At 44.2% G+C, this 118,044-nt stretch overlaps 6 protein-coding genes and 1 pseudogene across 10 annotated transcripts; 3 read left to right on the top strand and 4 right to left on the bottom strand.

Moving 5' to 3' along the window:
- Window positions 1-3,643: 3,643 nt before the first annotated feature.
- Window positions 3,644-8,893, top strand: LOC117861793 (uncharacterized). Its single transcript, XM_034745328.2, has 4 exons — window positions 3,644-4,488; window positions 7,005-7,288; window positions 7,771-7,998; window positions 8,320-8,893. The coding sequence occupies exons 1-4, from the start codon at window positions 3,996-3,998 to the stop codon at window positions 8,803-8,805; spliced, it is 1,491 nt and encodes a 496-aa protein (XP_034601219.1). The 5' UTR covers window positions 3,644-3,995; the 3' UTR covers window positions 8,806-8,893.
- Window positions 8,894-9,021: 128 nt separating this feature from the next.
- On the bottom strand, window positions 9,022-24,321 carry LOC117861285 (mediator of RNA polymerase II transcription subunit 14). Of its 3 annotated transcripts, none has more exons than XM_034744813.2 (8): window positions 23,656-24,321; window positions 19,309-20,376; window positions 19,040-19,137; window positions 16,730-16,913; window positions 15,128-15,872; window positions 14,044-15,002; window positions 11,402-12,498; window positions 9,022-10,546 (listed from the first exon to the last, which is right to left on the bottom strand). In XM_034744813.2, the coding sequence occupies exons 1-8, from the start codon at window positions 23,902-23,904 to the stop codon at window positions 9,757-9,759; spliced, it is 5,190 nt and encodes a 1,729-aa protein (XP_034600704.1). In that variant the 5' UTR covers window positions 23,905-24,321; the 3' UTR covers window positions 9,022-9,756. The 3 variants fall into 3 exon arrangements, with proteins under 3 accessions (XP_034600704.1, XP_034600705.1, XP_034600706.1); XM_034744814.2 differs by having other exon boundaries at window positions 16,739-16,913; XM_034744815.2 differs by lacking the exon at window positions 23,656-24,321 and adding an exon at window positions 20,748-23,594.
- Window positions 24,322-30,114: 5,793 nt separating this feature from the next.
- Window positions 30,115-36,283, top strand: LOC117861249 (uncharacterized). 3 transcript variants are annotated; one of them, XM_034744773.2, is made up of 12 exons: window positions 30,118-30,644; window positions 30,762-30,901; window positions 31,638-31,715; window positions 32,230-32,309; window positions 33,118-33,202; window positions 34,189-34,608; window positions 35,035-35,142; window positions 35,233-35,300; window positions 35,445-35,532; window positions 35,619-35,690; window positions 35,795-35,848; window positions 35,933-36,283. In XM_034744773.2, exons 1-12 carry the CDS (start codon window positions 30,221-30,223, stop codon window positions 36,020-36,022), a joined length of 1,707 nt encoding a protein of 568 aa, XP_034600664.1. In that variant the 5' UTR covers window positions 30,118-30,220; the 3' UTR covers window positions 36,023-36,283. The 3 variants fall into 3 exon arrangements, 1 of the variants encoding a protein (XP_034600664.1); XR_004641727.2 differs by lacking the exon at window positions 35,445-35,532 and having other exon boundaries at window positions 30,115-30,644; window positions 35,933-36,098; XR_004641728.2 differs by lacking the exons at window positions 35,795-35,848; window positions 35,933-36,283 and having other exon boundaries at window positions 30,115-30,644; window positions 35,233-35,305; window positions 35,619-35,656.
- A 3,655-nt stretch (window positions 36,284-39,938) lies between these two features.
- LOC117860216 (cytochrome b561 and DOMON domain-containing protein At5g47530) lies at window positions 39,939-40,824 on the top strand. The gene has a single exon (XM_034743470.2). It carries the CDS (start codon window positions 40,032-40,034, stop codon window positions 40,677-40,679), a length of 648 nt encoding a protein of 215 aa, XP_034599361.1. The 5' UTR covers window positions 39,939-40,031; the 3' UTR covers window positions 40,680-40,824.
- A 1,156-nt stretch (window positions 40,825-41,980) lies between these two features.
- Window positions 41,981-43,662, bottom strand: LOC117861792 (protein trichome birefringence-like 8). Its single transcript, XM_072294539.1, has 4 exons — window positions 43,328-43,662; window positions 42,831-43,232; window positions 42,575-42,733; window positions 41,981-42,471 (listed from the first exon to the last, which is right to left on the bottom strand). Exons 1-4 carry the CDS (start codon window positions 43,660-43,662, stop codon window positions 42,126-42,128), a joined length of 1,242 nt encoding a protein of 413 aa, XP_072150640.1. The 3' UTR covers window positions 41,981-42,125.
- A 17,395-nt stretch (window positions 43,663-61,057) lies between these two features.
- On the bottom strand, window positions 61,058-62,730 carry LOC117861790 (equilibrative nucleotide transporter 3-like; annotated as a pseudogene).
- A 50,712-nt stretch (window positions 62,731-113,442) lies between these two features.
- On the bottom strand, window positions 113,443-114,132 carry LOC117861789 (uncharacterized). Its single transcript, XM_034745326.1, has one exon. It carries the CDS (start codon window positions 114,130-114,132, stop codon window positions 113,443-113,445), a length of 690 nt encoding a protein of 229 aa, XP_034601217.1.
- Window positions 114,133-118,044: the final 3,912 nt, after the last annotated feature.

Here is a 118,044-nt window from a genome sequence, read left to right as displayed (position 1 = left end):
TCAATTTTGTGAGCTTTTCATAGCCTTTTTTATTCAAAAAGTTAAACACATCTTCTAAAAGCTAGTGTTGGCTTTTCAAAAAAAAAGCCAGCAGCAACTTCCTAGATAAGCTCAGAAGCTGCAGCTTAAATAAACATGCCTTAACAATTGTTACAAAATTATGACAATATTGTTTGTCATAAATTTTTCTTAGAATTTTTTAAATGGTAAAATCCCTCCTGGAAGGTGGACCCACTTCTCGTCAAGTGGGTCCCACACGTCATATCTTTCCTCTCGTTTTGTCTTTCCTGTTTTCAGCTCGGTCTCTTGCGTGCAGCCCGCTTCGAAATTGATGGTGGCCCATTGGCCGATCTTTGGACCAGCTGCTGCTGGTGGCCGAGCTTGGGCCTGGCGCTTGCCTGGCTGGCCCATTGGCTGCGACAGATTCGTGGGCCAAAAACTGGACCGCTCTGAATCATCCGCTGACAAAAATTAGAACAAAAAATAAAGGGAAGCTTCAATTGACAGGCACAAGATTCGAACTGTGACCACACGATTTCTAGTGGAGAAAGCGAACGACTAAGCTACAAGATGAATTTGCGATTTGTGTTGTGTCTAAGATTATTTAAATGCTTGAAAAGAGATTAACTCACAATCCCTTCTCAGATGAAATTTCCGAAATTGCCTTGGGCCGTTCGTCAGGGGAGCCTCTCGGTATTCCTATATGACTTTCGGAAACTAGGAAGTTACTTGACTTCCCCTACTTTAAGATTCGTGCGGGCATCAGAGATTGTCGATCCTTCTTCATCTCTCCCAATGCCGCCCCTGCCTTCTGACCACATCGCTGCCTCCCGCACCGTCAAGTAGTCGAATTCGGAGGAGCGGGTGGGAAGGGGAGGGAGCGTCCGGCGGCAAGGTCGCCACTGGCTGGGGTGGTGGACGAGGCTGGCAGTAGTTTGGCAGTAGTTAGGGTTAGTGATTCAGGTTTCGAGGTTCGGGGTTTGGGGGCTCCAATGGCCATCGACCTTAGAGAAGGAGGAGGGCGGCGGTGGAAACCCGGTGGAGGTGGTGGGTTGGCTAGTGGCGGAGGCAAGGCGACGCGGGAACGCCGCCAGCCGGGCAGGGTCGGACATTCGGTGGACAGTGGTTGGGGGGGGGCGAGAAAGAGCCATGCTGGATTAGGAAAGGCGGGACAGAGGGGGCAGCGGCGGTTTGTGGGTGGGCGGCATGCTCGCCGCTGGCCGGGGCAGCAAAGGTGGTGGCGGGGAGAGGACGGATCAGGACAAAGAAGAAGAGAGACGGTGCATAGGTCTTGACGGGCCACAAAGTCATGGCTCCTATCTAAGCCAGATAGGAGCCCCCGGAGCCTCCTGCAGCAGCTCCATATAATTTTAAAGTGGGCTTTGACCAGTTAATAGACCAAATTGAAATTGCACCAAACCAGTCCGGTTGCAAAAATATGAAATAGAAAAAGGTAACAAAGTGCATCGACCGATGACCTGCTGATACGCTGGACCGACCCAGAGCACTACGCTATCACCATGTTTCTGTGACAAACAAATTTTCATCACGCCGAGCGTCACAAATTGGAAAATGCCACATGTGTATACGGAGATATAAGAATTATAAGTGAAGAATATCTTGTGAGTTTTGGTGAATTAATAATATAAGTTTAAGTGTCTAATGAACTTCGTGAGCAGGTTTAAAGTGATTGGTGGTCTGTAGCATTTGTGGATGATCGTCAAAAAAGAAATGAATGAATATGAGGCATATCTTGGAGGCTAAATTTATTTTTGTTTGAATTTGAGTATAGGAATGCCACACTATTAAGAGGAATGCGTAATCTTTGGTCTTTACGTTCAAAAAGGTGCTCAAGATGACCTAACCAACCTATGAGAAACTCCTTTGCACCTGCACATCACATGGGGATACTTAGAATGGTGCTAACTTGAGAGCTCCAGAGTATTCCGGAGATAGTTCCGGAATATTCCAGAAGTTCCGGAGAAAGTTCCGGAAGATACCAGAGGTTTCGGGGTTTCCGGAGAAACTTTCGGAAAACTCCAGAACTTAACCCCCTATGGCTAGTTTCGGGGTGAAGGGTAAATACTCCCTCAGCTCCTCCCTCAGACTCTCTTTGGACCTAACTTCGTGCTAAGCGGCAGAAAAGCATTCAAGTCTCCTTCTTCACCCCCCTTGGCATTCTTGGTGAGATTTGGTGGGGATTTAAGGAGGGATCAAGGGAAGAGCAAGAGAGAGTGCTAGTGGGCTGATTTCCCATCTCTTGAGCACCTTGTTCTTCATCAAGCCGGTGATTTTGTGTCTGTTACTCTTGGAGCTTCAAGCTCCTAGCTGGCTAGACGTTGCCCGTGGAGCATCCAAGGTTGTGGCTGCCTACGGGAAGTTTGTATTACCCCGACGATTGAGTAAGTAACTCTAACTTAATTTTCATGGTCGCTAGAGTGAGGAAAGTGGTCGGGTGTGAAAGGTCTACCCTTTGTGGGTTCCTTACTGGAAACGTAGGCTTCAAGTGTGGAGCTGAACTCTGGTAAACAAATCCTTGTGCCTCTTGTGCTTAATATTCTTCATTTCATTCATATTCTAACATAGAGTTTATACCTAGGGTTTGTGATCGATCTACCTTTTGAGAAGGTTGCTAGTGTTTCTACCTTATGATTCAGGCTCAGTATACCTTGTTACATAATCTATTTTCATCAATTTACTTTTGGACAAGCTCTGCATAAGGCGTAGTTGATTTCTTCTAAAATCTCCGGAGAATCCGTAGATTTCTTCGAAAATTCCGGAAAAAAGGGAATTTCCGAAAAAATTTCCGGAAACTCCGAAACTAGCTGACAAAGTTGTTTTAAGTTGTGGAGAATTTCAAGTTCGACTATTCACCCCCTCTAGTTGACATTCTAGATTCTTTCAATAAGCTGCCCTCACCCTCTTCCAAAGTGGTACTAAACTCACCAACTACAACCACAAGTCGACCACGTGGGCCAACAACTTCAACTACTATGGTATATTAGGCTGGGGTATTACATTCATATCCCAGGTCAAAGGATGATGCCCTCAACAGCTCACCACATACGCAGTAGACTCACAGAACCACACTGCCACAGGTCTAGCCACACGCACATGTGCGCATGTAGCGAGGGTTCATGCTTTGATATCATTTGTAGCACCCCGCTCCAAATTCTAGTCGTTCTCACCAAAGCTTGGACAGACAAGCCCGCATACGCATAGCATATCTCTTCCGCTTACACTTTCCACGTACGCGAGCCCATTCCACGTACGAATTGGCCGCCTGCAAAATATTTTTTTTAAATAGTAGGAGCTCCGCCTTTCACTTAAGAGGAAATAGAGTTTATGTATAAAGAGCAGTGGCACATGCGCCGCAGCAGCCACACGAGAGCGTCAGGTGCGCTCACAAACGAGGAACACTCCCCTCAACTAAAGGACCTGTGTCCTGAACGCCCTTTTGAATTGCTCTAAACATTCCTTGGTACTCTCCGCCACTTGCTGTGCAGTTTGATGTTTATTCTCGAAAATTCTTCAATTGCGTTTTTTTCTAATCCAAGTAAACAACTTGCACTTGTTTTCTGTACGCTCACGCCATAGAGATCCGTCTTGTATACACTTGGGAGAAAAAATGGCCGCCAGCAAATTGCCAAATGTTCTCTGCTCACTTACACTGGGGCGCGTTGGGGAGAAAAATATAATCAGCCTTCGCGGTCAAACTGTACGATGGACTAGGAGCATTTTATTTCCTTAGCGGACGAATCACAGTGCTACGCGGGCGCCGACGCAATACAGTTTTATTCCTCTGAGGGAGAGGTCCCGTTGGATCCTGCAATGGTGCCCGACTCCTCGCGCCGCGCGCGCGTTGCATGCGGTCCCCGTCCCCTGCGCGAGCTCGTCGCCACGCGCGCACGTACACGGCCGGCGCCCGCCGCCATAAATAGAGCACGCGCGACGGCCTGAACGCACGCTACCCACCTTCTCCCTCCTCGATCGCCATGCATTCCCTAACGCCGGTGGCCAAGAGCAAGACAAGCCCGCGCCGCGGCCGCCCGAAGCCATCGCCACCTCCGCCGGCACAACGCCATGGGCAGCCGGCGCGGCGCCCGCATGCCGTTGCTGCTTCCCCGCCGCAGCATCCGCCGCCCGCGCTGCCACCAAGCGCGCCGCCGGCTGCTGCCACATGCGCCGCGGACGCGGGCAACAACGGCAAGGCTGCGGCGGCCAAGAACCGCGGCGTGCAGAAGCTCCTCAAGTCGGCGTTCAAGCGCGGCGAGCACGCGCCGGGCGCGTCGTCGTCCGGCTCCGCCGCCGCGTCGGGAGGCCACGCGGGCGAGGAGGCCTGCTTAGCGGCGGCGCAGGACCTCAGCCGGTCCTCGTCGTCGTCTGCCGGCGCGAGCAGCGCGAGGAAGGGCCGCAGGGGCGGAGGCGGCGGAGACAACGGCTCCGCAAACGGCGAACGCTCCAGCCATGATAGCCTCGACCTCGAAGGTGCATTTGCTTATCTCCGTCTCATACACGCATGCACGTTACTACATTATATGCAGGACACAGAAGAATTGGTGCAAACAGAAATGCATGGTCGGCCGGGGAATATAAAGTATAAATTGAGCTCGTCAAATGCTTCCACGCCCTGCATTTTCTTTTTCTACAAATGAAACATTTTGATAGTTTCCGTGAAAATTATTAGTAATAACTGGATTGTGAATTTTTGGAGCAGCATTGACCGTAGATGGGACTGTCGGTTACAACTTGGAGCTGTTCAAAAAATATGAAATAGTGCTTTTCATCACTGAAACTTAACTTCAGAGTGAGCTCCCTACATTAAAAAAATATGCATGATGACTGGTATTAGTATACTTGTCGAGGTAATACCGTAAGGCACCGCTTGGAACGACAATTTTTTTTTTGGTGATCCATATTATATAAAGTTCTATGTTTGGCCTCTAATTTAGTTTGTCCAAAGATTATTGGTATTATAATTCCCTACATATACAGAAGTAGAATTACAGTTTTGAATCTGTCAAGCTCAGTAACGCTATCGAAATACAAAACTCATTACAATATGAGGTGACCAACTTGGAATATATTGGGCTAATATTCTTTTTTTATTTTTTATTTTCTAGATTGGAAATCGTGCTACCGTACTATGCATGCGTATTGCCATCATCCATGTATAATTATGTAGTTGTAACCTTGTAATGTTTAATTTCTGCTGTCCCCGCTCGCATATACACGTAGGGATGGGCACATGAAGAACAGTAGGCTGGAACACCAACACAATTCTTTTTCTCCAAGTAGGGATGTTCTTCAATCGATCTCAGCATCATGTGAATGTTTATTCCTTTCGCAGATCCATTTGAATTTACTTGATTATATAATCCTTAATTTTAATGTAAGTATGAGGACTTAGCATTGACAATGCCTTTTGAGCAAATAGAACAGAAATAAAATATTAAGAACCCACAATTCCTCTTCTCTTCTGCCTTTAATTAACTATACCATGGAACATGCACAAAGACCAGCTTTGCAAGTGTAAACAACTGCTTTGCATGTTAGTCTGAAAATAATATAAGTAATTATTAGTTTCAAGGGTTGTGCCATGTGGTTTCCGAAATAAAATTGTAGGGAAAGAATATCATGCAAGCTTAATTAGGTTCTCTACTCCTCTGTGCATCACTAAATATGGTGCAACGGCTACATGTAGAGATGTGGTCAAACTAACAAAAGTTTGACAATCTATTCGAAAATATAGTGGATTGGTATTGGTAATATTTTTATAGTACAATTTAATTATTTGTTAATCCTATTTAGTAACTATCTCAAGCAATAGAATCATGCTATTTTGGATATAAAAAGTACCAGCTTATTTTTGATAAATAGTGCTATGTATTTATAAACCTAACAAAATTATTACTACACCATGACATTCTTTTAGGAATATAGAACATCATTTCAAGTACATAATCTAAAAATAGAAAGATAATCCATCAATTGAAATTAATTCTACGGGTGCAAATGTTATGACAAAATTCTGGGATATGTACATAATCTAAAAAATAGAAAGACCTTTTCCTGCACATATCCCAAAATTCTACGGGTGCAAAATGTTATGACAATCATGGCCATGTAAAAAAGACCACATACTTAGTGATGAAGGTATTTACTTCTTCAATTAATTGGAAGGGAATTTCTAGATGCAGTCTGAATTTTATTTAAAACTAGCGCAAATAGATCTGAATTTCCAACATATACAAGAGGAAAAGGCAAAGGTTTTAGAATTGGCATTATTTTCTTCCTGAAGACTTGTAGTTGACACTGTAGTGACAATTCCATCGTGCATTGTGGTCTAGCCCCTCGACTTTGACTAGACTGCATGATGCATGGGATGGTTGGTCCCCAACTCCTTTGGCACCACCTTTTATTTGATGATCTTCAATGAACAGAAAACGAACAATCACCTAATAGGCGCAAGATCTTCTGTTGGATCCCAACAGGTTCATTGGGCGGATAGCGAGCTGTCATGACTTCACATTTCCATGTATAAATATGAAACAGAAGAGGTCAAGAGGACCACCTGGAAATGCATGCCTTGGGTTTTGTGATCTTGAGAAGGTCAAAGAAACAGAGTTCAAGGCTGCATCATTCTAACTCAGCCAATGATTCTACTACTTTTACTGATTTGATGCATTTTATTCCTGGATCCAAAGGTTACATTACACCCCATTCTTTTTCTCCAAATGGCCTTTGTTTACATGATGTAACACATTTCCCATGTCGCAACTTGCAACCGCCTTCTCACTTATAAAGATTGCCCAGCATACGGATCAAGGAGCCAATTAGCAGTATCATAAGCTGCATAAGTTCTTCAACTCTCCAGAGTTGCAATATATTACTACCACTAGAATTCCAGAAACCCATCACACATCTGCATCTTCGCACGTACTTTCACCGTATAATTTCGCTTGGTCCCCTGACATCTATGCAATTCAACAATACTCCCAAAGGATCCAAGAACACCAAGGCGGCGGCGGCGCTGCGCAATGCCAAGATCGGCTCCTCCTACGAGGCGTTCCCGTGGGAGAGGAAGATGACAGACCTGCTGCCGGTGCCCAACTCGAGCCGCTTCCTCTCCCTGCTGATGCTGCCGCAGGCGGCCGATGAGTCGCAGACCAGGTACCTCTGCCTGGAGGACACGCTGGCTCGGGCAGACGCCTGGCTCATGTCCTCCCAGAGCTCTGGTGTCCCCATTGTGCAGAAGAACGTGCAGATTGAGCCACTACTTACAAAGGTACGTCAGATAAACAAAATTTTGCCAGAAACTCTGCCAATTATTTATTTATTTTTATATATTTACCGGCAAAAAAATGCATACTGATCGTAAGATTTTGTTTGATCAAATTTTTAACCCGCTAGCTAAAGGTGGATGAGGGCCGGTTGCTGTTTTCAACTGATATAAAAATTGATTTTAAAGGGAAATAACGCGAAATTCATACCCCCATGACATTGTACTAACCCTTATCTAAACAATGAGCTAAATATGACATGATGATTTGCTTTTATAATAAAAATAAAAAACAGCAACCGGGGTAATAACCCGTATACTATCATGGTGCATCTTGTCTTCTCCAACGATTCTAGTCTCCTACGAGTGAATTATGATGGTTTCAGCAACATAAACGTTTTTAACATGATACTCCATTAAGCTTTATTCTAATAGTGATGGTAGTTGAGACAAATTGAAAATGCTTTATTCCCCTTGATCTGCTCCAGATATCTGGAGACACTGCATTGTCATCGGTAAACATGGGATCCCTAGGCGACCTTGCAAACGTGGCCACCATGAGCCTATATGGATTTGAGGACTACCATGGCGTGGACATAGGCATCGTCAGGGCGGTTCGCCTGTGGTATGCTCCGGTGGCAGGGGAGCTGGCGCTAGAGATCAAACTGCAACCAGGTGACACCAGGCTAGGCTTCGCCATAAGTCGGACTGAAGAGGTGAGCACTCAGCCACTCACAATTACACAGTTTTCAGATATCCCAGTGTCGCATACACTCTAAACTGTCCATGTTTTACTCATTTGTTATAGTTTGGACCATTAGTCCATACATCCATTTCTCAGGCATTACTATTAAGATCAATTTAAATTCCTGGTGTAATTAGTGTCTTAAAATTGGGTTGATCAACAAAATAATTCAGCTAAAAAAAGTCAACATCAGTTCTTTAATTTGTTTTAAGGTTCTAAACCTTTGTACAAGAGGTAATAAACTGTTGCTGCTATGTGTAGTCACGGAATGATTGCTTTGCCGTGCAAGCAGGGCTTCATCTACGTCTCCTCTGTGGCTGACGAGAGCACGCCGGGTGTGGCATCGACGCGCTCCGGCCTGCTGGAGCTCTACCGCCGCGCACGGCGGGCCTCCAGGCTCCTCGTCGTCTCGCGGGTGGGGCGCGACAAGGTGCTCCCCTGGGCCGTCTCAGCCGCTGGTGACGTCCGGTGCGCCGACACCGTGTCGCTCAGCCAGCTGCTGTCGCTGCACCGCCACGCGCTGCGCCCTGTCACGCTCGGCTTCCTCATGTGGGAGGACCTCAGCGCCGCCGCACTCCTCAGGAGCGCGGGCGCCAGCAGGCCGTCAGCGGCGGCGGCGGTCATGCTGCCGGCTCAGGCTGCGGCCGGCGATGACGGCGAGGCATCCTCCGACGAGATCGCGTTCGACGGCGACGGGCCGGAGATCGTGCTCAGCAAGGACTCGGATGACTGCTCCTTCAGGTTCCAGCACATCGGCCTCCCGGACAGCTGGCTGTGAGCCTGTGCAGGACTTGTTTGGATAGCAATGAATTGAAGTGAAATGAAAAGGATTGGAAGAAAAATTAGTTCATTTTATACTCATATCCTTCGTTCCACTCCAATACTTTCTATCCAAAAGCCCGTAGTGAAGCGCGTGATCCCCTTTCGGAAGTGCAACGGCAACTCGCCCCGTGCTGTCTCGACGCTATTTTTAACTCTTCGAACAATCATGGAATAATATTGATTATCGAAATGGGATTACTATTCATCAGCCGGATGATTTTGTATCTTTTTGAAATCAGTCTGACCTTACGTTTTGATTAGACAAACTGACACATTGTCAAGACAATAGTGCTACATCTGGTGTACACTTCCCCCGCATATCACACCATTATATATCCTGCCTAAACATGTATAAAATGTATGTACCAGGAACACCACCAGCAATCTTCTGAAGTACATACATTCTGGTTCATGATCTGAACCCCACAATACTACATACCAAGAGCCACATCTGCTTGAGTTTCCTTAAAATCACTTTCAAATAAAGCTAGTTCATTATCCTCCTGCAAATACCTCAAGAAACGCTCAAAATTTCAACTGCCTCAACACTTGGTGCATCCCCATCCTGAACTGCGTCCTTTCGAAAAGCAAATGATCAAATTATTGATAGGTTAGATGCCTATCATGGTGGCATGTTGTCCGACACTACGACCACCCTCCACAAGCTTTTGGGGGTTGAATAGTTGTGATCATCATATTACTATTAAGTTAACAATCTTTATGTACAAAATTGTGACGTGCCTAGAGTGCAAGAGGCGGGCATCATAATAGCCTTTGGCAGAAAACTCCTATTGTTACCCCCACTCTGGCACTCTGTTGAGCACCTTTGCATCTTTTCATCATAGTTCCACCAAACATATTCCCTCATCTGACAGCAGTCATCCATGTACTACTGTGAAGGTATATTTCAACTGGCAGAAAGTTGGCCATTTCTTAGCTGCTGCAGGGAAAGTTGTAGTTGCTTATGGATCATCTCAGCCACCAGTCGCAATCTCCCCTGGCCTATCTCTCCAGTGGCGGGGGACCCATTTGCAGACTCCACTGCCAGGTCAACAGCTTGCTTGCATCTTTCCCAGTCTTCATATTGCAACCAGCAAGCTCTGCCACCGTGGCTCCCCTCCATTGCAAGGAATGTGACATGTCCATTGTCCCCAAAGTTGTACCTCAGTCTCACAGACACACAATACGGCAACCAAGCAGCTCCACCAATGTTCGTATGATGTTTAAGAGCCTGGTCGAGTACAAAAGTTAGGCCAAAATCCACTGAACGGTTGGCTCTGTCATGCTTAATGTTGCTCTTTGATGAAGATGAACTCTCAGTGTGGTCATTTGACTCTGATCCATGGTGCTTCTCCAAACAGAGTTCAACCCGAACCCTCTGTGCGCTGGCAATTTCCCCATGAGCCTGAGACTGAATTTTCTTCCATGCAATTAGACTTATGAATTCTCGCAGAACTGAAATGGGTAATGTAAGCAAAGTGATAAAAGAAGCAACCCTAGAAGCATCATATGGTTCACAGGCGACACGCCTGCTGAAATAGTCACATATTTCATTTATCTCAGATGTTGCTAGCTCTTCCTGAGCTGGGCTCTGAGCTTGCTGCTGCTGTTTCTGTTGCTGGTGGTGAAATCGTTTTACATTAAGAACTTGAAGAAGCAGTTGAGCTCGTTGAACACTAACTGCAAAGACATAACCACTGCAAAACACAAACAGGAAAAAAGGATGATCAGGTGCAATCAATGTTCGCTTAGAAATATACAGTTTTTTAAAAAAGAAGGAATCTATGCCAAATCTTCAGCTGTGAGTACACAAATGCATATTTCAATACCAGGATCTAGCTGGAAGTTCAATCAGGAAGCTGGAACTGCTTTCAGATTTGTGAGAATTAAATTTAGTTCAATCTAAAATGGTCACGGGAAACAAGAAAAATAATGATACAAAGCACATATATTCAGTAAATACTCATAGATGTGGTTTCAGAATCTGTAGTCAAACCTCAAAAACTTTGACCGCTAACAAACACAAAACAGCTTGGACATGACAAATAAAAATGATATCAGTGGATTAGTCATGAAAAGATATTTCAAATTATTATGCTTTTAACAATTTTTACTAAGAAATAATTATATAAAATGATGTCCCAAAATAAACCGATGCCGTAAACAAGTAGAAAAGAATGGAGGTGGTGCTGGAGATTGGAGAACACGAACAAAATTAAATGTTTGGCATGCATTAAAAATAAGTACCACCTGCATGCTTAAAACAAAAGAAAAGTGCCATCAAACATGTTCATCCAAGATATGACAATATCACACAAAACCAAAGAAAACAATACCAAAAGCTAACTGTATAAAACAATTACTTTAAAACATGCTCAGCCCATGGGAGTTCAAACATGCTGTGTTGTTCATTATTAGGTGCACGTCTAAACATGTGTAAACCCCCATCGCATTTATATTAGCATATTCAAAAGGATGGGTATTTTTGCTTTCTGTAGTACGATTCTTCTTAAGGTAAAACCACCAAATGTTATAAATAAATGGCTTCTTACCCCACAAAAAAACGCAGTGCTGGCTGCTCCTGATCCAAATTTAAAAGTGCTCCTTCATTCTCATTCAAAACTGACCCTAGTATCTCTTTCAGAAGTTCAGGAAACTGAGAGAACAACCATAGAACTCCAAGGTATTTAAGGATGACTCGCAACACCTTCTTAAGAGCAGCAAGAGGAACCCATGCACCACCATAGCCACCATCGTCCCCAAGACCAGTAAAAGCTGAGCTCAACTCACCCTTCATATGAACAGGAAGGTTTGATCCAGGAGAAAGATGTGGGGCTCCAGCAATTCCTGAAGCAAACTTTGAAGAAGCCACCATGGCACTGCCTGTCCGAGTGAAAGTAGGTGCCACCTGGTTCCCAACATTTGCAGTTGGCCTAGAAATAGCTACACCGTGAGCACCATGAAAGCGGTTCAGAGCAGGAGCTGATTGCTGACTTCCAGAAGCTGTATTGACATTGGCTTTCAATTGTGCACCACTATGCCTAGCACTCATATAATTGGATTCAAAAGCATTTAGACCCTGAGCAACATGCTCCATTATGAAAGGTCGAAATTGTGGGCAAGGTAAGGATCCACCAACTGAAGGTCCACCCTTTGGAGGGGTTGCTGGCTGCAGCCACACCTGATCCCCACTAAAGCAGCGTATGTCAACAGAGAAAATCTTGCGATATATAATGCGTATCCAATATGGACCACGTAGCACAACAGTAACATCAAAAGGTAATGATGGACTAGGAACTAATCCAGGCCCACCCCGCCCTGTAGCCGAAAGCACGGAACTCTGAAGATTATGATTGTTAGAATGGGCTGCTGAAGGGCTCAGTGGGGCAGACACATTTTGAGTAATATGGGCTGCTGAAGGGCCCAGTGAGGCAGACACATTTTGCATAGTAGTTGATGATGAGTCATTAGCCGGTGCCCCCTGTGCCCGGAAGATGTTTTGCTTTGGTACAGAACTGTAACTTGTAGTTGTCACAGGCATTTTTGCAGGGCGAATCGCAATACTAAGGGCAAGCAAAGGTCCAGCTGTAAGCCTGATGCTGTCCAAGAATGATGCTACCTCACCCACATTCACGAAATCCTCCAAAAACTGCATCATGTAAACTCAGTTATAGAAACAAAAATATCTCATGGAAGATTAATTCCTAGGCAGTAGCATAAGAAGTTGTGGTATGTTGATAAACTTGAAATGCCCAAATAGAATCTCAATTTGTAATATAGAATGCTAACTGGCAACCAATTTTGCCCTTTCACTAGCCAACTTTTGCTTGTGAAACCAGATTTTCTGCAGCCAACAGATAAACTGAGTATGGTTTGTGAGCAGTAAACTGATGCTCACAATCCAGCTTGTCTACCAAATGCTAGCCAAATACAAGACAATCAGATGTTGACCAACACCACACAGCCCTTAAACACAGAAAATATGAAATCTAACATAATTTACATGTCAATGAAACATCAGTTAACCTAAAAATGATTCAGTTAGGAATTCAATCAAACATTAATTTACCACGATTGGATGAAAAAAGCTGTTGTACAGTAAGAGCCTATAAAAAGCTGTACATTTGCCAAATGCTCGCCAAACACTAGGCAATTAAATGTTGAACAACGCCATACAGCACTAAACATAGAAGAAATGAAATGTTGCATAATTCCCATGTCAGACTAACATCAGTTGGTCCAAACTTAATTCAATTTGAATTCAATTAAATCATTAATTTACCATGAATTTGATTTCAAGAAAATAAGCTGTGGTTCAGTAAAATGCTATAAGATGCATCAGGGAAGTAACAGAATAAATAGCAACTATTAGCACGGCATTACTACCTGTGAAAAAGCCTCATAAAAGTTGTTTATCGCTATCTAATTTACTAAATGACGGTCATCTTCACATACCAGTAATAAGTGAAAGTCTGCATTGTTTACTCATACTTGAATGAATAAGTAAGTGGAGCAGTTTACAACAGGTTGACTACCAAACAGATAAAGGCCAGACAGCAAGCATGGCTTGAAAGAGACTTGGGTTTTAAAGCAGGAAAAGGCATATACTGGGATGAGAAATCTTGGAGATACTTTACTGTTTCTCACTTAATGGATACTCCCTTTGATCCCTAACATAAGTCCATTTGGAATTGGCACAATAATTAAGGTTAGGGATGCAATGATCCTATTGCCTATAAATCATTGCTAAAGCTAACAGAGGTGGCAAGTTTACTGCAATAATTAGTGCACATTTAACTAGGGGCAAACATGGAGTCATGGACATGTGCAAAAGTTGCATTGGAGTTACAGAAGACTTAAAGTTAGAGAACTGGGAGAAGGCTATATGGACTAATATTTGAGATCGAAGGGAGTACAAGGTCATTCCTTCTATAGGGAGAACTTGACCTTTAAAACGCAGTATTTCAACTTAGGAAACTTATATCTATACATAGAATACATATATATCAATGAACTGCACAGTACTGCTGGTCTGCTGCACTACCTAGCAGTGCCGCTATGTAAAGAAGCATACTAAATAACTATACTAAAATATCAAGCAACGCATAACTACATACGAATATCCTGTAGCATTAAAAGCATATAAAAAATCAGAAATGAGATCATAATATTAAGCATAGAGCCATAGACAAACCTTTGTGTGCGGCCAAAGTTGATCTGGAGAAACATGAATTGTGCAACCATCATTACCAGACTCCCATTCAACAACAAAGTGAACCATAGGCGCAGCAACATAACTGAACCACAAGCTCATCAAACCAACAGCTTCAATCCTGAAAATTTTCCTAATCTGATCAGATAGCCTGTGTTTGCTACCCTTTCTTGCGGGGAGTAGGTTCGTGCCTGCAGATGTCACTTTTTCATCTCGTTTGTCATCAACTTTTACACCAATCAATCTTCGCATTCTACAAGAAAATGCACGGGCATTTGAAAGCCGTTGTAAATCTGAGACAAGCCTGTGTACACTAGTAGCCTCAACAGTGTGATAAGTCAAAACGACCCCATCATCATCAAAAGTGATATGTGAATCTATTTCAGAAGTGTTCGCTATACGAACACCAATACCCCATTCAGTAGCAGTGCTGCCTCCATGGACTTTCCAGAGTGAACCATAATATGGATCGTTGATCCTAACATCCCAAGACATACGTCCAGTTTTACCTAGGCGCAAGCATACATGTTTCCATGAATCCTCTTTAAGAAACGGTAACCGCAACCAAAGATTAGAGGATGGTGTCCCCAGCTCTGCTTCTTCTGCATATGGGATGCCAAGAGAATCCATCTGGGTAGTTAGTTGAGCATACTTGATACAAACTGAACAGTGCTTTATGACATGACGAAGTACGGAAGCATAAATAGCTGATGTAACACAATGATTTTCTTCTGTAAATATATTTCCATATGTTAGGGGTTTTCCAGATGAATATTCCTTATAAAGAACACCATCCTTCATAAGCTCTGATGCTTTTCTTCGTTTTCTTGGTCCATTGCTAATTCTAGATTGTTGTAATGATGGGGTATTCAATAAAATCTCCGAAAGAGATCGTTTTCTAGAAGGTCCTCCAAGTTTTGTAGTGGAGATATTTCCCAAAACTGCAAAGTGTCAAAGAGTGTCACAAAAAAGGTGATAGCTGTTAAAAATCAGCATAGACAGACAGCTAGTTGGATATCAAAGCATAAAAATCTCAAGTTACTTCAGAAGAAAATGGTAAAAGTACCTTCTTGGCCATCTGAATAAAAAAGTTGAAGAGATTTACTTCCATGCACAATATTATGGCCTCCTAAAGATCTCAAGGAGCTGAGGCCATGACCAGACTTACAGTCTGATGACATGGATGAAATTCTGGCAGGGCCTGAACTGTTACTCAGCGGATCACTGTTCAAGCTTACATCAGGTGTAACTTCAGAATTATTAATGTCAGAATGCATTAAGTTTCCATCCAGCTCAGGTAGGCAAGCTGTGCCACTGAGTCCCTCAGGACCAACTTGAAAAGAACTTAAGTGAGTAGAGGGCAAACTAGAAGGTGGCAAAAGTTGATTTTCTATAGTTGAAGAACTTGTATTATGCTCAAATACTTCATCAACAAGAGAAGAAAAAGAAGGCGAAAATGACGGTGTCAAGGGCAGAAGCTTTCCATTTCCGCTTGGTCTGAATGATCTACCTTCAATGTCTTGTAGCACCTTCCCAGTATCAAATAAGTTCACACTATATTCATCTTCGCCTATTTGCATATGACTAATATCAATCCTATTAAACCTTATAACCTGGTTAGCATCAGCATTAGAGTTGTTACTTTCATCAGTCTGTGTCTCAAGCAAATGAAAAACAGGCTTGAGGTAATTATCAAGCTGTATCAAGAGATAATAGGCATTTGCGGACTGAGGAAACCCCATGACCACAAAATCTGAACCATGTAACACTGACTTTGGAATCTTTAGAGTAACCTGGGACTGAGAGAAAACCTGAAATAGCAGGGAAATGAAGAATTTAGCATGTAGATGTAGATTAAGATATAAAAAAACTGAAATGTTCTAACAAGGTGGTGAATTGTTCATCAAAGAAACAATTGAATGGTATCATAAAGCACATAAAAGTTTGCAAGGTTCTAATAATGGCGTCTACCTGATAAATATAGTGCTGAGGACATTAACTATTTTCAAGCAGGTAAGATAAGAAAAATGGTGGTACCGAAATTACTCTGTATGTGCATAAGATATTCACCAGTAAAGCATCGAAGTTTTACACAGAATGTTTGAGACAGGATAATTCTTTCCTTAATTAATGCTTAAGGTAGTTTATCATTTGAGTGTGCCCATCTACAAACATGCCCAACAAGGACCACTGCTATTTAGGAATGAAACTGATCAGATTGGTTCACAATAGGTTCATGTATGATGATTACCTGTCAATGTAATAGGACATATCAATGCTACATACTGTTATGAAATACTACTTTACTTTCATCACGTACATGCTATTGAATCAATATACCATAAGAAACTTTAAAGTTTTCCATGCCAAAGATTATAGGCTACAAAGTTCCGAAAGAATCATATAATTAGCCAGGCATGGGATTCCAAAAGAAGTACTTGGGATTCCAAAACAAGTATGGCTTAGCTTTAGCAGGGAGTTTACTAGAAAAGATAAAATTTCCATTTCAGTCTCAAGATGATTCAGATGAGGATTACAAAAACCATGATTCATCACATGATTCGCTACAAGAAAATCATTGCAAAATAAAGCTGAGAGCTAACAACTAAACACAAGAAAACATGTTTAAATACATATAGGGAAAGAAAAAATACAGGCAGTATATTACAATGACAACCTTAAGACCCAGAAACCTTCCAGTTGCAGCAAATAAGTGGAGGATGCTCTTGGTCCTTAAACTCACAAAAACCTCAATTGCTGTTGAACTCCCTTTGTTTAGGGCTTCTTCAGATTCTAACAGTGCAGAAGGTAGCAATATATTTTTCGATGATTGAAGGAGGAGGCGACCACTCCTATGGTGAAGAGAAAAAAGAAAAAAAATAGTAAGTAAAGGGATTGACTTGGAAAGAATACAGAAATAGGTGGCGATTTTGTCTTTACTATTTAGTGTGTTCCAAACTAGATTCTTATGCACACATACACACCAACACACCAACATAGCCTTTCAGTCCCAAGCAAGTTGGGGTAGGCTAGAGTTGAAACCCAACAAGAGCCACTAATTAGGGTTCGGGCACATGAATTCTTATGCACACATATACAGAAGTTATTAAAAGGAGATGGAGAATAATTTATAATTTTCAGGCTTTCCCAAGATTCCAGGTAGTGCCTGGGATGCCAACCTGATATGTTAATAACCATCATTACAGCAGTATAGCACAAATCTTTATGATATAGGTACTTTTGGCCAATTCTCTTGTGTTTTAGGGGAACTGCCAGATGGTAACATGCTAAAAGCTTAGAATATGTAGTGCTCTATCCAGTTGGACATAGAAACTAAATCATAACACTAAGAAGTATAGCAACAATTGGACATGAGGTGAATCCTACACTAGTGGAGTGTTTGGTTTGAGTGTTACGGTGATGGATCATCTCAGTCCTAATCTTAATGTCTGGTTTGAGGAATGGGATGAGTTGATCCAACACATCCTCATTCCTCGCAAGCACATGCATAGTGTAAACATGAGGAACAGGGTCATGCAACAAAAATCCATGGGAGGGTCTCATGATGGACAACTCCATCAAGAATCAAGGATGGATTCACTCCTACAACCAAGCGCCCCAAAATGTTCTTCTAGATACATCATTTAACCATTGACCTCCGATTTTGGAAAATAGTTATATATACAAAGTTGTGGACCCATCTGCTTTGGTGAACAGGATCTCTTCAGAACTACTCATTTTGGGCATATTTGGTCTCATGGCTAGCTCAAGCAAGCTTAGTAACTATCAAACTTTTCCCTACAGAACATACAGCCATTCGTCACTTAAAGCAAAAAGACTAGCAACTAGCCTTGTTGTCATTTTCTAGAGCTGTTGCAAATGTGGAGTAGTTTGTGCTTATCCTTGCCTAAAAAAGCAAAGTGAATAAGGAATCCAAGCATGCCTGTAGTGTCTACATGTAGGCAGCCATCATTGTCCCTAGTCAAACAAGTTGAATCTGACAACTACCATACAGCAAAGTTACAGATTGATCATATGGAAATGTTATCGTTAGACTTTTCAGTGAAAAAGATGCTTGCACAATATTTTAAGGGTTTGCCATACCATACCGAGGCATTTTTTCCCTTCCCCACATCCAAATTTTTTCTAGGCCTCAGATCAAGATCCAAGGGTCACAAGATTGTCTTCTTCCTTCAGCTACTCCTCCTGAGCTGCTCACCGACAAGCATGTTCTCCACACCACACCCTCCTGCTCCTGTCTCTGGCAGGTTCCCGTCACCAGATCCACGGACGCGTTCCACCACTACACTAACCGAGCTTCGCTAGGATGTCACCTCGATACCCCCCCCCCCTCCCCACCGGCCATCCTCCACCAACCCAGCTGGCAGCCCCCTCGCCGCCTTGTCAACCCACCCACAATCCACGCGAACCACGCCCCCCCCCCCCCCCCCCCCCCCCAACCTGCCGGGCTGGCCTTCTTCCCCGTACTTCCTTGTAAGCCGAGGGATGGAATCAAGCTTCGTCAGAGCCTCGAACCCACCCACCCCCCCCCCCCCAAAAAAAAAATACCAAACCCTAACCCTAGCAACCCGAAGGAGAGGCTTCCTCTCACCGGAGGCAGAAGATACAGGGTCAAGGTTCTTGGAGATGGGAAAAGAGATAGGGGAGAGGATGAATAGAAAAAACAAGTGTGGGGAGAGGATAGAATACCCAATTGACATATAGCAAACCCATATTTTAATTCCTTGTAAGAAACTAATTTATCTGAAAGCAAGAATATGGCTTGGGAAAATGTAGATTGATTATGGGAGTGCAAAGCACATTCTGCCTTAAAAACGATGGTCAAAATCTTGAACTATTACATATTGAGAACTACAGCTGTGAGCTGTGGAATTATTTTTTATTATACAAAATCACCGCATGTATCATGTGGAATGTAAAATAAGTAAACTAACAATGTAGCAAATAAATAACAGACCTGATATTCATCCCAAGGTGAATATACGATTGCCCATATGCCCTAATCTGAAGAACTTCATCTGTACAAGAATTTTCAAAGTTCTTTCCATCCACTTTCTGCATGATTTATGGACATCGTTAAGGCAACAAAAATTACAGTGTAATCAAGCATTACCCAAAAGCAAAATGTACCAACCAACAAATCTAGAAGTCCAGCTAAAAAATGCAAGATAAAGACTAATGATTTCCTCTTATAAACGGAAGGTACTTGCACTAAAATACCCATACCTTCCCTAAGCCCTCTACATGAACCCCTCTTTTCAGGACAACATCGGTAGGTGATTGCGAAATTTGAATATTTTTGCTCAATTCCCTTTGAATGTCTAGAAGACGAGTGTGTCTATTGCAAGCAATTGCTTTCAAAATAAGTGCTTCAACATCAATGCATCTTAGATCAATAGAAAGATTGGCCTCTTTGTCAGTAAGCGGATCCAGTATAAATGTGCTGTGCAGACAACTTATCAGCATATCCTTCCCTGCCTCAATACTGATAAATGGGGATAAATCAGGTTCTGCTGAGCCACTACTGTTTTCATCTAGCCAGTAATGCACCTTCAAACCAGGAATCCTGAAACCACTAAGGTCAAGTTCCCCATCTTGCCCAAGCTGCACTGGAGCATTCCCACCTTGTGCTGCACTACTATCTGAGATAAGTTCAGATTTTATTGCATCTTTCCATCTACACTGTCGTAGAACATTAGCCTGTCTAATTACAGTATCCATAACAAGAGAGATGCATAATTCATGCAGTACAGTATACAAAATCATGAAGGGATTGTCAGTATTAGCCATTCTCCGTTCAATATCATCGCCCAAAGCATATCTTCTTGTCTCTTCAAGTTTAATAGGTCCAGTCTTCTCACCAACAAGTAACTCCATGTGCAATACCCTCCAAAGCGAGAAATGTCCGTGGTAACCCAATGTAAGAAGAACTTTAAACTCTCCATCTACACGAAGATTGGCTATCCCATCAGTCACTGAAACCTCAGATATTTCTTTAGGAAGTGGCATTTCGAGTAATTTTGCCCGTACAAGGGTGTTTAATTTCTTCAAAGTAGGCCTTCGTTCATCTTGCAAAAGCATATTCTGGGTACCTATTTCCTCTATGCATTTTGGTAACTTCCTGTAACTCCCTGTACGTAGGACTTCTGTAGCAAATGGAACATCATAAATGGGAGCACGGGCCTGCTGCAGTCCATCATGCATAAAGAACAGTGAGTCTGCTGTTTGGGTGAAGCACGTCTCATGGACAGAGAGTGTTGACGCCAGTTGCCGGCAGTAATTAACCAGAGGAACCTGAAAAGATCAAAATCAAATACCTCAATCACAGGAAGAAAGCGCAGTATCCTCTCTGGCAAAAGAACAAAGGAGAAAAGTCTAACTAAACAGAGTTCTTAGTAGTCCCTCTGTTTTCTCTAATCATGCAAGGAAAAAAGAAACATGACCAAACTAATGCAGAAAACAAGTTCTCTCAAAAAATAGGTTGTAGTAGTTTTAATAAAACTGAATATTTGACTTTCAGCGAAAACCAGTTTAAGTAATTCGGCTTCTGTCTCATCTAGCTATTAGCTAGCCCGTAATCTTGTTTAACTAAATTTGATTTTAATGAAAACATGAGAACCAAAGAACCCCTTAGGGCTTTTAAGGCTGCAAGACATATACTGCACCTTGCTACTCTGATTGCATCGTGCACATCCAACAATCAACTGGAACCTTTTAGGCAACCAAGGGTAACACCCTGTTCATCTCAGGCTTGGGATCATGGATTTTAGCTTTTACAATCACAAGCTGAAACAAACATGCAGCTTCTTACATTGGATTGTAACAATCCGGCATGTGGATTGTAACAATCCGGCATGTGGATTGTTACAATCCAAGAATCTGCTCCCCACCAGCTTGCGGATTGTTATTATCTGCAAGTTGCTTTTCACAATCTACAAGCTGAAATAAGCAGGGCCAAAGCCAGCTTTTCAATATGAAATGGAAACATTTAATATGCAAGTTCAAATATTTGCCATCAAAGTGCTGTTACATTAAAAAAACCTACAGAAAAGATCAATCAACTAGAAAATGAGTCATGAAAAGCTACATGATATGGCAGCATGCAGTATTAAATGTGAACAAAAATCATGCATGACCCAGAAAGTCTGATTCTAAAAGGATCTTGGTAAAATTGCACACTATCCGCAGCCTAAACAAAACAGGGTTACACTGTTTCAGCAATAGGTAAATCATTTGCAACAAAAGATTCCACGACTATCAATTATTTGTCCATAAAAAGTTATGATGACAGCAATTTTAATATATTCCAGAAACAAGTTATATGTGGTCTTTAATTGGTAGAAATTAATTGAATAGACACTACGTTTCATAAAATCGTCATCTTGTAATGTTAAACATGTTAAACCACAGACATGTAACATCAAATTCATTGTTGTGATAGGAATTAAGACAACATTTATTGATACAAACTTAAACTGTAATTACTAAAATAGAAGTTTGTTAGGTTTGTGATACACTGGTACCCATTTCAGATAGGTGAAATTGGTCTGGTACATCAATGAGGTCTGTAAACATGATAATTTTGGTAAACTTGCCATTGCAAAAGGCTGAATCCAAAATACGACATCCATGTTGCAAACCTTACTCTTATTTGTCATTGACCAGTCAAGCCGTAACAGAGGCACAAAACCCTGCCTTCTTCTCCCTCATTCCCCTGGCTTTCTTTTTCCCATGCATGAAATGGAAGGAACCTTGGCTGCTTCCAATGCGTGCATGATATCTATCTCATGTGCCCTTGACTAAGCAAGAGCATGTCCTTATTTGCCATTGGAAGGATTAAACAAGGCAGTCTGGCAGCAGGTGGGCTGGGAGGCTTAGCATCGCAGAGGAAGAGGGTGGATTATGCAGCTGCCAGGCAGTGTGGTGACAGGTGGCGAGAACACCAAGCAGAAGACGTGTCCCATTATGTTGCATCCACTGCTTCTGGCAGCACATTGGAGAGATGATGCCGTGCAATCATGAAGCTCCCGTGGAAGCAAGGCTAAATCCTGTGGAGGCTCCAATGGATTGAATAAAGACTTGAAGACAAAGGTTGAAGACAGGGCCAACGTGAGCTTTTTTTTTGAAGAAATTAACGGCCCAATGGCACTGGCTGCAATGGCCAATAAGGGCAAGTTTTGTAAACTGCATGGCATATTTCAGATTAGGCCTTTTGCGATGGCATTTCCTGGATGGGAAACATTTGCAATGGCAAAATCATTCCAAATGAAAAAGGGAAGAAAAAAATGAAAGGAAAGAAGAACAGATAGCCCCACACAGTCATCTGACCCTTGTACCACTGGGAATACGAGAGGATCCCTAAGGCTACTTTGTTCACCTCCCACCCTCAGAATCCACCCCTCTACATCTCAATCCTATCCCTGCTGACCTGTCCCTCTCACTCTCTGTTTACTCTGACCTTTCTCCCTGGCTTCCCGTTACTTCCTCTCCCTTAGCTCATCTAGGTCAAGGCCAACATGGTAGAGACAGTACCAATATTGAGCATGCGCAACAAAGCCCATGCAAGCGCAGCAGCAAGTAGAGTCACTCTACGTAGGTTTCTCAGAGGAAGGTTTATAAGCAAATGGTGTAATTCTGCAGCAAGACGACAAACAAAAAAAAAAAAACTCTTCTTCTGCAAATAACAGCAAAAGCAGCACCAAAGTGAGCAACGGAAGCTAAAAACTGAACACAGCAACCACTTGAAAATAATGCTTCATGTAAGATGCAAACGAAATCTACAACCGCCATATTATAATCTTTCCATGAAACATGCCAGATGAATGAATAGACCTACAAAATGAGAAGAGTATGCACAGTTACACAAGGGGAGGAACCAGCAATCGAATATAGCTCAAGCTGGGAAAACACATCAATGTGTTTCTCTTTTTTTATTTTTCAAAGAGCTTCCATGACCTTTTTGTTCTTGGCACACCCTGCATATATGATATATCAGATAGCAACCACCAAGCTATCTACCACATCCAGTAAACAGGATAATGCTAGATATAGCCCTTGTGGCTATATCCACCACCACCCACCCCTGGTTTCAAAATGAGACATGGGTATTTACAGGGAACCTTCAGGATCTGAAATTGAGCATTGGCTAATTTTACATATTCATGTTCACAACTAGCAATGAAGTAATGATATTGTAGTCCAACATGAATCCAATTGTGACACTTTTGCATGCTCATGGGATATATTATTGAAGGGGTTGCTGTTAAAAAGTTTGACAAAAGAAACGTGTTCGGAGTCTCAAATCTGATGGGAGGGGGTAGTTTAAGGAAGATGTGGTTCAGTATGTTGCTTGACTCCTGATGTTGCAAACACTTCTTTGTTGATCCAACTACATCCTAGAGCCATGTTGCCTTCACTCTACTAATGCATACAACAGACTGGAAGGCATAGTTATTGACCTAATGAACAAGAAGATTCCCATGGTTCACTTCAGTCGGCAAAACTGCACCTCTGATTGAACAGTAAAGCTTGCAATTAACTTGCAGGGAGATGAGATAATCGACTGGGACTGACCTGCTGACACCACTTGGCAAGGACATGGAGCCGGAGCATGCGCTGCCGCGTGCGGTCGACGAACTTGAGCAGGTCGATCTTCTTCTCGGTGTCCGACCTCAGCCGCACGCCCTCCTTCCCCTGGGCCTCCGCCTCCGCCTCGGCCCGCGACCTCTCTACGAGCTCCCGCAGCGCCAGGTATGACTCCTCCGCCGCGACCCGCACCATCAAGCCCAGCTCCACCGTCTGCTGCCCCAGCTCCCCTGCCATCGGTGGCCCCTCTCAGCTGAAGCTCCCTGCCGCTATCAGCACGCCAGCACTTGGCCAGCTAGACGGATTGGCGCGTCTCCGGAGTTGAAGATTCGAGTTCTGCGAGCCGAAGGGAGCGGCCCATCCAAGCAAGCTAGGGCTACCTCACCGACGAGGAGAGGGATGAATCAGTCAAAGTTCGGATGGATCTCCGCTCCACGGCGGTGAAGGATTAAGCCGAGGACGACGGGTACGGAGAGACGACGATGGGAGGTGGAACGGCGGCTGAAGGATTGGTGCCCGATCTGGAGGCGGCGTCCGGCGAGGGCGGTGGAGAGCTTCGCGGTCGCAGGGAGAGTTTGGGGAGGAGTAAGGCAGCGTGTTTCGGCAGTGCGGCGCGAAGCACGAGTGCACCGAGCAATCGAGCATCGTATATTCCCGTCGAAGGCCAAAGTTTTATTTGTCTCGCTATATTCGCCTTTGCAAGAAAGGAGTAATTTTCGCTAACAAAAAGTTATTTCCTTTCACAATATACTGGATTTGCTATATGCCACCGGATGTGGTCTAAACCCACGTGCCGAATCTTCTTCACTCAAATCTGCACACTCTCTCCAACGACAAAATCAGCCTCCTCCTCCATCTTCAACAACATCAAACCTCTCTCGTGGTTAGAGATACGGGCAAGGGTTAGACTAAGGAGCTAAGGATCGACGAATTTGGAGTTTTAGTAGAAACGCTAGGGGGAGCTTGGTGGTTGGAGCAACGAGGTGATAATGGCATGGCGGGCAGTAGAGGATGATCATAGAAGGGTTGAGGTGAAGCGAGAAAACAAGAGCCTAACTCTCTCTAAAGCTGGAGGGAGAAGAAATCGAAGATAGAAGAAACAAGAAGAATCATAAGATGAAAATGTTAGTGAAGATCCAACAATTCAAAATTGAGTGTAGGTATTAAAGCCAAGCATATAGGTATGCTATAGACTATCCATTGTTGAAACAGTTTATATAACTTGCTGTTAATAATACTCAAAATAGCATGTAACTTAATATAGTAATAAATTATTATTTTTATACAAAGGTGACACTAAAAATTTCTATAAATTAGATTTATGCGGTTGATATAACTCCTACCTCAAACACTACATCTATCCACTACTCATATCCAATGTTACAACCTTTTCATTTACATTGCACTGCTCCAAATTTGTTACTTATCCAAATCCCTTGTATAGAGCATTTTTTATCATTTTTTGATTTTTGGATTACACGTACTTGAAGCCACCAACTAATTAACTATTTTTAATCACTTTTTCCTAGGCCTCGAGTGGCCTAGCCCTCCACACCTAGTTGTTGAGTATTTTAACGATGCGAATAAATTCCCAAGCGCACGGATACCATTGTAACTTTCACCTTAAAGTATTATAAGGGTAGAACACTAACTTCTATTCTAGTCAATCAAGGACACAGGATAGAGAGAATTCCTAAAAATGCACTTGAGGTAAGTTAAAGGTCGATCTCTTATAATTGTTACTTGTTTTGGGCACCGGCTTACTCATGATTTACTAGGTGACTCCGATCTGCAGCTCTACGCTATATCCGAACGTGGAGGATTATAAAGGACCAATAGGGTTGTCATCACGTACGGCCTACCTGTAGCAACCCGTGGGATATAAGCAAACAAAGGATAAACCCTAGCCTAGACACCGCGTCTACGTTATTGATTACTACCATAATCTAACTACGTATGTCGACCCGTAGCAAACTAAGATACTCTATATAAATATAAAGTGATAAACCCGCAAGCAAAGAGAACTGGTCTCACTTAGATACAAGTACCCTAGTGTATATTGTAGCAGGGTCTAAAGGCATACATGAGAGCATATAAGCCTATACTACGATAGTATATGACTAGTATACAAGCATATAAGCCAAGCATATCAACATAACTAGGGTATAAGACTAACTCCTACATATAAGAACCAAGTATAACACTATATGAAGAAATCACAAATACGTACTTACTCAGAAGGAAGCTAGCATCCGTAGAGATACAAGCTGGGAAGAGAGTGCCGACACCTTGGCACTCCTCCCAAACACCTGTCATTCTCTCCCTGTTCTAAGCACTAGCTAGGTAGTGCTTCACCTTTGGAATGGAGCTATACTTCTTCTCTTGTGTGGTGTGTTGCGAGAGCGAGAGGGGTCCTCTATTTATAGTGGGGAGGTGCCTTGGGAGAGTGGAAATGCTCCTAGCATCCAAAGGGAATATTCCCCTCCAACTCCTCTCCTTGTGCCACCTAGCAGGATCTGAGGTTTCGAGGCGGTAACTCTCGGTGAAACAGTCACAACCACCATAAGGAAGCCACCAGAAGCCGTCATGTGCAAGCTGGGCACGAGAGGGCCCACTAGGGGTTCGAGCGATCCCTGGTAACCGCCTCTCGCATTGCCTTTCACCTGGGACACTGCCTGGTGGGCCCTCAAGTCAGTTCAGGGTGTCCCGCACCAAATTAAGGTGGTTTACCCCTGATGTGGGGTCCTTGGATCAGCGTGCTCTTTCTTGATTGGTTGGAATTGTGTTTCTTTACCTTTTGGGTGTGTTTTCTCCTCCTTGCTAAGGATAAGTCACCTACATGCAAATATTCACCAACACTTGTGGAAACGATTAGTAATAAATCCCTACCGCTAGGTTTGGTTATAGATCTTGATAGCTTTTATGCAGGACTATAAATACCCTAAAAAACCACCAAGCCCCATATCCAAGATGACGTACTCAACGTGAAGCAGCAGAAAAGTAGAAGGAGCTTGAGGGACACCACTTCGGAGAGCCAAGGGTCGTGCAGTTGTCAGGGGTTAGCATAGATGAGCCTCTACCAGCGTGATCACCCTGCGAGAAAGATCACGCTGGAGTTCTGAAGCTAGAAGTCATCAAGATCAAGGTAGGATCCCGGTGGTGAACTTGTAATGTACAATCATTCATGGTGAAGTAATAGATATGTTTATGTTCTTAAGTATCTCCTTCTATGGTTTTATGCTCTTTTGGGTTTGCTTGGTTTTCAATTTATGATCGATGATAGATTGCTTAGGATGTTTTTGTGGTCGTGATGACCGGATTTGCATACCTGATATATTGATGAGTACAACATGTTCTTTTGATCGTACCCTTAGTCTACCTATACTGATAGAGGGGATCGTGACGGGATCTTTCTTATGTAAGATAGGGGGTTTCTGGAGGCGGACCGGAGGTCTAGATTTAAAGATACTGTTTACTAAGATCATATTTATGTTTCTTTGCTATTCATGCTCAGAATTACAATATATGCATAGTCTAGGTTGTTTTAGATTGGTTACCTCTCCCCTATTTGTTATCTGCCTGTACATGCTTAGTAGATTGGATCTGAATCACTCATCAACACCAAATCATACTAACAATGCTAGTTGAAATAGATCTTGTGCTATAAGTTTCACGAATTGATAAAACCTTGGGGGAGTACTCTGAGGGAAGAGCTACAACTGATCCGTGAGCTTGTGGTTCATAATTTAGCGTGCTAACAGCCGTCAATAAGCTTTTCTGACGCTGTTGCCGGGGACTAATAGTCAAGTTCTAAGTTTAACTATGCTTATGTAATTATGAATTTTGTTCATGATTTTTCAGTCTTTTCTTTTTAATCCTTTTCTTTTGTTCAATATCGATCAAAAGTTCAATTTAGTTTTTGTATATACGTATTTTGCTTTCACTAACGCTAACAGGAGATGGACGTCTACCTCTCCAACAAATTGAAAAATTTTGTGGATGATTCAGAAAAACTTTATAGGCAACGAATAGACTAGCAAAAGTAAGGAAATTGGAGATCAAAGTTTCAACTGTCAAGGAAGAATTGGAAGTGTCGAAAACATCATCATCTACTCCAAAGTCAACACCACCAGCAAGTCAAGGAAGGATGCCAGTTGCGCCAGCTGTACCGGAAGCACCTGCAATGGGAGATCAACCTGAGCCAGAGCATATTATCGGGGGAGCTGTGCGCCCCAAACACCACTGATTTACTTATCCATGAGTTGGGTGGCATTGGGCAACCATTCGCGATCCAAACTTCAACATTGAGGATGGTGTAGAGGTCACCTTTCACTAGCAAGAATGATGCTAATCTTCATCTAAAAGGATTTACGCAGCTATGCAACACCTTTAATGTGGATAGAGTTAACAAGAATCAGGTTGTTTCATAGAGTTAACAAGAATCAGGTTGTTTCCCTACTCTCTACTTGGAAGAGCGCTTTAGTGGTTTTATGATCTACCTAGAGTAACAATTCAGAATTGGAATGAGTTGATGAAAGGTTCAATGATTTTATGATTTACACAGGATAGCTACTTTTGCTTGATATTGTAACACACCAGGACATCATCAACATTTCGGAGCGTTACCACACTACACTACAGCTATGGCAGATACACACATAAAAAAACAACAACAAAGATAAAGAACATAGGACACAGAAGCAACTTAAATATTCTTGATAAACATCTTACAAACGGGATCCAAAGAGATTATAAGTTAAATAAAGACTTCACAACCAAACATTTTTATCACAACACATGTATCCAAAATATATATATGAAGAGGTGTGGGCACATGTGCTGCTACTCCCATCCAACCAAGCACCCTCCAAACTCAATAACCTGCGGAGAGGGAAAAAGCGTATTGGGTTTATGGAAAATCTCAGCAAGCAAACTGCTTCAACCAAATCACGGAAAGGAAAAAAGCGTATGAGGTTTATAGAAAATCTCCGCAAGCAAACTGCTTCAACCAAATCATTTAAAGCACAATATATTAAGCAACAATTTAAGAGTCAATATTGTAAAAGAAGCACATATCTTCAAGTAGTAAGTTAATAAATACTTCACAACAATACTTCGTAATGATATGTGAATGGTGCAGTGCATGACTTCACTTCTACCCACACATCCCCAAGGAAGGAGGTGAGAGCTGCAACCACATTGCTATATCTCAACGTGCATTGCTGTACCGGTACTTACCGCACCAATTCGGCTACGGTTTTCTTCATATATATAAAAACATGAGGATGCAAATGCAAAATTGCAATGCATGAACTTCAATTCATAACTTCAAAAGTAAAGCCTCAAGTGGAACAAGATACTTTAATGGAAAGACAAATTTTGCTAGCGTGAGGTACTAAAATTAAATGTAGTAATTCAAATAACAAAGTTAAAACATTTAGACCACACTGCTACATTTACTTGCCGTCACTGAAGACCGTACGTGAGCTAAGCACGATCCGAAGGGACACCATCTGTTCACAAACATAACTCAGCACCAACACAAATACACAAGTATAAACAAACATAATTCAAAGGGTTCCTACACGCGAACCCAACATTCTCACAAAACCACATGCAAACTTAGACATGACACCAGCGTTGTTGCTTCTCTGTTTTTTATCTTTTAATTTTGATGGCTAAAAATTCCCATCTTGTGCCATACGAAAGATAACTCAGAACTTAGAATTTTCTAATGATCCATAAATAAAGGAAAAATTATCAATATAGGCTAATCTTGAGATGAACCTCGTACTGAAAATCTAACAACAACTGCAGAATAGTCCTAGTAAAACAGGTATATCTGGAGCTCCAAAATTCATACGAAGATGCGCTTAACTAATTTGGAAACCTTACGAAATTGTTTAAAATTCTCCAACTACCAAAAAGTCCAATTCAATCATTAGGTTTTTCTAACCTTTAAGAGAATAGATTCTGCGTATAGTTAAGAGTCTGAAAAACAGTCAGAATCAAACTTTAATATTTCCCTGACCTTAACTCCGATTGCAGTGTTCTTTGTGTTCTTTGCAGAGTTCTTTTAGTTGATGACAAGGAATCATTATGAACCGTGAAGTTAAAATTTTCGATTTTAGTCTAATTAGTACTTTTGATAAATAAAATATCTCATACGAAGGTTCGTGTAGTTCTATGGACTCGATTTTTTTAAATTCTCCGCAAACCCTTTTTTTCACAAATAATAATTGTAAAGATATCATAACTTGAATAAGACTTTTCTGTAAGTGTGGAAATTTCGTAATATGATGTTTCTCGTCAATTTCATTAGTTAGCTAGCTCTTGGCATCGGATTCCTTTGGTTCCTCCCGTTCGATTTTCTTTGTAAATAAATACTTAAAATTTTGCTGTTCACAAGCTGTTCCTTATAATCTTGTAGTATTTTCTTGGCCAACGCCGTTAGAATTTCAGCCTCCTCTCATGCCTAAGCCACCCGCGCCTAATCCAGAGCTCACGCACGCCATGTGCTCGACGATCTGTCGCTGAGACGACGCACGCGGCCATGGCCCTTGCTCTCCTCCCGCCCTCCCCCGCATCTCACCGCCGCTCGCTTCGTCCCGTCTCCTCTCCGCCGCTCGCGCGTGTCACCCCTGCCGCCAGATTCTGCCCCGCGTTTTTCTCCAGTCTTTCCCCCGGCTCCTGCTCCCTGCAGAGGACTGGCGCCGCGGGCGGCGACGGTGATGGCGCCGGTGAGGGCTCATCGGAAGCGCCGGTGGCCGGATGGCTCGACGCGGACCTGCTCAGGCGGGTCTCAGGTGCGGCGGACGCGGACCAGGCGCTGGACATTGTCGCGGAGTCGTCGGGCGGCGCGGGCGCCGCTCTGGAAGCGCCCGAGTGCAACGCGATCGTAGCCGCGGCACTTGACCGAGGCAACGTCGAGCTCGCGCTCTCAGTGTTCGAAGCCATGCGGTCCGGCTTCGCGGGAGGTACGGGGGCCTTGTGGCCTTGGTTCTTTGTTTGATGTTTCAGACCTTTTTGTCATGAAATTAGAATGCAAAATCTTCAATCTCGAGTGCTGTGCGTTGCTGAATGTTGATGTGCAGTTGGAGGCTGGAGGTGGGCAAGACCGGACGTCCGGACATATGCCTTGCTTGTACAGCGTTTGGCAGCCGCCCTCCGTGTTTCAGATGCAATCAGGATAATCGATTGTGTATCTCGCGCTGGTGTTTCTTCTACAGAGGAGGTGAATTTTTTTTATTGTGCATGGCTATTAAGTAATATTATCATGCTTACATGGTCTTTTAGGATGCTTCATTGTTTCATCTGCAGACTGCAGTGTTATCATATTGACAGTGGAGGATGTAGTTTCAGCAATTCTGTACAGCTGGTTTAATGAATGTGTTATTGGGCTACTTGATATATATAGATTGGCAGCTATCAATCTGCATAATGTGCAATTGACATATTATTCATATTATTTCTACTAAGAAGTAAATTTGTAGTGAAAAGAGAATACTATAAATATTAAATCATATTTAGATTATTTTTGTGAATTTAAGTCCCAGTTCAAACACAAAAAAATGGTCAAAGGACTTCCCATAATGGTCTTGCTATACCAATGTCAGAAAGCACTTCCTCTTGAGTTTACGTCTGATTTATCATGGAATATAAGTCCATTTTTGGCCCAACTCTTTTGTTTGTCTAATTTTGACCCCCCAACTCCAATACCGTATAAACCAGTCATATCAACGGTCAATTCCATTATATTTTGACCTTCAGGACCCTTGTCCGTGGTATTGGTGCGATGGGCACCACCCACTAAGCACCAGATACATTGGTGATTCATACAGGCTAATCACTACCCCTCCACCTGCCTTGCACCTAGTACCTTGATAGAACGCTGCTTCATGGACTTAGCGAGAAGGTTTGGTAGATAAGTAGCATCACAATGTGATGATAACAAATTTTGCTTAATGCAGGTTCCTTTCGGGATTATTGTTCGCTGTCCAACCTGCATGGTAGCAGTTGCTGTTGCTCAACCTCAGGATGGAACTCAGGTTTGATGCAGCAGAAGTATCTTGTAGTACCTCTCCTTAAATTTTTTAATACTAGTCATTAGCTTAGATGACGTGAGCTTTTGAAACAAGTGGCCACAGTTGGGACTCACGAGATGGAAGAGGGAGGGAGGGTAAGTTGCATTAAATTGTCAGAGGACACACAATGGAGAATATGGTACTGTAAATGTCTATAGGCTCGCACTCAGATCATAACATTTTTAAGGAGGAAGGTCTTGTGTTGTCAGTCTCTACCTAACTTTATTTTTTTCCTAAGATGCCGTTTTGTGGAGAGTTTTATTCTTTAGATGAATATACTTAATTATGAGCATGAAAATTTTGTTCATTTTGTTTACTGAATTGCATATAGCTCATAGTTTGGTGCCTATATTTTATTCTTAATGCAAAAATTAAAATAATTTAGTCCTTGTGCTTTCCATTATGAACTAATATCCTAGATTATTTATAGTGTGGGTGTTGAAATGCAATTTCCAATATGTTTTTGTTATCGTTTCAGGTTGTTTCCTGTTCAAAGTGTCGATATCAATATGAATTATTTTCCGGAGAAATTACAAGCATTGAATCTGAAGAAGTTAGGTTAGTGAGCTGTTCCTTAGATTTCACACCAGTGCAAAGAAATCTAAGGAAAATATGAATATATTGTCCTTAGATTTCTTTATATGTATAGTGTTGGCTGTAATGGTACATGGATAGTGAATGCAACTGTTCAGGGGTGAAGCTAGAAATTTGTAGGGAATCATTGGGGTCTCTCTTCTGAATATGTTGCAATCTTAAATGTTTTAAAAAAGAGGTTTAACTTTTTCACAGTGGAACTATAGTAGAATTAGCAAAATTCATTGGGGTCAGCTGACCACGGCACCTACATGTAGCTTCACCCCTGCAACTGTTAGTTGTAAGTAGTCATTATGTCAGCAGCAACATTCTTGCAAGACATATATCCTTACCATTAGCTGTGGAAGACTAGGTTAAGAAAACACTTAATATCACAGTAAGGCGCCCTTTACTCGACCTGCGTGGGGTAAGACAGCCCCCGGGCATTTTGCTAAGAAGACCTTCTCACGCAGGACGAGAAAACCCCCGAACCCCTACCCCACCCTTACACAGCAGCACCGTAGCCCATGTGAGACGACCAACGACCTGAGGAGTGCTACTAGAGCCACCTAACCAACTCAGCTAGAGGCCCATTCGCAGGCACCCTTTACTCGATCTCATAGTAGCAATAGTTTATAATACTTCCAGTTATTATGCAGCCTTTATCAATTTTGTCACTCTATTTTATCTCAGATAAGAACTTATATGAAATTTTTACCACTTTCTTAATGGTATTGTATATGACGTTGCTTCTAATATTACTTCTCTAAGGATCTCCTCCTGCCGAACGCAGCATGGATATTTCAGCTCTGGAGAAGGCATTGAGATTTATTAATATAAGAAAAGATGGTCTTCCAGCTGCTGTCCACTCTATTGTGGTAGATTTCTCTTTCAGAATGTACAGAATAGATGTTAATTTTGTCTATATTTTGAAGATGTACTTTGATGAAGTTGCACTTTTATGTCCACAAGTGAACTGAAAGTTCTGTTTAAAACTGATGGAGGAATGCTCTAGATTTTATACTCCCTCTATCTAAGAATGTGAGGCATATTTGTTTTGTTAGGACATGCCCTTGACCATTAATTACTCTATTATATATATATAAAGAAATGACATATTAATAGGGTAACTGCTTTGTGATGACATATATAAAGAAATGACATAGTATATATATTAAGTACTTTGTGATGCAAAATTGGTATTATTAGATTCATATTCAAAAGTACTTATGATTAAAAGTTTGTATAAAGAAATGACATATTAATAGGGTAACTGCTAGTCAAAGGATTTGTCCTAACAAAACAAAACATGTCTTGTATTCTGGGATAGAGGGAGTATCATAGAAATTTGAAAATATAAATTGAAATTATTGTGCTAGAAACAGTATGGGGAGTGATGCTGCCAGAATTGACCAATTAGTATCAGAGTATATGCATTTGAACCCCACATTGGCCACATCAACACTATCCTTCCAAAGCCAACTGATAAACTTCCTGTCGAGGTTAAGATTTTTTTTTGCTTCATCTCTTTAACCATCGGGTAGAGTCCAAACATGACCTCGAACATGGCCTATACAGTGATTGGCAGATATATTCTTGAGGCACCAACTTTTTTGACCACCTTGTTCGATACCAATCCACTCCTTGGACTACTGCATCACTAAGCAAATTTTTTGGTGATGTGCTTGGGCTACAGCCAAACTTCTTCCCACCAAATTCAGTACGAGCTGTTGCTGATGATGTCATGGAGTTCTATAATCCATGTATGCTGCTTTTAAGTATTTTACCGTGTTCATGTATACGTATGGGATTGTTAATTTCAATATGTGATTACCCATATGTTTCTCACTTGTTTCTGTTGCAGATCAGCGCACCTTCAGGAACAGCACGTACTCATAGATTTGCTACCCAGACCGTAGAGCTTCCTGCTCAAGAAGGAGAAAGAGTGACCATTTCCTTGGCAGCCCCATCCAATGTTTATCGTGAAATGGGTCCCCTCAAGATTTCTGCACGCTCACAAGGATTTAAACCAGGAGAACCTATGTGTCTCACTAATCACATCAATGGGCAAGTCTCAAAGTTGCTAAGAGCTCCATCAAAGAATGAAGGATCGTTTTTCGTTAGCCCATATTTATTGGTTGGTGCTCTTGCTTTGCTGGCTTCTGGAGATGCTGCTTCCGCATTCATTGACCCAAGTCTTCCTAGACTTATTGCAGCAACTGCTGTTGCATCAGCTGCCGTAGGAACAACTCTAAATCAAGTGGTCCTACCAGAAATTCAAAAGGCAAGTCCAATTTTGACATAGGCAAAACTTCAAGAGGATGTTTCTCCATCATGTAAATAAATTCCTAATATTTTTACTAGGTGGTTGTAATTACAGTCGTCTATCATCAATAAATTATGGTACAAAATGATTCTTAGCATTAGCTTGTCCTATCATGCTTTGCTGGTTTCAGTCCACCTCATTGTGACATTACTGCTTAGGTCAGCATATATAACCATTCGGTCTGCAGTGGACTACTATAATTTGGTCTTTTCTCACTCATATATTAATGCTAGGATTTTATTGCTTTTTTGGATTAATATTTCGTGGAGGCAGCCTAGTTTCCATGTATGACCTGTTAAAAAAGAGTTTGTTTCGGGCAAGAGATTATGTAGTCCATTATACATTCTCCTTGAGGCATTGACCTAAATCTCTTGTTTTCTTCAGCTTCCACAAAAGGCGGTGGATATAGTTGCTGTGCGGCAGCAGCTTTTGTCTCAGTATGACATTCTTCAGAGCCGTCTTAAGGAACTGAAACAGTTTGCTCAAAAAGAGGTTTATCTTTTCAAGCCATGTGGCAATTAAATTTTGTGCAAGAAGGGTTCTGGAAATCTAATTGTAAACATGGAAACTCTTTCTTTCAAGGTGTGGATGCTCGCACGGATGTGTCAGTTGGATAACAAGATACTAGCAGTGGGTGAACCATCTTATCGGTAATGTACAGGAAGTTCCAGTAAATCCTTTATCATACTATATTAGTTATAATAATTCACAAACATCACACTTTTATTTATTAGAAGGCATACTGCTTTTTACCACTGCTAAATTTATTTTCTGGTGCACAAACTACTTTCTAGTGCTAGACGAGGTAGAGTAAAGAGGGTACGGGAAAGCTTGGAAAGCACACTCTTGGCAAGGATTGAGCTAATGGAAAGTTATGCAAAAGTAATCGAGAAAACAGTACATTAATATGCCATCTGTATAATTTTTCACCTTTAAACTGTGCTGATATATCAAATATGCTATCACAGTTGTGTTCAATGATCGAAATTGAAGTTGAGATGGACTCTGATGTTATTGCTGCTGAAGCGGCAAGCAGTGCAGTAAGTAGTTTTTATCGTGTTGATCCATACATAGTAGGTAAAATATGATCGGTTTCTTTTTATTTAATCCTGATCGATGCTAATAGGCAGTTTTGTGGTTTCAGGAGAGAATATCAGAGCAGATACAACAATTAATGGAGATCGACAGTCTTGAAGAGGCAAGTATTTCCTCAGTTTATATTCAGCAAGAAGAATATTATATTAGAAAGATCTAATGTTTACTTCTGAAACTTCTTATGCAGCAATGGCGTATACAAGCTGAAGCTAATGATGAAGCCGAAAGGCTTCTTAGTTCTGATTCTTCAGAAACATTGCCTGCTGGACGTGTGTAATGTAATTTTGGTAACACGCAGGCACTATTCTTTAATTTCCTATTTAGCTATTTATCTATCTGCAATTTTAATGTTCTCTACCAAATTACAAACAAAACTCTAGTTTAGAATTTTGAAGGAAAAATACTGCTACAGAGCATTAGAAAAAATGAACCGTATGATAGCAGTGAGATCATAGCATCAATCCTGCAACAAAATAGAACATGATATTGGTTGGAGCCATCAGCCATGTAGCAAAAGTAAGGATTTTTTTCCTTGTTACATTCTTTCCGCACATGCTCACCCATCAAATGACACCGCACAGATTAGGACAAGCTTCTAGGTGAACATAAATAAAAGCATGTATGATGTTTACATCACAAAGATTGATGTGCTGTTGCTATTGTGCCTGGATGGTTATGTTGATGCCAATACTGCGATTGCATAGATGTGTCTTTGAGCTGAAAGAAAACATTAACAAATGTACAAAATAAGGGAATTCAAATTGATTAGATAATTAACCAGTGACAAAATAATTATTTGGGGGGGGGTGTTTAGATACCAACTAGGGCTCTTCAGATCTACTGTAGGGTCTATTTAGATCGTAATCTTGTTGCATTATTCAGCACGAGTTTATCACTAGCTTGCAGAACTGCAGACATGCTGGCGTCATCTATCGGTGCACCTCTGTCTTTGTTTTTCCTGTACCTGAGATGGATAATTATCACTTCATCTATACCAAATTATAGGTTGTTTTGACTTTTCTAAATTCGTAGCTTTTACTATGGACTTAGATATGATCTATGTCTAGATACATAGCAAAAACTATGAACCTATAAAAGTCAAAACGAAGGGACGGAGGGAGTATTTTGATGGATGTTCTATGCACTTTGCCCTTGATCAATAATTCATAGCTCAGATTTTGATGTTGTTTGCTGTGTTGGACAATTTTGAAACCTTTGCTATTTGTGTTCAGTTCCAGCTATTCCCAGGGCTGATGATGTCAGTATTGTTTTTACGCTCATATTTACAGGACTGTTTTTTTTCCTTACCGAAACAGCATGGTACATTCCAGAGGTATTCCTGTGCACATGAAATTACAAACGGAATGCAATTACATTTAGGCCCCGTTTGGATCATTGGAATTGAATTCCATCCTAATAATCATAATTTAGACACAAATTAATTAAGCTAATATAATTGTATGTGGAATATAGTTGTATATTATAGTTGGTGATATGGGAGAGATACTTATATGCTGCACTTCTACTATAGAGAAGCGAGTCTAAGAGCGTGCTATAAGAATTGAATTCCATTCTAATAACCATAATCTATAGAATCAATTTCCATCTCCCACCCCATGAATTTAAGATAGGCTTATATCTAAACTTTGGAAAGTTGTGGAATGCCACATTCCAACATAAATTAGCCTACTCCATTAAATAGATTCCAATTCCTTCAAAATGAAGGGACCCAAACGGGGCCTTACAAAATTTTGCAATGCTCCAAAAAGGGCCTCACTCCTTTTTTTTAAAAGTGTTTTAGGATTTTTAAAACTGAGTAATAATAATCGAATTATGAGTAGGGGTAAACCCGCTCCTGCTTCTTAAAAAGAAGGAAAAAAATCCATTTTACTGCTATCATCTATTTACTTTGTCCGCTTAACCTCCTAAGTAACATTAAGCTCACTTTACTCTCTCGAACTATTTCATTTGGTCCAATCTACCCTAATTAGATTTCTATTTTTTATCTTCATGTACAAGTTGAGTTTTAATTTCAGATTTTGTCACTTGACTTATAATTTGATGTTCTAGTTAGAAAAACACTTTAGAAATTTTTCATGATTACTTTTTGTACAGTTTAGTATATCTAAGATCAATTTCGTATTAAATATTCCTAACCTATGAAAATAATCATGAAAATAATATATTTTTTTTACATAAATCATCATGTTTTATATACCTGCTTACAAAATTTGAACTCAAAATTCAACTCATACATGGAGAAAAAAATCTAATTAGGGAGTAGATTGGACCAAACGAAATAGTTTAGGGGAGTAAAGTAACCCTAAATTTTGTTTGGGAGACTAAGCGGACAAAGTGGATAGACGAGGGAATAAAATGGACTCTTTCTTAAGAAGAAACCTACCCGCATAAAAGTTATATCTACATATTTATATTTCACAAATACTTTTTATTAAGGCATTGGCTTCGTTACAATTGATGGGTATATCGTAAGAGAAACTAATGGTTAAAGTACATTTCAAAAGGCTTTTCTTATTTAGTATAGGTGCTCTCATTTATGGATATTATTTTGCCAGTGCTAAGAGAGATTCCAATAGATGCTGAGGTGCTCGGGTGACTTATGAGATCAACATCCTACTTCAGTACTAATAAAATATTGTGTGAGAAAACCCCAAATTGACTGAGCCTACGCCTATGTGCTGTGCATTAAATTGAAAGTTTTTTTTTTGTTTAGAAGTGATGGGGATGGGGAATGTGTTTCCCGATCTTCCCTCAGGTGATGATAACTTTCAATTTGGTGGAGGAATAGCACTCACAATCCAGCCTCCAATCAATAAGATTCAAACCTCACAATTGCAGCACCACTTCTCTTCTATTTATCAACCGTGCATTGCCTAGTTGATCATGCTACGAAGGCTAATAAAAAAATACAAGCAAGAAAAATTAAGAACGCAACTCAATTTACTGAAAAGAAGTACATATATGTTTCACTTCAGTTTGTGCATACCTCGTTTATTTGGTCAGATTCAAATATACAAAAACTAGGCAGTGTTCTTCTTTTTTTATGTAAAGCTTAGGTTGTAGTGGGTTGCGACCTGAAAGCTGTATGTAAAGCAGTAATTCATACATTACGTATTCGGTAACTTGATACATGTAGAAATAAATGGTAAGGATGAGAGGGTTAAAAAATGGATGGATCCATTTTCTATATTTGTCACGTATTTTCAATAAAACAGAAACTAGATGAAAAGTCATGGAAAAAGGATGGAAAATGAGATGGAGGCGACTGAGAGCGGGATATAATTGGGAGATGGCGTATCCATTTTTAATGGTGATGGACCCATGCTCATCACATTTTCAATTTAAATGAGACGGGCCTAATATCCTAATTCCCTAACCCTCCTCACTCCTCTCAGTCCCTTAGGCCCAACATACCTTGCATCCATCTTTATTGCTGCAGTGCAACTGGACACCTTAAGTTATGTTGTGCATGGAAAATACAAGTCTCTCTATATTACTACAGAGAAGACTCAATCATGAGCATGTTCTGTCGCTGTTGTGGGCTACTGCTTGCTGCTATGCTATAACCCTGCTTCACGCTTTTTTGCTACTGTTGTGACTCGTATTGTGGTAATGGGTGCTTGTGTCGGTGTGTTAATAGAGATAAGTGCGTATGTGTGCAAGTGTTTGTGTTGTTTTGAAGAGAGAACCTTTCGATCTATTTCCTCCGTCTCAAATTACTATTTATTTGATTTTTTCTAACACACCTAAATATTTATGTTTAGATACATAGTGAAATTTTGAAATTTTATATTTAGAAAAGTTAAAACGAATAGTAATTTAAGATGGAGGAAGTATCTGACGTCATGCGACAATTCGAATGGAAAACTTATGTACATATATATAGGCCACCTATAAGGATCGCGAAATCTTGAGCCAATGCACGGTACACATATCATACTCAGGCCTGGCAGATGATGGGTGATCTAACTTTGTCAGTTCTGAGACCGACCGATGCTTGTGTAATTAAATTCCGCCATGTGCCCGCGAATCAAGCACAGAGTTCACAACCGTCGTAACCGCATCGCAGGCGACCATACGCAAATCACAGCAAACCCAGATCGATTTCTTTGCGACTCTCAACCTCCCCACCAACCCCCTCGCTCCTGGCTTTCCTATATATTCACGCAGCTCACACTCTCACCATCACATCGACACCATTGACGACACGTTCGAATCCGACCAACCATCCTAGGAGAAGTTGGCTGCAGTGTCCTGAGATCGAGATGGCGGTATCTGGCAACGCTCACCGTCGCTCCGCTAGCAGCGCCTTCGTCTCCCTCGCCGTCGTTGTCCTGGCCTGCTCGTCGTTCCTTACCAGCAGCGTCGCCGAGGCGGCGTCGCCGTGCTCGAGCCACACCTTCACGGGCAACGGCGGCGGCCGCCTCTACGCGTCGTGCGCGGACCTGCCGCGCCTCGGCGCCACGCTGCACTACAACTACACGGCGGCCACCAACACCGTCGCCATCGCGTTCCGGGCTCCGACGCAGGGCGAGGACGAGGGCGGGTGGGTGGCGTGGGGGATCAACCCCAGCGGCCGCGCCGGCATGGTCGGCACCAACGCCGTGGTGGCGTTCCGCCGCGCCAACGGCACCCTCGCCGCGTACCCGACGGTGCTCGACAGCTACGCGCCGTCCATGGCGCCCGCCGCGCCCGGGGACCTGGCGTTCCCGGTGTCGGGCGTGGCGGCGGAGCACGACGCGGAGGGGAAGGAGATGGTGGTGTACGCCACGGTGGTGCTGTCGGGAGGGAAGGGGAGCAAGTTCACCCAGGTTTGGCAGCGGGGAAACGCGGTGGTGAACGACGTGCCGGCGGCGCACCCCACCACCGGGGACAACGTGCTCTCCACCGCCACCATCGATTTCAGCGACTGATGTTAAGACACACGCACACACACACTCTCTCTCTCTCTGGCGTGTATACGTATAGGCCTGGCTGTATGTCTGTGCATGTACACTCACTTTTTATCGCGGTTGTCACTTTCACCTATATAAGTATCCCAGTAAATAATTGTTCCCATGTGTCGATCCCAGTATATATATGTATCCCAGCAAATATACCGAGTACATGTGCCAAACTGAGCGTTGGTTAGGTTCTTTAATTTGTGCCATAGACAAACCTCGTTAATCTCAGTCTACCAGCCCAGTTTCTTAAAGTGCTTATAGGGTAGGGAGTTTCGACGTTTGTACTATGTTTAAAAAAAAACACATGAACATACCAATGTACTCCGTTTGTTTTTAGTAGACACATTTTGATTTTAAAAGGACTTTAGAGGGATACTCTGATCACCAAATATTTTTAAAATGTATCATCAAGTTCTACAAATCCTTCCCCCAATAATTCTACAAATTCAATATCATATTAAAAGATATTTGAAATACCAATCTATTCATTCACGCATAGCATTCATATATACAATGAGCATGCATACCTTTGGAGTTTATTCTCTTAAGATCTGAACTAAAACTCCCTGATAAGCCAAATCGGTTGCACCGTGCATCTGTCCATTTCATAATTGGTTGCAGTGACGTCGCTATGACGAGAATCGATCCTAAGCCTTCGACTGAAATCTGATGCACATTTTCTATTCCAAGGGATCTACTCCCTCCGGGGTCGTTTTGGCGTTTTGACATTTCTATATACATATACAGTAAAAATTACGAATCTAGAAATGTGAAAACAATCTACAATTTGGAATCTAAAAATGTGAAAATAATCTATAATTTGAAACGGAGGGAGTAACTCACATATATACTCAGTTAACTTCATCTTATCTTAACCATCCACGTAGTGTAGTATATAACTATATATGTATTTTAACCAGCCAGCACATTCGTAGCCAACAAATTGTAGTTTTTCTATTAATATACACCATATTTTGTAGATATATGAGGACGATTTGTGAAGGAAGCTAAACAAGCGTAAGGTTCCTTGTGGTGGAACCTGCCCACCAGTGTACGAGTCCTCAACTCGACACTAGTACTCGTATTTTTCTTGATTTATTCCAAGATTTAACCGGTGCTTCCACTTTTAGCTGTGCCCGACGTCAATCTCAAGGATCTGCGGACGCAGTCTCTCGAAGCATAGGGTAGGATTATGTGCGTGCATTTATAGGGCTAAGTGTGCGTGCGTATATATGAGCGTCTGCTTGTGAACTGTGTTTAAAAAAATGCATAAATAAGAACTACTGGTGCAAGGTGCTATCTTGAAACCCATATTTAACCAAATAATTGTGGAAGGACCCTATTTTAGTGTTAGCTTTATACACCAAAAAAATACTAGCTCTAGCTTGTACCTATGCACCGAAAACCAAAAACTGATCATCTATGTTTCCTTCTTGTGTCGTACCCCATGGACAAGAGATGTGCGTAGAGGACCTCATTCCAAGTGTCCGGCACGCCCGGCAGGCACCAGTGGCTGCAATCCTCGGGTGCGTCCGGCGGCGTTCCCGGCTCCCGGTACCGAGAGGGGTGGCCGTCCAGTCTGAGCTCTGTCATGTGAGTGATGTTCAAGAACTGTGCCTTCCTTCCGTGGCTCCTGATACCTTCCATCGTCTTCGCGATCATCGCGTTCATCCATGAGTACTCTTCACCGAAGTGGTCCGTAGTGGTCATCAGTGGATCAAGCCGGCCGGCGCACGAGCCACCTGTGTTCCAGGTGCCATTGCTGCCATTTCCATTCCAGGTTAGAAAACCTCGGTATTGCATAGTGAATTGATTTTCATATTTTGATTTTTTGATGAAGAATTTGAACTTGATCGGTTACTTGCCTATAATGCGAAGGAGAATAACTCCTGAAGAAGAAATAGCTCTGGGAAAACTGTGCACTGCTCAACTCCCAATCCTTCACAGTTTGCAGGGACAACCAAAATGCTTCCCTGATGTCCATGGTCATGTTCAAGCGGTCGCCAACCATGAAATAGTTCCCTCTGCTCATTCGTCATTGCAACATTCAACTAACCGTGTTCATAAATCTTAACAATATATGTAAACTTGAGCACCCAAATCGTAATAGCCATGGCTTACGCTTTGACAGTCTTGTGCACGTTCCACCAGTGCCCCGTGTTAAGCACGAGCACGTCGGCGCCTGCCCACCGGTCGGCGTGCCGGGGCAGCACGTCGAGCCGAACAGCTCCCCTCACGCCGCCGCCGCCTCTCGTCGCGTTCGCCGGGAAGCGGTCGACCATCACGACCATCGGCGCGCGGTAGTACTCGACGGAGAGGTTGTAGTCGGCGAAGACCATGGAGAGGTAGCCCTTGTGCCGGCTGATCGGCTTCCCGGACTGCTCGTACACCCTGGACGCGCCGGCCGGCGAGGCGCCGGCGAGCATGCACACCATGGACTCCCACTGGTTCCGGCCGATCGAGTCCCCGGCGAACACGATCCGGCCATTCCGGCTCCTCTCCAGCATATCCGTTGCGTTGAACCTGATGAACGAACTCCAAACCATTCCGATCAAGTAACTGCAAGACGCAAGCATGCCACGGGGACAAGGAAAAACGTCATGGCGGTGGCTACCTACTTAGGGAGGTGGCAGCGGTGAGGCCGCCAGCGCCAGTACCGGAAGGAGTCGTCCCTGCGGCCGTTCCGCAGGCACCGGAAGCCGGGGTCGAGGAACGGGCAGCCCTCCGTGTACGCCGTCACGCCGGCGTCGTCCCTCACCCATCGCCCGTCGGAGTAGTCGCATTCGGTGCCGGCGCTGCCGTGCTCCGTGCCGCTCCTGCTGCTGACCGGCGGCAGCCAAGGCTGGAAGAACGACCGCGGCGACGGCGGCAACCCGGTCGGTGGCAGGAGCGCGACGAGGCAGAGCGCGAGGAGGAAGAGGAAAACGGAGACGAATACGTGTCTTGCGTGCATGGGTCGGTCGATCCAGAGGTGAACGGGCGCGGTGGGTGATGACAAGAGCGCGAGGGATGGGAGCGATTTGTGGGTCGTGTTGGACCGTATCGAAAGCGGAACCATGTAAATAAAGTTTCTATAAAAAACATTCATGGCGTATATATCCGGTGTGGCCGTTGGCAAGAAAAGAAAATATATGGAAATGGATTGTATACCGATCGCGATCAAGTGCGGATGTTAATATGGAAAGAGATTGACACGCATATATTCACAATATTCAATTTTGAACACCATTCTGTAATGGATCTGGATCCGTAACCTTACCTTTAAAAGCGTTAGTATCCGAATCCATAATCGCTAAAATTAGAACATGGATATGCAAATGGTAACTAAAGTGGTTATATATGAATTGTTTTTTTAGGTAAGTTATATATGAATTGTTTTCATCATTTTCATTTATATTGTCGGTATCCAAAATAAATATAGAGTTGGATGGGTATCCAATATTATTCATATCAGTATATAATAAAGCATCGCTCTAAACCATGTTACGAATATATAATTTTGATTGAGGTTGAAGCTGATATTTTTATTGAACTACTTTTTATAAATAAATTATTTCAAAGAGCAATTTTTGTCTACATATATCATATTTGATCCCTATTTATATGTTTTATTTATGATAACTGCATTCTTCCAAACCATGAATAAATCGAAAAGATACTTGGTAATTGTTTTTACTCAAATCGATTAGATGTCTGAATGTAGATTTGAAAGAACTATCCATTTTGTAATTTGAGGTCATTCAAATCTATATTCGAGTTAAAATATGAAAAGTTCGTTCTATCGGAATCCACGCCAACCATACACTACTGCAGAGATGATGCGTAGTAACTGTCGAAATCTTGTTTGTACCAAAGGTGCCGCGAACCATCACTCCCATTTGCTGCTACGTGCTTTGCACCGCCTCTGTGGAATTTTAGCTTGTGTCAGAGATGATGGATTGACTCCATTAACGAAGCACCAAAGCGGTAGTGCGTAATTTGTGGCTATGCCTGTGGAATGGTTCCGTATGAAGTGATGGTTGTTGCCAGGCATGGTTGACTACATCTTGGACCCAGGTAGGCTTGACCAGACATTCTTGAATTTAAATGGTGTAGATCGACGCGGTCCGGACTGTTGAGCTAGAAGTAGAGGGCAGTGGTCGGAGTGCGCAGAGGAGAGAGCACGGAGCACGTGGTCATCAAAAGCCAAGTCCCAGCTTTCCGCCTGTCCAAATGACTAAGGCCCTGTTTGTTCTAGCTTTTGCTTTCCGAAAGCTAGCTTCTGGCTTTCCATCCTGGAATGCTGGTTTTCCGAAAGCTGGCTTTCCGAAAGCTGAGGTTTGTTTGGCAACCCAGCTTCTCCGAGGATAAGAGTGGCTGGAAGAGATGTACAATGTCTCTATTACCCCTATGTGTCCGTACTGATTGTATTTGTTTAATGCACAATTATTCATAGACTTTGTTGACAACATAATTATAATAAAATTAATGGGTCATTATCCATGCATTTATAAGTCACAAACATGTTCAAACGACATTACACTACTCTCTCATGGCCATCAAAGCATCAGCAATACTATCACGGAAAGCATTCATGTCGCTCTCTTCATGTCCATGTGCTTGTGGCTGAGATGATGTTGCTTGAGCAACACTTGGAACAAAGTCTTCATTTTGATCGCACAAGTCAAAAAGTTCATCAGTCAAAGCACTTTCTCTAATAAAGTTGTGTAGGGCATACATGCAATTATAATCCTTGCTTGCTTTTCCATTGGATAACTCGATATTTTTTGTAATATGCTCCACTTCATTTTGAGAACACCAAATGACCTTTCAATCACATTCCGTAGTGATGAATGTAAGTGATTGAACACTTCTTTTTTACCTCTTGGCTCTGGACCTTGTCGAAACTCTGGTAAATGATACTTCTCTCCTTTGTATGGTGAAAGAAAACCCTTCCGATTAGGATAACCCGAGTCAACAAGGTAGTATTTTCCTACACATATTTCTAAGATGTTAGTAATAATATATGGTTCATTTAATAAAACAATTGTAGGTGCCATATTGTTGTACCTTCTGGCGGAAAAGGAAATTTGTCAGCATATTTCTGCAATGCTTCATTAAAAACCCTTGTGTCATGCACTGAACCAGGCCATCCAGCAACAACAAAAGTGAATCTCATATCGAAGTCACATACAGCCAATACATTCTGAGTGGTACATCGGTACCGACCAAAATGTGTAATCTGTTCAGTAGAAGGAACAACTACAGGTATATGAGTTCCATCAATTGCTCCAATAGCACCATGAAAATGAGGTGAAAACCGATGTTCTTGTAGTTTAGGATGAACAATAGAAAACTCTGGATCTTTTGGTTTAATAATGTCTGCAGCCATTTTGTTCAAGCAATTCAACACGTGAGTGAACTTTCTATTAATGGTCTCTGTAGATCTCTGAAATCTATCCTCAACTTGACTAAAAGCTTGAGAACCACCTACTATCCATAAAAACATGGCCAAAGTTTCAATGGAATGCATACCCGTAGTTGATTTCAACCCATAGTTGGTAACTAAGGTTTCGTGCAAACTATCAAAAACTGCCCTTGTCATCCTGAACATTCTATAACATGATCTATGTCCGTTCAAAGTTGTAGTAACCCATTGATAACCAGTCACCTCAGGTTGTCTCCTTCCTGACTTGTTTAGATAAGTTTGATCATAATACATACCAAACATGTTTGCAGCATTGATCAACCGAGTCATCTTTTTCTGCTGACCAACTGCAATTTCCAACAACTTCGAATATTCATCATCACTTGATTCATCACTTGCAGAACTCATCTACATAAAGACACATGGACAATAACATCACAAGTTTGGTACGAATAACAGTAACTAGGTATCACAAGTTTGGTACAACTAACAGTAGGTCACAAATACATCACAAGGCATAAATATAGAGTTTTACAAAAATAACAGTAACTAGATAGATAGGATACAGAAATAATTCTTGCATGGCCGACTACTTCTTTCTTTCTTCATAGCATCTCTTCAGCCAATTGAACCTTCCTTCATTGGTATCAAAGCTAGACAAAAAAATTTCACGATTTGCAGAATGCTTGAACAACTGTGTTGCAATGTAGTGCTCATCACTTCCTTCTACAGCTCCACATTCTTTAACCAATGCCATAACCTCTCTAACCGACTCACGAGTGAAATCACCGGTCAATGCTTTGGAGGTCACAGAGTTGGAACTAATCACATCATCCACCATGCGTGACATCACCCTCACCATAGGATTCTTCCCTTTCTTCCTTGGACTAATTTTCCTAGGGCTATCACATGTCACCTTCCTCTTCAGTACAGTGCGTGTAGATGATGTGGGTGTAAATTGCTCACTCCCTATTTCTTGAATTGGATCATCATCCCTCTCTTCTTCATTGGGAACGCTATCACCACCACCTTCTTCACCAGGAATGCATGCAGATTGGCCTGAGACATGACTCTTCTCAAACATAATTTCCCATTGTTTCAAACATGGTGGAGGAGCATAACGGAATGCCTTTTTCTCCCTCCTGAGGTGTCCCTGTAAAAAAATAGAGAATACATTAGTCACTTGCATATAGTACAAAGAATTCCAATGAACATACACACGACATATTGCTAACCTTTGTATTTGTCTCCCACCATGTATCACTTGCTGTAGGTATCCCCAAAACAGGATGCCTTCCAAGGCCAGAATCGCTCCAAAGCGATTTCCAAAAACCATACAAGGTTTTCAAGTTATCCCAACGGTTTTTCAGTTGTTTCTGGGTATAATTTTTTCCTGTTTGAGTGAAAAACTTTTCCCGCAAGTTCTTATAGCCTCTTGCATTCAGTGTACCTAGAGGCCTATTTCCAGCTGCAATCTCCTCAACAACAATGTTACAAAAAATTGTAGTCATTTGAGGATTTTCCCAATCTGCTTGGCATACAACCTTCTCGGGTTCGTTGCTCTTTCCCTTGCCCTTTCCTTTGTTATCCATCTAGACAGAGAGTTTTTGTTCATGATTGCATACAAAGATATCATTTAACAGATTGCTGATTCCAAATCCTAATCCATGATTCAAAGCTCCTAGACCGTGATTCTAGGCTACCATAATTCTAGGGGTTGTAGTGCTCACCTTGCTGCAGATGTGGCGACGTCCACGAGCAGGGACTGTGTTGCAGATCGGGCCGCTGGAGATCGTCCACGAGCACGGTCGCTGCAGATCGGGCACGAGCAGGGACCGCTGCAGATCGGGCCGCTGGAGATCGTCCACGAGTAGTGCTGCTGCAGATCGGGCACGAGCAGGGAGGGGCGACGGGCGGCTGCTGCAGGGGCGACGGGCGGCGGCTGCAGCTGCAGGGGCCACGGGCGGCTGCTGCAGGGGCGACGGGCGGCGGCTGCAGGGGCGGGCGGCGGGCGGCGGCCGCAGGGGCGGGCGGCGGCCGGCAACCGCAGGGATGGGCAACCAAAATTACTGTAGCGCAACTATAGCATTTCGTTTGTATTTGTGAATTATTGTCCAAATATTGACTAATTAGGCTCAAAAGATTCATCTCGCAAAGTACAACAAAACTGTGTAATTAGTTTTTAATTTTATCTACATTCAATACTCCATACATGTATCGCAAGTTTGATGTGATGGGAAATTTTCTTTTTGCATAGTGCCAAAGTTGGGATTTTAGCATTGGTCTCCGGTTGCTCCATGTGAACTTCCTGTCCTGTTGATGGATTTCTTTAAGACCGCAGAAGTTGAGTGCTGTCCTGAAGCGTCTCATGAGATCTAGGTTCAGATTGTAGTTGTTTTTATCCCTAGCTTGGTAGATGAGGTTGAAATCCTCCCCTGTTAGCCAGTTTTCGTCGTGAGCGGGCTTGAGGTTGAGCATATGTTGTACGAAGGTTGTCTTCTCGTTGTGTCTTGAAGGCCCATAAACTGTGGTGAGGAGAAAGGAGGACCTGCATTGCTTCACCGTCACCGTCGACGTAATAGAGTATCTGCCAATCTGTATATCTTGTAGATCGACAAAGTCTTCGTTCCACAGAATCATGATTCCTCCTTTGATACCTTGTGCATGTTTGAATGAGAATCGGTTGAGACGGAAGCCCCCCAGGAAGCAACCCAGCACATTCAATTTCTATGATTTTGGATACCTAACCTTTATTTTTTTCGAGCAAAATACCTAAAATTTACAGAAAAGGACTTGGATAGCAATAATCAACGTATTATGTTAAGCAGATTCGTTATCTCAGTACCTTGTCTGCATATTCCTAGATCCATTAAACCATATCTCTATCTATGACTAATGATGCTGACCTACAAACAAATGGTCTTTCCTTTTTAATTTCATATGTGCACCAATTATTGCCACCTTTTTATTGATTTACATAGCACATCATTGATGCGAACAGTCATACAAAGACAAGAGAGAAACAAAAACACATTAAAGGGCGCTCTTGTTGTTCTCTGCCTTATTATATGTTGCACAATAGAAGTTGTTTGTTGAGTTAAATGCGTCATTAGTATGTAAACTGGGTGAGTGGATGCATTTAGATACATCATCTCTCAAATTATTTATTTGGAAACAACAACTTGACAGGTGGGTGTGGATGGGACACCGGGACGACACTTGAGCTAAAAAAAATGCCACATAGACAGTACGGGGTAGCCAATGTTTTTTTTAAAAAACTCCTTGCTAATCCTATCATTTATTTGAGTTACGTACCTTTCCAGCTTTTGTCCCATGCTCGGAATGTTGTAAAATATTTAAAAAATCATATATTTCATGAAACATAGTCAATTTTTGCAAGGTGAAATAAGATATTGTAAAGAATAAGAAATATGTTTCTTGTTGACCACCGGCATTGTATAAGCCCAAAATATTGATCTTTTGATTCGTTGCTCAAATGGACGGTCGGAAACCATGGCTGCGTGGAGCTCCTTGAATCCATTCCATTTGATTTCTTACTCGTAGTTTTGGACCTCTAATCATGAAGTTACACGTATGTAAAGTTTTTCGGCAATATAAGCTACCTATGTGGGACCTACACACAATTCCAATTACAAAAGGAGTATAAATAAAGGGCTAATTTGCAATAGTGCTGCCCATGTTTTATTTGTATGTATAAGCTGTTTATGTGTCATTTTTTATTCATGTGTCCTCCTGGTGACCTATCCGCACCCACCTATCGAGTTATTGTTCCCAAATGAATAATTTGAGAGATAATGTACCTAAGCGTACCCACTCGTCAAATTTATGTACTGATGATGTATTTAACTCTTGTTTTTTACTAGCACATTTGAGGTAAGCCATATTGTCAAACTGTAATCCTTTGGTTACTATATATTAGAATGATACGCCAATGTGCCTGCAAGGTTCTTAAATTAATTTGAGTAAATTGCACCCATCATACAATAATTTGTCATATGGGTACAAATTAGTCCAACAACTTGTGAAATTCTAAATTTGGTACAATAACTTAATTGGCAGTAAAATGCTCAATTTAGTAAATAACTTGGCAAGTTGGTACACCTATAGTCCACTTGTGGTAACAACAACATATTAATTAATTAAGCAAAGTTGATGGACATGTGAATTTTCTTCCTGCTAATAATTCTTAATTTTTGTCAATAAAAATTGTCGATCATGACCAGCCCGTTGCTTCTCAACTGTGTACATAACTTATTTACTCATTAGTTAAAATTAAATAATATTTTAGAATTACGCCATTGGCATTACTGAAAGATTAAAGTCCATAAGAGATACCTTTGGACCTTAGGATTTTCTGCGCTTCTGTTCATGTACTCAACAAGTGTACGGAAGCATATTTGTCTATGTTCTTTTAGATCCCTTTCTAAATAAGTACATGAGGCTTTAAAAAATATTTATGCTAAACTCCTAAAAGATATATTGATAGTATGTATTAACATATTGGTTTTTTTAAGCCGAATAATGCATATATTCAAATATGTAAAAAACAGAGAGAATGAATTTGTCAATATTGAATATAAAATTAAATATTCCTAATCAAAATTAAATTAATATATAAAAATAATTAATATGAATACATAACATTAATTTGAAGGATCTAGTCTTGGCTAAATACATTGCCATTGCGACGCGAATATCAATGGTCAAAATAATGCTCAATAATTTGTTCAAACGCGAATATACCTTAACCTAGCATTAGCAAATATGTTGCTTGTTATATTATTTGGACTGCAAATGCACCAATTTGCCAAGTTATTGTACTAAATTGAGTGTTACAAGTTGTTTTACCAATCTACACCCACATGTCAAATTGTTATACTAGATTGAGTATTTATAAGTTGTTAGACCAATTTTCACCCACCTGACAAGTTGTTGTATGGTGAATGCAATTTACTCATTTAATTATGTATTTGAGGCTATCCAATTAGCGGCCCATTGAGATAAGTTGGTTATTGTAAATTCAATATTACATAGCAGAAGATATACTTCAAAATGTACCGTAGTTGACTTCGGTCAAAAAAAATACCGTAGTTCAAATCAAATCTCTTTAAAGAAGATATTCATCCGAATGGCAAGAATAATGCTGTGCATATTTTCTAGTTTACCTATAGTCTGTTACCGGCCAGTTCCCAGAACTGATGCACGCTTTTTATAAGAGCTTGGCCGGTCATGTCTTGTTATAAAAATGAGGATACTAAGTAAACCAGGAAACGTGGCAGGTCAATATTTTTTTTTACTTTTCTGGGAAAAACTTTGGTGGAAGCTAGTACCCCTATTGTTCTGATGTGATAATATTTCATAGTTTCAATATTATGAATGAATGAAGCTAAGTGCAACGTGGTACTTTCATTGCTCAATAATTTATCTCGAACATCCTAGCTGGTAGACAGAATGCAAGAAAGACGTTGTTAATTAGCATGACATAAGGATACTGACACTAACACTTTCTGATTTTCATTCTTTTTAATAATTTCTAGGTTATAACGATTGACCATGACTAGGTGAAATGCAGGACCAGTGGGATTGGGACTTTTATTTTAGGATGTTTGGAGTTGCACCAATTTTCTTACACAATAATCACTAGTGGAGACAGAAGATTTGCCGAGTGCCCTCGGCAACATTTGTCTCTTTGCCGAGTGTCATCGGCAGACAACACTCGGCAAAGATGAAAGTTTTGCCGAGTGCCATACGCTGACACCCGGCAAAGCCTCACCTCCTGGGCCCAGATCTTGGCCTCTTTGCTGAGTGTCACTGTGGCACTCAGCAAAGAGGCTAAAAATTTGCCCAGAATGAACAGATTTTTGCCACGTATCTTCTTTGCCTAGTGTATTATGTCTGGCACTCGGCAAAAAGGTCTTTGCCGAGTGTAACACTCGGTAAAGTGACCATTTATTTCCTGCTTTTATGGTTCAGTCACGTATAACGTACCCCACTCAAGCAAACATTACAAGTATCACATATAGTTCACAATAAGCATCACAGGCAGTTCATATAGATATATATCAAAAGCATCACACATAGTTCACAATAAGCATCACATGCAGTTCATATAGATATATATCAACAGCACATTGCAAATAAACTTCAGAATCACAAGTAGGTTCATTCACAACCACAAATGCAAATAAAATTCACTGAGTGCAAGGGTGTCCACTGAAAAGTCACAAGTAGTCAGTGAGTAGTCACAAGTAATCCACAAATGCAAATGCAAATAAAATCACAAGTAGTAACTGAGGAGGCTAGGGTGTCCACTGTGACCATGCTGGGTCATGAGGCTCGTTTGATGCCGCTGATTGATTCTGGACAATCATTTTCTAGTTTCTAGAATCTGGTTTCTTTCTAGTTTGTAAACTATAAATCATTCTGGTTTCTAGTTTCTAGTTTATTTCTAGTTTCTAGTTTATTTCTAGTTTCTGGGCATCTTAGCATCTTTGTAAGTTGATTCTGCATAAACTAGAAACGGTGATTATAAGGTTGTGAAGTGACTCATAGGAGTAGTTGTAGGAGGTTGAGGAGGAGGGAATGGGATCGGTGGCGGAGGTTGACCCATCCTCGCACAAACACCCTACATATACTCAAACATCTGCTCCATCCTCTGCCGATCTGCCTCCATCCTTGCCTCTAGCGACTCCCGTAGCCTCCTTTCTTCTTCCACCTAGGCCTACAATATTTCATCCCAATGTTACAATACAATGCAAAAGTATGTAAAAATCAATGAACAAATGCTTAAAATAGAAATAACCTGGAGTGCCTCCATCTGGAACCGTGTAGTGTTCGGCCGTGGGCGTATCACCGGGTTGGAACTCGTGCTGCTTGCTCGAATCTGGGAGAGAGTGGGAGTACTGGCCGTGTCGATTGTGCTATCACCAATCCAGTACCGGCCATGCTTTTTACCTCCTCCCGCCCTCATGATGACTTCTCCATCAAGGTCATGGGTGCTCGGATCGTACTCTGAGCCATGGACCTCCCTTGCCATCGATGTGTATCCATCGAGGCGGCTATGGACGGTCGCATTGCTATACGCCGAGGGCGGGTCCTCTAGGGTGTAGTCGATGTTGGATGTCGCCTTGCCCTTGTGGGCCAAAGCCCATGCCTTGAACTGGGAGCAAGGCTGGCCACCATGTGCCGACGACTGCGGAAAAAAAGTAATATGATTAGAAATTATGCAGAATTGAGCGTTAGAATAAAGAAATGAATTCGCGTAACCATGTAGCCGCGTATTCTTCGAGGCTGAGGTTGCCTTGATGGTGTGGTGCACCTAGCATCAACAAACGCCGCTCCCGGAAAGCGTTATGAGTCTCCTCCCACTCGGGATCGCACCACTTGTCCACCATCCGTTCCCAGCACTGGAGATGCTAGGTACACCACCACAGAGGCACCTACGTCATCAAGTATATGACATAAGAAGATGAAATTAAGCGTAATTAATCTTAGAAAAAATAAATCCGAGTGTTCTATATTTACCTGCAAGTATTGTTCTCGGGTCAGCTTCATGGTTCTTGCCTCAGTTTTAGAGACCTTCACTCGAAGGATGTCCCCGTGGTATGTGACGATGGCCTGGACGCGCGCCTCGTAGTGCATGTCCTTCACTAGTTTCTTGGCGGCTTTGTCAGCCACACGATCTGCCTTGGCCTCGTATCCCTCCTGGCATCTAAAGAAGTCCTGCATATAGACGCAATGTATCCAGTCATTATTTCTAGAATGTCCAATGAATGCAATGTATTGAGCAATGTAGTGCGAGGAAGACTTACCCACAGCTCGACCTTGACCTGCTCCGCCTTGTTGGCGAATACCCTGCTATCCCAATCAGGGGCGTCACGAACATCGACGTAGCCACCAGGCCAGGCTAGGGAAGTGTAGCCTGAGCAGAAGACCAAGGATGCCGTTGACATAGCGTCCGTGATCACCCCCACCGACCTTCGTCCAAGTCCTGCCCAAGTGATTAAGATAAATTATTAGTTTATATTGTAATTTTGAACATATCAAACGAAAATTAGTCATAACATCTAAAGTTACTTACTTGGACCCAGAGGGTTGAATCACCGGGCGTCTCTCAAGAGGTATCGGTCGCCTCGGGAGGGTCAAGGGACCTCGCAACCAGACACGAGACGAACTAGAGGAAGCGGAACCCCTTGCCGCCTCCTCCACCTGTACCTGCTCCTCATCAGAGGGTGCGTGCATGGAAGGTACCTCCTTAGACTTAGACGACGACGATGAAGGTACAATAGGCGACGGTGGTCTCGTCCTGCCTCCACCCTTCCCTCGACCCCTCCCGGACTCCTCAGCTGCATCAGACCCTTCAGCTGCATTGGACCCTCTACCGGTCGCTCTTGCGTAAAGCAACGCTATCTTCCTCAAACTGCCCACCATTGTTCAATGACCTGCAATTAAAAAGAGTAAACCAATTAGCACAAATAATACATTGAAAGAGATGCAAAATAAACAAAACATACTTAGAAAATAACATGGTATGACAAATAATTAATTAATTAGTATGGATCATACATGTATTAGAAATAATCATCATGATTGGGATTAGCTGGATCATAAATCTCATCATCACTATCACGCGTGTCGATATAATCATGTCCGTGCTCCAAAGGAGGAATGCCGTCATCACCGTCATTGCCTAAATGTAATCGCTGAAGTAATTCTAAGTCCTTCACATTCTGAACCTTGTCTCTAGCGTCCTCGTCAACACCCCGTTCATTGTCTACTTCCATACCCAATGCTTCGGTTAAGTCTATCTCAAAACTCCCTTCGAGCCCATCTTCTTGAAAGAACTCTCCGTCATATGTGTTGGGGCTATGTTGTAATCTTCATTGTTTGGGACAGGTAGTTTACCGTGTGGCGATACCTTGTACACAACGTCCCAATCCTTAAGACGGTCGTCGGTTTGGCACGGGTATGAGAGATAATAAACTTGCGTGGCCTGTTGAGCCACAATATAGACATCCTCTCCTGGTAAGATGGATGATTGTCAAATTTCGACTAGTCCAAGATTAGGGGTCCATCTCACTACTTCAGGATCAAATCAATGGCATTTGAATATGATAGGATTAAGAGGTTTGCAACCATGAAACATGAGTTCGTATATTTCTTCAATTCTTCCGTAATACTCGACCCCATCAAGGCCTGACGTAAAAACTCCGGTATTTGTGGTTCTTCGATTGGGTCGACTCTGCTCGTGGCTTGTTGTGTGAAAGCGATATCCATTCACGTCATAACCAGTAAATGACCTGAGCCTATAGGCACAACCATCGGCAACCTGTCTCAACTCGGCACTCATAGACGCATCGGTTTGTCCCTAAAAGTTCACGCAAGGTAGTTCGTTATATTATTCGCACGTACGAGCAACTTGTAATATCAAACTAAGTACGAGCCAAATTGGATAATACCTTCTATTTGAACCAAGAAATGAAATCAGGCATTCCATTTCCCCCACCCTCTCTAAGAAGGGTTGAAGCTTCTTGTAGGGTAGGTTCCCTTGATTCACGCCAGAATTGACGATGAAATTCCCTACACCAACAAGAAACAAGGGAGTTGGACACAGAATAGTGACTACTTGAGAACAAGTTTCTTGAGAACTTACAGCATGTACGTCTCCACTTCGAATAGGTTGGTCAACACATATAGCATGATAGTGTGCCACTCTTCATGTTTCAAGGTCTTGCTGGTTGCACCACTTGCACTTCTGAGTTGCCCTCAAAAAATGCTAAGGTTCAATTCATCTTTGCTAGCATTGTAACGAGGGGGTGGATGATGCATGCTAGGAAGGTTGTTAGCATAGTATTTTGTTGTGAAGTTTGACACCTCCTGCAGAATGTATGCCTCTACTATGGATGCTTCAATTTTGCATTTATTTTTACATGTAGTTCGAAGAACCTTTTGACATCTCTCAATTGAATAGCACCAACGGCCCTGCATAGGCCCCCCCATTCATGCCTCATACGGGAGGTGCAAAATCAAATGCTGCATCGGATTGAAGAAGCCGGGTGGAAAGATCTTCTCCAACTTATAGAGCAACACATGCACCATTCTTTCCATGTCTGCAACCACGGTACGAGATAACTCCTTAGCACAAAGCTGGCGGAAGAAATTGCTCAACTCCGTGAGCACTATCCAGACATGCTTTCCAATCATCATCTGGGGTGCAGGGTCTTAAACTACGTCATCTTTCATAAAGTTCTTGATGTCTCATCTGAATGGATGGTCAAGAGAGAGGAATTGTCGATGTTTGTCGAACAAAGAAAACTTTCCACCCTTCATCAACCAAATGAACATCAGAGATGCCTTGCATACTAGGCATGGGAACTTCCCGTGAACACACCAACCGCAGAATATCCCATACACTGGCAAGTCATGCAGGGAGTACTGGTACCAAACATGCATTTTGAAGTTTATCTTTGTAGCTCGGTCGTATGTCCATACCCCTTCCTCCTAAGCACGAACCAAATCATCAATCAGAGGCTGCATGTACACACTCATATTATTCCTCGGGTGTTCAGGAATTATCAACGACAAGAATATGTTCTATCGTTGAAAGAGGACGCTAGGGGGGAGATTGAGGGGGATAACGAACATGGGCCAACAAGTGTATGGGGAAACCGCCATTCCATAAGGATTGAACTCATCTGTTGCCAACGCAACACGTACATTACGAACCTCTAGAGCTTTCTCACGATGAATCATATCAAACTTTGTCCATGCTTCACCATCGCATGGATGTACCAGCTTCTCAGGATTGTATCGACGTCCGTATTTGTGCCATGTCATCTGTTTTGCGGATTCCTTAGTCATATAAAGCCATTGGATCCTCGGTATGAATGGAAGGTACCGTAGGATCTTCACGGGGATTGCGAGCTACCTCTTTTGACCATCACCAGAGTTTACCTCCAGGAACCTAGAGGATTTACACTTCACACAATACTTTGACTCCGCATGTTCTTTCCTAAATAAGACGCATCCCTTCGGACAAGCATGTATTCGCTCATATGGCATCTTAAGTGCACGAAGGAGTTTACGTGCCTCATACATGCTCTTTGGTAGAATGTGACCATCTGGGAGCAGGCTACCAAAAACTGTTAGCATAACATCAAAGACTTCCCGACTCCAGCTAAATTGGGACTTTACGACCATTAGGCGTGCAATGGCATCCAGTTGAGAAACCTTGGTATGCCCGTGAAGGGGTTGCTATGCCGCAAACAACATATTGTAATACGCCTTTGCGGTTGCCTCTGGCTCGTCCTCCCTACATCCTTCATCGAAGTATGCTTCATGATAGCCATTTAACATGTATCCCACCCTAGCATCAGCATCATAATCCTCGATGTGTTATCTCATGACCTCATCTCTCACACGAGCGGATTCACTATGGTAGATCCACTGGGTATAGTCTGCCGTAAATCCATTCTTGCAAAAATGTTTACCCATGACCACCTTTGTTTGTCGACGTGAGTTTGCACAAATGCTGCAGGGACACCAAGTGGCACACGCTTCTTTAACCCTTGCAAATGCTAGTTCCAAGAAAGCATCGGTCTTCTCAATCCATTCATCGGTCAACGAACTCTGACTAGAGTGGCCCATGTACATCCACTCAGAGTCATCCATCCTCTAACATATCAACAAGTAATATAAAAATCAATTGCATCTACAGGTTCCTATACTGTCTAATAGGTAAAGATAGGTCCTAATCCCACCCGAGGATGTGTAGATGGGGTTAGTTTCCATGCTCTACTCCTATTCGAGATAGAATTTCGGCAGCACCTCCCCGCTGTTCTCGAAATACTTGTCCTGGTAGGGAGATTGTGTATTCGGAGAACAACAGGGAGATGCTGCCGAAACTCTATCTCGGATCAGAGAAAAGCATGGAAACTAACCCCATCTACACATCCTCGGGCTGTCCAAAAAACGTGGACAATTCAAAACAGATACAGTTATAGATATGCAAAGATCTGCATATTTCCAACCGTATCTCTTTCTAACGGGAGACGCCTAGCTATGGTTACGTGATATACAAACATCCTATGTTTCACATCATATAGAAAGAGGGGTGTAGGATGCCTCACCTTGCTGTCCTACAAAGTGACGAGTCAAGGATAGTGGGGAATGATCTTTGCAATAGCCTCTCCTGCAACAAATGAACATAATAGTGTCAATTCAATTGTGAGAACATAGTAGTGCGACAATTCACACTTCACACAGTACCCTCTGTTCAATTCAAGGAATTGGTAATTCTTCCTTACAAATTATCTCACTGCTATTTCACAGGTGGATGAAGTACTCAAGGTGCATTTACTATCTATTGCTTCTTAACTGGTAGCATAAGTTCATGTGCATTTTGTGTACAAGTGATTGCCTCTACTATTAATTTGTTATTGACTACTACTCTCATAGGTGGATGAAGTACTCAAGGTAATTAGCAAAGCAGAAGCACCAGGTAATTAACCTGTCACGCAGGGGGCAGGGGGTGGCGCCGGCTGTAGGAGGCCGGCGGCCGCGGGGCGGCGGCGGCGGCGGGGGCCGGGAGGCCGGCCGCTGGGGGCGGGGCGCCAGGCACCGGGGGCCGGGAGGCCAGCTGCCGGGGACGGGGCGCCGGGGGCTGGGAGGCCAGCCACCGGGGGCCACGCGCTGGGGGTGGGAGGGCGGGCGCCGAGGGTCGGGCGCCAGAGGCAGGGGCCGGCGGTTGTGCGGGAGGCTAGAGGCTCGCGCCGCGGGCGCAGGGCCGGCGGCGGGAGGCCGGCGCCGGGGGCTGGGAGGCCAGCCGCCGGGGGCCGCGTGCTAGGGGCGGGAGGCTGGCGACTCGGGCGCGGGCATGGGGCCGATGGCAGGAGGCCGGCGCCGTGGCGTGTGTGCGTGTGAATTTTGGTGTCTGCGAGTGCGGGTGAGGTAGCGATTTTACTGGGATGAAGCCTGTTTGCCAAGTGCCCCAGATCTGGCACTCGGCAAAGACGGGTATGCCGAGTGTCGGATCGGGACACTCGGCAAACTTTTTTTTTATTCCCCTCCCTTCTTTTCCTTTATGTGTTTTCTAAATTTATTCCAATATATTTTGAAAATACCTTGTCAAATTCATTCAACAATATATATTTGATTTTTCTACAAATAGTGTTACATTATTTTATGCCGTTATAGCTCAAATTCAATTTATATCAATTAAAATTCTATAATTGCACTTAATAAATTAAAATTATCAAACGGTTCCAAAAAATTACCAAAATTTTACATGGAACAATCTATATTCTCTATTGTCTATACAAAAAGTTTTGAAGTCAAACCCCAATTCGACCGTCACTTTGACTCCAAATCTTACCGAATACATCTCAACGTTACAATTCTTCTTTGGAGATGTTTCGGTTTGTAAACATCGTACGTGACAAATTGTGCGAAACCTTCTCAATTTTTTACTACAGCCTCCACGTATGATATCATCACATCATGACAAATGTTATGATTTTCAGACTTTGTTTGCTGTTTTTAGAATTTAAAAACCATTCGGCCACACGTTCGTGGTCGTGTTTCCTGAACAAGATGTTCGAAATTTCTTTTCATTTCCCGGGTAAAGCCTCACACTAGACTCAATAACATAAATATCATTTTTCTACTAATTTTATACTCTTATTTGAATCACTTGCAGTTCAAATTTGACTTATACCAAAAAATTCCTTGAAATGCAATAAATTAATTAAATATAGCAAACAGATTTAGAAATATACCAAATTTGTACATGGAGTACCACATGTTATATGTGGAGAGCAGAAAACGTTTTAAGGGAAGAAGAGAAAAAAACTTTTTAATTTGCCGAGTGCCCAAGTCAAACACTCGGCAAACTTGTTGATTTGCCGAGTGCCTACAGAAAACACTCGGCAAATGTAGTTCTTTGCCGAGTGTCACTCGGCAAAGAGGTAACAGCCGGCATACCCCCCGAACGGATGTCGACATGGTAGTATTTTGCCGAGTGCCTAGTCTTTGCCAAGTGTTTTCTGCTGGTTTGCCGAGTGTTTCTTATTCTACACTCGGCAAATAGGTTGTTTGCCGAGTGCCCGATGAATTGCACTCGGCAAACCTTTCAGCACTTGGTAAATATTGTGTTTCCAGTAGTGAATAAAGGTTTTGTTAGATGGTTTAGATATCAATCTGGAATTTGGATGGTCGATCCTTCGGGACTAGCATTATTTCTCAAAAACAAAATCTATCAACCTCATCTCAGGAGAGCAAAATTTCAAAATCCTTAACAGGAGAGGAGGCACGAGCCAAGGCACAAATGCTTGGCTAGTGGAGCCTGGCATGCACGGCATTTGTGTCAAAGTCAGCATCAGCTAACAAGGCGGTAGCCCGAGTAAGCTATCAGTGGAGATTCTCACCTCGCGGTCGATATACATAATAAATAACGAAGCAGTCCACATGCCTTGGTGAGCAGGTCAACATATCCTCCACTACGGAATGGTAAAGATAGGCAGCCTAGTGGGCAGCCAATGCCTCAGACTGGACTGCAAAAAAGGTGACAATGGTGCAATGCTAAAAAACTGTTTGTAGAACTGGTTAAAACAACATTTTTACGGGTGGGTGCGTTGCCCGCTTCTGCTTTTCACAGCTATAAATAGATTTTGCAGGAGCAGGTAACGTGCCCGCCCTTATTTCAACCCACCTCTGTAAAGCCATTTCAACCAGTTCCTGGAAACACATTTACAGAGGTAGGTGATGCCATGACCTGTCCCTAGAAATGACTATTTGCAAAGGTAGGTGATGCCATAACCCCTTCCGAGACGTCAGCTTAAATTGTTTGAACAGGGGTACGTATGTTGCGATTAGATCTCATGCGTTACTGCACGCAATCAAGACGATGCCATATCCGCATAATGGTATAACTATGTGAGTAGCATGCATTTTTGCAGTTTGCTAAATTCAGATCACAAAATTTGAAATGATCTATCAATATACAATGAACTAGAGAAGTTCAGTTACAGTACCAAGAGCCCATGCTGTGTGATCCAGTATCTTCAGCTAAAAACCCTGGGACGATGGAGATTGTCACTACGTAGATCAGGAACAAATCAAGTGCATAGTCTATATTCTGAAGCAGCAATTGCTTGGTGCTCAAACGTTCAATACATGCTGGGTCTTCGATAGACTGAAAAATTCTTGCAAAAGTTATTGTTATGGATTAGTTATTCGAAACTTGCTGTCATTTAGTGTGTACGTACATATGAGTTTGGGGGACTTTTAATGCCCCCAGCAGCAAGATCCACTTTAACCGTCAAAGATCCATCAGAAGCTGCTTTTGAACGATAGAAGATCACAATGGACAGCCTAGGGAAGACAAAAGCATACAGAACAAGGCATAGAAGCTCGAAGAAGCATGGCATTGAGAAGAAGAGCATTGCATAAAATTATTGTGTTCATGTAAAATGTGTCATAACTCGGTCAGAAGCAGGAGAATGATGCATATGAAACTTATCCATAGTTGTTGCAACATACTAGCTCCGAAGGCCATCCTGGGAATTCTCAAAAGATGCTTTTGTTATAAACCTCAATGCGGAGGTTATTGCACCTGATGCAGCTACTCCAGCAAAAAAGGACTGAAAATGAAACATATCAGCGAAAGCTCTACAAATGCAAGTCGAAATTAATGTGTTTCAAGGATATCTCCAAAAGGAGATATCTTGTGAAGTAGCACCTGGATGAATTCTGGGCACATGAAGGAGAGATCACCCGTCATACCCCCTTGAACATGACCATTGGCAACACCAAAACAAGCAGCAATGATGCAGGTACAAATGGTGCAATTCCACCTCTTCCTGACGTTGCAACATCTAGCTGCAATGATGGGTACAAAGTATTAATGAAAATTATGGTACCATAGTTTAAGTATTAAAAACTGTACAATCAATTTATTATCTTTTTTTTGCGGGTACAATCAATTTAGTTGTGCTTACAACGATCACTGCTAGTGAGCTCAAGAAGAACAGCATGTACCCTGCCAAAATGCGGAACCTAGTATTGATCTTTGCCCCATAATAGGTGAATATTGCGGTTGTACTGAGAACAAATGGTTGGTAGGCCACAGTAATAACTTTTGCCGGATGGTAGTTCTGCATTCAGCAATCGTACGAGACAACTGTTATAGGTAACTTATTAATTCCATTTATGTTCAGAGATACGGTTTGATGAACTAAGTAGAGAACAAATTCATACCGGGAAGAGGTACATGTAGTAATCTAATATTATAAGCATGCTGTTAAACCCAAACAGGCATCCATTCCCCAGAAGCCAGCAGATAAAAATTCCCCAATACTTTCCCTGCAATCAGTGAACAGTGGTCGGAGAAAAGTGAAGAGAATACAAGAGCAGTTCCTCTTTAAACCATTGCAAACCTTTGTTGTAGCAACTCTTGGGTCTTCTTCTTTGTATGCCATGTTTGACGGTTCAATAAAATTGCCCTACAGATCAATCCGACTTGAGAACAAAGAGATCGCCTAACATGGTATGGACACAAAACTGAGTATTTTGATGAGAAAGAGTACTTACTGCCATGATGCTATCAGTTATATGGAGCTGCACGGTGAACATATATATATAAACCAAACAGGAGCTTGTATTGGCGCGGGAAAGGCAGAACTATGGGATAACTGAACAAATGAAGAAGGGCAAATATAAGGTTCGATAAGACATGGCCGAAATATGGGTGGGATAATGAAACAATTGCTTGACAATTGTCCTTCATGAGTCAACTCCATCAGATGGGATCACATGACTTACAATGAGAGAGAGAGAGAGAGAGAGAGAGAGAGAGGGTTAAGCCTTAGTCTTTGGTACAAAAATATAATTTGTAAATCATTCGTCGTCAATGCTTGACAGAACTCATGCATGTTTCCATTTGGCATTATATATTTATACACAACACATGATCAACTGCTCATCGCATATTACCACGTGCATTAGCTTCCCTATGGGCATTTGCGGAGAAGTTTCAGAACAGATGCTAAAAACGTTCTCAGGGTCAGTACACTGCACGCCAAGGAGGTAGTAGCAAAAACATATGAGACAGGCATGTGCATGCTTCAAGTCTTCAAAATATACGATGATCCAAATGATGAGGACACCACAAGTACATCTACACCAGCAGCACCTCAGGCGCCTCCAGTTGCTCCTTCACCTCAGGCGCCTACAGTTGATCATCCAGTTGGGCCAATCACCCGTGCGAGAGACTTAAACTTCATCATGGTGTTAAGGAACGAAGGCCCATCGGAATAGGAAGATGGCCCAACAAGGCAGCCCAGGTGGGACGCCTAGGGTTGGGCGCGCGTGACACCTTCGGACTCCAGGGGCTGCGCCCCCTTTATTTAGTCCGAGTCCTTTTTGTTTACGACTTGAGTTTTGTTTTACATCTAGCTTTAGCTACTCTTGAACACGTGCAAATACGCGCTGTCCTTGTGTGATTCAGAACTCCACCTTCGAGTGATATTTAGATTGCTCGCCTCTTTTCTTGTTCGTTCTTCGATTGCGGACAGGAATCGATCTTCGTGATCAGGCTGATCTCGCACCGGCGAGATTGGTAACCATTGGGAGTTGGTTCAGCGATTGCATTGGCGCTTCAGGTTCGCTCGTCGTAGTCGGATCGTGAGGGTCTACTTCCACCAAGTCGAATTTATCTCCACTCACCGAAAGATCGGGCACTCCGACTCTATCAAGTGGTATCAGCTTTCCAGGTTGATCGGTGAGTTTTACCGAGTGTTTTTCCCTTCCTACAGTCCATGAAAACCAAAACAAATCTTTTTCAGGTTAGATCCTTTGTCCCAGCAACCGTTTAGCCTCGCACATTCTTTCAATAAGTGTCTTTGTTGAATTTGTGTGCCTACTCGTTCAATTGTTGCTGGTTACCCTTGTTTAATCTCTTGTTTCTCGTTTTTCCTCTAACCCTAGTTTTCGCCGCCGCCGCCGTCCCGCTGCTCGCCAACCCTACCAGCCGCGCCCACCGCACCCCCCCCTCGCGACAACCGCGCCGCGCCATCCCACCACTCCGATCGCCCCTCCCCTGTCAAAAAAAAAGATAGAAAGCAATCAAAAAAAAGGAACGTGCAAAAACAAAAAAAAAGGAAAGAAGCAACACAACAAAAAAATCCAACAGGGAGACGGAAGGTGATCCGGTTTTGTTTCGGTGGAAACTCCTTGCGCGTGCTGTGAACCCCCCTGGGTCACGACCCTCCGGGGCAACTCCGTAACCCCCCCCCACGCATACCACGCCCTTCCCCACGCATCCCGTGCCAGCTTTTCATATCCATATCTCTCTTTCTTGGTACTTTTCTGAGGTTCGCCTTACTCTAGAGAGAGAGAGAGTATCTTTTTTTTACCGGAATACCCTTGTACTTTCGGAAAAAAGTGTGTGCCATAATTTGCTGTTTGTGATCATCTGTGTTCATATTATCAGTTTTGGGGCACCCTCTGTGAAAAAAAAAACAGAAAAAAAAACAAAAGAGGTGCGCCCTCTCCACCTTTGCCTCTGTACTTTCGATTTTCCTTGTTACCAGCAACTCTTGTTACGTGTTTGGCACTATAATTCAACTTTGCATTATTGTTTGATTGTGCTAATCCTTCATTTGAGTGCAGCCTTCCCAAAAATCCACATAGTTCTACGATGAGCAGCTTTTGTTTCTCCAGGCAATCGCTCCTCCAATCTTTCACAAGTTCCACCGATTGGTTGCAGTTCGCCCCTGTGTGCGTGGTAAGAACGGATAATAATTTGATAAGAGCACTAGTGTGAGCGCCTTGTGAGCGTTACACCCCTGTTTTGTCGTCGCTTTTGTTCTTCTATTTGCGCTAACCATGGCAGATGATGTCGACGCGGGGGCTAACCAGCTGCAGGGCCTACGGGCGCAAGTTGAAGGGCTTGTCACCGACATTCAGACGATTCATGAACGGCTGGACTCGACGATCTCCTCGACGACCGAGCGGTGTGATCAGCTCGACCTTACACAGACGGCCGCTAAGGCCACACTCGACTCAGTTGTGGCAAGACTCGATGCATTGCACACAACAGTCGCAGAGTTGCAGCAGGGTTATGGTGGTGACTCGGACCAGGACGATGGCGACCGCCGCGGCCGTGCCCGCCGCATGCCACGCCGTCCCGGTGGTAATGATTCCTTTTCCAAGATTAAATTTAAAATTTCACCTTTTAATGGCAAATATGATCCTGCTGCATATCTTGATTGGGAATTAGAAGTTGAACAGAAATTTTCATGCCATAATATTCTTGCTAATTCTCAAGTTAAAGCTACTATTAGTGAATTTACTGATTTTGCTTTAATTTGGTGGCATGAATATAAACACAAACATCCTAATACCATTCCAACCACTTGGGAGCAATTAAAAACTGCTATGCGCCACAGATTTATGCCTTCTTATTATGCTCGCGATTTGCTTAATAAAATGCAACGTTTTCAGCAAGGTTCCAAATCTGTTGAGGAATATTTCCAGGAATTACAAATAGGCATGATTCGTTGTGGGTTATTGGAGGAAAACGGCGCTGCTATGGCATGTTTTCGTGGTGGTTTGAACCGCGAAATTCAGGATATACTTGATTATAAGGACTACACAGATATGACAACATTATTTGAATATGCTTGCAAAGCTGAACATGAAGTGCAGGGACGCCGCTCGAAGACATATTCTAACTCTTTTGCAGGAAGAAGCTCGACATCCAACTCCGCACCCGCTCTCCCTGCGCCACCCACGCCCACCACTACACCGCACGAGCGAACGGCCAAACCTGCCAGCGCTACCCCTTCCACAGGCGCCGCCCCTCCCACGGGATATTCAGTGTCATCGTTGCAAAGGATTTGGCCATGTGATTCGGCACTGTCCGAACAAGTGCACTTTGCTTCTTCGTGACGATGGTGAGTACTCTTCCGCTAGTGATTCTGAAGATACTCGACATGCGATGCTTGCCACTGACCATGCAGCTATGGAGGTACATGTCAACCCGGGCGACGCCGATAGGTATGAAAGTCTTGTTGTGCAGCGTGTTCTTAGTACACAGGTCGCCCCGTCCGAGAAGAATCAGCGACACACTCTTTTCCATACCAAGGGCGTTGTGCAGGAGCGGTCGATTCGCATCATCATCGACAGCGGCAGCTGCAACAATTTGGCGAGTACCACGCTGGTTGAAAAGTTGTCTTTACCCACTCGTAAGCATCCACATCCATATCACATTCAATGGCTTAATGATGGTGGGAAAATTAGAATTACTCGATCAGTCCGTGTTCCTTTCTCCATGGGTGCTTATTCTGATTTTGTCGATTGTGATGTTATTCCCATGGAAGCATGCTCTCTGTTACTTGGGCGACCTTGGCAATATGATATTGATAGCTTGCATCATGGTCGTTCAAATCACTATTCTTTCATGTTTAAGGGTCAGAAAATAATTATACATCCAATGACACCTGAATAAATTCTTAAAGATGATCTTGCTAGAGCTGCTAAAACTGCTAAACAACTTGACGCATCGCCATCTGTTAATTCTGAAATCAAGTTGAATGCTCCTGTTTTGCTTGCCACACGTGCTGATTTTGATGAGTTACGCAATGCTCCTTTGCCAGGCTATGCCCTTATATGCTCTAGTGTGCTCGTTTCACTTGATGATGCACCATCTTTGGATATTCCCCCTGCAGTTGCTAACATTTTGCAGGAGTACGCTGATGTCTTTCCAAAAGATTTGCCACCAGGACTCCCACCACTTCGTGGCATTGAGCACCAGATCGACCTCATTCCCGGCGCACAGCTTCCGAATCGCGCACCGTACCGTACAAATCCGGATGAGACGAAGGAAATCCAGCGCCAGGTACAGGCGTTGCTTGACAAGGGTTATATTCGTGAGTCTCTTAGCCCTTGCTCCGTTCCCGTGTTACTTGTTCCAAAGAAAGATGGCTCATGGCGTATGTGTGTAGACTGTCGTGCTATTAATAACATTACCATTCGCTACCGATACCCTATACCACGCCTTGATGATATGCTAGATGAGCTTAGTGGTGCCATTATTTTCACTAAGATTGATTTGCGTAGTGGCTACCATCAGATTCGCATGAAATTAGGTGATGAATGGAAAACGGCTTTTAAAACAAAATTTGGGTTATATGAATGGTTGGTTATGCCGTTTGGTTTGACAAATGCTCCCAGCACATTTATGCGTTTGATGAATGAAGTTCTGAGGCCCTTCATAGGATTGTTTGTAGTTGTCTATTTTGATGATATCCTCATTTACAGCAAGTCTATGGAAGAGCATTTAGAACATTTGCGTGCTGTTTTTGATGCGTTGCGTGCAGCCCATTTATTTGCTAACCTCGAAAAATGCATGTTTTGCACACAACGTGTCTCGTTTCTTGGCTATGTTGTTACTCCACAGGGCATTGAGGTGGATAGCAGCAAGATTGATGCCATTCGGGAGTGGCCTACACCGACGACGGTCACACAAATTCGAAGCTTTCTTGGCCTTGCAGGTTTCTACCGCCGGTTTGTTCGTGATTTTAGTTCCATTGCAGCGCCTCTACATGAGCTTACAAAGAAGGATGTTCCCTTTGCTTGGAGTGATTCGTAAGAGGTTGCGTTCAGCACCTTGAAAGATAAGTTAACCAATGCTCCTCTCTTGCAGTTGCCTGATTTTACTAAAGTGTTTGAGCTTGAATGCGATGCTAGCGGTATTGGGCTAGGTGCTGTTTTGTTACAAGAAGGAAAACCTGTTGCTTACTTTAGCGAGAAATTAAGTGGTGCTAGCTTGAATTATTCTACTTATGATAAGGAGCTTTATGCTTTAGTGCGCACTTTGCATACTTGGCAGCACTACCTTTGGCATCGCGAGTTTATAATTCATTCTGATCATGAGGCTTTAAAACATATTCGTACCCAAACAAACCTGAACCATCGTCATGCTAAATGGGTAGAATTCATTGAGTCTTTCCCTTACATTATTAAACACAAGAGCGGGAAGGAAAATGTCATTGCTGATGCTTTGTCTCGTCGCTATACCATGCTGTCACAGTTAGATTTTAAAATCTTTGGCTTGCAAACTGTGAAGGATCAATATGTGGATGATGCTGATTTTAAAGATGCTTTCGCCCACTGTATTCATGGCAAACCATGGGGCAAATTTCACATACAGGACGGGTTCCTGTTTCGCGCTAACAAGCTGTGTGTTCCAGCTAGCTCGGTTCGTCATTTGTTGTTACAGGAAGCGCATGGAGGCGGTCTCATGGGGCACTTTGGCGTCTACAAGACGCATGAAGTGCTGGCTGCCCACTTCTTTTGGCCCCGGATGCGCGCTGATGTTGAGCGCCTTGTTGCACGCTGCACTACTTGCCAGAAAGCTAAGTCACGATTGAACAACCATGGTTTGTACATGCCTTTGCCTGTTCCTACTTCTCCTTGGCTTGATATTTCTATGGACTTTGTTTTGGGATTGCCTAGAACTAAGAAGGGGAGGGACAATATTTTTGTGGTTGTTGATCGTTTCTCCAAAATGGCTCATTTTATACCTTGTCATAAGACTGATGATGCTAGCAATGTTGCTGAATTGTTCTTTCGCGAGATTATTCGTTTGCATGGTATTCCAAATACAATAGTCTCTGATCATGATGCTAAGTTTCTCAGTCATTTTTGGAGATCACTGTGGAATAAAATGGGAACTAAATTGCTGTTTAGCACCACTTGTCACCCTCAGACTGATGGACAAACTGAGGTGGTTAATCGAACCTTGTCCACTATGCTTAGGGCTATTTTAGATAAACACTTGAAACGTTGGGAAGATTGCTTGCCTCATGTTGAGTTTGCTTATAATCATGCAACGCATTCTTCTACAAAGATGTGTCCTTTTCAAGTTGTTTATGGGTATATTCCTCGGGCGCCTATTGATTTGTTTGCACTTGATGCCGAGGACGCCCCACACATAGATGCCGCTGCACATGTTGATCAAATGATTAGCTTGCATGAGCAAACTCAACAAAACATTGCTGCTGCTAATGCTAAATATCGGGTTGCGGGTAGTAAAGGGAGAAAACATGTTACTTTTTCACCGGGTGATCTGGTTTGGTTGCATTTGAGAAAGGATCGTTTTCCTACCTTACGTCGTTCTAAATTGATGCCACGTGCTGCTGGTCCTTTTAAAGTGCTAACCAAGATTAATGATGATGCTTATATCCTTGACCTGCCTGCGGAGTATGGTGTTTCCACGAGTTTTAATGTTGCAGATTTGAAACCGTATGTGGGCGAAGATGAGGAGTTGCCGTCGAGGACGACTTCAGTTCAAGAAGGGGAGGATGATGAGGACACCACAAGTACATCTACACCAGCAGCACCTCAGGCGCCTCAAGTTGCTCCTTCACCTCAGGCGCCTACAGTTGATCATCCAGTTGGGCCAATCACTCGGGCCCGTGCGAGAGACTTAAACTTCATCATGGTGTTAAGGAACGAAGGCCCATCGGAATAGGAAGATGGCCCAACAAGGCAGCCCAGGTGGGGCGCCTAGGGTTGGGCGCGCGTGACCCCTTCGGACTCCAGGGGCTGCGCCCCCTTTATTTAGTCCGAGTCCTTTTTGTTTACGACTTGAGTTTTGTTTTACATCTAGCTTTAGCTACTCTTGAACACGTGCAAATACGCGCTGTCCTTGTGTGATTCAGAACTCCACCTTCGAGTGATATTTAGATTGCTCGCCTCTTTTCTTGTTCGTTCTTCGATTGCGGACAGGAATCGATCTTCGTGATCAGGCTGATCTCGCACCGGCGAGGTTGGTAACCATCAGGAGTTGGTTCAGCGATTGCATTGGCGCTTCGGGTTCGCTCGTCGTAGTCGGATCGTGAGGGTCTACTTCCACCAAGTCGAATTTATCTCCACTCACCGAAAGATCGGGCACTCTGACTCTATCACGAAATGAGCCCACCGACGTCACGAGACAGAATACGTAATGGAAAGATGTAAGCTAGGAGCAGTGTTTTACTTCCTAGTGGACCAACTTGTTGTTTGGCAAGAAAAAATATACATATATGTAAGAAAATGGTATACGGAGGAAGATCAATGTGCAAGTCAGGGCACGTATATGTACTGTGGCATTTTGAGCCATTTTGTTTATACCTATATTATTCATGGTGGTGGTGTTTATGATCGAGGTAATATATGGACATGCAAATATTGGTAGAAGACTACAATAATTTGGGTCTTTACACGTATTCTTTTTGTTACATATGGGGAACTCCTGGCTGACTAGTTTGCACGGAAGGATTAAATAAAGTAATGGCTTACCGTGGCATGGAAATTAAAGGAAATTCTCCAGTGCTTGCTTGAACGGACAAAGCAAATAACTTATACGTGGGAGTTTTCTGACGTAAACAAGCTGAACGCCTGATGATGGCCTTTGTTTCCTAAAAGAGGCAGAGTCCGATTGATTTGTGTGTACGGGTGAGTTAAAAGATGGAAGCCAAAACGTTGAGTTGGAAACCGAACAAAAGTTCAGCTTGCTCCAACCGAGATTAAAGTGGAGCTTTTAGTCCCCCTCCAACCTTACCTTCAGCCAAAAGGACTCCATGGAAACTTCAGCCACCCATGGGGGACTCTTTTATCCCGGTTGGAGTTTCCAACCGGGACTAAAGGACCCCCCTTTTATCCTGGTTACTTTAGTCTCGGGTGGTAATACCAACCGGGACTAAAAGGTCACCCTTTAGTCCCGGTTGATCTTACCAACCGGGACTAAAGGGTCCCCACGTGTGCCTGAATTTTTCAACCGGAACTAAAGAATCCCCACGGGTGACTGATTTTTGAACCGGGACTAAAAAGTCCCCTTTAGTCCCGATTGCAAATACCAACCGGGAGTAAATTGTAGTGCACCCCCTTTTCACCCGAGTTGAAATTAAACCGAGACTAAAGGGGTGGTATCTAAAGTCAGTTCTCTAATAGTGGTGGTGTGGATTTTCACCACATTCTGGTTATTGTGACCTTATAATATTTGTTGAAAATTGTGGTATGATCCTGCACCACAATTTCTCATATTTTAGACACTTTGGTCATTGTGACCTTATGAATATTTATTAGCCTGTGGTATGGTTTTACACTACGGCTTCTCTTTTTTGCTTTAGCTTGCCTACAAGTGCTCGCTACAGCCTATAAGTAACGCAACTTAGGAGCAGTGAGACAAGTGCTATCGCTCGCATCCTGGTTATTGTGACCTTCAAATAGTTATTAAAGCCAGTGGTATGGTCTTACACTACGGCTTCTCTTATTTCCTTTAGCTTGCCTACAAATGCTCGCTAAAGACATGATGCATCATTTGTTGGAGATGCCAGCACTACTTCTGCTCAAGGCACTCCAAGAAGAAATTTATTAAGTAGTCATGTACGTACGACTGCTTAGCATTGGAGCGAGTTACATGAACAGTGCCCGTTCAACTTTAATGAGAGTCGGAAATCCACTACCTGTGTATAACATACCGACGTAGCTATGGTCAGGTTGATGCCAATATATTGTAAAGATTTTCCCGAGTCAAATCTCTGCTGCTTCGCGCGAAGACTCGACTCGGGGCATTTGTTTGGCAAGAAAAAATATACATATGTAAGAAAATGGTGTACGGAGGAAGATCAATGTGCAAGTCGGGGCACGTATATGTACTGAGGCATTTTGAGCCATTTTGTTTATACCTATATTATTCATGGTGATTCATGGTGATGGTGCTTATGATCGAGGTAATATATGGACATGCAAATATTGGTAGAAGACAAATAATTTGGGTCTTCACACGTATTCTTTTTGTTACATATGGGGAACTCCCTGGCTAACTAGTTTGCACGGAAGGATTAAATAAAGTAATGGCTTACCGTGGCATGGAAACGAAATTCTCCAGTGCTTGCTTGAACGGACAAAGCAAATAACTTATACGTGGGAGTTTTCTGACGTAAACAAGCTGAACGCCTGATGATGGCCTTTGTTTCCTAAAAGAGGCAGAGTCCGATTGATTTGTGTGTACGGGTGAGTTAAAAGATGGAAGCCAAAACGTTGAGTTGGAAACTGAGTTAGATTAATTAAGCAAACTATGCTCATGCAACCGACGTAGACGTGGCTCCTTCTATATTTTGACCAATGTACCGCTGCCTATATAAATCACCGGGCCCTTTGGCTTGGGAGTTCACGCACGCCAGATCCACGCGCAGCAAAGCAGACGCACGCCTCCAGCCATAGCTGCACGATTGCCAGACTACGCGCCGTTGCCGTCGCCAAGCAAGCCAGACTACGCCGTCGCCGAGCAAGCAAGCTACGCAAGATTCGCCGCACGCCGGCTGACGGTTCTGTTAACTTCGCTGTCCGTTCCGGCAGCCATGTTTCAAGGTGAGCGCGTGATCTGCAAGCAATGTGAAAAACTACCTGGTGGTGTGTCGTGCCGTCAAGATTGATCTAAAGTTTCCGGACGTCCTCGACGAAAGTGGAACGGCTATCAGATGTAGCGTCTGTTGCCCCGTTGAGATGATGCAATTATATTGTTGCTATCGACAGCGGTGGAGATGCCTATGATCCAAGTCGTGGCATAGTGTAATCTCCTGATCGGTATGGAACCAATCTTACTACAAGTTTTGCCTACAATTATGCTGAAGTGTTCAGCGCTGTCAAAAGCTTTCAAGCCATGCCAAGTTAAAATCTCGCTCGGGCTACATGTCCCGTTGGTGATCTCAGAAATATGGAGAAACACTCCTAAGTATCAAACGAGCGCATCTTCGCTCATCTTTCTACATCGTCAAAACCGGTGAATCATTCGAAGTCTCACCTCTCTCCCTGACCGACGAGGTTGGGATTTGTTACTTTCCGTGACCGATGAGGCTGGAATTCTCTTCGTTCGCGACCGACGAGGCCGGATATTTATTTGAGATTTTATTATGTGATCCGGTATGACGAGTCTGAATATCTTTGCTAGAAGCTGATGAGGCTAAAGCACTTGAGAAAGTATCTTATTCAACAACGACCATAGAGCGCAGCTTAATCGGAGGTGTTCTGCAAGCTCGTCTTGCAGATGTAATTAAGCGGACGCACCCAACAGATCCCAGGAATCGGCGAACTACGCAATCTCTGCAAGTTAGACCTCTCCTTAAGCATCAACGCCGAAGACGGAAGAAGGCAGAATCTTGAAGATCATGTATTTTGTATATTCAAGAAAGAATTAATGAAATATGTGGTTCTCAAATACTTGTGCATATATGCTCTCGTATTTTTATTTATGCACAAAATGGCACGCCCAGTGGGATGCAATTCTCCTCCCATCTTCGGTGCGCTCCAATGGTCGTCGTTAAAAAAGAAAATCTTTTTGCTTGCTCTCTTGGTGCAACAGTGACGGTGCTTGCTAAAGAAAAAGGTGCTGAGTCTCTGGTGGGCTGTGAATACACGTTGACGTACATATGCCCAAAAGAATAAAGCCTAGGAGGCGCATGGCTTGCATGCCGCTGTGTGTTCCTATGAAATGAACAGCCATGCGTTGGTGGCCGACTCTTGCTACCCATGTTGCTATTTGTCTTGCACAAAGAAAGAAAAAGCCTGAGGAAAGTGGCTGACTTCAGCATGTTACGTTGCTAATTAATTAGCACGTCATGTACCATTTTATTTTATATGAGGAAGCTTGGGGGATATATTTTAATACAAGTGCATATGAAAGCTCTGACTTATGGAGGTACTAATCAAAGGATCCTCTTGGGGCCCATTTGGTAACGCAAATCCTCTCCGAGATCCCAGCGTTTTTTTCCTCGGCTGAAAGCCCCCACAGAAAATCAGCCACGGACCAAATTAATCTGGCATTTGGAAACCCTCGCGAACGGGCTCACCCACCCGACCCACGCCTTCTCCCCGGGGCGGAGCTCTCCCACCTGGAGACATCGGGCTCTTCCTCCCCGTCCTCTCTTGCCCCCGTCCTCCCTCTCGCTATCTCGCGACGTGCCGCCTCCGCCTCCCTGCACGCCGCTCCGCCTCGCCTCCCCGTTGCCTCCCCGTCGTCGCTGTCACCTCTCCATCCCCGTGCTGGCTCGATTTCCAAGATCCGGTGACTTCCCCGCCGCCTCTCCATCCACTGCTCCATGACTTCCCCGCCTTGCTTCGTCCCAATGGTGAGCCCTTCCTCTCTCCTCCTTTTCCTCCTCGGATCGAACTCCTGCTACTTGGATGTGTAACTTTTACTCATTGGATCTGAGAATATCGTGGTTCTGACAAAAGCTAATGGATTCTTGTTGATGGATGTGGTAGTCTGTACCATTGTCTAGGATGTTGAGTGAATTTTACTTTGACCATGTAGCATGTATACCAGGTCACTGTTTAGCCCTTCACTTCATTTATTGATAGAAGTTCACTGTTATGGAGCTTTCTAATTGGTAGACAATATGACTGATGCACGAAATCAATATCTGAGCTTGCTAGACTCACGAGTAGAACGATTTTATTTTTTGAGTAGTACCTCAATGGGATGTTAACTTGCATGAAAGAATGGTTTTCTTGGTGTACATGTTCTGTAATGCACTATTCTCTTTTGAGTTTATGAATTGGTTAGTATGAAAATGTGAATGTCAGTACTGAGTGCTGACTACTGACACATCCCTGATAGAATGTTTACATTACTAAAAATGTGAATGTTTAAAAGGAAATTTTAAGATAATAAAAGAAGCATGGAAAAACGGTGTTAGTTGGAAAGACACTTTGGGTATGATCATTGCAGAACTAAAAGGTTGGGAAAAGTTGATTAAGATTAGGTCTCTTAAATAGAGAATCAACTTTATATAACAACCCTTTATATAACAGCTAACCTTTATACAAACCATCTAATCATATGTTTTAATCATATGTTTTTGTTGTACTTCAATAGGATAACACAAAGTTGCCAAGTTCCGCAAGAAGCTATTTTCTTTATATAACAACTTGGAATTATTGTATGAAGGTAACTTTCATCTTGCTGTTCATTGTTGCTGTTCATTGTTGATTACGTAATATTGAGTCAAAACTGATTTTGTTGTTTTCCAAATAATTTTATTGTTTTTCAAATAATATCCAGTAAGATCATGTTGCTTATTACATAATGCACAACTGTTGTTTTCTGAATTTAATTGTAACCCGCCGATGCTGACCTGGTGATGCTAACCTGGTGAATTTGCTATCCTATAAGATCATCTTCCTAGTTTGAACTCTCGCTATTGTAGATGCTAAGATGTTGATATTGTTACCATAATTTTTTTTAATAGGAAGTGTAGCCATAGGGGATTTAAATTTTACATCAATTGAGCCACCACCACAAATAACTGAGTTGCGAGCTGAACCCGCTCCCCAAAGTAGTGAGCTGCGAGCTGAACCCATTCCCCAAACAAGTATCTCAGAGTAAAGCAATCATAGCATGGCTTCTATTGATAGAAATCCACTCAGTTTTGGTTTTGGTGGTGTAGAAATCACAGAAGTTCAATCTGCTCCAGCTAATCGTAGTTCAGAGGACCAAGATGTTATCGGTGGAAACAAATGCAAACAAAGTCAGATGGCTGCAAAATTTGGAATTACATTGACTTTAGAAAGGATCAGATTGAAAAAACTCTGAAAAAGTTAGAAGAGAAGAAGAGATGCGAGGAAGACTACTCAATCGAAAAATGTATTGACATTGTGGATGCCATGGAAGGGCTATCGGATGAACAAAAGGCTAATGCAAATGAAATTTTCCAAAGTAAAACGAATAGAAAAATATTGGTGGGCAACAAAAACCAAAGTGTCCGGTTGATTTGGTTGAAGAAAAAGATTGCTCGGGTATGGTCCCTTTCTCAGTTTTGTATCCTTGCTCAAGTGTCAATTGAATCTTCTATTTGCATATATAAAACATAACCTTTTATCCCGTTCTGGTGTTATTGATTTTACACTTTTTTTTGCTGCAGCTTGATAACTCCAGTGCTGCAGCTTTCCAAATAAAATGTTGAAGAGAACCAACGAGTTAAGTTAAAGAGTGTAGTTTTGTAGCTGAGTAGATGCTTAAGACAAGCAGAGAACACCTATAACTTTTTGTCGATTGTATCAGCTGAATGTAATATGCTATTCGATCATTTGTATCGCTGAAGCTTGGTACTATTTTCTAGTCGATTGTGTTGTCTAAATTTCTAGAAAACATCATGTAGCTTCTTATGTGATGGTGTGATGGCTTGGTGATAGATTTTGCCTTTATCTGTATGTCATCATTAATGAGCTCCTCATGAATATAGCGATGGCATGGTCATATATAAAACTTACTTGTACGGTACATTGCTTGATTGCTTAGACGGTATGCTGCTTGATTTCTTTAGAATGTACACAGCTTGAGGGATAGGAGCATCACTAGCCAGTTGACGGGGAAGGGGAAGGGAGCAGCGCTGCCCTGCATCAGGATCTCCAAACAGCGACGGGGAAGGCAGCATTGCCCTGCTGGAGAAGGGGATTTCAAAATCCAAAATAAATTCCCGTATGGTCATTCTTCCCGGGTTAATTAACCTGAGCTTCCAAAAGTAGCCCTTGTAGGTGACTCCTCCGCCATCACCACCGAGGAGGCCATGAAGTTTTCTCCGTCTCCCACTTCGATTCAGTTCGGCACGTATCCGCCCATGGCGATCTTCACCTATGGAGACAAGACATACTTTCACCAAAGGCAAGACCATGCTGAAGTTCAGGCTGCAGAATCCAAGAAAGCACACAATCGTGCTGCTGCTAAAGCTAGAAAAGCAAGAAAGAACGCAATTACGGAAGCCCGTAACTTGCTAAAAGACTCAATGCCTAAGGTTGCTCATGAGCCTCGCTCCGTCAACCTCCTCTCCCAAAATCGCGAAGCGTGATGAAACTAAAACTCTTGAGGCACTTAATGATGCCTCCTATTGCTTGTCTTGGTCAGCGCGTAAAGCACGATCTGAGAATAACATGAATGCCCTTCGTAACTATAGAAGGAAGACAAGCCAAGTTAAGAAGCTACATGCTGAATTGAGTGCTCGTGTTGCTCAAAACACGTCACCTGAAGAAGAATTGCATAGCTCCATATATCCTGATCCTGTGAAGGAGGCGTATGTTCTATCACTTGATACTAAAGAGCCATGTGGAATGAAGAGCCGCATTAGACAAGCTATTATGAATGGATTTTGGACACGCACTTTGAAGCGTGTGGCCAAATTTCCAGGATGCTACTCATTTGCATGCACTGAAAGTAATATCCCCAGACCGGTGACAATGGTCTCCTCATACGATGTCACGGCTGATGTCCATGCAAATAAAAATAAGTATGTTGCACTACCAAATGAAGTGCCAGCGCCTCATATGGACCAACTCCAACAACAGTTCAATCAGCTTCAAGCACAGATGAGAGAACTTGAAAGGCAGCTTCATGGTCGTGATCAGACCACACAAACTGGGTGCAGGTCAGGGAATTTATCCCCTACCCACCGTTCTCAACAATCTGAATATGTCACGAACTTGGTATTAAGTACCGGTTTGTAGGGTGCATATCTCCCGAAAATACATCTGGGATTAATCCATCGAGATAAAAGGGGGCGGTCTTTTATCACGGGTTCCTAAACTGGGATATAAGACCCTCTTTTAGTCCCGGTTTGTAAAACCAACCGGGACTAACGGGATTGCCACGCCGGGCGCTGGACAGACCGTTTTACAAACCGGGACTAAAGTGCGTGTATATAGCGCCATGCAGGCGCTTGCATGGCGCCTATAATTTCGTGCATCACGTACCCCATTAGTTAGTTGAGAGTTTTTTTATAATTAATGAAATCAATCAAACTATATATAGTAATTTAAACAAATCAATTTAACTATTACATACTTATATATACAATTCTTATACAATTAGTATATATATATAGTACAATTAATTCCTAGCTAGCTAGCTATATAGCTCTAGGATCTTCGTCAAGGTCTTCCCGTCGAGGTGTTGCTCGATGCTTCTTAATTTCATCCACCGTAATGAAATTCTCCTTGTGGATTTATCACCTCGTCCACTGGGAATCCTATGAGACTTTTGCATATTGTGTCTATTCTTTTCTTCTCCAAGATCTTTTCTCAAATATTATGCATATGTAATTTGGAAGTGAATAATGTTACATGAACAATTAAATTTAATGAGCTATAAAATAATTAACTATTAATAGTTTTATTTTATATTTCCTGCTTCCTGTTTTTCCTGCGGCGTCAACTTGGCCTTGTGTGATAGAAAACTGTGCATGTTCTCACAGACATAGTATCCACATAGATATTCCCTTATTCTTGTCTTAAGCACTTCATTGGGAAAACAACAAGTTATAAAATATTCTTCATATAGAATGTATAAAATATGCAAACTTTATACGTACCGGGAAGTCTGTGTCCCATGTAAGTTTTTCTTGGAATGCACCTTGGTGTCGTTTTTTATGAATTGTTTCCATGCCCTACGGATTAAAATAATGAATGATATAGTGTTAGATGAAAATTTAGGAAACACACTTTTGTATTGAGATAAAGGTCCAGAATTATTAATTACAAGTGTAGAATATCTTGAATCTCTTAGTACTCCGCTAGTGGTTTCCTCAAGGAATCGAGGATGGTAACTTGGCTTCTATCAGGCTTAATTACTATTAGGATCCAATGGTAACTATGTACGTAAATATTCATTAATCAAATAAGGAAAAGGAAACTAAGATAGACGGTATACGTATGTACAAACACTTACTTGAAGTTGTATGGAAGTAGTATGTAGCTCTTGCCACCTTGAAGGTCCAGCATATTGAAACATTCCACCAACGTTTTATTTGTAAACTCTCGTAGTTGGGTTTGGTTAACTACGGATGGATCCATGAAGCTAACATGCAAGTATCCTTCTTGTCGGCACTTCGCAGCCTACATAAAAAGGAAGACAAAGTTAGTAGGGCGATCGCATGCATAAAAAATAATGATATGGTCCAAAATTTACATATAGATAAACGGATACTTACATAGCCCAGGCGCTGATGAGAGAGACGTCTAGGGCATCTTGATGGTACACTTCGTATCTTTGAATTCCAGCTAGAGGTATTTCTCACCTTCGTCGTAAAAATCTATCTGTTTTACCTTAAGGCCGAACATGGAAGTCTGGTCGGCGAATGTCTTCATGTACCATTCATGGAACTCGTACATCTTTGGTGATAGGCTCCCTACCAACTCAGGATTTACCAAAGACTTTCCTAGATCAAACGTCCATCTCGGTTGAAATGGCTGTGAAGCTGCTAACTCGTGACCACCTAGCTCTATACATTGATCAAGTCCTACTCCAAATTCTTTCATGAATTCCAATACTTGATCTTGTTGAGACTTGGGCATTGCTACTATCCTTGTAGCGTCTCCTTCCGGTAGATGACGAAGGCGGCGATCAACAACACTTGAAGATGACTTTCCTTTTCTTTTTTTCCCTATATTCATCGCCTCCATGGTTGAATCTGACATCTTCTAAAAAAATTGTAATTCAGTTGGATCAAATGTTGGTTGTGGCTCCATCTCCTTGCTTTTTTTTGTCCAGCCCTTTTCCTGAAGAACTCCTTGCATTATGCTTGGATTTCGAACCAACGTTCCTCTTGAGTCATTGCATCCCAGCGTTCCTCAGGAGTCACTTCAGGCTCCTTATTTGTTTTACTCTTTTTATGTGCTAGCTTGGGAGTCGTTGGTTGCGACTTCTTAATCGGGTCTCCAGTAGGTTCCTTTCTCGAGGCTGCAAGTACCTTGCTCAGGACTGCTCTTACTCTCGGCGTCATCGATGATCGGGGAGGAGTATTGTTTTCGTCATCGTTGCTAGATGGATGTGGAGATGGAGACTTTGATCAAGCATGCATCAACGACGGTCCTGGTGCTGAAGGTCCCAGTGGTGATGGTCCTGGTGATGATGGTCCTAGAACTGACCCTGGTGGAGAAGTTGGTCCTGCCATTTGAGGAGATGGTTGCGGCTTGGGTTCTTCCTTGAGGGGTGCTGCCTCCATGCCCGGGATAATGATGTAGCGTTTGCGCCATAGAATGATGCCTCCTTGAACCGCATCTCCTAGTGTCCTTTCCCCAACTCCTCCTGGGAGCTGGAGCTCATAGCCTTCATATTGGCTATCAACGAGCTGCTCTATCGAGACACTAGCATAGCTAGGTGGAATCTCCATGCCATGGCTCGCCTGCGTTGCCCAGCTTGGTAAGGCACTCACGTACGCTACCTGTACATATAGCAGAAATAAAGATGTTATTAAACTCCAATCCTAAGGCATGGTGGATCGATGGATTGAGAAGATTATTGCATAAATATTAATTATGTATAAGAGTATACCTTAACAGTCATGTTGCCAACCGGTACATGCAGCTCATATGAGGTGCGTTGCCTGATGAAATCAACAGCGAACTCATGCTGGTCCTGTGGATCGGGCTGTGCTCCTGATTGGGAAAGGGCCACTTGACGATTGACTTCGTCATGCATTCTTTGTTCTATAGATTGCACTTGAGATTCTAGGTTGCGCCACCATCTCTGCTCAGCCCGATCCTTTCTTCGCTTGCAGCTTCTCTACGAGTCTCTGTCTTCTTGGAAACCGTACTTCCATGGAACGATCCCGAACCCGCGGACACGTCCTGGGTGCTCAGGATTCCCGAGGGCCAATGTGGGCTCATCCATTTCTCGATCCACCACAAACCTCCCAGCCTTAACATCTTCAATGTTCTTGGTGAGCTGTTCACCCTTGAGATGTATTTCCTCAGTTAAGATCAACGTCCCATCCTCTTGGCTTAGTTTGCCTCCATGAGCGAAAAATCAATTTTTAGCTCGTTGGTTCTATTCATGAGTTGCTGGTACAATACCCCATTTGAGCAGGTCTTGTTCCATCTTGCAAAATTTGGGTACTGCTGTTTTGTAACCACCTCAACCTAGCTTATGGTGCTCTTTGTTACGACTAGCATTTCCAACGTTGGTGTTGACTTTTTGCTTACCGTCGTGGCTCCTCTTATACTTGACAAATGCCTCCTAGTGGCCGCTCAACTTTGGAAATTCGTTGAAATGTGGAGTTTTGTCCTCCTTAATGTACTTTGAAACTAGAACTTTCTTGAATGTTTGAAATTGTATGGCCATCTTCTTCAGCGTCCACACTTTCACATCCTTTTCAATATATCCAACGGGAAGTATGGAATGTTGCTTGACCTGTTCCCACAGCATATCCTTTTCTATTTGCGACAGCACGTCTGGATCATTTATTTTGCCTCTCCAATTCGTGAAGCTGATGGGCACATTGTCCCTTACAATTGCTTCGAGCTGAGTCACGTACTTGTTTGCCACATCGTCAGGAGCAACCGTCCTACCGTCTTCAGACAGTTCTGTGATCTCTAGCTTTTGCGATCCATCCATCACCATGGTTCGACCTTGGGTCTTCTTAGGGTTCGCCGATCCAGATGGATAACAGTTCAAGATTCGTTAATCAGTATATAATAATAAAGAAAAAGACATTCTAAATGGGGTAAAACGTTATAAATGATATATACCTCGGCGGTATCTTCCACCGCGGCAAGGTTTTGCTCGGGCTCTTCATTGCCATCGGCGGACATGTTGAGGTATGTGTCTGCCTGGTTACTCTCTTCTTCAGTGTACATTATGTTATGATCTCTACTAGCAATAATATCCTCTAGCATGAACCTTTCATTCTTGTCGTCTGTCATCTGAACTACTCCAAACACACATGAAATCATAATTACATGTACGTAAAGGTATATAAATGAAATCATAGAAACCTACACATGAGACCGTACACGAAATTAAACTTACATGAAAACTTACAAGAAATACACAAAAAATCTTGAATGAAACTTAATTACATGAAATGTCTTTAATGTATTACAAGTTAATGTACATACATGAACTCATAGAAGAACAACGTAAAACCATACAAATTTATACTAACTTCTACTAAATTCTATCAAAATTGAAGCGTAATTTATTTATAAAAATTTATACTAATTTATTGGAATTTCTATAAAATTTGTACTAATTAGTACAATTTCTAAGAATTTCTACCAAATTTTATAACTTGAAAAAAATATAAAAAAGGCTTGCATCACTACCAAATTTATTCTAACTTCCTATAAAATTTTACTAATCCAAAATTTTCTATTAGTTTTATAACTAGAAAAAATAAAAAAAGGCTTGCATCACTACCTTGCATCACTACCAAATTTATTCTAACTTCCTATACAATTTTACTAATCCAAAATTTTCTATTAATTTTATATCTAGAAAAAATAAAAAAGGCTTGCATCATTGCCTTGCATCAGCAAGGTGCGGGAGCCTAAAAGATGGCTGGGTGCTGAGGTTTTACGCACGTGGGCGCAGCGGGGCCGACAACGCGCGCGAGGGTGGCCGCGGCGGCAATGCGCGTGAGGTGGCCGGGGACATGTGCATGGAAGGAGGACGGCGCGAACGTACGGATCGAGGAGGACGGCTCTCTCTCGCTCGTGGCGCGGAGGATGAGGCGCCGGACGGAGGGGTCACGGATTTGGGCTCACGACGTTGATGGAGGATGGCGCACGGACAGAGGAGGGAGGATGGGGCGCTGGATGGAGGAGGGAGGACACGGCTCACGGACGATGATGTACGGCGGCGCGGATAGAGGCGGAGGATGACGGCATGGGCAGAGAGGAGGCGGCGACGGGGATGAAGACTACCGGCGGCGACGGGGACGGAGGCGGTGGTGTGACGCGCGCAAAGCCGACGACGGAGACGATGCGGAGGCCAGAAAGGAGGAGTAAAAATTTTGCTAAGTTACCGGGTGGGGGGTAGAAATGCTAGTTACTTTTATCCACCCCCCTACCACTTATCTCGGTTTGTAAGAAGAATCGAGATAAATGGACTTTTAATCTCGATTCTTTTTACAAACCGAGATAAATGGTCAACCCTTTTATCTCAGTTTGTAAGCAACCGAGATAAAAGGCCTGCTCTTTTATCCTGGTTTGGATGCACTCGAGATAAAAGGACAACCGTTTATCTCGGTTCGTAACTAGAACCGGGAGAAAAGGTCACGTCTAGGCGGAACTGAAATTTACCCTTTTGTCCCGGCCGAGATAAAAGGAGCCTTACAAACCGGGATAAAAGGTCCCTCTCCCATTTTTCATCTCCCTCTTCTTTTTTGAAATATTTTTTATGTTTTCCCTGGATTTCATGAAGCAAAAATTAAAACTTTACATATTTCAAACAGGCAAAAATATATTTAATTAGCAATTATATTTACAATAAATTTGAATGACTCATTAATTCTACACTAGTTATATTACCTTCTTAAATAATTATTTTACTGCATCACTATCATCAAGAAATTATTAATTAAATAATTTATACGCGTGAAAATTTAAATTGATGTATCAATAAATCTTCACCTCAACTAATTTAAGAAATTGTATCAAGTAGTACATGAAATTAATCATAAATGTGAAGCAAATTTAACGCATTACAATGTAACATTAAAAAACTTCTTCTTCACGAATGTTCCTTGGTCATGATCACGGCGCAAGTACGGAGCCTCTTCTCTGGATAGCAGGATGCTAGGGTCAACTTCAAAAGCGAATGGAGGCATGCCTGCAAACTGATCATAATCATCTGATTGGTCTATTTTGTCCTCGACTCCCACAATTTTTCTTTTACTTGGAAGGACTATGTGGCACTTTGGCTCCCATGGATCTTCTAGATTTCTTTTGGGTTTGTTAGACATGTCCTTCACATAGAAAACTTGATGAACATCATTGGTGAGTACGAATGGTTCATCACTGTATCCAGTCTTGCTAAGGTCCACTATTGTCATTCCATATTGATCTTTGGTTATGCCATTTAGCTTCACCCATTGGCAACAAAATAGAGGGATGCACATCGGTTCGTATTCGATTTCCCATATCTCCTATATGAAACCATAATAAGAGTCCATGCTACTATTTCTGCCTATGGCATCTATGCGGACACCACTATTCTGGTTCATGCTTTTCTGGTCTTGGGCTCTCATGTAAAATGTACAATCATTTATCTCATAGCCTTGAAATTTCACGATTGTGCTAGAAGGTCTCCTGGCTAACCAAGCAAGCTATGGGTGAATCTTAGAGTTACCCATAAGTTGTTCGCGCAACCAGGAGGAAAAAGTTTCCACGTGGCTTCTTGTAAGCCAGGCATCGGATCTCGCCGGGTTTTCAGAAACTAACATCTACTTGTGTTGCTCGATATATGGAGCCACAATGTTGACTGTTGTAGAACAATGTAGTGTGCCTTGTTGAACAAATCAGCATCATTGCTCAAACATACTTTCCTTGCAAGGGTGCCCATTCCCCACAGGCTCCCCTCGTGGCGTGAAGTTGGAACCCCAATCGAGTCAATTGAGTCAATAAAATCAATACAAAACTCAATCACCTCCTCTATTTCATATCCCTTGGCGATACTTCCTTCTAGACGGGCACGATTAAAAACATAGTTTTTTTAGGACTGACATGAACCTATTGAAAGGCCACATATTGTGCAGGTATACTGGTCCGAGAATATTAATCTCTGTTACTAGGTGAACTAGAAGGTGCATCATAATATTGAAGAAAGGTGCTGGAAATACCAACTTAAATCTGATAAGACATTGCACCACATCGTTCTGTAGCTTTGTTAGCTTCGATGGATCAATTGCCTTCTATGAAATCGCATTGATAAACATGCATAGCTTTACAAGCGGCAATCGAACATTCTCTGGTAGAACACCCCTCAGTACAACCGGAAGTGACTGGGTCATCAACATGTGACAATCATGGGCCTTGAGATTTGTGAACTACAACCGGAAGTAACTGGGTCATCAACATGTGACAATCATGGGCCTTGAGATTTGTGAACTTCTTTTCTTTCATATTTATTATTCTCTTTATATTCGAGGAGTACCCATACGGGACCTTCAGACTATTTAAGGATTCAAACATGCTATCCTTCTCTTCCTTGCTGAGAGTGTAACTAGCAGGACGTAAGTAGTGCTGTCCATTATCTCTCTTTTTCGAATATAGGTCATCCCGTTGCCCCATTTCTTTAAGGTCTCGTTGTGCTTCCAGTGTATCTTTTGAGGGCGCATAAACACCCATGAAGCTTAGCACGTTCACACAAAGATTTTTCGTCAGGTGCATCACGTCTACTGCATTGCAGACATCTAGGGTTTGCCAATAAGGTAGCTCCCAAAATATTGACTTCTTCTTCCACATGGCTGCACGTCCGTCATCGTCATTCCGAACAGGTTGGCTACCAAGACTTTTTCCAAAGACTACCCTTCCATCCTTTATCATCTCAAAGACACATTTTACATTATGGTGTAAAGGTTTTTTACGAGTTTCTGGCGCCCCTTTGAAATGCATCCCGCTTTGTCTTAGCTGGTGGTGAGCATGGACAAATTGACGATGACCCATATAGACTAACTTATTACAGTGCTTCAAATACATGCTATCTGTGTTGTCTAAGCAGTGGGTGCAGGCTCGATATCCCTTGTTTGTCTATCCCAAAAGGTTACTTAGTGCAGGCCAATCATTAATGGTTATGAACAACAGTGATCGTAGGTTAAACATCTCTTGTTTATCCTCATCCCACACACATACACCTTCTTCCTTCTAGAGTTGTAAAAGTTCATCAACCAATGATCTTAGGTACACATCAATATCGTTGCTGGGTTGTTTTGGGCTTTGGATAAGCACCGACATCATAATAAACTTCCATTTCATGCACATCCAAGGAGGAAGGTTAAACATATATAAGGTCATAGGCCAAGTACTATGACCACTACTCAACTCTTCGAATGGATTGAATCCATCAGAACTTAAACCAAATGTTATGTTCCTTGGATTTGTTGGGATACGAGGTAGGCTACACTAGCGCAAATCAAAATTTCTACCGCGTATAACCAGGAAGAACTGCCGTATAAGGATCACGGGATTACCACTCGACGCACTACTGGTGCGGAAGATGTAGATATGCGTTGGTGCAGTGAAGACGATCACGTAGTCGTACGTAGTCGAACAACGTAGTCGTACGTAGTCGATCACGTCTAGCGGCTCCTCAGCAGCTCGTCCACGTGCACAGCAAGATCGCCTCCGGTGCCGCGGCTCGTCGTCGGCTCGTCGTGGCTCGTCGGCGGCTCGTCGATGGCTCGTCCAAGTGCTGCAGGCGCAACACCTCCAAGGTATCCACACGTGCAGGGAGGAAGCGTCGCAAGCCGGACTGCTAGATCCGCGAGTTGCAACAGGCGAGGGCGTGGGAGGCGCGGCAAGTGTGTTCAGCCAAAAAGGTGTCAACCCTAGGGCGCCCCCACCCCTCTATTTATAGAGGTTCCTGATGGGCCTCTGGATCCGAGGCCCATTAGTACTCCTAAACCTAATCCAACTCGGATCAGATCCGAATTGGGCTTCCAGCCCCTTAAGTGTGTGACCCTATGGGTTCGGATACATATAGACATGGCCCGAGTACTCCTACTCGGCCCAATAGTCGGTAGCGGCCTCTAGCAAGACGTGCCAACTCCTATACGTACACGAAGATCATATCAGACGAACCATCACAACATAATATACATGCTATTCCCTTTGCCTCACGATATTTGGTCTAGCTTCAAGCCGACCGCTCTTTCTCGATCCTGTGATTCGGAATCCCTTTGTAGGTTAACTCTTAACCGTACGTAGCATGGCCATGCATTTTCGGATCCGATCACTCGAGGGGCCCAGAGATATCACTCTCAATCAGAGAGGCGCAAATCCCATCTTGATTGACCATGTCTCATAGCATGCTTCTTGACAAACCCGAAAACTACCTTTATAACTACCCTGTTACGGCGTAGCGTTTGATAGCCCCTAAGTAGGTCGATCCACATCTAGAATACATGCGACAATCTCAGGTCTAAGGACAAAGCGTATATGTTGTTTAAAGAGAGAACTACTTCTCATGTTGGGTCAGTCCTAGCACATGTCTCCACATGTGTCCACATTATTAGTTCAACATCTCCATGTCCATGACTTGTGAAACATAGTCATCAACTAATACATGTGCTAGTCTAATATTCATGTGTGTCCTCACATGAACTCCGACTAGGGACAACTTTAGAATAACCATACAAGTAAAGAGTTTCACATACAATTCACATAATTGCAAATCAATTCAAGTAGCCTTTAATGGATATTCAATAAACACAATATATAAATCATGGATACAAATGGAATATCATCATCTCTATGATTGCCTCTAGGGCATACCTCCAACAGTCTCCCACTTGCACTAGAGTCAATCTAGAAGGTACCTAATACCCATAGCTCTTACATGCGCATCATGCTTAGCCTGCGGGAGTGGTTTTGTCAACGGATCAGAAATGTTCAGATCCGTGTGTATTTTGCATATCTTGATCTCACCCCGGTTAACGAAGTCTCGAATGAGATGAAATCGCCGCATTACGTGTTTGTTCTTCTGGTGGTTCCTTGGCTCCTTTGCTTGCGCAATTGCCCCATTGTTATCACAGTAGAGATTCAATGGGCTGGACGCATTCGGGAACACACCAAGCTCAATGAGGAAATTCCTTATCCAAACACCTTCCTTCGCGACTTCCGAAGCCGCGATGTACTCGGCTTCTGTCGTAGAATCGGCCACCATCTCCTGCTTGGAACTCTTCCAACTAACAGCACCACCATTTAGCGTGAACACAAATCCTGATTGTGACTTTGAATCATCTCTGTCGGTTTGGAAACTAGCATCGGTGTAACCTGTTACAACGAGCTCCTCCTGACCTCCATAGACGAGGAACATATCTTTAGTCCTTCTCAAGTACTTAAGAATGTTTTTCACCGCTGTCCAGTGACTCTCACCTGGATCAGATTGGTGTCTGCTTGTCATACTTAGCGCATATGAAACATCTGGGCGAGTACTTATCATTGCATACATGATAGATCCAATAGCCGAGGCATATGGCACTCTACTCATGCGATCCCGCTCATCAGCAGTCGAAGGACACTGAGTCTTGCTGAGATGTATGCCATGTGACATAGGCAAGAACCCTTTCTTTGCCTCTTCCATGCTGAACCGCTTCAACACTTTGTCAATATAAGTATCTTGGCTCAAACCTATAAGCCTTCTCGATCTATCTCTATAGATCTTAATGCCTAGAATATATGCCGCTTCCCCTAAGTCCTTCATCGAAAAACTATTTTTCAGTGAAGTCTTTACGGACTTAAGCATAGGAATGTTATTTCCAATCAGTAATATGTCATCCACATATAAGATTAGAAATACTACAGAGCTCCCACTAACCTTCTTCTAAACACAAGACTCTTCTTCGTTCTTGGTGAAGTCAAACCCTTTGACCACTTCATCAAAACGAATGTTCCAACTCCTAGATGCTTGCTTCAATCCATAAATGGATCTCTGAAGCTTGCATACCTTTCCAGCATTTTTCGGATCGACAAAACCCTCGGGCTGTATCATATACACGTCCTCAGCTAGGTTTCCATTCAGGAAAGCTGTCTTGACATCCATCTGCCATATCTCATAATCGAAATATGCAGCTATAGCTAGAATAATCCGAATGGACTTAAGCATCACTACAGGCGAGAAGGTCTCGTCGTAGTCAACCCCTTGAACTTGTCGAAAACCTTTTGCGACAAGTCGTGCTTTATAGATGTGAACATTTCCATCCATGTCCTTTTTCTTCTTATAGATCCACTTGCACTCTATGGCTTTAACACCATCAGGCGGGTCAACCAAGTTCCAAACTTGATTGTCTCCTATGGACTCTATTTCGGATTGCATGGCACTCTGCCATTTTTCGGAGTCTGGGTCCATCATTGCTTCTTCATATGTCGCAGGCTCATCATTGTCCAACAATAATATTTCTCGCATTTCGCGGAGCCTTGCCGACCTTCGTGGTTGTGGCGGTGCTTCTCTTGCCATGGGTATCTCAACTTGTTCTGCTACGTTAGCATCACTCATTGATTCTTGCCCGATCAGCTCATCTTGAACTTCTTCAAGATGCACTGTCTTTCCACTCTTTTCTCCTATGAGAAACTCTTTCTCTAGGAAAACCCCGTTCCGAGCGACAAACACTTTGCCTTCTGATCGGTTGTAGAAATAATATCCCAAAGTTTCCTTTGGATATCCCACGAAAATGCACTTATCCGACTTGGGTGTGATCTTGTCCGACTGAAGTCGCTTGACAAACACTTCACATCCCCAAATCTTTAGAAAAGACAAACTAGGAACCTTTCCAGTCCATATCTTATATGGTGTCTTAACTACGGATTTAGATGGTACCCTATTTAGTGTGAAAGCTGCTGTTTCTAGAGCGTATCCCCAAAATGACAACGGTAGGTCCGACTGGCTCATCATTGATCGAACCATGTCTAACAAAGTTCGATTACGTCGCTCGAACACACCGTTTCTCTGAGGTGTTCCAGGCGGCGTAAGTTGTGAAACAATTCCGCAACTCTTTAGATGATTGCTAAACTCGTGGCTCAAATACTCGCCTCCACGATCAGATCGGAAGGCCTTAATTTTCTTGCCACGCTGATTTTCAACTTCATTCTGAAATTCCTTGAACTTTTCAAAGGTTTCAGACTTGTGCCTCATTAAGTAGACATAGCCATATCTACTAAAATCATCAGTGAAAGTTATGAAGTATTGGAATCCTCCTCTAGCCGTCGTGCTCATTGGTCCGCATACATCACTATGTACGAGTTCCAACAAGTCTACTGCTCTCTCAGGAAATCCTGTGAAAGGCGTCTTGGTCATCTTGCCTAGCAAGCAAGCCTCGCATGTCTCGTATGATTCAAAATCAAACGAAGTTAGAAGTCCATCAGAATGGAGCTTCTTGATGCGCTTTTCACTTATATGACCCAAACGACAATGCCACAAGTAGGTAGGACTCAAATCATTAGGCCGAGGCCTTTTAGCACTTACATTACAGACAGGTGAACCATCAAGATTTAAAACAAATAATCCATTCACAATGGGTGCAAAAGCCATAAACATATTATTCTTAGAGATCACACAACCATTGTTTTCACTCGCAAATGAATAACCATCCTCCATCAAGCATGAAGGAGATAAAATGTTTCGACTTAAACTAGGAACAAAATAACAATTATTCAACTCCATAATAAATCCTGACGGGAGGTGGAGTTGCATCGTCCCGACGGTCAAAGCAGCAACTCTTGCATTATTGCCCACGCGGAAATCAACTTCTCCTCTTTCCACGCTTCTACTTCTTATCATTCCCTGCATCGAATTGCAAATATGAGCAACCGATCCGGTATCAAATACCCAAGAATTAATAATTGTATCAGCGAGAAATATGTTGTCTATAACATTAACAACAATCGTACCTGAGGTAGAAGTACTCTTACTTCCGCCATTCTTCAAGGAAGCTAGGTACTGCTTGCAGTTTCTCTTCCAGTGACCAAGTTCATGACAGTAAAAGCACTCTTTATCTGGAACAGGTCCAGCTTTAGTCTTGGGCGGTGGGTTTGGCTTGGACGTTCCAGCCTTGCCCTTCTTCTTCCAAGAATTGTCCTTCTTCTTAAAGCTGGGCTTGTTCTGTATCGCCATCACATGGCTGGTACTAGCGCTTTTCTTGATGTCAGCCTCTGCTGTCTTGAGCATACCACACAGTTCATTCAAACCCTTCTCCGTCCCATGCATATGGTAGTTCGAGATGAAGTTCCCATAGCTAGGCGGAAGAGATGAAAGAATGAAATCAGTGGCCAACTCTTGGCCCAGTGGGAAGCCTAGCTTCTCCAACCGTTGAGTGTAACCAACCATCTTGATTACGTGTGGTCCTACTGCTGCGCCTTCTGCTAGCTTGCTCTCAACAAAGGCCTTAGACACATTGAACCTTTCAGTCCTGGCCTGTGTTTGGAACATGTCTCTAAGTGCCACGATCATATCGTGCGCCTCATGGTTTGTTTCGAACTGCATCTGCAGCTCGGGTTCCATGCAAGCAAGCATAAGGCAGCTTACTTCGAGGTTAGCATCACATGCTTTCTTGTAAGCATTCTTAGCAGCAGCGGGTGCATCCTCAGCAGGTTCTTCTGGTAGTGGGTTGTCTAGAACATCTTCCTTTTTCTCAGCCCTGAGAACAATTCTCAGGTTGCGGATCCAATCCGAGTAGTTTGTTCCATTCAACTTGTCCTTCTCAAGGACCGAACGCAAAGCAAATGATGTGGTGGTGTTGCTAGGTGCCATTTAATCTACAACAAAAGTAATGCAAAATACACTAAGACAAACGTATCCATGATAGAGCAAATGACATTAAACTATTTTAACATAATCTACTCCCACTAAAATCAATATCCCTCTATTGAAACTTAGTGATTCAGGATCCACAACTAACAAGTCTACTAGTGAGCTTTAGCATCACCGCTAGCAAACGAGGTAGATCGGTAAGCAACTTTTGCTAATCATATCATATATGACTCCTGTTGTTGGGTGACATCTCTATGTCTCGGCGCCCAACCTTTATGCCCCAAGGTCCTTAACCGTTAAGATGACCTCGTTAAGCAAACCAACCCTTATGCGTGTAAGTGTCCGACACAAACCCGTCTAGTTAAGGAAAACTAGTGGCACCCTAATTTCATAGACCCACCACTAATTGTACAAGACATGGGACGGTGCAAGTTTTAGTTGGGAGGGCATACTAACTTAAACTTAGTGAGGGATCGTTCTACTTCTAACATCACAGCATGCAGAAAGTAAAACATAAACAGAATAGCATTCACACAGCTTGTGACACAGTATGGCCCGTTTTCATATGGTGATCTCCATCTCCATAGAACCTGTTCACCATGGTGATCTCCATCTCCATGTTCCATGTGCGCCATCCTCCTGGTGATGAGTCCTTCAAGAACTAGAGCATGCTATTACGCCTAATAGCTAGTAAAGAATCTAGTAATGAAGATTACATAGTTGCTTGGATCATCACAGATTGGTACGCAGACCATTAAATACAATAAAGTGACAACACATATGGCTCCTGCCGTGTTGCCGTACGCGCGACCGCAGGTCACGAATGAGTTACACACATGCATCACATACACAAGGGGGCCATACTGATCACAAGATACAAACATACATCCTGCAAAAGAGAGTTAGGCGTCCTAACGTTCCAAACTTCAGGGGCCTGAAACTCCATCTTCCAAGCCGAATTTGGCAAACCTAATTTCGCCGAAAACGGCGAAGATGTTGAAATTCACGTGTAACTTTTTCTGTAGATCAATTTTCGTATAGAAATCGCCCCGATCCGAGATCGTACCGAAAAGTTACGGCTGATTTACCGAAGCATGCGCATACGGAAAAATCCCGACCCCGGCAGTAGATCCCATCTACTATTGCACATCTAATGCGCCTGGCGTATGACCCTGGATCTCGATTCGACCAATCATATTGATCTTCCCTCACTGCAACTGGATTTACGTGTATCACTTAACTCCGATGGCGGAAACCGACCGGTAGGAGTATGTCGTTACACTACCATTGCAGCAAGGGCACGAAATCAGGACATAGATCAAACAGAGAACTCGCATATCTCCATATGCACACATCCCGAATCCAAAACTAAGCAGCTACGGCTCTGATACCACTGTTGGGATACGAGGTAGGCTACACTAGCGCAAATCAAAATTTCTACCGCGTATAACCAGGAAGAACTGCCGTATAAGGATCACGGGATTACCACTCGACGCACTACTGGTGCGGAAGATGTAGATATGCGTCGATGCAGAGAAGACGATCACGTAGTCGTACGTAGTCGATCAACGTAGTCGTACGTAGTCGATCACGTCCAGCAGCTCCTCAGCAGCTCGTCCACGTGCACAGCAAGATCGCCTCCGGTACCGCGGCTCGTCGTCGGCTCGTCGTGGCTCGTCGGCGGCTCGTCGATGGCTCGTCCAAGTGCTGCAGGTGCAACACCTCCAAGGTATCCACACGTGCAGGGAGGAAGCGTCGCAAGCCGGACTGCTAGATCCGCGAGTTGCAACAGGCGAGGGCGTGGGAGGCGCGGCAAGTGTGTTCAGCCAAAAAGGTGTCAACCCTAGGGCGCCCCCACCCCTCTATTTATAGAGGTTCCTGATGGGCCTCTGGATCCGAGGCCCATTAGTACTCCTAAACCTAATCCAACTCGGATCAGATCCGAATTGGGCTTCCAGCCCCTTAAGTGTGTGACCCTATGGGTTCGGATACATATAGACATGGCCCGAGTACTCCTACTCGGCCCAATAGTCGGTAGCGGCCTCTAGCAAGACGTGCCAACTCCTATACGTACACGAAGATCATATCAGACGAACCATCACAACATAATATACATGCTATTCCCTTTGCCTCACGATATTTGGTCTAGCTTCAAGCCGACCGCTCTTTCTCGATCCTGTGATTCGGAATCCCTTTGTAGGTTAACTCTTAACCGTACGTAGCATGGCCATGCATTTTCGGATCCGATCACTCGAGGGGCCCAGAGATATCACTCTCAATCAGAGAGGCGCAAATCCCATCTTGATTGACCATGTCTCATAGCATGCTTCTTGACAAACCCGAAAACTACCTTTATAACTACCCTGTTACGGCGTAGCGTTTGATAGCCCCTAAGTAGGTCGATCCACATCTAGAATACATGCGACAATCTCAGGTCTAAGGACAAAGCGTATATGTTGTTTAAAGAGAGAACTACTTCTCATGTTGGGTCAGTCCTAGCACATGTCTCCACATGTGTCCACATTATTAGTTCAACATCTCCATGTCCATGACTTGTGAAACATAGTCATCAACTAATACATGTGCTAGTCTAATATTCATGTGTGTCCTCACATGAACTCCGACTAGGGACAACTTTAGAATAACCATACAAGTAAAGAGTTTCACATACAATTCACATAATTGCAAATCAATTCAAGTAGCCTTTAATGGATATTCAATGAACACAATATATAAATCATGGATACAAATGGAATATCATCATCTCTATGATTGCCTCTAGGGCATACCTCCAACAGGATTACCATCAAACTCTGGGAATGCTCTATCAATAATCTCCACTGAGCCCCATCAACAGGGTGTATCAGCATCTATTTAGCTTCATATATTGTGGATGGCAATTTATTATTCTCGGGAAGAATCTTCTTGACAATTTCCAACATTCCCTGAAATGCCTTATCGGACACACTATTTTTGGCCTTCCATTGCATAAATTCTAGTGTGGTAACCAGCTTTTTATGACCTCCCTGGCAATCTGGGTATAGCAATTTCCTATAATCATCTATCATGCGATGCAACTTTGATGCTTCCTTCTGAGTTTCGCAATCTCTATGTGCATCCCTAAGCACCTGACTAAGGTCATCAGTATGGCCATCTTCTGCAAACTCATCTTCATCAGCCTCACCCATTGTAGTATCTACAAAAGCTTGGCCTATAGCGCAGTTTGGAATGTTGTCATCATCCTCCTCCTCTTCATCGTTTTCCATTACAACCCCACTTTTGCCATGACGGGTCCAAACCAAATAGTTAGGTGTGAAACCGTATCTAAACAAGTGGCTATGAATAGTCCCCTAGGAAGCCTTTGAATAACACTTCTAGTTACTGCATTGGGCGTATGGACAAGATATGAACCCATTCTCTGGCTTGTTCGCTTTGGCCACTTCAAGGAAAGTATTCATGCCAGCAATTAACACCTTGCTCTGCTTATCCGTGTTATACATCCATTGCCAGTCCATCTGCATCGTATTACGCAAGCCATCAATAAAATGGATTACAATAAAATCTATCCATCACATTGCTAAAATTTTAGATAGAAATACACAAATTAAAATTTCAAAAGCAAACAACATGATACACTATGACAAACTCAAATATTGCTGAAAGTTTACATAGAAATACACAAATTATTTAGCTCATATTTAATTTACAAATAACTAAACTATTAAAAAATTCAATATTTCCCGCATAATTTACTTATTCCATACCTCTATCTGAAAAGTACTAAAGTATGAAATTACACCAACAATTTATATGGCTAATTTATAAATATTAAAAACACATTTACTCTAATTTTTCCCTAATACAGAAAATTGAAATAATCTCAATTCTACCTCGCATTTACTGTCCATTCTCCCTCACATTCAAACTATCCATCACATTGTAGCTCAAAAACATGTATAAATACAGATCCTCTACATGCTTAACAACAAACAAACTTATTTTTCTCCCTCTCTAAAGTATAAAACAAAGCTTAACAACAATAAATGAACGGAGCATGAAGTAACTAACCTTCATAACACTTTGGATCAATGAAATCCTCACGGAAATGAGAAAAAAAAATTCAGCAGCAGCTCCCCTAGGCTTGCTTCGGTGCCGTGGAGAGGATGAGCTTCTCTGTCTTTGTGGAGTGGAGTGGCTCGGGCTGGAGGAGTGGAGGAGGAAGAAAGGCCTCTTGTGGATAAGATTTTATCCCGGTTGGTAAATCCAACGGGACAAAGGATTAGAGCTTTTATCCCAGTTGGTGTTTACTCCCGATTGGTAACGCCAACCGAGACAAAAGCTCCAACCTTTTGTCCCGGTTGGAATTATCAACCGGTAGTAAACCGGTTGTCCCAGTTGGTAAATCCAACCAGGACAAAAGGTTGGATCGTTTGTCCTGGTTGGTGGCTCCAATCGGGGGTAAAGGCGCCGTCGGTGCTCGGAAACTATCCGTTTTAACCGAGACTAAAGGGCGGCCTGTAGTCCCGATTGCAAAAAAGAACTGAGAGGAAAGTGGCGCCCCATTCCAGCCTACCGTGGCGCACCCGTTATCTCCCAGGCTGAAATTAAATCGAGACTAAAGGGGGTGGGATCTAAAGATAGTTCTCTAATAGTGGAATTGGGGGCAGACCTGTTTATCAGGGCCCTAGTCATTATAGCCAACATGCACCCGAGTCATCCCGACAAGCTAGTAGTAGGTATCATCCCGCTAGCTACCATCCTCAAAATGATAGGAGGACACTAGCACCAAGGAGGGAGTCTCCCATGTAGCCATCCTAGCAATCAAGACAAGAGCCATTGGCCTCTCGATGGAATTCATGGTCACGTCAAGAATGGCGACACTACTGGGGAATGGACCTTTCATCCACTGCATTAGTGTCGTTTGATTTTTGACCCGGTACCTATGTCAGCATCAGTACCAGGTCTAACGGATAGTTCCCCAGGAGCCCCCCGTGATCCCCTTTAGTACCGGTTGGGGGCTCCATCCGGTACTAAATGCCCTCAGGCACATTAGTACCGAGTGGAGACTCGACCCGATACTAAAGAGCTCCCATCCGGCTTATATCCATCCCCTCCCCGCTACCCGCTATCTTCCTATCTTCCGACAGCTCCCTCCTATCTTCTTCTCTCTCTCTCCTCTCTCTCTTAGCACCGGTTCCTCTCCTGCCGCCAGCACCTTCTCTGCCTCCCCTCCCCCCTCCTCTCACCCCTCACCGGCAGTGAGGAGCAGCGGCGGGGCGAGGTGAGGTGGTGGCGGGTGATGACGGGCGGGGCGAGGTGAGGCGGCGGCGCGCAGCAGAAGGGTGGGCGGGTGGGGGTGGTGGGAGTTGCAACGGGGTGGGATGGGAGGGAGGGCGGATGGGGGCAGCAGTGGTGGGACGGGAGGGCGGCAGGAGAGCGGGGGCGGTGGGAGGGCGGGGGCCGCCGAGGGCTGGGGACGGGGGCGGCGGAAGGGCGGGAGCGGCAGCGGGGCGGGGTGGGGGCCGGGGAGGGCCGAGCCGGCAGCGGGATTTCATTTTTTTTATTTTTCAATACAAAAATCTTTGGAACACCAGACTCATGGGCATAGGAAAGAACAATCTGCTATTCTTCCTACCACACAAGCAGTCAATTACCAAAAGCTTTGCAAAACCAAGATGTCGCACCTACTCAGGTCATGTCTTTTGCTGCTCCATCACTTTTGGCTACCCCAGCTGCTATGCCAAGAGCTTCACATCTGTCTGCGATGAACCAGCGCAAGCAGGAAAACCGTAGAAGAAATCATCATGCGATGTACCAGGAACTCCAAGATTTGGTACTCGATAGTGTACATGTCCGGGTTCGACCTGATGGCCAGATTCACCCATTTTATGATAAAGTTACACTACACCTCTCTCCTACCTTGTTGCAAAATGAGAGGTATAAATTTGTCATAGATAGACTTGTACCAAAGCCCCGACAACTACAGGAAGTTGTAGAGCAAAAATAGACTAATGAAGAGAATTCTACCATGGCATCCAGGGAAGGAATAGAAAACAAGAATGTTCTCACTGCAGAAACTATGAAAGATAGCATGCGATCTGTGCCTCCATTGCTAGCTCCGATGGAGGAAGGCGAGAAAACAATAGCTCAAGATCAAACTAATTCACAAATGAGTGAACAGTCGAATCAAACTACTACCCGAGTTGGAGATGAGGGAAAAATACTCTCCTCACCTGTTGTGGAAACTGTGATGGGATCTAGCGTGCAACATACCTTAGATCCTCACCTCGAAGATGCAAAGCTTAATACCGATGGCATGGCCATGTGTGGCGCTATATATGATGCTTGAATCAGACCAAGGTGATGATACTAATTGGGTACCCCCACCAGTTACGCATGACTTTTCTTATCCCTCTAATGAGGAAATTGTTCCTAACCCGAAGATGACCTTTTCTATGGGTCTTTTGCATAACTTGAATAAAGTGCATAAATGGTTCAAAGTTTCTGAACAAGAAAATGAGGGTTCGTCGCCCTCTTCAATGGCTCCTTGTCTTCCAGTGACCTCCAGGCATCCTGCACCAAAAAGAAAAACACCTTGAGATGAAATATCTCATGTCCCTTATACTGACACGGAGTCGCGACTGTCGCAGAACCCAGCCTTAATATAAAAGGTTGCAGGCCGCCCAGGTGCTGCGACCCGTCTGAAAGTGATTGCTTCAAAGAAGTTAGCAGGTACTATGGTAAATGCTAATTGTGAAGATGATGAATCTGATGGGGATTCTAATGCTTCGGTAGAGGAACAACTTGATTCCCCCCATCATTTCGATCTTGCCCACTCTGAAATATCTGGTGGCGAGAGAGTGATGGAGAAAGTCAAAACATTGTGCCGGCTCACATGGCCAATGAGAAAAATCCAAAAGTGGATGACCCACAAGATACTCAAGACAAGGAGACACCGTCTGGGATGCTCCCTGAAAACAAAGATAAGAAGGCGACATCCCGTGAGGAGCCACAATTTGGCATGCCTAAACATCTTTGGCCCGGTGCGGGTACATCTGAAACACGTGATGATGTGGTAAATGAGAAATTCCGTATACAACAGGAACAAATTAGTAATTTGTCAACAAAACTTGACCAGCTCCTTAATCTTTTGACTAGAATGAGGCAAGGTGTTCCTCAAAGTCTACTTAAGATGGATGTCGATCCACAAATAGCTAAGCTAGAAGCTGCTGGTCTCATTCACGAGAACGGGGGCACGCCAAAGGCCCTACCCAAAATACATGTCACTCCGCCAAGAGTGAATAATGTTGCGCCTCCTCCAAACACATTAAAGGACTATCATAGCATGATCGAGGATTTAATCAACAAAAAGATGATGCAAATGAATGTTGACCAGAACCCACAAAGCTCCGAGAGTAAGCTCGATAAACCTTACGAAGCATGGCATGATCTAGTGCCTTTTCCAGCGGGGTGGCACCCACCAAAGTTCCATCAATTTGATGGTACTACCGATGCGAGAGAACATTTGGTGTACTTCGAGGTGATGTGCGGGGACACCGCTCATACACCCTCACTGTCGGATTTAGTGAACACAAGGGCGCAAGGTTTTAGACAAATTTGAGCCTTCGGAGATTAACACACTACGTCCTGTGTTCTGGTGGATTGTACTGTTAGTATGGGATGTGAAGAGTTGATGTACCCTTAGGGGGGGCATCCCTAGCTGCCTTATATAGGCTGATGACCTAGGGTTACAATCGGATAGGATCTAATCCTAGTTGGTTTTTACATGGAAAGCAATCTGAATCAGTTTACAACAAGTATCCCGTGATATCCGGGTAGAATTCGTTTTGCCCAGCCTCCTGGCTTGTGTTCCACTCATTTTCATGCCTTGGCCCACACGGCATGGTTGGGTGGGCCCACTTGCCAGGGTTGACCAGTATCCTGATTGGTGGGGACCCGTGGGTACCCTTATCCCTCAAGCTTCCGAGCGATGTGGAGTCGAACAGGACCCTGACGGATGCGCAACGAAGCTTGTAATGAACTCGGCTGAAGGTGCGACGTCATCATAGTGATGGAGAGGCTGCGCAATGCTCAAAAAAGGAGAAAAATTGAAGCTTCCATAGGCGTATGACCAAATGCACATGGCTATAGGACTGTCAAGCTCCAGGATGTCTGGCATTCTATAGATCAAAGGGAAGCATATAGAGGGTGTCGCAAAATGCAACCCATATAGAGTAGCCCCCAAGCATTGAAATGATATATTGTTTTTGTAGCAAAACGAATCTAAATGTAGCGTCCAGCCCTCGAGCATGAGGACTGGTGGAGCCACGGAGGCACGCCGACCTGAGATAGACACCCAGCCCCCAAGTGTGAGGACTGGTGGAGCCACGGAGGCACGCTAACCTGAAATAGGCGCCAAGCCCCCAAGCGCGAGGACTGGCGGAGCCACAAAGACGCATCGACCTGAAATAGGTGCCCAGCCCCCGAACACAAGGACTGATGGAGCCATCGAGGCACGCCGACCTGAGATAGGTGCCTAGCCCCTTGAGCATGAGGACTAACGGAGCCACGGAGGTAGGTCAACCTGAAATAGGCACCCAGCCCCTGAACGCGAGGACTAGCGGAGGAACGTCAACATGAAATAGGCGCCCAGCCCCTGAGCGCCAGGACTGGCAGAGCCACAGAGTCACACCGTTCTAAAATAGGCTCCCAACCCTTGAGGGCGAGGACTGGCGGAGCCACGGAGGCATGCCGACCTGAAATAGGTGCCTAGCCCCCAAAGGCAAGGACTGGCGAAGCTACGGAGGCACGCCAACCTGACATAGGCACCCAGCCCCCAAGTGCGAGGACTGGTGGAGGCACGCCGATCTTAAATAGGCGCCCAACCACCAAGCGCGAGGACTGATGAACCACGCCAACCTGAAATAGGCGTCCAGCCTCCGAGCGCGAGGATTGGCGGAGCCACAAAGGCACGCTAACCTAAAATAGGCACCCAGCCTTGGAGCGTGAGGAGTCGCGAAACCACGCCGACCTGAGATAGGTGCCCAGCCCTCGAGTGCTAGGAGCCCAGCCCCCGAGCGTGAGGGTTGGTGGAGCCACGAAGGCACACCGACCTGAGAAAGGCACCCAGCCCTTAAGCGCAAGGACTGGCGGAGCCACAGAGGCGCACTGACCTGAGATAGGCGCCCAACCCCCGAGCGCGAGGACTGGCAGAGGCACGGTGGCACGCCAACCTGAAATAGGCGTCCAACCCCCGAGCGCAAGGACTCGCATAGCCACGGAGGCACACTAATCTGAAATAGGTGCCCAGCCCGTGAGCGCGAGAACTGGTGGTGCCAAGGGGGCACGTCGACCTGAAATAAGCACCTAGCCCCCGAGCGCGAGGATTGGCGAAGCCAACGAGGCACGCCATGAGACTTAACAGAAAACCCGCGGCTTCCGTCTATTGAATTCTCCATAACGGGGGACCCGCGGATTCCGTTGCTAGGTTTACACTATCAACTTCTTCGAAAGCCGAAGGGCGTAGTTCCATTTTCATTTCCACTCCACTCGCACTCAAACGCCACCACCACCAACACCATCGCCGCAGCGCCTGAGAGCCCTAGGTCATGCCGCCACGTCCGCAAATCGACTCGCTCGCCTCCTCCACCGCAACCTAGATCCGCTACCACCACACCGCCACTTGCGAACAAAGAGGTCCGCCTTCATCACACCTAAGTCCCAGTGGATAGAAACTGAAGAGATGGAGGTGGAGCAGGCACCAGATCCATCCACATAATGGGTGTAGTCCGTGATGACGGACGAGAAGATCGAAGCTCTCTTGGAATGGAAGGCGACTGCGGGCTAGGAATTCCCCACCGAAGATAGGACCGAGGCTGTCATCTTTGTAGCCTTCTTCGAGCGTGGATTCGGGATCCCCATGGGAGATTTCTTCCGCGGGCTACTATTACAAGATTGAGTTGGTACATCTCAATCCTAACTCCATCTTGGATGTCACAGGTTTTATCCACCTTTGCGAACCTTTCCTCGACATTCCTCTCCATTTCGATCTCTAGCGGTATCTGTACCAACTCAAGATCATGGCGACAAAGGGGAAAGGAACAAGAGTCATTGGTGGGTGTGGATTCTCACTGCGGCCAAAGAGGGTCCAAGAGTATTTCGATCTGAAGCTCAAGGACTTGAACAAGGGGTGGCACAAGGAATGGTTCCTTGTCGCTAATCGGAAGCCCGAGCTACTGCCCCACCTCGGTTATGCACCCATGACAACACCGAAGTGGTCGAACCAGCCGACATCCAAGGAAATGGTTTAGGTGAAGCAGCTGTTGAAAGATATTGCCAACCTAAAAGGTTGTGGGCTCACAGCCGGGGCTGTGAGCATCAACATTTCCTAGAGGCTGACACAGCGCATCAAGGACAGGGTCCACCTGGCATATGAGTACTCAGGGCCATTGGATCCGACCCGGGAGGCACAGCGGAAGGTTACCCGGGAAGAGGTCGCCGGCCGGGTTATCGAGTTCTTCTGAGGGGTCATCAAGAACAAGAAATGTGTGGCAGAACCACCCAAATTAACCAGGCTAAAGTGCGCTCAACTTCGCCTCACACATGAACCCACACTTTAATCAAGTTAACCTGGTAGTCTGTCGGGTTTCCCCCGATAAACCACTTGTCTCGGATCGAAACAAAAAGCATCTCACACGAAGGCGAGTCCAAAGATTACAACATTCCAGTACTTAATATATAAATTCAAATTCAGTTATTACACAACCATTTTTCAAAAGTGCATAAAGTGAATTGTTCAGAGTTTAAGAAGCAAAAATGACACGATGCAACTAACGTCGATACAAAATACCATGGCAGAGCCGACCATGATATCAATCACCATGATCCTTGCCATCCGAGGACGGGTTCCACTCAACCGTATAACCCGGAGGGAGTTGAGTCGGCCAAGTCAAACTGGCAACCATTTCCTCAAAATCAACACTACCTGAAAACATAGCCACAAGCAAGGGTGAGTATACTATTACTCAACAAGATTTACCCATTAGGTGGTAACTACTCCATCGACTCCTAGACATGCAAGGCTTTCTGGCTGAGGGGTTTGTTTTGCCAAAAGCATCTGAAGTTGGTCCTTACTTTCTAGTTTTAGCAGTAGGTTCTAGTAGATTAATCATTCTAGGTATGCACCTGTTCTAGACAAGAAAATTGAGCACACATTTTATTCCAAGCATCATCATTAAATAATTATTCTCTGTTCCACTTGTTACTCAATGCAGCATAGCAGTCAAGCAGTCTCAAAGTGGGATAGGTAGACGATTCGAATCAAGTTTTTAAAACCTTACAAGGTGAACCTAACCCCACAACATCCACGTACCACGTCGGATCCGCTTCACTTGTAAGCTATCCCCATCAATCCCCAGGCACGTGTCAGGGCCACTTCCCTTGGATACAATGCCCCACGGTCCCGGAACATCACCGTACTGTGACTGTACTTGTACCCACATGGTGCACCAGGGGAAACTCTATTCCAGAGAGAGTGGGACGATCTGCTCAGGCCCCGGTTCAATGCACAAGCATGAGTAACATAGATATTGCATAAATTTAGAAAACTGGGTTGTGCTCCGGGGCTTGCCTTCCTATTCTAAGTTAGTAAGGAGCTCATTGGATGCTTCGCTGATCTCCTGCTCGACCTCGACGTGATGTAGCTTGGCAGGTACTTCCTCGGTCATCAGGAGTAGTTCATACTTCCTGTCTGTTAGATTCGCTTCTACACGAGACGCATATGCAATATTCAAGTTTCACGATTTTTACGAGCATGATGGATTCATAAGATTTCGGAGAGTATAAGTTTAACATGTGACCCAAGTCAAGATTTAAATTGAGTTCCTTGTGAATTAATGTGTTTTACGATTTAAACTTTGGGTTGACTTTGATGGTGATTGTGTACACATATAAGGTTTTAGAAACTTAGATTTTACAAAGAAAGGGTAGGGTCACTTTAGAGTTGCTCAAAACTCATTTGGAAAGTTATCCTGTTTCTAAATTTTTAAACAACTCAAATATCATATTCTAAGTGCATTTAACTACTTGCATTTATTTGAGCAAGGCAAAACATGTAGCAATAAGAAGCTAGTATTTTTCCTAGTTAAACAGAGGTATCAGGAACCTAACAAAAGTGATCCTACATTTTTATCTGTTTTCTTCCATTTATAGAGAAAATATCAAGATCACACCAAGCATGACGTGATTTGCCTTAAACCAGTGTGTTCAGCACCTAAACTAGTGCCACAACATTCATATCTACAACAAGCATGATACAAGAAAACTAACAGAGGTGGATTTATCTTTTTATCATTTTTGTGTGATTTATGGGGCATTTGTTGGCTTGAACACAAAATAAAATCAGGAGGAAAACTCTACAACAATGACATGCTCAAAACTATTTTTCCAGTCAAACTACACAACACATGGAGTCTAACAAAGTTAGTTTAGCATTTTTATCATTTTTCTACAATTTTCTACACATTTTCAAAGTTTCAATCGATTTAAACCATTGAAACAGAAAAAGGATAAAACATTTTATGCGGGGGCCCTCAGGAGTTTTGAAATATTACAGATGGGTCCCTACATTTAGCACTAAAGCCCCTGGAAAGAAATTAGGATTTGCAATGTGGTCCTTGCTCCCGTCGGTGGCGTCTTTGGCTGATTCCGGCGAGCGGCGGCAATGACCGGCCAAGGGGAGGATGCGGGGGTGCTCAGGGGCTCACCGAGGTTATTTGTGCTGTGGAAGTCGAGGGCGGAGGCGGCTCAACAGCGGCTGACCACGGCGGTGTCTCAGGCGGCGGAGGGGGAGTCCTTCGTCGGCGCCGGTAACGGCTCTGGTGGCTCAGTGGTGGCTTGGGGGGGCTATGTTGTGGTGTAGGGAAGGCACGGAAGGGCTTAGCGGGCAGAGGTGTTCACCGGAGGGTAGGGCTCCACGGTGGCGGGGTTCTCGCAGAGGAGGCGGCAAGAGTGAGGAGCACCGGTGAGCTGCGGTTCAAGGCTTTTATAGCTGAAGCTGCTGCAGGGTGCGAGGGGGCCGCGGTGGACATGTGGAGGGGCTTGGCCGCGCATTGGGGAGCATCAGCTCCAGTGGCATTGGTGCATAGGCAATGAGGCACCAGAGTGGCTGCGGCGGAGGGGGTGTGGGCGTGCGGCCGGTGATTGGCCATGGTGGATTTGTTGCGGGATGCTCCCACTTTGCCCCGCACAAGGACTGGGCGAACGCCGGGCTTGTAAGGTCGCCGTCAGCACGGCGGTTGGCCGGGTGACGCTGGCGGGTACGTAGATGCGATGTGGCGAGCGCGGAGGTGAGCGGGCATGTGGGCGTGGCGCGGTGATAGGGTGAAGGAGATGTGGTGCAGGGGGATAAGGTTGCGCCGGTAGGCTATTGGGCGACGGCGCGCACCGTGCTGTCAAATCATCAGCCATCATTGGCTTGCAGGCTAGCACAAATGCTGATGGAACGCGTGGCGTAGCGTGACGTGCTGGCACGGTGACCGCACGCGGGTTAGCAAAGTGGAGCGCGGTGTCGTGCGAAGATAGGGTCTTTGGAGGGGTTTTGCTCAAAATTTTCAAACCAAACTTGAAAAAGTTCAAAACTAAAAGTTGGTATCCACAATTCAAACCCCAACTCTTAGAAAGGTTTCAAGTTCAAAACTGTTTTAGATTTGAAGATATACATAGATAAAGTTTAAGAGGAATGCCGGTTTTCAAGACGTAAGGAAATTTGAACTAAGTTTTGAAATTGAGCTGAACTTCAAACTGATTTTTGGACCTCTTCCACTTCAAATCAGGAAAACCTCAAATAAGCAATGTTGTTTCTTTTGAAAACTTCTACAACTTTTTTATTGGAAAAAATATAAGTTGTCATATAAAATTTGAAACTATTAACTGCCCCCAATTAGTGCTTTTTAGGGTGTTTTTGGTCATTTGAGTGTTTGAAAAATTCAAGTTAAATTTACCTTTTAGGGTTTTTGGTATGTTTGCTAAATTTCCAACCTAGTTTGAGTGTTTTTAACACTTAGCCCTTTGTCTGACTTGGTTTGGTTCAAATTTGCCCCTTTTGGTAACATTTCATGTGTTTAAGTGAATTTGCAATTCAATTCAAGGCAAGTTTGAACTTAGGTGCTAATTTGGGTCCTTAAACACTTTAATCAGCCTACCAAAACTAGGGATGTTACACAATGACCAAAGGTGTATTCCCTCATTAGGCCGGCCGATCCAATAAGTTCTTGATTTCATCGTTTGGCTTGATTGCTTCGCTTTTGCGTCTGTTTCTGCTTGATCTGTTTTACTTTTCAGAGCCGAGAGTATGAGTTTTTCTTTCCGGCACCACTTCCTGAAGGGGCCGAGCAGCAGCGACCCAAGATTTGCTCAACCACCAAGACCGACCAACCACCTGCCCCTTGGACTGGGTGTCAGACTGCTTCTTTGATGACTTCAATGAGGACGTACCGGTCCAGGGCAGCCGAACGGAGGTCGGGGGCACCTCTCCTATTGGGCGGCGGATGCACCAGGCCATTCGCAAGGTGGTGGAGTCCAAGGTGCCAAAGGCGGAGAAGAAGAAGCGCAAGAAGAGGGGTGCCATGAAGCCGAAGGCACCCGCTGTGGTGACAACATCCCCTGCGGAGACCTCGTATGAGGTGCCAAGCAACGACTCCGAATCGCCCAGCCTGATCACCAAGAAGAAGAAGGACGAGCTCCTTGAGATGATCGCAGCTGACGCGGAGCGGTTCAAGGAGCGGCTGAGGATGGAGATTCATAGGGAAAAGCAGAAGGAACCAATCCTGCCGCCACCAGCACCTGTTTGCCAAAATTTCCAAGCGAAGAAGAGCACATTGTGAGTATTATCGTGGCGTCGTATATTGTTGGAAGTTTTGTTTGTACATTGCTTCGCTTATCTCTGTGTCCCTCCGTTCAAGTAGGAAGGTGGTGATGGAGGATGAGTCGGGCCTGCAGGATGCTAGTGTCGGGACCCATGCAGAAGGTCAGACTCCTGATGTGACCATAGGGGCTGCATCTACGACATCAGTCTAGGCTGGGAGCGAGAGTGGCCTGGTGACGGGACCTAAGGGGCCCGAGCCAAGGTCTTCGCCACACTAAGATGTTGTTGAGGACGCTATTGTATCCACTCCTAGGGCCACAAATGCCAGTGTCGGAGTGCAAATGGATGAGACCCCTAGGGAAGCACCAACCAACACGGAGGCGGTGGGCTACGACGCTGACGTCAATGCCCATGAGGATGATTCCACCACCCTAGACTTCTCCGGGACGACCCTGGCGCAAGATGCTACCGCTGACAAGAAAGATCTTGCCGTCTTGAATGAAGCCACAGCCAAGGTCGAAAAGGTGTTATACATAAGTTGGCCGACAAATCTTGTTGTTCACTTCCGCACCTATCTTTCGTCTTTGAATTGTTGGAGTAACTTTTGTATAGAATCTGGCCAAGCATGCACACAAGAGGACGGACGCCATGCACCGTGCTGAGGGGTATCGCCTCGAGGCGGAGCACCTAAAGACTGAGCTCAAGAAGTCTAGGATGACCTTAGCGCTTTGCTGATTGGTACGGCTTCATTCCTTATGGAGGATCTACCTTGGGTAGATGAGGCTGGTATCTTTTCTTGAGTTCCATTATTTTGTAGATGCCCAGAAGAAAGAGGAGAGGCTTAAGAGAGACCTCAAAGAGTGTGAGGAAGCCAATGCTCAACTGCATCAAGACCACGACATCACCGTGAACTGTGAGTATGCCGTGTCGCAGAAACTAGCCTATGAGGTCATCTTGCGCAAGGACATGGACCGATGCTTGATTGCTACTATGAATAGTCTCTAGCATGATCAGGTGGTCATTGTAGGGTTGGAGGTGGAGCTGGAAGACCTGAGGTCAGCCACAAGCTACGTGATGAACATGATCCAGCCTGTGGCCAACCCTGACGAGCCAATACCACTACTGGACCACCTAAAGAGTGCTTCAAGTCGGCTAAGGGACATGATGAAGGAGGTCACCATGGAGTGCGCCAAGAACATCATGGCTCTTCTGAAGACGCACTTCCCTGATTGGCTGTGGAGCGCGTCGGAACGGGCATTGCTGAGGACTTTGATGCTGATAACCTCCTGGAGCTAGCCGAGCAATATCAACAAGCTGCGGAGGACGTAGTTAAAGAACTGGACCTGTAATGAAAAAACTATAAAATGTATCAATCTGCATCATGAGACAAGTAAACTTGTTGATTAACTTATGTCAAGAGAAAGCCTCCATACCTCCTTTGGTTTATACGACAGGACATCGTGTAGCTTAGGCCTATAGCTTCTAATTGCCCAGCCTTGCCTGGCCAGCACTCTGCTGAGAGTGGATCTCAAGCTTGTAGAGGGGGCGGACGCAAGGTTGTCTAGGTTTCATGAGCTAGGACGCCATCCACACGAGTTAGTTATACTTGCGTGAGAGGTGTAGGAGAAAAGGTGAGACCTGTAGGTCAGCGCGTAATAGGGGAAGCCCCCGAGCGTAAAGGCGAGAGTGTGGTCTGTCGGTCAGGTCGGACAGCCCCTGAGCATGAGTAAGAGCTCGGGTAAGAAAGAAGGTAGTAGGTACACAAGGAACCTCTAAGGTTTTATTTATTCAATGTAAAAGGTATTGCATCGTTCGACCTAGCCATTGCGTCGTGGGTGAGCTACTGAGGAGAAGTATACATCGATGACGTTGTCCTAGAAAAAATCCCAGAACTCTGATCCGGTGAATTGTTTGCCCAGGTTGGTGATGATCCTATTGGGGACCCCAAAGTGGTGTGTGAGCTCTTTGATGAATTAAGCGGCTTTGACCAACTCTATGCTTGTGAAAGCCTTGACTTCGATCCACTTGGTGAATTTATCAACTTCCACGAAGATATGGTTGTATCCACCCAGAGCGGTCTTGAAAGGGCAGACCATATCCAGCCCCCAGCATGCGAAGGGCCAGGATGGTGGGATGGCGCACAGGGCCTCCGCTCGGAGGTGCTGCTGCTTGGAGAAAAATTGGCACCCTTTATACCTCTGGAAAAGATTTTTTGCATCGGCAATAGTAGTTGGCCAGTAGAAGCTAGAGCGGAGCGCTTTCCCGACCAGATTGCTCGAGGCAGCATGGTTCCCACACAAACCTGAGTGGATTTTGTGGAGGAGTTTAAGGCCTTTCTTGCAGAGGATGCACCTCATCAGAATGCTGGTAGATGCGGCCTTCATGTACAACTCCTTACCGATCACAACGTAGTTGGTGCTGCGCTGTACGAGCCTTTTGAGCTCAGCTTTATCCTTTGGGGACATGTTGTCGATGATGAATGCGAAGAAAGGTGCGCACTAGCCTTCCTCCACCTCGATCATTAGGACATCAGTGGGCGCTGGGTCAGCCTAAACCTGGGCATTGCCGTCAGCTTGGTCCAAGTCCAATATCTTGATAGAAGATTTTCTCAAGTCATGGACGAACATGCTGATCGGGACTTGGGCGCGTTTTGAGCCGTGCTTGGATAGGATGTCAAGGGTGGCGTTGTGTTCCCTGTGGGCATGATGAAACTCGAGATCGTTGAAGTGAGCCTCAAGTTTGCGAACCTCGATGCAGTAGGTGTCGATGGTTTCCTTGGTGAACTCCCAGGATTTGTTGACCTCGCTTAGGACCTCACTGGCATAATACACCGGCCTTTGCACTATGTGGGCATGACCGGGTTCTTCGCGTTCTACAACTAGCACCGTGCTCACAATGTGTGTTGTCGCGGAGATGTATAGTTGCAGTGTTTCTTGATCGGTCGGGGCCATCAAGATGGGAGGGGTGGATAGGAATGTTTTGAGTTCCTCAAGGGCCTTGCAGGCCTCGACATCTCGCTTGAACTTATCCGCCTTCTTGTGCAGCTTGAAGAAGGGGAATCCCTTTTTGTCGAGCTTGCTGATCAAAACGGCTTAGGGCCGCGATCATGCCTATGAGCTTCATGACGTCCTTTTTTGCCGGCCGGCTGCGCCATGTTCCTGATGGTGTAAACTTTGATAGGGTTGGCCTTGATGCCATGTTGGCTAACCATGAAGCCCAGGAGCTTTCCGGACGGGACGCCGAAGATGCATTTGCCCGGGTTGAGTTTCAACCGATAGGCCCGGAGGCTGTCGAAGGTTTGGGTGAGGTCAGCGATGAAGTTTTCTTTGTCTTTGGTCTTGACGACTACATCATCGATGTAGGCCTCTACGTTTTTGCCGAGTTGTTTCTTGAGGCAACCCTGGATTGCCTTCTGGTATGTGGTACCAGTGTTTTTTAACCCAAAGGTCATGGTGTTGTAGACGCGGTCCTATCTTGGTCGGCGGGGTTGAGGGCGATCTGGTGATAGCCCAAGTAGCAATCAAGGAAGCACAACAGGGTGCAACCGGCCATGGAGTCCATGACTTGGTCAATGCAGGGAAGAGGGAAAAGGTCTTTAGGGGCAGTGTTTGTTCAGATCGGTGTAGTTGATACACATTATCCATTCACCGGTTTTCTTCTTTACAAGAACTAGATTTGCTAACCAGTCAGGATGCTTATATTCAGAGATGAATCCGGTAGCTAAGATGTAACACCCTAATTTTCAAACTTTTGCAAATTAATAAAATTTACTAGAATTTTCTAGAATTTATTTGACCTTGTTTAGGAATTGAAGGAGTTTCTAAGGTTTTATTTAATTTCCTAGGCATTCAAATGTTTTTCTGAAATTTAATTATGAACCATAGGAATAAATTATTGCATTCATGCTGGTGCATTAACTTTGGTTGTTTAAATTCAAAATTGGATTTGAATTCATTTGTTTGAATCCCTTTTAAAACAATAGGAAAACCTTTCTTTTTTTTCTTTCTTTTTCTTCTCTCTTCTTTTGGCTCGTTCCTCCTTTGATGTAGGGATACGGAGGAGACTATCCCTGTGGAGGCGGGAGTAGATTCGTATCCCCCGACTACTCTTTCTGCTCCTTTGGAGGATTTGACTATCAACGAAGTATCCGCAATTGACGCTAGTCGTCTGGGGGCGACCATGTCTATGCTTCAAGAAGTGATCCGCTCGGTGGAAGATCCCCCTGCTGTCTCGGGCTCTAGGAATGTATCCTTGTCAGCGTCTACTGGTGGAGCTGTGGCTATAGTGGATGCGGGGAAAATCAAGGAACCAGCTGCCCTAGGTATGTATCCGCAGTCTTGGTATTGTAGTCATAGTATTGAGGTGATTGATGTTAATCTCTTAGGCATTTCCTTAGGTGCAGCTCCTCATCTTGCGAAGAGTACTCAAGGTCCAGTACTCGGACTTCCGTCTGAGTCAGAGTTCCAGAGAGCTGTCAATGTTTTTTGAAGCTTCCAGGTGTGTTTTCTTTGCTTGTCGAACAGATTTAGTAATTAAGGGAGTTGACCGTTTGCTTTGCTGTGCAGGATCCGCTAGCCGCCGAGGCCCGCCTATCATTCCCATCCTCCCGCCTGCACCCGTGCCGAACTCGAGCTCGAGTTCATGCGGCACGCGCACCTGCCTCCGATGCGTGCCTCGCGATCCAAGGCCAAGCTCCCATCCTATAAAACTGAGCCGCCACACCCCCCCAACCTCACCAAACCCAAGCGCCCTCGCCTCGCACCCAGCGCCGCTGCGCCCGAGCTCGAACCCACCGCCATCGATCTCCCCTCTCGCCGCCGTGCCGTCAACAAGATTACCGCCCGAAGGTTCGCGTCGTGGTAAGGAACCCGCCCGTGAAAATCCCATGCACTCCCATGCCTTCTTTCGAGCGCACGAGCTCGCTGGAGTAGCTGTTGTCGCACCAAGCCGCTCCGCCGTGTCGCTTCGCGCCGTCGTCACCTCGGCCACCATGAAAGCTGCCTAGATCGGTTTGCCACCCCAGCTTCGTCCCAAGCCGGTCCCTATTGAAAACTATGAGCAGCCGCTCCAGCTACGCTCGATTCCAGTGAGGCAGCCCCGCTCCGCCGCCACGCGCCACACGGAGCTCACTTCCTCCCGGCCGACTGCAGCCGTCCGATCGACCACCGATAGCCCAGATAAAATCTGACCGAAGTCAATACTGGTCAACCCTACCACCGCTCCATTTCTTTTGCTAAAGAACCCCTGAGTTTTACAGTTTTTGCACCGAGGTCATGCGCAGTTCAAAAGTAATTAAATTTAGATCCTTTTTTCTTCTGTTTAGGCCCCTACTCTTTTATGAAATCCCACCCGTCATCCTAAATCTGTTATTTTATGCGTTAGACCTTTTTTATATGTTTAATTAGGTTTTAGCCCTCAATTTATTTAAGTTTAGCCCCTAGAAGTTTAGTTTTCTCGTAGTTAAGCCCTTGAACCTTGTTTAGCTCATATATTTAGCATTTTAAATCCATTCTAACCGAATCTTGCGCCTATGAGTTGGTGTTGACACATAGATTAGTCTTATGGTCTTGTTTTGCTCTCTTTCTATTGCTTGATTTAATGTTTTCTTATTTTAGTTCTTTATTTGCTTGTATGTACTTGCTTGATGCGCATAGAAGGATCACAGTTCGAGGGATTTGAAGAGCAAGGCTTTGAAGACTTTGACCTGCAAGAGCAAGTTCAGGAAGGCAAGTCATTCCCTTGATCACAATATGATCCTATGCAACATTTACGTTCATGTTCATTACACCTATGTTATGCACTTTAAGTTTATAAATATGATGGGTCATATTTAAGGTGTGCCTAGTTTAATCCCTACACCTTTTACTTTACAGTTGGGTAGTTCTTGCTTAGTTGCTCTAACTGGGTATGGTGGTCTTAATGAACCAATGCTTAAACTTGTTTTATTTATGCTATACCTTCCATTAATACAAGATCACCATGCTTAATCGAAACATGGAGAACCACCCAGGAAAATAGTACAACCATAAGAACTACATGGCTCTGGTCTTGGCTAATTAATTAGAGACTCTAGTCTAGGGTAATCTTCCCGAAAGGGCAAGAGGGGAGGCGTTGATGGGGTATAGCTCGGCCCTTAGGCTGATCTGCTCTATGGTAGCTTCGCAGTCTTGAGAGAGGTTTATGCTCTGCTTTGACCTGAAACCTTAGCGGGTTACTACTTACTAGGGAATCTTTGTAAAGGCCTCGTAGCGTTCCTATGCAATCACACCTCGAAAGTATGGTATTGTGCCTAGCCCGCACAACATGGTTGGGTCTACAGTTCTTTTGAACTTTTACGCGACTTGTGGGTAAAGATGTACAACCTCTACAGAGTGTAAAACTGTTATAACAGCCATGCTCACAGTCAAGAGCGGCCTGGACCCTCACATGATTAATTTATTAAAAGTTGAATTAAATTGATGTTATTTATTGTTGTTATCTTTATTTATGTTCATGCTTAATGTGCGTGGTATAAAATTATACTTAGTAATTGCTAATAAAACTTGACCAACCAATTAAAATGCTAAAATACTATTAAACCATAGCCTATCCTTGCATAGCCTTACACTATACATGCCCCACGCTTGCTGAGTACCAACCATAAGTGTAGTCACCCATGCTAAAACCACTGCTCATACCAAGTTAACTTTGAGGAGGTTCTTGAAGACTTCGAGGAGTTCTAGGCGTACGTGTGCCCCCAGTAAATTGCATGTGGAGTCATCGTCATCGTTGGAGTTTCGCTGGTAGAATAAAGACTCATTTTGCTATTCGAATTAAAGACTTTCGGTCATGTAACAAATTTAATACTCTCTTTACATTATGGTACTGTCTATGATATTTACTGAAGTCGTTGCATGTGTGAAACTTAATCCTAGTGCACATGTAATTTATTCATTTGGTTTTGCCTTTAAAACCGGGTGTGACATAAGAACTTATTTAGTTCTACCCTAATGGCCTCCTTGCGATCTTGAGGGAAATGGTGAAGCTTCTGCTTGACCGGCCTTGCTGTCTTGCTCAGCTCCAAGGAGTGCTTAGCCAGCTCCTGCAGGACACCAAGCATATCGGATGATTTCCACGCAAATATGTTTGAGTTGTCTCGGAGGAAACTGGTGAGCACATCCTCCTATTTGGGGGTGAGGCTGGCCCCGATGAGGGTTGTCTTGGAGGGGTCTTCCAGGCCGAGGCTGATCATCTTGACTTGAGGGTCGGGATGCAGTGTCATGGACATCGGATCTACCTCTAGGATCATCAGCTGGTTCTGGTCCACCTTCTTGGACTCGGTGAGCATCATGGTGGCATTGGCCGAGTACTCTAGGGTCTTAGCGAGTTGCACAGCTTCTGTGTTGCACTTGTAGGATGTTTCAACATCACCATAAATGAAGAGGACGCCATTTGGAGCCATCATCTTGAGGATGAGGTAGGTATGGTTAAGAATCACCATGAACCTCGCCAGCATTGGCCTGCCAAAGGTGGCATTGTAGGAGGTCGTGAAGTTGGCAACCTCAAAGGTGAGGTGCTTGGTGCGGTAGTTGTTAGGGGTGCCAAACGTCACTGGCAGGACGACTCTCCTAATAGGATAGGATCCTTTGCCGGGCACTATGCTGTAGAACAGTTCTTCGTAGGGAAGGAGACGCTCAAAGTTGAAATCCATGCGCTTCAGGGTCTCGGTGAAGATGATGTTGAGGTTGTTGCCACCATCGATCAGCACCTTGGATAGGAGGACTCTATCTATGGTGGGGCACACCACCAGTGGGTAAGACTTGGGGTCTGGGAGGTGCACCCAGTGATCTTCCCTAGAGAAGGCTATGGGCATCTCCGACCAGCGTAGATACTGGATTGGTGTAACGGACATGAAATGCACTTCCCGCCTTTGCAACTTGTGCTTGCGGTTGCTGCAGAAAGCTTTAGGGCCACCGATGATGATGTTCACCTCTCACTCGGTGCACTGGAACTTGCCGTTGTTGTTGCCGGCACCCTGGTTGGTGTCGGGGTTGTGCTGGTCCCGGTGCTCTTCTCTGCATTGGTCGTCGCAGTGGCAGTTGTCGTAGCGATTGTCTTCCTCGTGGTAGTCATTTCGATGAGGCCATTTGTACTCCACCTGGGTGTCAAGCTCTTTCTTGAGGACCGTGCAGTCTCGAAGATTGTGGCGTGCATCCTTGTGGAAGGGGCACAGGGCATTGAACGTATCTTCAAACTCCTCCTGGAGGGAGGTTGTCTGCCTCACAGGGTCAGCTTCGGCGACGAGGACCTCAGGGGCCATCTTCCAAGGTCGGGAGGGCTCCGGTCGGGGCTGGTGCTGGTGATCTTGATGGGTCAGCGGTTCGTAGTTGTCATTGTGGTGGTTCTTGCCTTCCTAGAATTGGACATTCTCAGCCTCATTTGTGTCGGCGTGAAGGTTAATGATCTGCATCATGTGTCCGACCATTTTGGGAGAAGCTTGGAACATGGTACGGAACATCGAGCGATTCTTGAGGCCAGTGCAGAAGTACCAGATGATGTTGCGGTCCTCAACGCCGGCCAGCTTGTTGCCTGTTGACGTACTCGCGGAGAGTTTCATTCTTCCACTGGCAGACTTGGATGAGGTTTTCCATGTTTTCAGGATGGGTGTAAGTAGCCTAATAGTTCTGGGTGAAGGCTTTGGCAACTGACCCAAGTGTCGATGCAACCTTGTGGGAGGTTCTTGAGCCATACGAGAGGTGCGCTTCCCATCACCACCGGGAAGTAGGCAGCCATCTGGTCATAGGTGCCATTCATAGCCTTGACCGCGGTGCAGTACGTCATCAGCCAGATCATCAGGTTGGAGTGACCATGATCATCAGGTTGGAGTGACCATCGTACTTCTCATTCATGGCTGGCTTGAAGGTGGGTGGCCACTAGACAGCCCAGAGGCGGGGGGTGAACGCAGCAAACCCGTCGATGTCCATGTCGTCGTCTTCCATCAGGTGGTATTGTACCGGTGGGGTGCTGGGATGTGCACCATTGCCATGTTGGGATGGATTGTGGGCGTCGCTAGGGGCGCCATAGCAACGGTCGTAATTGTCGCAGTGGCATAGCTCCTCCTCCCGGTGGTTGCGGGCCTCCTGCTCCACATTGCGGTTTGGCTAGTTGCCAACCCCCAGAGCACCGAAATCGCAGTTGTACTAGGTGCACTGTCGGAGCTTCGGCTCATCCCGCTCCTGGTGATGGTTGTTGAGCTCACCACGGAGGTCGCGGTGGTCGTGGAGGTTGTCGCGGAAGTCGCGATTAGGTTGCCAACCAAGCCGGCCGCGGCGTTCGCCGTCTCCTCGTTCGTCATGGTGGAGGTTGTAATGGTGGTGGTTATCTGGTCGGCGCTCGTCGTTGTTAGGATGGTAGTCATCACCCTGGGACTGGTCCACCTCCTCCTTCGGCGGCCATGATCGGCTCGGCTACAATCGGATGTACTCTGAGTAGATCAGCTTTGGGTGTGTCTTGTAGATGTAGATCTAGAGTACGATGACCTGCTCCTTGAGTGTGCTAGGACCTTGGCCTTTTCCTCAATCTAGGCATTAGCGACATGAAGTCGCACCCGGATCCCTGTAGTTGCTCTAAATCTGGAAGGTTTTCCAGGTCGCCAAAAATAACCCCCAGGTTGGCTTGGGGTGTGGCGAAGACATCATGATCGGCCTATTTGAGGTCAGCCTGCAAATTGCAGGAAAGTAAGGGATGCCTGCTGTAACACCTCTACCTAAATTAAGTGCTTAAATTCTAAACCAGTGTCAAATTAAATCCCTAAGCTACGAAGTGAAATGACCTTTATAAACCTAAGAAGCTCTCTTTTGGAGTTTGTTTTAAAGCTTGAAATTCTATATACAAACTTCAGTTTTCTGCCCAAATAAGAGTTGTAAAACTTTTAAATTCCAACAACTTTTGTTAAAGGTACCTTGTCTAATTCGGAGTGGAAAGGAGTCAAAAACAGCAACCCAAGCCGATTCTCCTACAGGACCTTGAAAATCTCTAAGTCCTGGAATTCGAGTTTTCCTCCATCTTTGCAAGCTTTCATCTCCCGTTTTCCTATCTAAACTCGAGTCAGAGCCTTAATAGAAGTTGTAGTACCTCAAGAGTGTTCCAACTTTGTTACACTGACCCAGATCCAAATCGGGCCCGAACTTGTTCAAAATCCCAGTCAAAGTGAGGTAAACCAGTCAACTCACAATCTAAACTTGGCTAAATTTGGCCGGAAATATCTTTGAATCCTTTCACAATCTAAACCGACACCTTAAACAAAATTTGAAGGACGATCAGAGTTGAACAAGTTTGTTTAAGGGTGTCTCAGGAGTTATGTTGAAAGATTCGGAGAAGGATCGCTCCAAAGCTGGTCTTGCTTGCTGCCCGAAAGGAGCCTCGACGCCCGCGCGCCCGAGCATGTTCGCTCGCGCGCCGCGTGCCGCGTGGCCGCCGGCCACTAGCAGCTCGCCGGCGCCCTATCACCAGCGCGACAGCGACCGGACGAGAGCCACGGCGCCCAACCCGCACCCGCGACAGGACGGAGCGAGCGCAGGACGAGCCAATCGCCGACCGCGCGCAGGTCGCCTTTCGCCTACCACGGCTCTGCTCCGCCAACCCGGTTCCGCCCATTTGTTGAGAAAGCTGAGATGCCCCCGACGTCCCGCGCCTCCGCCCGCTCGCCCAATCCCCACGGTAGCCTTCCACCTCACCCGCCCGACAGACCAGAAGCCCCAGACGCGCGCCGCCCAAGGCCAATCGCCGCCAAAGACCACCCGGAGCTCCACCTCCTCTGCCCAATGGCGACGTCGGCCAATGGCCGCCTCGCTCAAGCACTCGCCACTCCCGGCCTTATCCTTTCCCCACCGGAGCCCCGCCTCGACCCTCCGCGCCACCCCAGCCCTATAAAAGGGAACCCCCTCACCGGCAATGCCACCCCTTTGCCACTGCCCGCACCGCGCCGCCGCTTCTCCTCTACGCCCTGCCTTCTCCTCTGAGCCACCGCTTTCTTCCCGCGCCGCCGCTGAGCTTTCGTGGAGCTCACCCCTTGCGCAACCCCCACACTCCGGCGACTTCGCCGCCACCCTCAAACCGCTTCTTCCTACATACCAGCCGCCCGCTCCTCCGCGCGGTGCTAGAGCTTGCTTGTGTCCACTAGAAGCACCGCCGCCACCGGACCACCGTCGAAGTCTCGCCGCTGCCCAAGCCTTCGTGCGTACAACCCTTCCGCCCAGCCTGCTCCTGCTCGGCCCCAAGGCTTCACCGGTAGACCTGGAGGTAAGCTACTTAACCTCCCTGTCTTTCCATCTCGCCCGACCCCGGCCCTTTTCGTTTCGTCCGACCCTTGTTCTTTCCGTCTCACCCGACCCCTATCTTTCCGTCTCATCCGACCCCTGTCTTTCCATCTCGCCCGACCCCTGTCCTTGTTCGGTTCGTCCGACCCCTGTCTTTTCGTTTCGTCCGACCCCTATCCTTTTCGTTTCGCCCGACCCCTTTTCTTTTCGCCTCGCCCGACCCTGCCAAGTTCGCCGACCCTTTCTCCGCCTCGCCCGAGGGCTCGGTTGTAATTCTTTTTCTTTGATCCGAGGGTATCGGTGAAATGTTTTCGGGGATTCCTCTGTGTTGAGTCTGAGGACCTCGGTAAGGTTTTCCTTAAACCTGAGGGTCAGACCCTAAGTTTTCCTCAATCCGACCCTCTCATCCTGCTCTCCACCAACAGAAGTTGAACTCCCCCACCTTTCCTGTAGCTTTGCTACAAGTG

Source organism: Setaria viridis, chromosome 6 (genome assembly GCF_005286985.2).
Source record: "Setaria viridis chromosome 6, Setaria_viridis_v4.0, whole genome shotgun sequence".
Lineage (NCBI taxonomy): Eukaryota > Viridiplantae > Streptophyta > Magnoliopsida > Poales > Poaceae > Setaria > Setaria viridis.
Note: the sequence above shows the minus strand (reverse complement) of the source record. Positions and strands in the feature narration are given on the sequence as shown.

Bases quoted from the DNA above. Each gene is read 5' to 3' on its own strand.
- LOC117861793 (XM_034745328.2), top strand. From the start codon at position 3,996: ATGCATTCCCTAACGCCGGTGGCCAAGAGCAAGACAAGCCCGCGCCGC. The intron at 4,489-7,004 runs GTGCATTTGCTT...ATACTCCCAAAG, and splicing joins TGATAGCCTCGACCTCGAAG to GATCCAAGAACACCAAGGCG. The intron at 7,999-8,319 runs GTGAGCACTCAG...CCGTGCAAGCAG, and splicing joins CCATAAGTCGGACTGAAGAG to GGCTTCATCTACGTCTCCTC.
- LOC117861285 (XM_034744813.2), bottom strand. From the start codon at position 23,904: ATGGCAGGGGAGCTGGGGCAGCAGACGGTGGAGCTGGGCTTGATGGTG. The intron at 15,003-15,127 runs GTACTTTTACCA...GACACTTTGCAG, and splicing joins TTATTCAGATGGCCAAGAAG to TTTTGGGAAATATCTCCACT. The intron at 10,547-11,401 runs GTAAGAAGCCAT...TGTGTTTTGCAG, and splicing joins GCACTGCGTTTTTTTGTGGG to TGGTTATGTCTTTGCAGTTA.
- LOC117861249 (XM_034744773.2), top strand. From the start codon at position 30,221: ATGGCCCTTGCTCTCCTCCCGCCCTCCCCCGCATCTCACCGCCGCTCG. The intron at 30,645-30,761 runs GTACGGGGGCCT...GTTGATGTGCAG, and splicing joins GCGGTCCGGCTTCGCGGGAG to TTGGAGGCTGGAGGTGGGCA. The intron at 35,301-35,444 runs GTAATGTACAGG...ACTACTTTCTAG, and splicing joins GTGGGTGAACCATCTTATCG to TGCTAGACGAGGTAGAGTAA.
- LOC117860216 (XM_034743470.2), top strand. From the start codon at position 40,032: ATGGCGGTATCTGGCAACGCTCACCGTCGCTCCGCTAGCAGCGCCTTC.
- LOC117861792 (XM_072294539.1), bottom strand. From the start codon at position 43,662: ATGCACGCAAGACACGTATTCGTCTCCGTTTTCCTCTTCCTCCTCGCG. The intron at 43,233-43,327 runs GTAGGTAGCCAC...TTCGTTCATCAG, and splicing joins CACCGCTGCCACCTCCCTAA to GTTCAACGCAACGGATATGC. The intron at 42,734-42,830 runs GTAAGCCATGGC...ACGAATGAGCAG, and splicing joins GTGCACAAGACTGTCAAAGC to AGGGAACTATTTCATGGTTG.
- LOC117861789 (XM_034745326.1), bottom strand. From the start codon at position 114,132: ATGCCCATAGCCTTCTCTAGGGAAGATCACTGGGTGCACCTCCCAGAC.